Source organism: Ambystoma mexicanum, chromosome 11 (genome assembly GCF_040938575.1).
Source record: "Ambystoma mexicanum isolate Mex_15411 chromosome 11, UKY_AmexF1_1, whole genome shotgun sequence".
Lineage (NCBI taxonomy): Eukaryota > Metazoa > Chordata > Amphibia > Caudata > Ambystomatidae > Ambystoma > Ambystoma mexicanum.
Genome location: NC_090934.1, coordinates 1,245,173,653 through 1,245,317,831, shown reverse-complemented (window position 1 = coordinate 1,245,317,831; position 144,179 = coordinate 1,245,173,653). Strand labels below are relative to the sequence as shown.

General features: G+C 50.9%; 1 long non-coding RNA gene and 1 other non-coding gene across 2 annotated transcripts; both read right to left on the bottom strand.

The window, feature by feature from the left end:
- Nucleotides 1-41,202: 41,202 nt before the first annotated feature.
- LOC138504274 (uncharacterized) lies at nucleotides 41,203-142,862 on the bottom strand. The gene is made up of 4 exons (XR_011279814.1): nucleotides 142,812-142,862; nucleotides 66,168-66,272; nucleotides 46,142-46,364; nucleotides 41,203-43,310 (listed from the first exon to the last, which is right to left on the bottom strand). It is a non-coding gene; the product is annotated as an uncharacterized lncRNA (long non-coding RNA).
- Nucleotides 137,275-137,425, bottom strand: LOC138505265 (5.8S ribosomal RNA). Its single transcript, XR_011280090.1, has one exon. It is a non-coding gene; the product is annotated as a 5.8S ribosomal RNA (ribosomal RNA).
- Nucleotides 142,863-144,179: the final 1,317 nt, after the last annotated feature.

Sequence of the window (144,179 nt, the reverse complement as noted above, 5' to 3'; positions counted from 1 at the left end):
AGGAATCCGGCCTGGGTGACATGTCCCAGCAGGCTGACGTGGTCAACAAGCCATTCGAGATGACGTGCAGTCTCCTCATGAAAAGACTGCAGGTCACCTCGCATGGCCCGTTGACGCAACGCCACACCACTCAGAACAGGCTCAACCCGGACCCGGATAGCCACTTTCGCAGGCAGAGGAAGGCCAGTTGTCGTGAGCTCATCCCCTGCCTGAAAACGGGTCTGGACGTAGGCATCCCTGCTGGTGCGAGATGATGCAGTGACAGGATCAGGGACAGAATTGCACACAGGCACCTCCGCGGCGGCCTGTGCTGCCTCCTGTCCATGGTCCTGCACTGCACCACTAGCACCAGTCGGATCCCCACCTCCAGACCCCGTCTCTTTTGCTTGCACGGCCTCCTCCTCCACCGAACCCCCCACCAACCTGGATGACTCTGTGCCATCGTCCCCCGTTGGGCTCTGTGGGGTCCCAGCTGCCCCTTCTGCTGCCGAGGAGTCCAACTCCAACCTCCGCCTCTTGGACCTCCCCCCGGCAGCTGCAGCCTGGGACGCGGCACCGGACTCCTCACTCCCTGACGAGATGACAACATGGGAGGGGAGCCGGGCCTTGCGTCTCCGGCTGGCGGTGGGATTCCCGCCGCTGTGCTCCACAGCACCTTCTCCGCCCTCTTCATCAGTTGACGCTGCAGACAGGGAGAAATAAAACACAGGCATCAGGGCACTGTACAATGGACACATACACACATGACAGTTGTACATGAGTGGCATTGGCAAACCTCAGACATGGCATCACAATCCCCAACACACATGTCATTTCAACTCGCACACATGAGCCATACCACAGCCATATCGCAACTGCCAGCACCATCCATACACATACAACACCATGAGCAGGCAAAGGTGAGCCAGACATCACATGCAACACAGGAAGTGCACCACACATGTACACACACCACCACACTTGCATGCATGTGTACACCTCGGCCAAGTGTCGCAGTGTTCAGATGGGCATCCATGTCACATCTGCCGATCAGGCTTCCACATACCGCTGTCACATGCATCCATGTTGCATCACTGTTGCACCCTTGTCAAATACACACACATGCACATGTACACAGTGCTGATACATGCAGATGAAAACAACATACATGCGTGACATCACGGACATGTCTACTTACATACACATTCATCCAAACATGTGTGCCCACACAACTGCATTTGGCATGCAAGCCTACACACACAAGCACCATCCATGTCTCACACATTCCAGCCCTCGCATGTGTTAGCCCCACGGCTCTGTACACCCCCACCCATACTCGACCCCATACAAACAGATGTGCAACCTGCACACTACTGAAAAATCACCACCCGCACATCTCACAATCAGGATGCATGTACACTTACCGCTCGACTCCAGACGGGTCTGCCTCTCAAGGACCTGGACGTGGAGCGGTGGGGATATGCGTTCCAGGACCCTCATCTGTTCTTCCGACAAGTGGCCCCGGCGCCCCTTGGCATCCGCTGCCTTCAAGAGGCGCCGGGCCTTGTTCAGGGACCTGGACCTGAAGTCCTCCCAGCGCTTCTTGACATGTTGGAAGTCGCGGACTGCCACCCCCTCCGCGTTGATGGCAGTCACGATGTCAGTCCAAATCCGAGTCCGTCCTTCCTTGTCGGCGCGGGAACTTCCGAAGAGGGCATCATACTGCCCCAGGACTTGCTCCACCAGGACACCAACTTCGGTGGCACTGAAGCTGGTGCCCCTCTGCCTCTCTGGCCGGGGGTTGCACGTGGTCTCAGATGGTGTTTGCCCTGACATGACAACCCCAGAGGCAGGAGTGGGTGGGCAACTGGGTCCTGGGGCTGGGCTGTGGAGTGATGGAATCCCAGTCGGGAGTCTTCGGTTCCAGCAGGGGTGGTCACAGCAACAGCACCCCTGGCTGATGTGCAGGCAGCAAATGGCAGGGCACGTGGGCAGCAGGCAGTCAGGCAGCAGCAGATGGCAGGTGGGAGCGTGCTCGGGGCTCTGGGGGGCAGTAGTTCGGCCTTCTGGGCAGGAGCGTGGTCTTCCGTGTGCTTACGCGTGGCCAGCTTGATACGGAGTGAATTGGCACGTGAAAATCCTGCACGTCTGCGTGTAAATCGAGGAAAGGCCCTTAGCGCGTATGCACGTCAGCACGCATATGCGATTTCATTGGACCAAAGGCCCTTAGCGCGTGAGCGCGTCTGTGACGTGACGCGCGCAGGTGTTTCCCTCATTACACGTGATGACAGAGCACACGTGGATTTCCACCAATCGCGTGTGAAAGTTCCTGCGCACCCCGAAACACACGTACCGAGGCCAATCGCGTGTACGCTCACTTCCCTCCGATTACACGCGATGACACTCGGGCGTACAGTTTTACCACGTATCCGAATACGGGAAACCCGCGCACGGCAAAAGACGTGCACAGGCGTCAACGCGTCCGCCACACGAAGGCAGGTGGAAGCGTCCCCGCGCACAGCATAAAAGTGCACGCAAACAACAAACGAGTATATACAGCTACGATGAATGCCCCATTTGTCGCAGCACTGATCGTGGGACACCGCAGGAGGAGGAGAATAGCCAGGGCACACATTTTCACACCACGGACAAGCCTTTTTGGGATGCCTGACGACCAGGTCTATGGCAGGTATAGGTTTCCACCCCATATCATCCTAGACCTGGTCAGGGAGTGGGAAGATGACCTTACATCCCCCACCCTTTGCTCCCAAGCATTGAGCCCCTTGGAGAAGCTGCTCAATGTCCTGCATTTTTTGGCCACTGGGTCATTTCAGCGGACCACTGCCATAGTGAGGGGGGTCTCACAGGCCACGCAGTCACGCTGCCTACACCAGGTACTGGCAATCATGACAGCGCGCCCCTCAGTCCGCAGGCACATATACATGCCCAGAACACCCGCAGAAAGGCAGGCCGTTGTCCTGGATTTTTTCAGGGTGGCACACTTCCGCAAAGTGCTCGGTGCCATAGATTGCACCCATGTGGCCCTACGTCCACCTAGGGCCACTGAGCACATCTACCGAAACCACAAGCATTGGCATTCCATCAATGTACAGGTTGTATGCGATGCAAAGGGAATCATCACCTCTGTCTATGCAAACTACCCTAGCTCCACCCATGACAGTTTCATATACAGAATGTCCGCCCTGAGCCGGGCCCTGGAAGCTGGGCAGCATGGCGACACATGGCTCCTAGGTCAGTACAAATGCCCTTGCACATGCATGCAAGTCACACACAGACAAATATCCAAACCCTAATAATCTCAACTATTATCACCTCCCCAGGGGACAGTGCCTACCCTCTGAGCAACCACATGATGACGCCAATCCGGAACCCCACCACACCACCCCAGGTAAGATACAACGCCGCCCATATTGCAACCAGGGGCATAGTGGAGCGCACATTCGGAGTGCTCAAGTCACGTTTCCGCTCCCTTGACCGCTCTGGTGGGCAACTACTCTATGCACCACCAGTAGTGTGCAGGATCATTGTGGCAGCATATGTCCTGCACAATGTTGCAACACGGCAGGGCGTCCCGGTGGACATGGTGGTGCCCCCACATCCCCAACCACAGGCACAGGCGCTGCCCATGGGAGGGGACAGGGCACGTGGCGAGGAAGCCCGGACCCAGCTTGTGGCCACATTCTTCACCTAAACTCCCACCCCTGCGGAGTGCACACAGGCCTGGCACATAAAGAGACAGTCAACTGTCACAACCCTACCACCCTGAGATAGTGGCCATGGAAGTGCCACATCGTCTGCATCCCTAGCTACTTAAACACAAGCTATCCTGTGTGACCAAAAGTCACACATATGACATATGACATGATATGGCCGATACACAAGTATTTCAAGATGCGATGAGGCAGGGAGGGGGGAACAAGGGAAGACAGACAACGGTACTACTAGGCCAGGTGTCATTGAGATTGTGCAAGTGCAGGGGTAGGGGGAAGGGAAAAGTGCAAGGGGAAGGGGGGGGAGTGCAGTACAGGGGAAGTAGCCCAAAAAAAAAATACATAGGTCGGCTGGTGGCAACTACAAAGGCAAGTGCAGACAAGTGCTGGGAAGGGTGGGCTGTAGGGATAGAGAGACAGTACCGCAGTGCAGGGGTTGCCAGGGAGGCAGTGCAAGTGGAGAGTGGCTGGGCCAGGGACCGAGGTCGGTGAGAGTGGCCCAGTTGCAGCTCCAGTGCAGTTCCAGTGAAGAATTCTGCAAGGGAGAGGCAGAGAGAAAGCAGAAGCAAAGAGGAAGGTCTTGAGGTGCTTCCAGAACTGGAGATGGTTCCCATCAAGTTCAAGTCAGGCAGGAAGGCTGTTCCAGAGGGAGGGCCCTGCCGCGGAGAGAGATCTACCCCCAGCTAGTCGCTCTGAGAAGCGGATGACCCTGACTTGCAAGGTGTGCATCACACACACCTGCAAAACAGGCCATGGCCATCACTGTCATGTCACTCAAACCCTCCCAAACCACAACATGACATGGCAAGCAATACCCATACACCAAGACAGTAACGATAAGGAACACATTGACATGTCCTAAATGTACAGTCGCATCAGACAATGATGCCTGACCCGGAATCAGATGAAATGACAGACCAACAAAATCTCCCACCCAAAATAAGTCATTTCCAAATGCATTACAAGAGTCGTAGACGTAACATAACAATGAATGCCTGTCTACATGCACATTGTGCATTGCAAAATCAACACTGCAGCTCATGTGTGCAGTGTCCTACACCTGCAACACACTGCTCAGCGCACAGCACAGTGAACAGCCATTGTGTGTGATGCACACCCTGAGCATCACATCTAAGTGACAGACCACATCAAACAGCAAATTAGGCATGTACAGGATCCATAATCAGTCACAGAACATGTGCTGCAGGGACCCAGTGGGCACCAGAAGGCAAACAGTGTACACGTGGATATGCAAGGGTGGGAGTACATGTAGTGCATCAGAGTGCAAGTGTGTGGTTCTGCAAGGACATGCACTCCACATATGCATGTGCACTCAAGTGACCATTAGTGTTCTCTACACATCACATGTGAACATTCACCATGTGTACACCCCAGCATGTCAAACCACAACTATCCCCTTGCACCTGAAAGGAAAACACAACACATGAACAGGCATTGATCAGCAGAATACAACATGTACATAGGATACCACCATTACAATGTCAGAGTTCCCATCACACTGCAGGGCAAGGCAACTATCAACAACAACCCCCCCCCCTCCCTCACAAATGACCATGACCCACTGAACAACTGCACCTGGGTCATGGAGCCTTCAAACCTCAATTCCACCTGGCCACAGGATCACCTTTACCCTTCGTCACCATCTCCCACCTTGTGTGTAAAAAGGTGCCTGCACCCTCATAATCAATGTCCAAAATCACAAAATCCAAGCCAGAAAAACGAACCAGAACACCCTCCAGTAGATGACTTGACGTAGCAGTACCTCACAAAGGCCAAGTACTACCACAATGATGCAACAACCAAGGTAGCACAGCAAAACAATGTCACGACAGGATGTGAAACATGTGTGGTACATGACATAGGATGATGCACCATGAACGGATGTGTGCTGTCACAGGTCCCCTGTACAGGCGCGGGAGTGTCACGAAACAACCACCCCCACCATGTCCCGGGTGCCTGCAAGGTCAAACTCACACAGGCCCCTGAGACCCTGGTGGGGAAGGAGGTTCAGGGATATGCAGTCGGGACAGGTGTTGACACACTGGATGACTGGAATGAGTGGCAGGAGAGGGGAGGAGGAATGACACATGAAACTAGGGAATGCACGAAAATGTACTACCTGCATGAACAGATACACAATCCAAACAAACTTGGACATCATTATCATGGCCTTCTGTAGTCCAGGCTCAGGAGTGGTACGAACCAACCACCTCCTCTAGGGTTTTGGCACCTGCAAGTTCGGGGCTTACACAGGCATCCGCAACCCCAGCGGGGAAAGAGGGTCAGGGAACGTTGCTTGGATAGGTACGGGAAGCAGGAACATCGGGTAGAGGGTACAGGGTTCAAAATTGCATAGGATCACGGGTGATTAGGGAGAAAAAACATACCAAATTGAACCACACATACATCCATGCATTAGTACACTCCCCAGCAAGCCTATGCAGAGCAGTTCGAAAAAAAAACAAGACACTTAGCTCTGGTTTTGAGTGCTGGCCTCCTGCCTGCGCACTCTCAGGTCCGGTTACAGGAGCACTGCAATGCTGCAAAGAGAGCCACAGTCAACAACCTATACATGCCAATTACACAAAAACACAACACCAAACATTCCCCATAGCAACAAACTACTCTACAAACAGACAATCTGGTGTCGATGCTTCGTACCCATATATAACATCACCCCTGTGACGGGTCATACACAGTCAATGCAGTAAGTCAGCCGCTGGTGGGTGCGTGGCAAATGGAACACCAATGTGTCACAATTCACACAACATGCAATGTTCCCTGGGTAAGCAGACAGACCCATATAGCAAGCCATGACTTCAGAGCAAGTTGCGTACCACCATGACCGAAACAAAGTTGGCAGTGCATTTATCATAAAGTACATGGAAAAGACATGCACTGCACCCGAGTATGTCCCTTGCTGTATGTCCCTGTGAGTTGCCCCTTTCCATGTCTCGGAAGGCTACATGGTTGATACAAGTGCCTCAATGGACCTTGGTGTACCGGAGGGTATGTGCCACTGCCCCTGCATGTGTCCCAGACAACCCTACTATCAACAGCCATCAGTCCACCAACACATCTGAGCTGCATTGTGTGCTTCAACACCAATATTCGTCTAAGCTCACCCTCAGTGCTGTGACTAAGCCTGCATGTGCAACTCGCCTGGTGCAAGCTTTGCTGTGTCGTGGCCCCCCTGTGATGCTCACCTTGCCTGGAGTTCCTTGGAACATGTCAGCAGTTCTAGGATGTGGGTCTGCAATCCCTGTGCCTCTGCTTGTGCACACATGTGCATGTGGGCACCAACAAACAGGTCCAGAATTCCGTCGTCCAATGGGCCATGTCTGCTGGCAAAGGTGCTCTGGAGGCTCATCCCCCTGCAGAAAGGGCATCAAACACATGATTAATGCTTCAAAGTCATCTGTGTGTGTCTCATCAGGCATCTCATTACTTGACCATGTCAGAGAGTCACATCACAAATCACACCATCAGTCCGTCTTTCACATCCAAAGTGTGGAACACTATCTACAGCATGAATTGCAACAAGCACGTGTACAGGAAAGATATGAAACATACTACACAATGCATAGCAATCAATGTACACATTAATCATGACACACCCCATCTAGCAAAAGCTGAACAGTGGACAATAACACCAAAATCATCCCCACTAGGGGTGTCAACACAAGTCACACAGCACCAGACATGCCACAGATATGACAGTCCAAAGCCCTTGTGTAATATTCTATAACACCGAACCATCCTTGCAAGCCCATGGATAAGGGAGGCAGGAGTGGCATATGTGAGTCAAGGACCCCAAGCAGCAAACACATACACAAGACAAGCCTGAAGGGCCCAGCTGGAACAGACAGTGGATGCCTTCAAAAGCCACAAAGCACCGCACCGTCACATGAAAGCACAATAGACTAGCAATTTTAAACTAAATCAACTATTAACTAATTACACTAACAATGGAAAACCTACATTACCTAATTAACTATCAAACAGAAACTTAACTAACTAAACTAAAAGAAAAATCAAAAATGGCCACATACGACCCGGGGGAGGGGAGGCACCCAGGAGGGGGGAGGTACAGGGTGCTGCTAAACATCCACATGCGATGATGCTGAGCCAAAAAAAAACACTCCATGGGCTCAACGCCTGCACAGCCCGACCTATGTGGGAGATAGATGGTCGTCCGAGTCTGGCTCATCCTGTAAAGGAGGACATGGCACAGTAGCCTGGCCACGCCTAGCCGCAGCTTGCCCCTCGTCGGCAGCAAGTCTGCCGGACGGGTGAGCCTGGTTCTGTGTGGCGATGTGACATAGGTCTGCATGCAGAACCTCACGTGATACACGTGCTTCCTCTTGCAAGGTAGCACGTGTAACACAGAGTTCCTCCTGCAAGGCCTGGCTGGACAACTGCTCCACCTCCCGGCAAGCCTGTAGCTCAGTCGAGATGGTACGCTCAAGCTGTGCAAACCTCTCCTCTGCCTGCTGCCTCTGGGACATCATAAGGACACCCAGAGTGGATCTGAGGGAAGCATACTCCTCCTTCAGGGCATCCATGTGCGCCTCTGTGTGAGCAGCAATTGCTTGACACAGAGACGACATTTCAGCCTGGCGTGCCCTGTCTGAGGCCGCCATGCCCAGCCTGAGCGAGCGGGCCGTGGACCGTGCCGCCTGCTGCTGGAGAAGCACCTGCCTAACAGGGGGAGCACAGATCGGGCCACACGCTCCATGCTCTCAGCGATGTTCTCCATTGCTGCCACCTGCCGTTCGGAATTGGCAGTCATGTCTTGCTCCCACTCAGTATACAGCGGTTGCGTGCGGCGACCGCGTTGCCGGGCTTGACCCCTGCGGGACCCAAGGACCGGGGGTCCTCGCTGTGTTGGCACCGCCCGCGGCTGCACAACTACATGCCCCCGTCGACGTGATGTCCCAGGCACATCAGTGACTGGTGTGGAGGGTGACCCTGCGTCCCGATCCACCACGGGTGGAGGAACCAAGACTGTCTGATCCCTCAGTGCAGGTGTCGCAGACAGAGGAGTGTCCACATCAGAATCACTCACCCCTGACACATGGACTTGATGCTCATCCAACTCAACATGGACGTCAGAGTCGTCATCAAGGCTGGACTCATAGGCAGCCAGAGACGAGATGGACTGCAGCACTTGGGGGTTTTCGTGGCCTACCACCCCACAACCCCCACTAGTGCCGGGTTGATGTGGTGTTACCAACCCTGTGTCTGGCATGACAACACCATCCTCTGCCTCCATTGCGTCATCACCTGAAAAATAGAGAGAAAAAAGGTCACTACACATGTCAGAAGCACACGACACACACACACCGACAGCAAACGCATCCGGCAGACATGTGACACACAACATATAATCTGGCATGCATGCTGGGTCTACTTTGAATAGCTTCTGTGATCAGACCTGTTGAAAGGTGGCAGTTTCCATGGAAGTGGGTCTATGCAGTGCAGAAAATGTGTACGCCACTCAATACCTACTTGTACAAGCACTCCATGGTGTGTGCCAGGAAATGTGAAGGCAGTGCAATGTCAAATTCACACATCACGTGCATTGTGCATTCAATGTGTACCATATCTAGAAGCCAAGCACCCCTCCACCCCAGTACCAAAGCAGGGATGCCTAGCATGGTATCAAAAGGCTGACCATACACCTGTGTATTGACAGGCAGTGTTGACTGGCATCAAAAGCTTAATGTGATTCAAATGACAACACTGCAAATGATGCTGGGACAGTAGGCAGGACACATGATGAAAACTCCGGAGGCCGCCCACGTGTGAAGAAGACACAACAAGAGTTGGACAGAGTCATTGGCCATTGAACAGGCTGAGGCCTGTGAGCCACACAGATTGTCAGAGCCTAAACATGTGTGCAACGCAGGACTGAGCCACAGTTGACATGGGAAGGCTGATGAGATGGCAGGCAATGTATGTAACCAAGGACTTATATTACAGTGATCATCCAGTCAAGGACACATAGGGGCATGCGTGCAATGCACATGGAGCATGAATGAGCACTCGTGTCCCTGCGGGACATCTGACCCATGCACAGTACAAGTGAGATACCCTGCATCGAGTACTAAGGCTGTACCACACGGCATATGTCTGGCAGATTCTACGCTGGAAGTTAGCATCTATACAGGACACATGAACAAGAAAGTACACATTGTCAAGATTGAAGCAGACCAGTGCAAAGGTGGAACTGGGGTGCAGAGTGGCGGAGGAGGGGCAAGGGAGCATGCCTACATGGAGTCCTGCATGCAGGCAGAGGAGACATGCATGACGGAAGCATTGCATTACTTACACATCAGAACCATGTACACGTCACATGTAGCAGCAATCATGCACAACACATCCCACAAGTGAAACACACACGTCCTCAACAAACACGCATCAACACTCACTGGACTGCGCATCAAAGTCCAGCATCTCTCCCACTCCTTCGACCAATTCAGGTGGTATGAACTCCGCAACGAGAGCCTCATGCGGAGTGAGCTCTTCCTCCTCTGGTGCAGGCCCACCGCCAGTCACCAGAGTCAAGTTGTAATTAGAGGCACGCTTAGCCTTAGTGCTGCGCTTGATGTCATTCCAACGCTTTTTGCACTCCGTGGCCGTGCGCACCTCATGGCCGAATGAACTGACATGTTCCGCAACATGCTTCCAGTGGGTGTCACGTTGGGCAGCCGTAGTCTGACTATTGGCACCCACTAGCATGTCACGCCTGTGGCCCCGCACGTAGTCCATGAGGAAGTCCAGTTCCTGCTTACAGAAAGGCTTCTTCCTCGACGTGCAGGAGGTCGTGGCTGTGTGTGGGGTCCCAGCCTGTGCTGCAGGTGCAACCTTCCTCCTCTTGGACTGTGGCGCAGACCCTGGCTGGCTAATGTCGCCCTGACCAGTATGGCCAGTGGGTTCGGTGGATTGAGCCAAGGGAGTGGCAGGTGAAGGGATGACCAAAGGCCTGACTTGTGTCAGTGGCAGCTGGGTGCCCACTAATGGCCCTGCGCAGCAACATCAGCTGTGGCAGGGTCATTGACCGCAACGGTCCTGGTTGGCAGACTCACAACCGGGGTGCTGTTGGGTGCATCTGCCCCTGCACTTGCCAACACCCGGCTGTTCGGGGCAGCAGATGACATGACTGCCCCAGGGACACGTGTCTTGGTCTGAGCAGCCCGGTGTGCCCCTATGGTTTCCCCCCTGGCCTGTTGGAGATCTACTAAGGGCTCTTCAAGTGCCAAACGCAGCCTGCGCTGGCAGACCCTGAGCCTGGGTGGCGGTGTCCACAGCTGCACCTGCAGCTACCACTACCCTTGGGCCCGTGGCAGTCGATGGAACGGACTGCCGGGTCGAACGGGTGCCAGTGCCAGATGCAGGAGCTGCATCCCCCGGAACCACAGGGGGTGGTGGCATGACTGCACCGACACATGGCACAACATTGTGCTCAAGTGGCGCACCCCTGCCTCTTCCCCCTCTGTGGCTGCCCTGGACACCCTGGAGTCCCCCTACTCCCTGGTCACCACGGCCTCGTCCCCGACCACGCCCGCCACGAGGAGGACGCCCAGCTGAGGCGCCCCTCACCTTTGGTGCCCTCCCAACCATGGCACAGATGTAGTAGTGCTGGCACAGATGGAGTGGTGCCAATGGGAGGTGTACACCACAATTGACCTGGGCAATTGGGGTGAAGGGGGTGGGAAGCAAGATGTTAACAGCCCCCCTGCACCTGCAAGCCTGTATGTGACCCCGGTGATGTGGTGACGGGTCACGCAACGCTCAGGCACCCCAAAACTGCAGTAAAACCGTGCACGCAACCCTGCAGCCTACGTGCGTGGATTCAACCTCCCGCAGTACACGGTGGCACCCAGTAACACGAATAACACGTACGCGTGGGACACGCAGGCTACTATGACATCGAAAATGGGTGCGATACACAGGGGCAATCGCAGTGGGAAAAAGAGCGCGTGCGACTCACCGTCTGACTAGCGCGATGCAGAAAAACACGCGTAGCCAATACCCCCGCCAAAAGAAGAGATATGTCCTTGATAGCTGTGAAGTTGTGATGGTGTGCGAAACAACAGGAAGCAGAAACACACGTCGGTCTCCACGAAAGGCACGTACAGCGAACTGCTGGGCCCGCTCACCTTTAACCCGTGCTGAGGGAAACGCACACGCACGTCACGTCACTTACACGCATGGGCCCTTTCCTCGTATTACACGCGGACGTGCAGTTTTTCACTCGCGCTGAAATGCCCATGCACGCCTGTACGCGTCACGTCACAGGGGCGCTTGCGCTTGAGGGGCCTTCTGTCCAATGAAATTGCGTATGCGTGCAGACGCGCTTACGCGCTAAGGGCCTTTCCTCGAATTACACGCTGACGTGCCGCATTTTCACGTGCCAAATCACTCCGTATCAAGCTGGCCACGCGTAAGCACACGGAAGACCACGCTCCTGCCCAGAAGGCCGAACTACTGCCCCCCAGAGCCCCGAGCATGCTCCCACCTGCCATCTGCTGCTGCCTGACTGCCTGCTGCCCACGTGCCCTGCCATTTGCTGCCTGCACATCAGCCAGGGGTGCTGTTGCTGTGACCACCCCTGCTGGAACCGAAGACTCCCGACTGGGATTCCATCGCTCCACAGCCCAGCCCCAGGACCCAGTTGCCCACCCACTCCTGCCTCTGGGGTTGTCATGTCGGGACAAACACCATCTCAGACCACTGACAACCCCCGGCCAGAGAGGCAGAGGGGCACCAGCTTCAGTGCCACCGAAGTTGGTGTCCTGGTGGAGCAAGTCCTGGGGCAGTATGATGCCCTCTTGGGAAGTTCCCGCGCCGACAAGGAAGGATGGAATCGGATCTGGACTGACATTGTGACTGCCATCAACACGGAGGGGGTGGCAGTCCGCGACTTCCAACATGTCAAGAAGCGCTGGGAGGACTTCAGGTCCAGGACCCTGAACAAGGCCCGGCGCCTCTTGAAGGCAGCGGATGCCAAGGGGCGCCGGGGCCACTTGTCGGAAGAACAGATGAGGGTCCTGGAACGCATATCCCCAGCGCTCCACGTCCAGGTTCTTGAGAGGCAGACCCGTCTGGAGTCGAGCGGTAAGTGTACATGCATCCTGATTGTGAGATGTGCGGGTGGTGATTTTTCAGTAGTGTGCAGGTTGCACATCTGTTTGTATGGGGTCGAGTATGGGTGGTGGTGTACAGGGCCGTGGGGCTAATGCATGCGAGGGCTGGAATGTGTGAGACATGGATGGTGCTTGTGTGTGTAGGCTTGCATGCCAAATGCAGTTGTGTGGGCACACATGTTTGGATGAATGTGTATGTAAGTAGACATGTCCGTGATGTCACGCATGTATGTTGTTTTCATCTGCATGTATCAGCACTGTGTACATGTGCATGTGTGTGTATTTGACAAGGGTGCAACAGTGATGCAACATGGATGCATGTGACAGCGGTATGTGGAAGCCTTATCGGCAGATGTGACATGGATGCCCATCTGAACACTGCGACACTTGGCAGAGGTGTACACATGCATGCAAGTGTGGTGGTGTGTGTACATGTGTGGTGCACTTCCTGTGTTGCATGTGATGTCTGGCTCACCTTTGCCTGCTCATGCTGTTGTATGTGTATGGATGGTGCTGGCAGTTGCGATATGGCTGTGGTATGGCTCATGTGTGCGAGTTGAAATGACATGTGTGTTGGGGATTGTGATGACATGTCTGAGGTTTGCCAATGCCACTCATGTACAACTGTCATGTGTGTATGTGTCCATTGTACAGTGCCCTGATGCCTGTGTTTTATTTCTCCCTGTCTGCAGCGTCAACTGATGAAGAGGGTGGAGAAGGTGCTGTGGAGCACAGCGGCGGGGATCCCACCGCCAGCCTGAGACGCAAGGCCCGGCTCCCTTCCCATGTTGTCATCTCGTCGGGGAGTGAGGAGTCCGGTGCCGCGTCCCAGGCCGCAGCTGCCGGGGGGAGGTCCAAGAGGCGGAGGTTGGAGTTGGACTCCTCGGCAGCAGAAGGGGCAGCTGGGACCCCACAGGGCCCAACGGGGGACGATGGCACAGAGTCATCCAGGTTGGTGGGGGGTTTGGTGGAGGAGGAGTCGGGGTCTGGAGGTGGGGATCCCACTGGTGCTAGTGGTGCAGCACAGGCCGCCGCGGAGGTGCCTGTGTGCAATCCTGTCCCTGATCCTGTCCCTGCATCATCTTGCACCAGCAGGGATGCCTACGTCCAGACCCGTTTTCAGGCAGGGGATGAGCTCACGTCAACTGGCCTTCCTCTGCCTGCGAAAGTGGCTATCCGGGTCCGGGTTGAGCCTGTTCTGAGTGGTGTGGCGTGGCGTCAACGGGCCATGCGAGGTGACCTGCAGTCTTTTCATGAGGAGACTGCACGTCATCTCGAATGGCTCGTTGACCACGTCAGCCTGCTGGGACAGGTCACCCAGGCCGGATTCCTCCATATGATGGGGCTTGCTACGACCCCCTCCTCAACTGAACCCCCTACGTGCCAGTCGTCCTCCGTGCCATCTTCCCACCCATCAGTCACCTGGGTGCCCTGTGGAGCTGCCTCTGACGGTGCGGCCAGGCTGGTGGAGGAGGCATCCCTGCCACAGTCGGGAGTCGGACGTCCAGCAGGGGTGGCCACATCAATGACTGCACCCCAGCCGGCGGAGGATGTGCAGGCAGCAGGAGGCAGTGCACGGGCAGAGGCACAGTAGCAGCAGCAACGTGGTGGGAAGCCATGAAGGCATACCTGGAACCTGTTTAGTGGCCATATCCGGTTTGTTAAGGGAGATTTGTCCTTGCCGCCTCAACCTACCATCTATCAAGTTGGAGGCCTATTCTAACCTGGAGTTCTGGCTTATATGAAAGTGCTAACTCGAGAGGAAGTTTGTGAGCGACATTCTATAATCATTTGGAAGTCGTTTGTTACCAAAATTTAAGATTTGGTGAAGTGTTGTGGAAGTTATCACCACTATTTAGAAGGTGTCAATTTTTTAGCAAATTCCAGGGTTACAAGAAAGTGACAGGAAGGAAATACCATCACCGTTGAGATACAAACACATATCATTTTTACCCCTGATGAATGTCCCACATTAATATGTGCTCTTAGGACAGAAACTTGTACAAGTTGGGTTATTGAGAAAGCACTAATAATACGATATAAAAAGAAATTTCTTCAGTGTGGAGTTCCACACGGAGCTAATGTAAAAATTAGCTGAATTAACCCGATTTTTGGGATCGTCATGTGTGTTGTGAAGTTTAGTCTTTTTATATGTTTTATATCTTGTGTGTTGGATTATGAATTTTATGTAATATGATCATTTTAAGAGTGTTATAATCAAATAAAGACATGTTTTACGAAGTAAAGTAGGCAATACACGGATTTTTCGTGTAGGTGCAATTCCTGTGGATATATTGTGTGTGATGCTTTACAACTTCTTTTATATATACTACCCGGCTCGGGGCCTTCAACATCGGAGGGGCAGGCATCGGCCGGAGGGCAGGAGGACCCAGGACAGAGAGTGTCTTCCGTGTGGCAGCGGTTGGGCCACGCCATAGATGCAGAGCGGCAGAAGCATAGCTCACAATGGTCAGGGCGGAGAACTCCATGCGGAGGGCCCTGAGGCGGGCCGAGTGCCTCGAGGCAATCCGCAGGGGTTTGGAGGTGGACACGTCGACGGCCCTGCGGACCCTCAGGGCCATGGAGGAGGACCGCCTCCGGGACATTGAGCAGGAGTTCGATGATGCCCTGGCCCGGGGCATCCACAAGTGAGCCGTCAAACTAGCCCGCTGCCCTTGTACATAGTTATGTAGGTAGTGTTAGGTTTCATTTTTTTTTGGATTTATTTTGGACCTTTCGGACATTGGCCACATTTTTGTATATAGTTTATTTTATTAGTTAGTGTAGTTAGACAGGTTTCCTTTCTTTTGTTGGGATAATGGACCCTGGCTTGTTTGTATGTACATAGTTCACTGTTGGATTGTATTTTTCTTTCACATTTTAACCATGGAGCAATGGCTTTCAATTTTATTTCCCATTGTATTTTGTTTTCTGGACAGTGACTTAGGACACCATTACTTTGGATTTTGATTTTTGGTTTTGCTTTTTTTCACGGACATGCTTCTTTTCATTTTTGTACATTCACATTTATGTTTCTTTATTTTTGATTCTATTTATGTTTCCTTTAATACATATTTTTTTATCAGACGTCAATGTGTAGTATCATCTCATTGGTTCCATGCATATCATGATATGGGTTTTGAGATTCACTGACACCCATTGGGGTTATGTGAGGGAAATGTGTTTGTTTCGGAACTTGCAATTGGTGTTCTGTCATGTAATTGCCAATTATGAGTGGGTGGATGGATGCAATACTCGGGTGGGTGTTTTGCATTTGGAGGCTGACCATAGGGACCATGGATCCAGATTTTGATGACATGTTGGCTGGGGAACATGAGTTGGACATGGGTGGGGGCCTGCTGGCAGGTGCACCACAGTGCTGGGGGGTGCAGGGGAACATGAGTTGGACATGAGTGGGGGCCTGCTGGCAGGTGCCCCACAGTGCTGGGGGGTGGGGGTGGTGGGGAACATGAGTTGGACATGGGTGGGGGCCTGCTGGCAGGTGCTCCACAGTGCTGGGGGGTGGGGGTGGTGGGAAACATGAGTTGGACATGGGTGGGGGCCTGCTGGCAGGTGCCCCACAGTGCTGGGGGGTGGGGGGGGTGGGGGGAACATGAGTTGGACATGGGTGGGGGCCTGCTGGCAGGTGCCCCACAGTGCTGGGGGGTGATAGGTGGGGAACCTGAGTTGGACATGGGTGGGGGCCTGCTGGCAGGTGCCCCACAGTGCTGGGGGGTGGGGGTGGTGGGGAACATGAGTTGGACATGGGTGGGGGCCTGCTGGCAGGTGCCCCACAGTGCTGGGGGGTGGGGGTGGTGGGAGACATGGGTGGGGGCCTGGTGGTGGGTGCCCCTGCACTGCTGGGGGGTGGGGGGTGGGAGACATGGGTGGGGGCCCAGTGGAGGCTGACCCTGCACTGCTGGGGGTGGGGGTAATAGGAGACATGAGTGGGGGCCTGATGGAGACTACCCCTGGTGGCTGGGGGGTGGTGGGAGACATGGGTGGGGGCCTGCTGGCAGGTGCCCCACAGTGCTGGGGGGTGGGGGTGCAGGGGTACATGAGTTGGACATGAGTGGGGGCCTGGTGGAGGCTGCCCCTGGTGGCTGGGGGGTGGGGGTGCTGGGAGACAGGAGTGGGGGCCTGGTGGAGGGTGACCCTGCACTGCTGGGGGATGGGGGGTGGGGAACATGAGTTGGACATGGGTGGGGGCCTGCTGGCAGGTGCCCCACAGTGCTGGGGGGTGGGGGTGGTGGGGAACATGAGTTGGACATGGGTGGGGGCCTGCTGGCAGGTGCCCCACAGTGCTGGGGGGTGGGGGGGTGGGGACCATGAGTTGGACATGGGTGGGGGCCTGCTGGCAGGTGCCCCACAGTGCTGGGGGGTCAGGGGGGGGGAGACATGGGTGGAAGCCTGGTGGAGGGTGACCCTGCACTGCTGGGGGGTGGGGGTGGTGGGAGACATGGGTGGGGGCCTGCTGGCAGGTGCCCCACAGTGCTGGGGGGTGGGGGTGGGAGACATGGGTGGGGGCCTGGTGGAGGGTGACCCTGCACTGCTGGGGGGTGGGGGGTGGGAGACATGGGTGGGGGCCTGGTGGAGGGTGAGCCTGCACTGCTGGGGGGTGGGGGTGGTGGTCGACATGGGTGGGGGCCTGCTGGCAGGTGCCCCACAGTGCTGGGGGGTGGGGGGGTGGGAGACATGGGTGGGGGCCTGGTGGAGGGTGCCCCTGCACTGCTGGGGGTGGGGGGGGGTGGGAGACATGGGTGGGGGCTTGGTGGAGGGTGACCCTGCACTGCTGGGGGGTGGGGGGGGGGGTTGGGAGACATGGGTGGGGGCCTGTAGGCAGGTGCCCCACAGTGCTGGGGGGTGGGGGGTGGGGAACATGAGTTGGACATGGGTGGGGGCCTGCTGGCAGGTGCCCCACAGTGCTGGGGGGTGGGGGTGCAGGGGTACATGAGTTGGACATGAGTGGGGGCCTGCTGGCAGGTGTCCCACAGTGCTGGGGGCTGGGGGTGCAGGGGTACATGAGTTGGACATGAGTGGGGGCCTGCTGGCAGGTGCCCCACAGTGCTGGGGGGTGGGGGGGTGGGAGACATGGGTGGGGGCCTGGTGGAGGCTGCCCCTGGTGGCTGGGGGGTAGGGGTGCTGGGAGACAGGAGTGGGGGCCTGGTGGAGGCTGCCCCTGCACTGCTGGGGGGTGGGGGTAATAGGGGACATGGGTGGGGGCCTGGTGGAGGCTGCCCCTGCACTGCTGGGGGGTGGGGTGGTGGGAGACATGAGTGGGGGCCTGGTGGAGGCTGCCCTTGCACTGCTGGGGGGTGGGGGTGGTGGGAGACATGAGTGGGGGCCTGGTGGAGGCTGCCCTTGCACTGCTGGGGGGTGGGGGTAGTAGGGGACATGAGTGGGGGCCTGGAGGAGGCTGCCCCTGGTGGCTGGGGGGTGGGGGGGTGGGAGACATGGGTGGGGGCCTGCTGGCAGGTGCCCCACAGTGCTGGGGGGTGGGGGGTGGGAGACATGGGTGGGGGCCTGCTGGCAGGTGCCCCACAGTGCTGGGGGGTCGGGGGGGTAGGGAACATGAGTTGGACATGGGTGGGGGCCTGCTGGCAGGTGCCCCACAGTGCTGGGGGGTGGGGGTGCAGGGGTACATGAGTTGGACATGAGTGGGGGCCTGCTGGCAGGTGTCCCACAGTGCTGGGGGGTGGGGGTGCAGGGGTACATGAGTTGGACATGAGTGGGGGCCTGCTGGCAGGTGCCCCACAGTGCTGGGGGGTGGGGGGGCGGGAGACATGGGTGGGGGCCTGGTGGAGGCTGCCCCTGGTGGCTGGGGGGTAGGGGTGCTGGGAGACAGGAGTGGGGGCCTGGTGGAGGCTGCCCCTGCACTGCTGGGGGGTGGGGGTAATAGGGGACATGGGTGGGGGCCTGGTGGAGGCTGCCCCTGCACTGCTGGGGGGTGGGGGTGGTGGGAGACATGAGTGGGGGCCTGGTGGAGGCTGCCCTTGCACTGCTGGGGGGTGGGGGTGGTGGGAGACATGAGTGGGGGCCTGGTGGAGGCTGCCCTTGCACTGCTGGGGGGTGGGGGTAATAGGGGACATGAGTGGGGGCCTGGAGGAGGCTGCCCCTGGTGGCTGGGGGTGGGGGGTGGGAGACATGGGTGGGGGCCTGCTGGCAGGTGCCCCACAGTGCTGGGGGGTGGGGGGTGGGAGACATGGGTGGGGGCCTGCTGGCAGGTGCCCCACAGTGCTGGGGGGTCGGGGGGGTAGGGAACATGAGTTGGACATGGGTGGGGGCCTGCTGGCAGGTGCCCCACAGTGCTGGGGGGTGGGGGTGCAGGGGTACATGAGTTGGACATGAGTGGGGGCCTGCTGGCAGGTGCCTCACAGTGCTGGGGGGTGGGGGGGTGGGGAACATGAGTTGGACATGGGTGGGGGCCTGCTGGCAGGTGCCCCACGGTGGAGGGGGTGGGAGACATGGGTGGGAGACATGGGTGGGGGCCTGCTGGCAGGTGCCCCACAGTGCTGGGGATGGGGAACATGAGTTGGACATGGGTGGGGGCCTGGTGGTGGGTGCCCCTGCACTGCTGGGGGGTGGGAGACATGGGAGGGGGCCTGGTGGAGGGTGACCTTGCACTGCTAGGGGGTGGGGGTAATAGGAGACATGAGTGGGGGCCTGGTGGAGGCTGCCCCTGGTGGCTGGGGGGTGGTGGGAGACATGGGTGGGGACCTGCTGGCAGGTGCCCCACAGTGCTGGGGGGTGGGGGTGCAGGGGTACATGAGTTGGACATGAGTGGGGGCCTGGTGGAGGCTGCCCCTGGTGGCTGGGCTGTGGGGGTGCTGGGAGACAGGAGTGGGGGCCTGGTGGAGGGTGACCCTGCACTGCTGGGGGATGGGGGTGGTGGGAGACATGAGTGGGGGCCTGGTGGAGGCTGCCCCTGCACTGCTGGGGGGTGGGGGGGTGGGGAACATGAGTTGGACATGGGTGGGGGCCTGCTGGCAGGTGCCCCACAGTGCTGGGGGGTGGGGGGGTGGGGAACATGAGTTGGACATGGGTGGGGGCCTGCTGGCAGGTGCCCCACAGTGCTGGGGGGTGGGGGGGTGGGAGACATGGGTGGGGGCCTGGTGGAGGGTGCCCCTGCACTGCTGGGGGGTGGGGGGGTGGGAGACATGGGTGGGGGCCTGGTGGAGGGTGACCCTGCACTGCTGGGGGGTGGGGGGGTGGGAGACATGGGTGGGGGCCTGCAGGCAGGTGCCCCACAGTGCTGGGGGGTGGGAGGGGTGGGGAACATGAGTTGGACATGGGTGGGGAACTGCTGGCAGGTGCCCCACAGTGCTGGGGGGTGGGGGTGCAGGGGTACATGTGTTGGACATGAGTGGGGGCCTGCTGGCAGGTGCCCCACAGTGCTGGGGGGTGGGGGGGTGGGAGACATGGATGGGGGCCTGGTGGAGGCTGCCCCTGGTGGCTGGGGGGTGGGGGTGCTGGGAGACAGGAGTGGGGGCCTGGTGGAGGCTGCCCCTGCACTGCTGGGGGGTGGGGGTGGTGGGAGACATGAGTGGGGGCCTGGTGGAGGCTGCCCTTGCACTGCTGGGGGGTGGGGGTGGTGGGAGACATGAGTGGGGGCCTGGTGGAGGCTGCCCTTGCACTGCTGGGGGGTGGGGTGGTGGGAGACATGAGTGGGGGCCTGGTGGAGGCTGCCCTTGCACTGCTGGGGGGTGGGGGTAATAGGGGACATGAGTGGGGGCCTGGTGGAGGCTGCCCCTGGTGGCTGGAGGGTGGGAGACATGGGTGGGGGCCTGCTGGCAGGTGCCCCACAGTGCTGGGGGGTGGGAGACATGGGTGGGGGCCTGCTGGCAGGTGCCCCACAGTGCTGGGGGGTCGGGGGGGTAGGGAACATGAGTTGGACATGGGTGGGGGCCTGCTGGCAGGTGCCCCACAGTGCTGGGGGGTGGGGGGGTGGGGACCATGAGTTGGACATGGGTGGGGGCCTGCTGGCAGGTGCCCCACAGTGCTGGGGGGTCAGGGGGGGAGACATGGGTGGAAGCCTGGTGGAGGGTGACCCTGCACTGCTGGGGGGTGGGGGTGGTGGGAGACATGGGTGGGGGCCTGCTGGCAGGTGCCCCACAGTGCTGGGGGGTGGGGGTGGGAGACATGGGTGGGGGCCTGGTGGAGGGTGACCCTGCACTGCTGGGGGGTGGGGGGTGGGAGACATGGGTGGGGGCCTGGTGGAGGGTGAGCCTGCACTGCTGGGGGGTGGGGGTGGTGGTCGACATGGGTGGGGGCCTGCTGGCAGGTGCCCCACAGTGCTGGGGGGTGGGGGGGTGGGAGACATGGGTGGGGGCCTGGTGGAGGGTGCCCCTGCACTGCTGGGGGTGGGGGGGGGTGGGAGACATGGGTGGGGGCTTGGTGGAGGGTGACCCTGCACTGCTGGGGGGTGGGGGGGGTTGGGAGACATGGGTGGGGGCCTGTAGGCAGGTGCCCCACAGTGCTGGGGGGTGGGGGGTGGGGAACATGAGTTGGACATGGGTGGGGGCCTGCTGGCAGGTGCCCCACAGTGCTGGGGGGTGGGGGTGCAGGGGTACATGAGTTGGACATGAGTGGGGGCCTGCTGGCAGGTGTCCCACAGTGCTGGGGGCTGGGGGTGCAGGGGTACATGAGTTGGACATGAGTGGGGGCCTGCTGGCAGGTGCCCCACAGTGCTGGGGGGTGGGGGGGTGGGAGACATGGGTGGGGGCCTGGTGGAGGCTGCCCCTGGTGGCTGGGGGGTAGGGGTGCTGGGAGACAGGAGTGGGGGCCTGGTGGAGGCTGCCCCTGCACTGCTGGGGGGTGGGGGTAATAGGGGACATGGGTGGGGGCCTGGTGGAGGCTGCCCCTGCACTGCTGGGGGGTGGGGTGGTGGGAGACATGAGTGGGGGCCTGGTGGAGGCTGCCCTTGCACTGCTGGGGGGTGGGGGTGGTGGGAGACATGAGTGGGGGCCTGGTGGAGGCTGCCCTTGCACTGCTGGGGGGTGGGGGTAATAGGGGACATGAGTGGGGGCCTGGAGGAGGCTGCCCCTGGTGGCTGGGGGGTGGGAGACATGGGTGGGGGCCTGCTGGCAGGTGCCCCACAGTGCTGGGGGGTGGGGGGTGGGAGACATGGGTGGGGGCCTGCTGGCAGGTGCCCCACAGTGCTGGGGGGTCGGGGGGGTAGGGAACATGAGTTGGACATGGGTGGGGGCCTGCTGGCAGGTGCCCCACAGTGCTGGGGGGTGGGGGTGCAGGGGTACATGAGTTGGACATGAGTGGGGGCCTGCTGGCAGGTGTCCCACAGTGCTGGGGGGTGGGGGTGCAGGGGTACATGAGTTGGACATGAGTGGGGGCCTGCTGGCAGGTGCCCCACAGTGCTGGGGGGTGGGGGGGTGGGAGACATGGGTGGGGGCCTGGTGGAGGCTGCCCCTGGTGGCTGGGGGGTAGGGGTGCTGGGAGACAGGAGTGGGGGCCTGGTGGAGGCTGCCCTTGCACTGCTGGGGGGTGGGGGTGGTGGGAGACATGAGTGGGGGCCTGGTGGAGGCTGCCCTTGCACTGCTGGGGGGTGGGGGTAATAGGGGACATGAGTGGGGGCCTGGAGGAGGCTGCCCCTGGTGGCTGGGGGGTGGGGGGTGGGAGACATGGGTGGGGGCCTGCTGGCAGGTGCCCCACAGTGCTGGGGGGTGGGGGGTGGGAGACATGGGTGGGGGCCTGCTGGCAGGTGCCCCACAGTGCTGGGGGGTCGGGGGGTAGGGAACATGAGTTGGACATGGGTGGGGGCCTGCTGGCAGGTTCCCCACAGTGCTGGGGGGTGGGGGTGCAAGGGTACATGAGTTGGACATGAGTGGGGGCCTGCTGGCAGGTGCCTCACAGTGCTGGGGGGTGGGGGGGTGGGGAACATGAGTTGGACATGGGTGGGGGCCTGCTGGCAGGTGCCCCACGGTGGAGGGGGTGGGAGACATGGGTGGGAGACATGGGTGGGGGCCTGCTGGCAGGTGCCCCACAGTGCTGGGGATGGGGAACATGAGTTGGACATGGGTGGGGGCCTGGTGGTGGGTGCCCCTGCACTGCTGGGGGGTGGGAGACATGGGAGGGGGCCTGGTGGAGGGTGACCTTGCACTGCTAGGGGGTGGGGGTAATAGGAGACATGAGTGGGGGCCTGGTGGAGGCTGCCCCTGGTGGCTGGGGGGTGGTGGGAGACATGGGTGGGGACCTGCTGGCAGGTGCCCCACAGTGCTGGGGGGTGGGGGTGCAGGGGTACATGAGTTGGACATGAGTGGGGGCCTGGTGGAGGCTGCCCCTGGTGGCTGGGCTGTGGGGGTGCTGGGAGACAGGAGTGGGGGCCTGGTGGAGGGTGACCCTGCACTGCTGGGGGATGGGGGTGGTGGGAGACATGAGTGGGGGCCTGGTGGAGGCTGCCCCTGCACTGCTGGGGGGTGGGGGGGTGGGGAACATGAGTTGGACATGGGTGGGGGCCTGCTGGCAGGTGCCCCACAGTGCTGGGGGGTGGGGGGGGTGGGGAACATGAGTTGGACATGGGTGGGGGCCTGCTGGCAGGTGCCCCACAGTGCTGGGGGGTGGGGGGGTGGGAGACATGGGTGGGGGCCTGGTGGAGGGTGCCCCTGCACTGCTGGGGGGTGGGGGGGTGGGAGACATGGGTGGGGGCCTGGTGGAGGGTGACCCTGCACTGCTGGGGGGTGGGGGGTGGGAGACATGGGTGGGGGCCTGCAGGCAGGTGCCCCACAGTGCTGGGGGGTGGGAGGGGTGGGGAACATGAGTTGGACATGGGTGGGGAACTGCTGGCAGGTGCCCCACAGTGCTGGGGGGTGGGGGTGCAGGGGTACATGTGTTGGACATGAGTGGGGGCCTGCTGGCAGGTGCCCCACAGTGCTGGGGGGTGGGGGGGTGGGAGACATGGATGGGGGCCTGGTGGAGGCTGCCCCTGGTGGCTGGGGGGTGGGGGTGCTGGGAGACAGGAGTGGGGGCCTGGTGGAGGCTGCCCCTGCACTGCTGGGGGGTGGGGGTGGTGGGAGACATGAGTGGGGGCCTGGTGGAGGCTGCCCTTGCACTGCTGGGGGGTGGGGGTGGTGGGAGACATGAGTGGGGGCCTGGTGGAGGCTGCCCTTGCACTGCTGGGGGGTGGGGTGGTGGGAGACATGAGTGGGGGCCTGGTGGAGGCTGCCCTTGCACTGCTGGGGGGTGGGGGTAATAGGGGACATGAGTGGGGGCCTGGTGGAGGCTGCCCCTGGTGGCTGGAGGGTGGGAGACATGGGTGGGGGCCTGCTGGCAGGTGCCCCACAGTGCTGGGGGGTGGGAGACATGGGTGGGGGCCTGCTGGCAGGTGCCCCACAGTGCTGGGGGGTCGGGGGGGTAGGGAACATGAGTTGGACATGGGTGGGGGCCTGCTGGCAGGTGCCCCACAGTGCTGGGGGGTGGGGGGGTGGGGACCATGAGTTGGACATGGGTGGGGGCCTGCTGGCAGGTGCCCCACAGTGCTGGGGGGTCAGGGGGGGGAGACATGGGTGGAAGCCTGGTGGAGGGTGACCCTGCACTGCTGGGGGGTGGGGGTGGTGGGAGACATGGGTGGGGGCCTGCTGGCAGGTGCCCCACAGTGCTGGGGGGTGGGGGTGGGAGACATGGGTGGGGGCCTGGTGGAGGGTGACCCTGCACTGCTGGGGGGTGGGGGGTGGGAGACATGGGTGGGGGCCTGGTGGAGGGTGAGCCTGCACTGCTGGGGGGTGGGGGTGGTGGTCGACATGGGTGGGGGCCTGCTGGCAGGTGCCCCACAGTGCTGGGGGGTGGGGGGGTGGGAGACATGGGTGGGGGCCTGGTGGAGGGTGCCCCTGCACTGCTGGGGGTGGGGGGGGGTGGGAGACATGGGTGGGGGCTTGGTGGAGGGTGACCCTGCACTGCTGGGGGGTGGGGGGGGTTGGGAGACATGGGTGGGGGCCTGTAGGCAGGTGCCCCACAGTGCTGGGGGGTGGGGGTGGGGAACATGAGTTGGACATGGGTGGGGGCCTGCTGGCAGGTGCCCCACAGTGCTGGGGGGTGGGGGTGCAGGGGTACATGAGTTGGACATGAGTGGGGGCCTGCTGGCAGGTGTCCCACAGTGCTGGGGGCTGGGGGTGCAGGGGTACATGAGTTGGACATGAGTGGGGGCCTGCTGGCAGGTGCCCCACAGTGCTGGGGGGTGGGGGGGTGGGAGACATGGGTGGGGGCCTGGTGGAGGCTGCCCCTGGTGGCTGGGGGGTAGGGGTGCTGGGAGACAGGAGTGGGGGCCTGGTGGAGGCTGCCCCTGCACTGCTGGGGGGTGGGGGTAATAGGGGACATGGGTGGGGGCCTGGTGGAGGCTGCCCCTGCACTGCTGGGGGGTGGGGTGGTGGGAGACATGAGTGGGGGCCTGGTGGAGGCTGCCCTTGCACTGCTGGGGGGTGGGGGTGGTGGGAGACATGAGTGGGGGCCTGGTGGAGGCTGCCCTTGCACTGCTGGGGGGTGGGGGTAATAGGGGACATGAGTGGGGGCCTGGAGGAGGCTGCCCCTGGTGGCTGGGGGGTGGGGGGGTGGGAGACATGGGTGGGGGCCTGCTGGCAGGTGCCCCACAGTGCTGGGGGGTGGGGGGTGGGAGACATGGGTGGGGGCCTGCTGGCAGGTGCCCCACAGTGCTGGGGGGTCGGGGGGGTAGGGAACATGAGTTGGACATGGGTGGGGGCCTGCTGGCAGGTGCCCCACAGTGCTGGGGGGTGGGGGTGCAGGGGTACATGAGTTGGACATGAGTGGGGGCCTGCTGGCAGGTGTCCCACAGTGCTGGGGGGTGGGGGTGCAGGGGTACATGAGTTGGACATGAGTGGGGGCCTGCTGGCAGGTGCCCCACAGTGCTGGGGGGTGGGGGGGGTGGGAGACATGGGTGGGGGCCTGGTGGAGGCTGCCCCTGGTGGCTGGGGGGTAGGGGTGCTGGGAGACAGGAGTGGGGGCCTGGTGGAGGCTGCCCCTGCACTGCTGGGGGGTGGGGGTAATAGGGGACATGGGTGGGGGCCTGGTGGAGGCTGCCCCTGCACTGCTGGGGGGTGGGGGTGGTGGGAGACATGAGTGGGGGCCTGGTGGAGGCTGCCCTTGCACTGCTGGGGGGTGGGGGTGGTGGGAGACATGAGTGGGGGCCTGGTGGAGGCTGCCCTTGCACTGCTGGGGGGTGGGGGTAATAGGGGACATGAGTGGGGGCCTGGAGGAGGCTGCCCCTGGTGGCTGGGGGGTGGGAGACATGGGTGGGGGCCTGCTGGCAGGTGCCCCACAGTGCTGGGGGGTGGGGGGTGGGAGACATGGGTGGGGGCCTGCTGGCAGGTGCCCCACAGTGCTGGGGGGTCGGGGGGGTAGGGAACATGAGTTGGACATGGGTGGGGGCCTGCTGGCAGGTGCCCCACAGTGCTGGGGGGTGGGGGTGCAGGGGTACATGAGTTGGACATGAGTGGGGGCCTGCTGGCAGGTGCCTCACAGTGCTGGGGGGTGGGGGGGTGGGGAACATGAGTTGGACATGGGTGGGGGCCTGCTGGCAGGTGCCCCACGGTGGAGGGGGTGGGAGACATGGGTGGGAGACATGGGTGGGGGCCTGCTGGCAGGTGCCCCACAGTGCTGGGGGGTGGGGAACATGAGTTGGACATGGGTGGGGGCCTGGTGGTGGGTGCCCCTGCACTGCTGGGGGGTGGGAGACATGGGAGGGGGCCTGGTGGAGGGTGACCTTGCACTGCTAGGGGGTGGGGGTAATAGGAGACATGAGTGGGGGCCTGGTGGAGGCTGCCCCTGGTGGCTGGGGGGTGGTGGGAGACATGGGTGGGGACCTGCTGGCAGGTGCCCCACAGTGCTGGGGGGTGGGGGTGCAGGGGTACATGAGTTGGACATGAGTGGGGGCCTGGTGGAGGCTGCCCCTGGTGGCTGGGCTGTGGGGGTGCTGGGAGACAGGAGTGGGGGCCTGGTGGAGGGTGACCCTGCACTGCTGGGGGATGGGGGTGGTGGGAGACATGAGTGGGGGCCTGGTGGAGGCTGCCCCTGCACTGCTGGGGGGTGGGGGGGTGGGGAACATGAGTTGGACATGGGTGGGGGCCTGCTGGCAGGTGCCCCACAGTGCTGGGGGGTGGGGGGGTGGGGAACATGAGTTGGACATGGGTGGGGGCCTGCTGGCAGGTGCCCCACAGTGCTGGGGGGTGGGGGGGTGGGAGACATGGGTGGGGGCCTGGTGGAGGGTGCCCCTGCACTGCTGGGGGGTGGGGGGGTGGGAGACATGGGTGGGGGCCTGGTGGAGGGTGACCCTGCACTGCTGGGGGGTGGGGGGGTGGGAGACATGGGTGGGGGCCTGCAGGCAGGTGCCCCACAGTGCTGGGGGGTGGGAGGGGTGGGGAACATGAGTTGGACATGGGTGGGGAACTGCTGGCAGGTGCCCCACAGTGCTGGGGGGTGGGGGTGCAGGGGTACATGTGTTGGACATGAGTGGGGGCCTGCTGGCAGGTGCCCCACAGTGCTGGGGGGTGGGGGGGTGGGAGACATGGATGGGGGCCTGGTGGAGGCTGCCCCTGGTGGCTGGGGGGTGGGGGTGCTGGGAGACAGGAGTGGGGGCCTGGTGGAGGCTGCCCCTGCACTGCTGGGGGGTGGGGGTGGTGGGAGACATGAGTGGGGGCCTGGTGGAGGCTGCCCTTGCACTGCTGGGGGGTGGGGTGGTGGGAGACATGAGTGGGGGCCTGGTGGAGGCTGCCCTTGCACTGCTGGGGGGTGGGGGTAATAGGGGACATGAGTGGGGGCCTGGTGGAGGCTGCCCCTGGTGGCTGGAGGGTGGGAGACATGGGTGGGGGCCTGCTGGCAGGTGCCCCACAGTGCTGGGGGTGGGAGACATGGGTGGGGGCCTGCTGGCAGGTGCCCCACAGTGCTGGGGGGTCGGGGGGTAGGGAACATGAGTTGGACATGGGTGGGGGCCTGCTGGCAGGTGCCCCACAGTGCTGGGGGGTGGGGGTGCAGGGGTACATGAGTTGGACATGAGTGGGGGCCTGCTGGCAGGTGCCTCACAGTGCTGGGGGTGGGGGGGGGTGGGGAACATGAGTTGGACATGGGTGGGGGCCTGCTGGCAGGTGCCCCACAGTGCTGGGGGTGGGGGGGTGGGAGACATGGGGGGGCCTGCTGGCAGGTGCCCCACAGTGCTGGGGGGTGGGGGGGTGGGGAACATGAGTTGGACATGGGTGGGGGCCTGGTGGTGGGTGCCCCTGCACTGCTGGGGGGTGGGGGGGTGGGAGACATGGGAGGGGGCCTGGTGGAGGGTGACCCTGCACTGCTGGGGGGTGGCGGTGGTGGGAGACATGGGTGGGGGCCTGGTGGAGGGTGACCCTGCACTGCTGGGGGGTGGGGGAGGTGGGAGAAATGGGTGGGGGCCTGGTGGAGGGTGCCCCTGCACTGCTGGGGGGTGGGGGGTGGGGAACATGAGTTGGACATGGGTGGGGGCCTGCTGGCAGGTGCCCCACAGTGCTGGGGGGTGGGGGTGGGTGGGAGTCATGGGTGGGGGCCTGCTGGCAGGTGCCCCACAGTGCTGGGGGGTGGGGGGGTGAGGAACATGAGTTGGACATGGGTGGGGGCCTGGTGGTGGGTGCCCCTGCACTGATGGGGGGAGGGGGTGGTGGGAGACATGGGTGGGGGCCTTGTGGAGGGTGATCCTGCACTGCTGGGGGGTGGGGTGGTGGGAGACATGGGTGGGGGCCTGCTGGCAGGTGCCCCACAGTGCTGGGGGTGGGGGGGTGGGAGACATGGGTGGGGTCCTGGTGGAGGGTGACCCTGCACTGCTGGGGGGTGGGGGTGGTGGGAGACATGAGTGGGGGCCTGGTGGAGGCTGCCCCTGGTGGCTGGGGGGTGGGGGTGCTGGGAGACAGGAGTGGGGGCCTGGTGGAGGCTGCCCCTGCACTGCTGGGGGGTGGGGGTAATAGGGGACATGGGTGGGGGCCTGGTGGAGGCTGCCCCTGCACTGCTGGGGGTGGGGGTGGTGGGAGACATGAGTGGGGGCCTGGTGGAGGCTGCCCTTGCACTGCTGGGGGGTGGGGGTGGTGGGAGACATGAGTGGGGGCCTGGTGGAGGCTGCCCTTGCACTGCTGTGGGGTGGGGGTAATAGGGGACATGAGTGGGGGCCTGGTGGAGGCTGCCCCTGGTGGCTGGGGGGTGGGGGGGAGACATGGGTAGGGGCCTGCTGGCAGGTGCCCCTGCACTGCTGGGGGGTGGGGGGGTGGGAGACATGGGTGGGGGCCTGCTGGAAGGTGCCCCACAGTGCTGGGGGGTGGGGGGGTGGGAGACATGGGTGGGGGCCTGCTGGCAGGTGCCCCACAGTACTGGGGGGTGGGGGGATGGGGAACATGAGTTGGACATGGGTGGGGGCCTGCTGGCAGGTGCCCCACAGTGCTGGGGGGTGGGGGTGCAGCGGTACATGAGTTGGACATGAGTGTGGGCCTGCTGGCAGGTGCCCCACAGTGCTGGGGGGTGGGGGGATGGGGAACATGAGTTGGACATGGGTGGGGGCCTGCTGGCAGGTGCCCCACAGTGCTGGGGGGTGGGGGTGCAGGGGTACATGAGTTGGACATGAGTGGGGGCCTGCTGGCAGGTGCCCCACAGTGCTGGGGGGTGGGGGGGTGGGGAACATGAGTTGGATATGGGTGGGGGCCTGCTGGCAGGTGCCCCACAGTGCTGGGGGGTGGGGGGGTGGGAGACATGGGTGGGGGCCTGGTGGAGGGTGCCCCTGGTGGCTGGGGGTGCAGGGGGACATGCGTTGGTGGGCAGTAGTGCAAGTTGTCATGTGGGTTGGCTGGGGGCATGGCCATGGTGGATGGGGTGCCTGCAGGACATGTGCAGGGTAGGCCCCTGTGGCGTGAGCCACCGGCAGGGGCCGTGGAGGGTGTAGAGGGAACACCTGGGAGGACCCACACGTGCAATTCACGTGTGGTGCTCCCCGCACACCCCTGTAATACACGTACCCTGATGGAATCGCGTGTGGAACTTCCCGCGCACCCCTGGAATACACGTACCCTGCTGATGTTGAGTGTGATACTTCCCCCGCACCCTGAAGTACACGTACCCTGATGAGATCGCGTGTGGAACTTCCCGCGCACCCCTGAAATACGTGTACCCTGCTCGCATGGGGCCAATTGCGTGTGGAACTTCCCGCGCACCCCTGAAATACACGTACCCTGCTGATGTCGCGTGTGAAACTTCCCCCGCACCTCGAAATACACGTACCCTGCTGAAATCGCGTGTGGAACTTCCCGCGCACCCCTGAAATACGCGTACCCTGCTGAAATCGCGTGTGGAACTTCCCGCGCACCCCTGAAATACACGTACCCTGCTGATGTCGCGTGTGAAACTTCCCCCGCACCCTGAAATACACGTACCCTGCTGAAATCGCGTGTGGAACTTCCCGCGCACCCCTGAAATACGCATACCCTGCTGAAATCGCGTGTGGAACTTCCCGCGCACCCCTGAAATACACGTACCCTGCTGGAATCGCGTGTGGAACTTCCCGCGCACCCCTGAAATACGCGTACCCTGCTCGCACGGGGCCAATCGCGTGTGGAACTTCCCGCGCACCCCTGAAATACACATACCCTGCTGATGTCGCGTGTGAATCTTCCCCCGCACCCTGAAATACACGTACCCTGATGAGATCGCGTGTGGAACGTCCCGCGCACCCCTCAAATATGCGTACCCTGCTTGCACGGGGCCAATCGCGTGTGGAACTTCCCGCACACCCTTTATATACACATACCCTGCTGATGTCGCGTGTGAAACTTCCCCCGCACCCCGAAATACACATACCCTGCTGGAATCGCGTGTGGAACTTCCCGCGCACCCCTGAAATACACGTACCCTGCTGGAATCGCATGTGGAACTTCCCGCGCACCCCGGAAATACGCGGACCCTGCTGAAATCGCGTGTGGAACTTCCCGCGCACCCCTGAAATACGCGTACCCTGCTCGCACGGGGCCAATCGCGTGTGGAACTTCCCGCACACCCTTTATATACACATACCCTGCTGATGTCGCGTGTGAAACTTCCCCCGCACCCCGAAATACACATACCCTGCTGGAATCGCGTGTGAAACTTCCCCCGCACCCCGAAATACACGTACCCTGCTGAAATCGCGTGTGGAACTTCCCGCGCACCCCTGAAATACGCGTACCCTGCTGAAATCGCGCGTGGAACTTCCCGCGCCCCCCTGAAATACACGTACCCTGCTGGAATCGCGTGTGGAACTTCCCGCGCACCCCTGAAATACGCGTACCCTGCTCGCACGGGGCCAATCGTGTGAAGTACTTCCCGCGCACCCCAGTGATACACGTAGCCCGCTTGCCGTGCTGGTACAGGGTTAGCGCAGCCCTTTGCGCTGGATTGGGGATTTTGATGACTTTTCCCTGCGCGAGAGGCGTTCTTGGGGGCGTAATTGGCGCTGCTGCAGGGTCGCTGCGCCACTGTGCGCCACGGCTGGTTTTGGTGGTTGGAATCCATGAATACGCTGTGCGCGGAAATGGATTTTAGCGCACGCGGCTGGCGCAGGGATTCGCACGCGCACACTGTGCGCCAGCCGCGTGCGCCACTTGTGAGCTAAATTCTATGAATTACCCCCAAAATGTTGACACCTTGTACCAAAGGCTGGATATGCAGATATAACTATCACTAGGGGCAACCATGATAGTGTCCCTTTAATAACTACAGGACAGCATTCTGGCAGGTACTAAGAGGAGAGTTTCCACAAAACGTAACCACAAACATGTCACAAATTTAGCAGGCCACTGATCAGGGCCACGGAAACAGGGTCTCAGGAAAAAGGACTGTCGAACCGGGCAAACAATACACTCTGCACCAGCCAAAAAATCTCTCTCGATGAACCACCAGGACCGACACGGCCAGATCATCGGTTTCCGGAAAGTAACCAGGAACAGGGGCCTCCCACCAATAAGCAGACAATCACTCCTATCAATATGCTAATTCTCCATTTTACATCAACTATAGAATGCAGCTACAGCCCATAGATCAATTTGTCCTAGCTGCACACATACCTACACTACTCCATGCAACACATCAACACTCGATTAGAACGCAGTTATACACCACGCAAAAAAAAAAATGAGCATAGCTGCACACAATTTCATACATAGGCCCCATGGCAGCCAGAATGCAGACTCAATTACCTTGCTGTACACGTTTCACTAATCTCTCATAACCCCTGCACCGCACCTAGCTTTAAAATGCGGCCACCTCTGCACAATCCGCACTGGCTGCACATGTACTGAGTGCACGAAAGCACTATATGCTACCCTACTCTCTCCATTGACCTGGACTACGATCCCAAATGCGTTCAACCACAGCGCTTTGAGATCATACCAGTGATGTATAAGCCGCTGTAGAAAAATGTACAATAACAAAGTTGATATCGGAAACTTGGTGGCGAAGTATGAAACCTACAGCAGAGCCAGCTGAATACATCAGGAGGATGCAGGCACAATGGAGATAGGACAGCAGTGGTAGGAGACGGGAGGCAGCCCCATATTATTTTACCATGTGGTTAAAAAGGGATTACCCCTACAAGTACAGACAAAATTGGCCAAAGTGGCGGCCATAGAATCAAAACCCTGGGCAGATTTCCAGTTACATATTATTCATGTTTGCAGGATAAGAGAATAAAGAAATGGAGAAACAAGACCAAACACAAGAGCCCAAGTTAAATTGATACAGAAGACGTTAGATAAAGTGAGTCTTGAGGGAGCGGTCCTTACCAATATCCCCTCTGCAATGCCAGTGGGGGGAGGCGCAGCCTCTGCCCATGAGCCCCTCCTATCAGAACAACAATTAGACCCTTTTTGCAGTGTGAAGGCATCACGAAGTAAGACAGACAACAGATTCAAAGCAAAATGGTTTATTAAATAAAATATCAAGATGGTAGAAGGCCTAACTTGCCCTATGCTAAAGAGGGATTTCCCTACATGAACCAAACTAAGGAAAGTCTGAGTCAAACCGTGTCCAAAACCTATGCTTGCCCTCAACTAAAGCTAAACATGTAGAGATGTCAATAATCAAAGAAATGGTGATCAACACCAAGTTCTGAGCTTCGTCCAGCTCTTGGCTTACTCTTCAGCTCCCCTTCCCCAAGTTCAAGAAAGTTCCACAAAAAATCTCACGATTACCTTGCTCAAGTTCAAACAGTTCCACACAAACCTTGGGGTTCCCTTCCCCAAGTGCCAAGCAATACATTTATGCTTGTTTCAGTCTTTCAAAGTTTACCAGTTCACTTACAGTTCTCCCTCTTAATTTATTTCACAATGTCTGGTTTTCACAAAGCTGGGCTCACGGGTCTAGGTGCAGCTGTCAGACCACAAAGCCCACCCAGAGCTCCAAATAGGATTTTGGAGTGAGTATTTTACTCCCAATTTTTAGAATTAGAGAGTAAATCTAATTTTAAAAAGTAAAAAATGATTTTCCTACTTCGCAGGAGAGCAAAAGGTGTCAGACAACTATCAAATTTCTGCGTGAAATTAAAACGTTTCAAAGTGGTTCTAAATAATTAATTTCACCTGTCAAAAACATTTTCCCCACACAAGAAACTTGTAGATGCAAGCTACCCATCTTCATCTCCATGATACTTGGGCACAAACTCTGTTAAGAGTTACTATATGTGCCAGCTAGTTACATTGGGTGATTCATAAATCAAGTCCCTCACTCTACCAGAATCACTTCTCTCCCTCACGGGCCTACTGTTGCTGCCTGGCACTATCTGAAAGCCACTCCATGTTTTTGCTCCATCTCTCCTTCCCTTTGCTACTTTGTTTGCCCTGTCTACCACTTTCTGATGCATTGCATCTCACCCATAAGGGTTGGGATGCCACATTTTGCGGTATGTTTCTCGGTCACTCTGCCTCCCCCATCTCTGCTTTCTGTTGTTGCTTTTTCCCTCCTATATCTCGCTGTAATGTCCTCCTCCTCATTACTCTGGCTATATCTGTTTTTCATTTTCTCTGTAGTGGTTGCTACTCCTTTTGATTAGCATCTTTCTTGCACTGTCTCTTATGTCATTGGCCTGCCCTTCTCTGGTCTTGCTTTTCTATTTCCATCTCTCCTCACCTGCTGTTTATCTGTTTTATTTTACTGTCTGTGAATGTCTCTTCTGCTCAGCTTCTATCCCTCGCTCCTATTGTGAGTTTGTCCTATTAACTCTGTTTCCCTTCTCACTTTATTTGTTGACCTAAGATGTAGCTCCTTGCTCTCTTCCTATTGCTCAAATTCTTGTTTTGGATTGTCTAGTGTGTTTCTCTGTACCTTCACACCCCCAGATACCCCCCGCCACACCTTTGTTCTTCTGTATTGCTTGGGTTCAGAGTTGCTCTTCCTCTCCTGTTTTTCCATTTGTCTTTCAAAATAGCCCCACTAAATATCCAAACAGCTGAAAATGCCTTTTCCATTTAAATATTGGGTGCAGCTTTACCATTGGGTGCTCATTTTTAGATGTGTGCAAGCCTTATTTTGGCCATTAGCCTGGGAATTGTATGACCTGATGCAGCACTTGTGATGGCATACAGTTTTAGTAAAGCATCTGCATTCAAGCAAGTACAAGAGCCCATATGAGATGTGTGTGTGTTCTGAGCGATTGCAAGTATAGCAGCCCTGAAGAGTTGTGTGTTCCAAGCCATTACAAGTATAGCTGTCCTCGTGGGATGCTTCTTCTGAGCCATTACAAGTATAGCAGCCCAAATGAGATGTCTGTTCTGAACCATCACAGAGTGTAACAGCCCTGATGAGGTGTGTTCTGAACCATTACAAGCACAGCGGCCCTGAGGAGTTGTGTGTTATGAGCCATTACAGGCAGAGCATCCCGGATGAAATGGGTGTGTTCTGAATCACTGAACATTTAGTAGTCCTTTTGATAAGTCGAAACTGTGTTACAATTGAATGAACCTGTATCTTAAATGCATCTGATGCAGACTCATTAACTCACCTATTAACAGGATTAGAACTAACAGGTTACACAATCTCTGCAGCAGGGTTATTGACCCACTGAGCTGCCTTTCCCAACAGGATGTTGACACTGAAAGGCACATAGGGGTTAGGGCACTGGCAGTTCCACGTGATGCTTGCCTGACATAAATGGCTTGTCAAAATCTCCATGCCTGTTTGGACTATCCTACATTAGTCAGGGGATTCATAATGAGGCTTTGAAATGTGCTAGATTTTTGGCAGTGGGACTCAGTAATAATCAGATATGGGAGAAGCAGAGGTTTTGAAAAGCGCAAGACCTAGAAGAAGGGATTGAAGTATGTGACAGAAATGCCATCTTCTCACACTGTCAGAGGTTGTTGGGAAGAGCTCAGGCACTGTTCCTTCTCTGTACTTTAGCTCGCTGCAGAAAATGCCAACACATGTTGTGCTTTCTTAACAGCAGCTGTTAAGAAGTTATGGTACTGTCCCAAAACATATTGCTGCTAAGATATGTGGGCATGATGCAATCAGCCCCGCTGTGAATATTTGGCATTATATCATGACATGCATATGGCAGTTGTATTGATAAATTAGGCTATTTTGCCCGAATATATATCAGCCCTGTTGAGAGGTAGCGATACAATCTGTGCCACTAAAAATATATACAGCACTGCTTCTACCTGTATCCATTATACCAGCTTGCAGTGGGTGGTCAGAAAGGTAGTTAAATTTCAGACCTGATGCGTAGGTATGCAATTGATTTCTTTTCATCACAGAAGCACACCAAAGTATGAAATGCCCATGCTGCTGCAACTGTGCTGCCTCTAAAGCCAATTAAGCAGACATGAAGCCCTTGTTTAAGACCCTTTTAATTTTACACAATACTACCGGTGTCCTAAAGCAAAGTGAAAAGCAAGTTCATGATTCAAGATGCTTTAATAATACTGTAACCTACAAAATGCAGACAGTTGAACAAAGTGAACAAAACACAAATTTCCTTTAGAATCATTAACAGGAGGAGATAAAAAAAAATGAAACAGACCAGGACTCATCCAAGTACTTTTTTCAAGGAACTGTGTCGATTACTAAAGTAAAAGGTGTATTTGCAAGCTGCTGCTAGCTAGGCTGTCACAAGTAAGCACCATGATTTAGGGGGGTGCTGCCATAAATAGCCTGCATAAGTGGTACACAAGGAAGAATTAGGGCCATAGTGATAAGATTTCTCTGCATAAAAAGGCCTGATGCACACCTTATCTGGAGAGTCGGGCCCACAGGTCACACAACCAAGACTCCCCTAGGCTCTTCAGCCAACACAGGTTCTTCAACATTTGCCCCAGTGTACAGATTCACCTTCACTTGGTTTCTCTTGGTTGACCTTTTGGCTATAAATACACAGGTTCACACTCTCAGAGCCCCTCTGTGTCAGCCTCTTGGCTTTGGCATTATGTGTCACACACCTCTTTGCCAGTCTTTGGTCACTGTGCTCATTCATAAGATTCACTTTGTGGTGGGCTTGTTCATGGCCACTTTTTTGTTGTACTCTTTCACACTTGCTCTTTTTCCCATAGGTTGTTTTCATATGGACTCTCTTCCTTTTGACTTGCATTAACTATTTGCTTTGCCCATAACGCTGCATTTCAATTCAGTATTCAATATGCACAGGTTAGCATTGCTTCAAACGTTCACTTCGTTCAGTATTCAATATGCATTGTGCAGCTTTAGTTTAAACGTTCATTCAGTTTGGTATTCAATATGCATAGCTCAGCTTGGGTTGAAGCCTTCATTCATATGGTGCTTTGTTATTCATGCGTAGCCCACCCGTAGCGTGATTGTCTTTCCCTGACACTCACTTTTCTTCGGCATCCCGCTACTGCGGCTCCCTCTCCGATTCTCCGGCTGGCGTTCCAACCTCAGTAAGCCCCACTTGCACACTGGATGGAATCCCGCACACGCCAGCAACAACGGACGGCATCCTTTCTCTCCTGCTTGCTCACATCAGAGGTTGCTAGTCTCCGCCACGTAGGCTCCCCCACCAGTATTAGCCCCAAAGCCCCACTCCTCAGGGATGTCAGCTGGCATCCTGGCTTCTCCTCGGGTCCCACCACAGTGGTCCCCTTACGGAAAGGGTCCCCTGGTCTCTCCTACACAGGTCTCCCTGTTGCTATCTTTTCTCTTCCACTGGTCTCCCTTTACACACCTGCAACCACTTGACAGGTTGCAAGTGTGTATTCCCAATTGGGAATACACCAACTTATTATAGAGACATGCCTGATCTTTCTCGTCTCAGTACTAGAGTGGTGAAAAGAGGTCTTGGTGTTCATTACTCACCTCTTCCGCCTCTGAGTATTATCAAAGGTGCAATGTGGGGAAATGTTGGTCTTCAACAGGAAAAGGGGGATACCATATCTACTTAATAACCATCCTCTCTTTCACCTTCCTTCTGTGTCTACAAGATTTATAATTCTGACGTTACCCTGACTAGAGGAAAAGCGGTAACATCCGACAAAGGGATCTGGGATTATGGAAGGAGAAGTTGGGAATACGGCACCTCTCTCGGGAAGGTCCTCCCCATTCGCAAAGGACCTTCCACCCAGGTGATCCTCCCTCACTTCTCCACCCAAAGGTTCGGGATCTAAAAGCAATGGCCTTTCTTTCCCATGCCATGAAGAGGATCCAAGGGAAGTAGATTTGAGGATGCCCTCAGGCTTCTCACAGCAGGGACATGGCCAAAGAAGAGTCCAGGGGAATGGGCAGAGGGCAATTCCTAGGAAACAAACAAAACAAGGATTTTTGTTTGTGGCAAACTAGGTCACTTGTCCAGGGAATGCAAAACTAGACATTAGGAGTGGTGGATGCCTCACCAAATGATGCCCAGCCAACCATTTGCCCTAGATGCATTAAACATGGGCCAGCAACATCAAGAAATCTCCTCTTTCCAGTTGGCCGAGCACGTGCTGCAAAGTGACCATCCTGAATTTTTTAGACTTGAGGTACTCGTTCAGACGTCATAGGTCCAGAATGGGCCTCCAGCCTATGTCTTTCTGACCGAAAAGTATATGGAATAGACTTGCTGGGGAACTAGCTCTATCCTTTTCGCAGCATTGCCTGTATCACCTCTAAGAGCTGAGGGATGTGCTGCTCCCGACGGGCCACCGGAGGGATCCGTGGACACTTGCTATGAAAACTCCACGGTATGTCCTTGGGCAAGAGCGTCCAGCATCCATCTGTCACTTGTGATCTTTTCCCACTTTGCCGGAGTCCTGTCTTGCGGGTGACGGCAGCGCTGTCCTCCAACGTAGGCCTGGGAACAGCCTCCATTGATATGGAAGACGGACGTACGATGAGGAGAAACCTTTTGACGACCTGCTAGACTTTCCTCTGGAGGAGCAAAAGACGAGCAGGGCTGCTGGAGGGTTCCCAGGGAACAGATCATATCAGTATCCGCTTTGATGGCCTGTAGGGACTAGTCAACGACCTGCCCAAAAAGGTTCAGTCGAAAGGCATGGCCAGTACCTTCAGCTGACCACTTGGCAGCAATTTGTGGCCTTCATTCAATCGTGGCGACGAAGGCAGACACTGTTCCCCATCTGTCAGAACCCTATGTCAGCAATGTCCAGCGCCACAGTGATGGTGTGATCCGACGCTGCCTCCCCCTTTTAGAAACGAGCGATTGCCACCATCCTCTTGTTGTCAGACCCAGCTTGTACCACAGCTCAGTCGTACCTGGCAAGGCTTGCCAGTGCGTTGGCTACCTTGATGGTGGACACCGCGGTGTAAATCACCTTCCTTCCAGTGGTGTCCATCTTCTTCCCCTCGCTGTCTGGAGGAACTGAAGACAAGGACGGGCTAGCCAACTGTTTCCTCGCAGCCGCTGAAGCCACCAAATCAGGCGATGGTTGAGCCCTCAAGCACCTGCGGATTCCGGCACCCAGTACTTCTTCTCCAGCCTATCCAATTTGGCTGGAGCCATGCAAGGGTTCTTCAAGAGGGCCAGGCCCTCATCCCACACGTCGTCCAGGGGGACCGCCATGATATTCTTCCTCTTGGCCTTGCGGCTCTGGTACCAGAAACCCTCCTTCTTGGTTTCTTCGGGCACAACCTGGAACAGCTCGGATGCTCTGGCGATCATGGAATGAAATGACCCCCACCTCATCCAGTGAGGCTGCCCTCTGGTGCGCAGACCCCTTGCGATGATATTCTCGTCCGCCGTGGCCGTATCCATCCCTACGTGTTTGCTGGGGTTGAGGTCCCAATGCGGTTGAAATCGGGGTGTCGGATGACAGCTCTTCTTCGCGGCGAATGATCATGGGCTGTGGGTACCAGGCCTTGTGGCATCCTCATCGGAATCTCAGATACCAAGGTGAGGAGGGTTGACAGAATGTCCAGAGGCGCATCTCTCGGCTGACCTGGCATTATCGGAAATCTAGGCCCACGCCACCGCCGTCCTCCTCTTCAATGTCCTTGTGGAGCGTGTGTAAGGACTCTAGATCCTCATCGTCCGTGGACAAAACTTCCATGGCCTGGGGCTGATCCAGCAACTGCTTGCCCCCCACCCACCTTTTTCCAATCTGAGAGGTCAGAACCATGCTGAGACAGCATCACTGTCTATGGCGTGCCAGCAGACTTCACCAAAGTCACGGCCGCGGTTTTGCACCGCGGGACAGGGACACCTTCTGTGCTGTGGGGGCTACCTTCACAGGGTCAGTCCCCTTCACCTTCGTTAGAGCAGCCACCATCAGCTCTATCGTCGAAGACTTATCCTTTGCCGATTGGGCCTTCTTGGGCAGTTCGGCCTTCTCTGTCCGTGGCTTCTCTCGCAGCTTAGCCGGGTTGGACAATTTCCCTTTTGAGGCGGCACTCCACTGCTGGCTGGCAATGGAGGCAGAGGTCGATCCCCGTCCTGGCCACTGTGGAACCCACTTCCGCAAAGACCCCGGTGGACCCAGACCTACGGCTCTTGGGCCCCCCCACACATGAGGCGCACTCAAAGCATTAGAAGGCCACTCCTTGGACCTGGGTGGGGCATGACCCTGCTCGGAGCACAGGGCAGAAGCCTTTGCGTTCAGCCACGCCACCAGTGGGTCTTATTTGTGCCCCACCTTTCTGTCACACGTGCGTTCTTTTTCGTAAGTTGCTTTCAAATGAACACTTTCCCTTTTAGATTTCATTAGCTCAGCACAGTTCATTCAGTTCGATATTCAATATGCATAATTTAGCTTTGCTTCAAGTTTTCATTCAGTTCGGTATTTAATTTGATTCATATGGCACTTTGTGACTTATGTGTAGCCCCTACGAGCGCCCCCGCTTCGAGTAACATTCCCTTGCACTCACCGGTCCACATCGTTCCTCTCCAGACGCTACACACTGCTTCACTTTTGCTTCACCAGCTGGCAGCGTGTCACAGAGAACCTGCTTGCACTCCAGGTGCTTCCCTGCACACGCCAACTGCTCTGTGCCTCTTCCAAGGACGCAGATAACTTCCTATCTTCCTTGTCAGCAGCTCCAGTTGCTCTCTTCAGACCACGGAGGCTCCCACATCTGTGGCAGTTAATGGCCCAACCAAAGAAACTGCATGAAATTCTTACAGCTAGCCAGTTGCTCTCCAAATGTACTCCTAGTGGAGTTACTAGCAGGTTATATAAAGTACATAGAGTTGGTATTTTCTCTGTAATGTTCTCAGGCAAACGTTCTTGGTCAGTGACATGTGGTTTTTGGAAATCTGGTCCCTTTAGGGCTTGTCTGCAAGATGAAGTTGGCAATATTGGGCAGAGTTTATTGGTCTACTGCCACATTTGTTTTTTGGGCTGCGGAGGTCCACACACAAAGTGCTTTACAATGGAGCTCATCAATTCAGTTGCCTACACAACCAAATCACATAATTTCCGTGCATGCTGTCAGTGATGGCTCCAGCGATCCCACTCACTGGGTTGAGAGGTGCCACGCATGGAGACTCCCACGTTGTTGGCAGATCGGTGAGAACTTCAATGCTACCCACCCTCTGCTCCATGGACTCGGTTTGGCTGTGGAGACTCCCACTGATTCAGTTTCTCTCTCTCAGCAGGAACTGGTCTCCTGCTTTTGCCTACTATCATGCCGTTTACGTCCAAAATACGCAAACATCAATTAGTATAAGCACATGTGAAGAATTATTACATACAAGAGTAAAATCCTCTGCATTTTAAAAACAGAAATTGTCTGGCGTTGAATTCAGAAAACATAACCATAGAATACACTTTACAAAGCTATAATTCCACTAATTATTTCTTGACACCTTCAACAAGTATTGGCATCCCAGAAAACTATTGGGTTCACATATGACTTTCTTTGGCAAGGTGTATTCAACTGTAAAATTCGTATTTTATTGAATGTATATAGTGTTTTAATCCAAAATGCTTTACAAGAGGAACAAGCAAGGTACAACAAGCATTAAACAATTGAAATTGAATTAAACTAGAAAACAGTACAAAAACAATTTACATTATAGAATAGGATTGGTGAGACTAGAGGGGGAGTAGGAGGTATGAGTAGTGGTGAAAGCAGAAGTAAGAGGACGCAAAGGGTGCAAGGGAGAAGAATGGAAGCGATGATAATTAAGTAAGTGTGGTAGAGTGAAGGGAGAGGGTGAGATGGTACAGAAGTAGGAAAGGGAGTAGGATGTGTGGGTAGAAGTAGTAGCAAAAGAGAGGAAGCAAAGGGTGTTAGGGAGGTGGAGGTGAAGAGAAGATTTTAGAGAGGTGCAGAAGGTAGGGAAGGAGGGAGTAGAGCGGATGGAGAGGGGGAGGTGGTTCCAGTGGAAACGAGCAAGCAGTTGGAAAGAGCGAAAGAGGGAAGGGGGCCAGGGTGGAGGAGGAGAGAGAAGGAAGAGATCAGCAGATCAGAGAGAACGAGAAGGAGTATAGAAAGTGAGGATGGAGGATAGGTAAGGGTGGGTGTGGGGGGGGGGAACAAAACCATAGAGGGATTTGAAGGCTAAACAGAGGAACTTGAATTTAAGCTGGGAGGGAAATGGGAGCCAACCTAGAGAGGTGAGAGAAGAGGAGATGAGTCATGATGAGAGAGAAGGCAAGGGTAGCGGATGGCAGAGTGGTAGACAGATTTGAGTGGGGAGAGGTGAGAGGGGGGTAGTCCAAAGAAAAGAGTAGAGCAGTATAAAAGCCTAGAGAAGATGAGGGAGCAGATAAGTCGCGTGAAAGGTTAGGAAAGGTCGAACTTTATGGATGTTGTAAAGGTGAAAACGGCAAGATCTGGCAGTAAGAGAAATGTGGTGAGAGAGGTGGGGGTCAATGTGAAGACCAGGGTTACGAGCATGGGGAGAGAATGAGAGTTGGGAGAGGGGGGAGAGAATGAAAGTGGGAGGAGAGGGAGGAGGGAGTGTGTTGGCAGGGAAGCATAGGACCTCGGTTTTGTCAGCATTGAGTGTAAGGAAGTGAGAGGACATCCAGGATTTAATAGCAGAGGCAAGAAGAAAGCTTATGGTGGATGTCGGGAGAGAAGGAGAGGAAGAGCTGGGCATCATCAGGGTAGAAATGATGTGAGACACCAAAGGAGGAGATGATGAGGGGCTAAGAAGAAAGTGTAGAGTGAGAAGAGAAAGGGTTCAAGGACAGAACATTGGGGGACGCCATGGTTGAGAGGATGGGTGGGAGAGGTGGAGCCACCCCAGGAGACTGCAAAGGTACGGTTGGAAAGATAAGAGGAACACCAGTTAAGGACAGAGTCTTGGAGGCCAAAAGAGGAGAGAGAATTAAGGAGAAGAGGATGGTCAACAGCATCAAAAGCAGCAGAGAGGTCAAGGAGAATAAGAATAGAGGAATGTTTAGAGAGTAGGTTGCTGAAAGGAGAGAGTTTAGAACAGAGATGACGGCAGTTTGTGGATTGTTGAGAGCGGAAACCAGATTGGGTAGAGGGGAGGAGTGAGTGGTTGGGAGAGAGCTGCAGAGCCGGAGAGTGTAGCTTGAAGCAGCCGTGACCGCTAAGGGCCGTCGGGGGTGAGTTGCACCCACAGTAGGAGCAGCGGCAAAGACAGCAGTAGCGGCAGGGGCAGTGAAGGCCTCAAATGCAGGATAGAGGCGTTCCCTTGGCCAGGACAGATGAGTAAAGCAGGGCCGTGGAGAGCTGTATGGAGCAGCTGCGATGCAGAAGGGCTGCCCGGAGGAGGACGGACAGTGAGAGCAGGGCCAGGCACCCTAAGAGCGGTCCAGAGGAGGGAAGACCCAGCCGCCGGCAGCAAATCTGGAGAACGGGCCGATGGCGGTCAGGACACCCGTCTGCAGACTCAGGTGGGTGGCGAGAGCTGCTGCAGGCAGGCAGTCGTGGAGGGCACCGCAGTCCAGAGCAGAAGGAGCGTGAAGGAGCAGAGCCAGGAGTGGTCGCCGAGGGGGAGCAGTCTCCAGGGGTCCAGGTGAGAGGGGATCCAGCGAGGATCAAGGGAACCAGGACGATGTCACCATTTTGCCACCTGCGGGCGGGAGGAGAGTTAAAAGAGGCGATCTGATAGAGAAAGGTTGAGTAGTTATCAGGAATAGGGGCAATCTAGCGAAGCACAAGGCTGTTAGAGAGTGAAATATGTGGTTTTGCAGTAGAAATGGTTGAGTGTTCAGCTTTCAGAAGGTTTAATCCAGCCTGATGAAGGGAGACGTCGGATCATGCATCCGATGCTTGGCACCCCTTGGTGGTAATGACACTGTTGGTTTCTAGATTGGACATAGATCTAAGAATATTTGGTATGGTTGACTTGGTTATATGAATTAATAATATTTCGGATCAGGGCAGAAAGTTTTATTTTGGGGAGCAAATATCTTGGCCAACATGGAGGGTTTTTATTGAAATATTAATGGGCTCTATGGCCGCCCCTCTCCATCTCATCTCAATGGACATCCTCCCTAGCACAGACAGTCGTAGCCCCATGTTAGTATTTAGTGATGTTTCACCCTCAGTATGCTAATCACTAAATGAACTGAGAGGTTGACCTAACGGCTCTGTGCCTTATCTCAGTAAACTCGCTAGGGCCTTCCTTACTCTCCCCACTCTATCCAGATGTTAGTTCTGTAAGGAAATATGGGATTAGTGCCTTGCAGACACGCTGCTTGGTTCATTGATTCCTCTTCATGCTAACTTTCTCCTCATCTTCCCACTACTATGTTTCTCATAGTTCACCCACCTCCACTGTACTCTTCCCTCCATCCCGCCAATGTCTCATACCTTCTAGGCCTCACCGCCATCCTTTCATATTAGTACTCCTTCTTCCGACACTACTGATCTCCCCTCCACACTGTGACTCCTTCCTCCAAACTACCATTACTCTCTACTCTATGTTACAATTACCACTCCACCAACCTCTAATTTAGACCGCTCTTGCTCACACATTCACTTCACGTTCACTCTTAAACTCCCATTCACACTTGCCAGAAACCCACTCACAGCGCAGTACTACTGTCACTCATTAGCCAATACCTCATCAAAACATCGCCTTCACAGCCTGCCGGCCCTTCGCTCTTGGACATCCACCTCCGACTATCCCACACTTCCAGATTCCTTTTTACTCCCCCCAACTTAATGGATCGGTCTCTGTCACCAGCCAATCTGGCACTAGTTTGCCAACCTGGAACATTGCGATGATTGGCAATGTTATACAAGTAGTGGGCTAAACCCCACCCACTTCCTCCAGACTGGCCTGTAGTGGAATAATGTTAGCCTGTGAAGTTGAATGTCCTTATTCATGTTAGGGGGGCTGGGGGTGTCCCGTTCTTGGCACCCCTGAGGTCGTTCCCAGGGGTGAGGGTTTATGTCCCTCAAATATTTCTCTGGTGGTCTAGGGGCATCGATGGCGGCAGCTAGTCACCATGTGGCAGCACAGCCTTTCTGACTGCCATACAATGTTACTACGCTGCTCTCTCTGACAATAGCATGTCTCAGAAGCATGCGGAGCCGCTTGCTGGTGTGGTTGGGTCGCAGCTTCTCCATGGCTGGCATGGGTTACAAGACATTCACTTTGCTGGCCCTTGTTTCTTCTAATGGTAGATCACTATTAGCAGAACAAAAAGACTGGCAAGCATTGTGTCGAGGAGTTATGGCATAAGACAAAGATGAACTGCTCAAGAACAGATTGGTACAAGGGGGACAGGGGGTGAAGGAATTGGGGCCCTCTCAACTGCCACCATCCACCTCAGGTGTATGATTGCCTCTGGATTTCTCCTTGGTAGGCCTCCCACCCCCCACGGCTCGGGGGATTTCCTGTACCCTCTTGGCAAGGCCAGGGAACTGGTGCTGTATCATACCTCCGCCCATTACCCTAACTCTTCTTCTCCCTCTCCCTGTATGCTGACTTCGGACATTGAGTGAGAAACTACATTAGCTTGATTTAAGCTAGCCCTTTTTTCAGCTTTAAATGAGAATTACTGTAAGGCCAGTAACCACCCAAGGAAGAAAGGATTAAAGTCTTTATTCCTAGCCATCCACACTAGTGTGGTCAGTCACTGGTTCAAACTGTCAGACGGATTGGTAGTACTGCAGGATAGACAGCCCATTTGACAAGGAGGTTTGGCACGAGACAACGGCTCAACAACTAATTGGCACAATGGGGGGCAAGAATTGGGGCCCATCAACTGCCACCACCCACCTCAGGGGACAATTAGCTCTGGATTTCTCCCTTGTAGGCCTCTCACCCTTTCGTTAAAGGGGTTCCTGTCCCCTCGTGACAAGGGTAGGGTAATGGCTCTGCCACACTTGATGTATTAAAAGATCACAAACGCATTAGAACATAGAATTGAAGTAAAAAATGACTGAGCAAATTAACTTTTCTGTGGCATTACGAGTCAACTGAAGGCAGAAACCTCTTATGGGCAATGCCATTTGGGAAAATTGGTTATTTAAATTGATATTTTTTTCTTCGGAATTAAGAGGAGGAAATAACCTCCTTGCTACTCCATTTTTAAGGGGTGGAAATATTCTTACCAGGATTTTTCTTTTAATGAAACTATGGTTTTGATAGGTCAAGAAGTCTATCAATCGGTGAAAATCTTTGGGTCCCATTGTAAACCATGCTCACAACCCCAAATATAATTTGCTCCAGTGAAAACTCAGAGTAAGTAGCCACTATCAGAAACTAACATGCCCGGTGCAATTACAGATTCTAGAGCATTCTAAAAATATCTCCACAAAGTTTCAGATTCCCCACTTAGTGGCATGGCTTGTAAGAATGGAGCCCCTAAATACTTCAGACAATTACAATCTGGGATTTAAATAACTCTTGGGACATTTATCCAAGTGCACCAGAATTATCGCACTCACCTTTGATTTGTCTTTTGAAGGGAAATGATAGGTGGAGACATTCATTATCAGTCTTCCTTTCTGTCCACCTGCTCCAAAATCCCTCTCAAGTAATCAGATTCTGCTTTGGAAAGGCCCCCACATTCAGCTCCTTCTGGAAAAGGCATTCTTCAGAGGATTTCCATCAGGTACATCCAGGTGGAACCGCAATTGTTTTCTCTCCTGTGGGCCAGTCTGCTGCTTTCTAAAAATAAAATAGAAACTCTTCCAGCTTCCTATGTGAATTACTGAAACTCCACACATGCATCATTTGATGTGACAATTTTGGTTCAAATCAAGTCTGTGATAGGTTCCCTTCCTATACTCCTACCACAAAAAATGTTCCTTCAATTAGCCAAATGTCTTTGGCCATGTATAAAAGGGGATATTTTTGACTGTTGTTTGCCCTACCCTCAGGAATTCTGATCACACTGAACTAAATGTCCCTTTGCCTTACCATGGCCCTCATTACGACCCTGGCGGAGATCGTGGTGCAATATGCACCATGGAGCACGGCGGAAAGCTGCCGATACCGCCATGGGGGTTGGCGGATTTACCGCCCCATTCCGACCTTGGCGGGGCGGTAAATCCCCATTCCCCATTTTACCCTTCCCCATTCCCATTTTTGCCCCATAGGGTATAATGGGAGTGGGGAAGGCGTTAATTACGCCACCGTAAAATACGGTGGCGTAATTAACAAGGTCCCGTAGCGCCATGGATTTCTCCGCCCGGAAAAACCAGGCGGAAACCGCTCCATGGCGCTACGGGAACTCGTAGTAGGGCGGAAGGGTCCGCCGCGAATACCGCTGGCGTAAACCCACTCCGCCAGGGTCGTAATGAGGGCCCATGTCTTTTATGGACAGAGTCAGTAATTGGGCCTTTATTTTGGGAATCACAATAGCATTTTGAATACAGAGACATCAGTCAGATTCTGTAGCTTTAACAGTGATTAATAATGCATACATTTTAATAAATCTTGCTTGGGAGTATGTGATCGGGCCACTTTGCTGAATTCAAATTTGATCTTGTTTTTTTTTAAAAAAAAATTATTGTTGAGTTTTAATAAAAAATTTGATTTTTTTACAACATCTTTAGTTTTTGTTTCCTTAACCATGTTGGTCTCTTTAGTTTGAATCTTACGCTTCTGAAGATTCTGAGTATTGTTGTTGTAGTGTAAGAGGAGGAAAAGGAAAAGGCAGAAGGTAGTCCAAACGAAAGGAAGAGGTCTTAATTATTTTCATTTCGAGTCAAGTTTTTCTACTAGGATTTGAAGGATCTTAAATGTCGCTAGTTGCCATGATGTGCGATCACCGCTAATCATCCTTTTCCACCATGTCTCTTCGTCAGTTGTTGGAGAATGCTGGAGAAGGTATTTCATGTAGGGAAGCCGAATTTCCATCAAACTTGAGCAGAACAGTAGTAAGTGACGAATGGTCTCTTTCTCTTTGTCACATATCTACAGATGTTAGTGAGAATACTTATTATATGACGTATTTTGTTGGTGTCTAGAAGGTTTAGTCTTGCTCTCATTATGAGGTTGCATGCCAATTGGCATGGGAATTTTTTTATATAGTTCTGGAGTTCGTCTTGTGCCTTCCATGCCAAAGGCAAGTGAGAAGCAAGCTTATATTCGGACGCTGCATCAAGAGTGCAGATCCAATCCATCTCTTATTTTTTTGGTTATCCTTGTAGGGTTGTTGATATGGTCATCTTCTGTGCATTGAATGGTTTTTAGTAGGGCTTGATTGTCTTCTTTCCATCGGTTAAGCATTTTGCAGCTTCCCGCTTGAATTTGTTTAAGCACCAGATCGTGGAGAAAAGAGCAGTTTGGGAGAATCAATTTCCTGTAGGGCATCAGTGTGTTGCAATCAACTGTGCCCTGAAGGGAAAGCAGACTGAGTTCTCGACATATCAGTATGATCGGAGTCGAGTCTGGTAAACCGAAAGCCGTCCTCCAGAAGTAAGCTTCTAGTTTGGGCCAGAGTCTTGGGTAGACATAGCATGGCTTCTGAGCTGTACGTCACGATAGGAACCACTTTTTGTTTATAGAAGTTCAGTAGTGGAATGGTGGAAAATTTGCCAGATTTTCTGTCTATTGCTTTGCCTTTTGTTGCTAGGCTTCGGATTTTCTTGGACGGAGATTCTTGCATGGCCACGGCTTTTGGTGAATTGTCTAAGATTACGCCCAAGTATTTGAAGTTCTTGACTTTTTCAATTTTAATTTTTTCTAAAGGATCAGTTGAATTTATCTTGGTTTTTGGCTGTGCGTTCCATCACCATGATTTTGGTCTTGTCGAAGTTAATTTCTAGGTTGTTTTCAATGCAGAATAGCTGTAGATTGGTGAGTTGGCGTTGAAGGCCTATTGGCGTCAAGTCTAATAGGATGAGATCGTCCGCATAAAGTAGTCTGCTGATGTTTGTTTGCGCAATTTTAGGCGGGAAGGATCTGATAAGGGCTTCTGAGTATTGGTAGTCTCCCATGTAAGCGATGAAGAGGGCCGGTGCTAGCGGGCAGCCCTGTTTAACACCTCTTTTTGTGTCAATTTGAGTAGATAAGCATCCTCGCTGGTTTAGCCTCACTTTAATGTTGGTATAAGTGTGGAGTGCTTTGATGGGCTTTAGGATGTTGCTTGGGCAGTCCCAAGCGGTCAGTTTCTGCCAGAGTCTGGTGCGGTCGACTCTATTAAAGGCCTTAGACAAGTCTATAAAAGCCATGTATAATTTTGGGTGGCCTCCCTTCACTTTGTTTTTTAGGATGGTTAGCAAAAGGATGTTGATCGTAGTTCCCAGTGTTTTTTTAAAGCCAGCTTGAAAGTTGTCGTTACATGGGTCTCGTGAGGCCCAGGATTGACATTTTCTCAGGAGGAGTGAGCCGAAGACTTTTCCTATAGGGTCCAATAGGGCGATCGGACGATAGTTTGTGGGGTCTTGCTTGTCTCCTTTCTTATAAATCGGGAACACTATTGCAGATAGCCATGTAGGGGGAACCGATTGTACAGCCACACATCTCATGAACACTGATCTTATAAATTTAGCCCATTCGGCAGGATGAGATTTTAGGTCAAAATTAGTGATACCGTCGGGCCAGGTGCTCGCGATTTATTCAATTTTCTGAGGATGTCGCAGATGTCATCTAGATCGTCCAGCTTTATCCAGCCGTCAGTTTGGTTCAGGGGTTTGAGATCGACCGTCGTTGTTTGCGGAAGAGTATATTCCGAGGGATTATGGTTAGGCAGCTGGAAGAGTGATCGAAAGTGAGCTGCCCAGGTGGCTTCATCGATAATGTTCGTGATTTCTGGGCCAGTTGGTGAAGATGCTTTGTTCAGCAATGACCAGAATTCTTTCGAGTTATTGGAGCAGATGGATTTCAGCATAGTTTCGGCATCTTGTTGATGTAATGTCCATCTGTGCCTTCTCACCCAAGTTTTGTATTCTCTGGTCGCTTCTTTGATTGCTAGTTTTCTTTCGGTCGTAGGAAGTGTTGCAGCAGATCTTTTGGCTTTCCTGAAGGCACGGCGTCTTAGGACCAAGAGTTTGTCATATGAATGGGTGGGCGTTTGAAGATTTTTGTTGAAATTGCCTTTCTGCGTCCTGTATGAGATCAGCAAGGGAGCATAATCAATAGCATCGGGTTTAGGTGTATAAGTTGAATTTGTGTATCGGTTCGTAAGTTCTCTTATGCTGTGTGCTTTAAGGCGGAGTCTGTTTCTTTGAGCATTTTGTTCCAGTCTGACCTCCATCCTATCCTGGTTAGTATATGAAGATTTCCAAGTGGTAACCAAGACGTTTTGATCACTAGATACAGTTTGGAGGACGTCAAAAGATGTCGTTAAAGATAGAATAGGTTCGGAAACAAAGGTGTAGTCAATAGTTGACGTTGATTTGTCATTGCCCAAGTTGGGAGTCGAGTGTTGCTTTTATATACTGTGTCGAGGTTATGAAGTTTTCTTGAGTTCATCAATTTGATCCACGATTCGCCTCGTCGTTCACCCGGTGTTTTTTCTTTGGAAGGTTTCGGGTTACAGAGGGCGTTTAGGTCGCCACATATTATAATGTGGTAGGTGTTATAGGTGGTTTGTACTTCGTCAACGGTGTTCTCAATTAGGGCCCAAAAATGTTTTGGGTGAATTGCAGCAGGGTTCTAGTAGACGTTTAGTACTGCTATGGGGATTGTCTGTTGGGGTGCTTCGTCAGATGAAGAAAGTTTCCAGGTTAGCAGGAGTGCAAGTAGCAAATAATTTGAGACAATGATATCTGCTATTGCCAGGCCATGTTCATTCTGCATGCAGTGAGCAAACCCGAGGATGGTTGACCAAATGGGCGTTTTGATGCCGGAGCCAGAAGGAGATCAAAGCCGTCGAGCAATAGAGTTTTGGTCAACCAGGTCTCCTGGAAACAGCACAGATCAGCAGATCCCAGATTAACATCACTAAGCGAGGTTAGGTGCTTATATCCCCTGGTGTTCCATGATCCAAGTTTGAGATCACAAGGGGTGCTCTTTTGTGTATCCGCCGCGTCTCGAAGAGTAGTCCTGTTCATGAGTTGCTACTTTGAACGATGTGTTGCCAGTGCTTTTGGGAGACATGCCCAGGAGCTAGATGAGGTAGAGTTTTTGGTGTTGGGACTGCGCCTTTTTCTGGATGAATAGTTTTAGTAAGGTTTCTATGCTGGTCTTGTCGTTCTTTGCAGAAGGCAATTTTTGCTTCAAAGTTTTCTTTATTTGTGTCGTTTGCTACCGATCTGGTTGACATTCGAGTAAATTGGGGTAGAGATTGGTTTTTATTTGATGGTGACATTTTTGTATTTTGGTGTGGGGTCGCTGGAGCCTGTTGATAGGAGGGACTTCGTTTATGCAGATTGACGTTTAAGTTGCGTTTGGGTCTTGATTGGTGAGCGTTTTCGCTGTTATTTCGTGACTTTTTACATGTGGGTTCAGTGGTTTTGGAACTTGTGTATTCAGAGAAATCTCTCTGTTGGGACAGGTGATACCCCAGGCTTAGGAAGTCTCTCTCTCTGTCCAACAGTGTGTTTTTGACTGTTCTTGAGGTGATAAGAAGATGGCACACTGCTCTTCTGTGGTAGTGGCTTGGTTCAACTATTCTCAAATCGTCTGAGGAAATTTGGTTGAGCTTTGGGATAAGATGCATCAAAACCAAGGCTCCTCTTCTGTTTAGTATGACTTTGTCTCGGTTTTCTTTCAGTTGTTCAAGTTTGAGGATCCATTTCACCGGTGGTTTTTCAGACTTTATAGGTTTGTGGTGTGTATTTGTTTCAGAGTTTTGGTGCCGGGAAGGATGAGGGGTGGTTTGTCTTGGACTATTTCTTCGTTTACGAGTTCTCTGATGATTTAGGATAATATCTAGCGGTAGTTGGTAAGTTTTGATCAATAGAGCACTCTGGTGGATTGCTACTGTATCTTTCAGTTCTCGGTTTTCGTTTTTTTGGACTATCTTTTGAGCTGAAGAGTCTGGGCCGTATACAGGTTTTATTTGGTTCTGTTTTTTGCTTAATTGCTGACGAACATTTGATCTTCTTCTGGGATTCTTCCAAGGTCAAGAAAATCAGTGAATTTTCTATTTCTTCTGAATTGGTGTTAATCGCTGGGTCTTTGGTGTGTAGGTCCAATATGGCAGGACTGGTATTGTCCTCCTGGGGATGAGACGAAGTGCCCGCAGCAGAGGTTGTATCCGAGTGTTCTGTAAGGTTCATCAGGTCAGTATTTGACAAGCAGTCCTCAGTTGTTATTGGTGAATGCCTTGTGATTTGGTTTGTGGACGAAGTCTGGGGACTAGAAGGGTCGCAGATCTGTTGAGATAGATTACTTTGAGAAGTGTGTTGTCTCGCAGGTATTGTAGCAGATTTCAATGCCAGGTTGGTAGTTTTTTTTTTGAGAAAGGTATTTTGCTAGTAGCCTCTGAAGTAAGAAGATTATTTGAGTTTTTGTATCTCTTTGAGTCCAAAATTGAATAAGGTTGCTCCGTCGCTTCTTGTGTCGCTCTGTTTCTGTTTTCTTCGTCATCAATTACTAGGACGAAATTAGGGATCGATTCGTTTGTTGGGTGGTTTAGGAGCTGATGGGTTTTTTTAGAAATCAAGTTGGTTTTTTCAGCAGAGATACTTTTATGTGGATTTCCGGCAGTTAAGTCGATGAGTGGCACAGGGTCGCTAGACGGAATAGCTGGTCCATTTGTTGGTGATCGTTTTTCTAGATGGTTCAGGGTAGATTCTATTGCTTGGAGACGTGCATTTATGTCAGCCATATTTGTGCAAGATGTTTTTTTTTGTATCTTTTTGGGCCGTAACATGGCCTTCAAGAAAGATGAGTTTCGTATGAATCATAGCTTGTAGAGTCGTATGATCTTTTAGTGTGTCATGCAGTGATTCATAAAGCTTAGTGGAGGGAACCAAGGCAATTGTTAGTGCTGATATGTATGAAAGCAGGCCCGGCTTCTTCGAAGGCGTTTCATTAGCAGCTGTTGGGAGTTTTCGGTTGGGTCCGTGTGTAGGAGTGGAGGGAACATAGAAGCTCGATCTGTCGTGGCGTGGATCATGGTCATGATGTGATTTCCTCTTGTCTCTATGGTCCTGAGGCGGTAGGTTTGTTTGACCAGTTTTGTTGGGTTCTAATTGTTCCTCTATTTCACATTGTTGTGGACTCTGCTGTTCAGTAGGTGGGGCTGTTGTGTCCTGCGATACAGGGAAGAGTAGTGATGAAAGTGGAGGGGAGGTTGGGACCGCTGCTTGCTTCTTATTTTGAGCAGCGATCGGATCGGCCTCGGACTCCATAGCATGTTGCGGCTCGATTGTTACTGGGATTGAGGGAATGGTCGGTGGAAAGGGTAGGGGGGCTGGGGTTTGAGGTAAAAGTGCGATTTGGCCAAAGCCGAAGTCGTCGGGGATCGAAAAACTCATTGTTTGGTCTGGTGCAAGGGCACTTTCTAGGTTGGTATAAGGTGGAATTGTCTTTTCTAAGGAAGCTAAACTGGTTTTGAGAGGGATTGTATTGTTCTTTGCTTTTTCAACGATTTTTCTATGTTTGTTTAGAGGTTGCAGGTCGTGCACTGCATCTAGTAGTTCAGCGTCTGAGTTCTTGCTGCACACCTGTGCAGCTTACCCGTTTTGCTTTTTTATAAAAAAGATTTGTCAGCGTCGATATGGGGGAAAGTTTTGCTCCCGTCTTCTTTCCATTTAGGGTTTTGCCTTTGGATGTAGCCAGTTTAAGGCTTGTAGCGTTTTTTTGTGCTTTTGAGGTGCTTAGTGTGGTTTGAGAGTCTATTTTGCTTTTGGGATGTCTTTTTCTTTTGACTTGGGCCGTTGTTGATGCTTGGCGTGGGCGTTTCTTTGGGTTCGGTGTGTTTTTGTTTTTAGTTTGCAGGCGCTGTGCCTCAGGGAGGCGTAGTACAGGATCTACGAAAGAGTCAGAGAGAGAGCTCCTGCTCCGATGACGTTGCGGGGGGGCATGATCAGTAGGCATTCCGAATTCGCAGCAGACGAGAGCCAGGCCGTGTCCGCCGGCTCCCCGCACGGCTCCCACAACTCTAAGCCCCCACCCTCTGCTAGACGAGGGCAAGGACAGTGCGAGGGGCTAGAGGCGCGTCGCAGCCCATTGGCTCTGAGGGAGTCTGGCACATCTTCGTATGCCTGGTTGCCACCCCCTCCACCGGGCCTCGAGGCGTCTCTGCGCCAGAGCAGGCGGGGGCGCCTGGAAAGCCTCGAGAGATCTCTGCCCGACAGCGCCCCTCCGCTTCTCCCCCAGAGGGGACCGAAGCACGAACCCGCACCCGCCAGAGGTCAGCCCCCCAACTGCAGACACAGCACCCCCTCTGGGGCAAGCCAGTTAGCGAGCGAGGAGAGACATAGCAGGTGGGGTCGCGTTTGTCAATCTGGAAGTATTGTCCATATTTGTTTGGTGAAGAGATATATCGGACGTCTCAGCTGGTTTTGTAGGTGGGTCAGTTGAGAGCTGAGTGCCGTTTAGTACAGGGCACAGGATTTTACTTGAAGTCCATGTGGGTAGTTTAAATACGTTCTTCCCCACTTTGCTTCCAGCAGTTTTAGAAGGTTTAGTGGTGGTTGCTGACGCGCACAGTGGGTTTTGGGTTTCCTCTTGGAGAGGTTTTTCTAGGTATGGACGAGAGCGCAAACTTCTTAGGTGCCCATTTTTGTAACAATCTATGTTTTTTTCAATTCCAAAGGAACGGTGATCACAGTCCTTATTGCAGATATCAGATAAACAACAAGACAACACTAACCTGGTCCAGTAGGAATTCGTAGAGCTGAATGGAAAGCTCACCTAACATCCTCTCCCCGCGCCGGAGAAACCCAGGTCGAGGAGGGGAAGCCAGGGAAACCCTCGTGGGGGAGAAAACCCTGCCGTGCCAGGAACTCGGAAGAAGCGATGGGCGAGTCTTGATTCCCCAGGAGTGACTTCGGGAGTTGGACTTGCTATCGCGAATTATCCTGATGAGAGAAACCAGGTGGTGATTAGAGAAGGGAGAGATTGCGGGAGTAGAACTCTAGTGAGCGATATACCTTTAATTCTGAATGTCTGTTGAGGAGATGTAGGACGGCTTGCACAGAGGTTGTAATCTGTTCAGCGCGTTGGAAAAAGTAACTCCCTGTCCATGCTGAAGAGACTGAAGGATCGAGAAAGGTTAGTGATGGAACGAATGAAAGGATATGTATGCTAGGGGGGGTACGGAACTATACGTACTGAAGAGTGTAGAACGAATGCCTCCGGTGTATGCGTGTGGAGAGCTGGTAGGGCGGAGGACCAAGGACAGAGGAGTCTGACACTGAGAAAAGGAGAGACGGTAGAAAGATTACAGACAAGCGGAGTCTTCGGATAGTAAAGAGAGCTAGCCTAGAATAACAAACCTATGGTGCGTGGCCTCTGAAAACAGTAGCAACGCGCTGGACCGAAGACGCCGCCGAAGGAAATCCATTCTGCGAGGTTGGGGGCGGAGTCATCCGACACTCCCGGATTCGGAAGGCTGGTGCGCTGCTTTTCCTTGCTACCGCCATGTTGGAGGAAGTAGAGGCGATGAATGAAACTCGTCTCCACCTGTGCCAGAAAGACCACGTGAGCCGCCCCCTAGAGGGAGCGGAGGGAGCGGACGTGACAATTTTCTTCTTCTAGTGGAGTCAGGGGAGAAGCAGACAATCCAGTCAAGACAGCCATGACTGCAGGACTGCCCCTCTCCGCCACTCCGCGTCCGCTCCGCGGTCTGGAGAAGAGATGTAGGGATGTAGGGTTCTCAGTAGCTCCTCCTTCAGCAGGGAGAAAACAGAGTAGACAAACTCAGCAGGGTAGGGTTCTCTGCAGGACTGCCACTCTCCTCCACTGGTTTTTTAACTGAGCAAAAATGTCAAAAGTTAAGAGCTGATAATATATTTCCTTATTTCTTAGTCATTTTAAAAGGTACTTTGTTTCCAAGGCTGTACATTACCTGTCTAGTTGAGTTTGAAATCAATGGAAAATGGGCCTCATTCAAAATTTGGTGGTAATTCAGTTGTAAATTTGCTGAATTAAGGATACATCTGTTACTGTTATTGCTACTTAGGTCATGTGGATTGACCACAGGTTGAAAGTGGTGGTAATGCAGTGTAATACCCCATTTATGGAGGGTTCTATGTTTTTTGTGTGCAGATTTACTACCGGCAGAATGACTGTGGGGTAAATCCAACAATTTTTGGAGGAAAAGTGGAGGATTTACAACAAGCTGGAGTGCACCTTTTTCCTGTACCACCGCACTTTGAATGAGGCCCAATATATCCTGGGAACAAAGTAGTCATTTAATAGAGTGCTTTCATGAAATTACACAATAGAGTACGTATTCATCTGCAAGGCCAAGGGTTCATGATTGTATGTGTAAATGTGTTCCTCTGAAGTAGCCACTCAGACTGAACTCTACCTTGCGTCCCCATGCAATCTGCAGGTTCTCTAATTTCCATATCTGGCTCACATTTGGCTGTATTTTCTATTGTAAAGCAAGGCATTTTGCATAGATGTGCCCATTCATCTCTTAATGGTTACTGATTAATGGCGGGATCTGTTTTGCATAAAGTGGATCTATGCATTCCTGGTCTTCAGAACTGGACCCTGAATAAACCATCTCAGGATTAACTAGAGTACAAGTCCACTGATTTAAAATGTATATGTAAATGGTAAGCACACTTTTACTGATAATTACAAGGAAGTAAATGCTGGCATTATGAATTATAATAATTTCTATTTTCATTTCCATCTTCTCTTCACAAAATATTAAACTGGAATTTGTAGAATTCTGCTTGTTTTTCGTATATATGACTGCATAAAAAGAATCTCTTTGCATCAAGCAAGTTATTTTCGCCAAAGAGAATCCCAGTTACATTTTACGTTCCATTCGATCAAAATGCACCTTGCTTAAACACATTAGATTTATTCAAATAACTCCTAGTCTTCCCCGATAAGTGAGGGAAATCAAACTAACCCCTGACTCGGGGGTCCTGGCTCTCCTGCCCACTCTCACTCTCCTCCTCGAAGTCTCACCAGGTGTGCATACCATTCCCTCGTTCGTCCGTCCGTCCGTCCGTCCCCATTCTTTACCTGCACCTCCTTTCCACTCCGATACATGTTCATTTCTCCACATGTACCTACCAGGCTTACCCTTCAGAATTGCAGGGTGCGCCTTACTAGCAGCTACCAAATTGATTTTTTAGGCAGGCATGCCCTTTTCCACCCCCCACTTCCCGATTCTCTCCTCTCCACTGTTCTGCATACCATCATTCCTTGTCACTCTTCTCTCCTAGTATTCTTCCTCACACCCTGCTCCTCTCCCCAACTCTCATTCCTTTTCTTTGCCTTGCTCTCAACCACTCCTTTCCTCCTGCTTTAGCAGTCTACTCTCACTTCCATCTTCCTATGAATTCAGTCTTTCCCAAACACACACTTCTGGTAGAGCCCTGTCCTCATATAGGGCCCGACCCCACGTATCGGGCATCCCAGTGAACAGGCTTATGTGTGCTTGCTGAGGACATTTGTAATCCGATTATTTAGCTGTGTTCCTTCCTGGCCCTGCTCCCTTTGCTGGTCTCTGCTGGCTGAGCCAGTAAAGACTCAAGACTGTCATCTTGGTTTTGTTTCTCACACAGGCATACAGAGAGCTGAAGCCCCCTGAAACGACATGCTTTATGTAAAGGTTTACTCTTCCCTGTTCATGCTTCAAAAAGAGGCATTTCCAGCATGCATAAAACATTCCTCTCCCTGGGTCTTTGGAACAGTCTGTAATTTACTCCATCATGACCCAGAATCACACCGCGACTGCTGGCACTCTGTCCCTGGTGGTGATAGTTGGCGTGGCCAAGGGGCTTGAATATTTTAGCAATACTAAGAAGGCCTGAACAAACAGGTTTCACTTGAACTACTGACTGCAATGTCATTTGCTCCGTACTCCTGGCTCCTCTTAAGACATTCTAACTTATGTGACCACTACTCCAGCATGTACAGTCTCTAGTGTCACCCTGTGAAACCAATTGAACACTGGATACTCTGGCCTCAGACCCCATCTTTATGGTCGGCACAAGCAAATGGACAACCCCTCGGAATAACTTTAATGCAATGAGCAAGATTCCATCAGTTCCTTGCAGAACTGTTAAAGCATAAACCGTCATCCTGTTCACAAGCTGACCTTTTACTGGATGACTCATTCGGACTCAGTCAAACCCCAAACCCGAAACCAGAATGTCCTAGCGACCTAAAATTCCTCATGCAGTTGCTAACTACAAAGTCCGAATAAACTCACAAAACCCCACAACAGGAAGAATTAATTAAGCTTCTTTCATATGTATCTGTGCAATCAAAACTCTCTCTATATATTACATATACATATATATATATATATATTTAAAAAAGTATTTCCGATACTTGCATCTGCTTAGATTCACATGCTATGCATAGACCAACATCTAGTGGGAGTTGCAGAGTATTACAGTTGTGGTTTTTGAAACTCGAAAAGGGACGTCGACACTGAGTGCCAGTAATACCATCCCTAGTGTGCCGTTCACTGTACAGCGGCAAATAAGTGTTTTAGAACCGCTTGTCCCACCTGTGTATCTGCTTTAGAATGAGTGTCACTGCAGTAGTGCCGAGTGAAAGTGTGTACTGAACTCCATGTAGCTGCTTGCGATAAAAGCCAAAGCAGCTCCTGTCCCTGTTGTGGAGTGGGCTCTTGGTGTGAAAGGCAGTGTTTTACTTGATAATGAGTAACAGCTGTATGCATCCGAATATCCATCAGGAGATGGCATTCTTGGAAATGGGGTCTCCTTCTCTGCTTGGTGCTACAGAGACAAACAGTTGGTCTGTTTTCCTAAGTAAAGTACCACCCTCCTTAGATCTAGTGTATGGAGTTTCTTCTTAGATGAGCTTGTTGGATTCTGAAGAAGGCCAGTAGCTCAATGGATTGGTTCACATGAAATTTGGAAATTAATTTAGGTGAAAACCTAGTGTGGGTCTGTGCGTAAAACCAATTTGTCCTTGTGTATGACCAATGGGTCCTACACTGACAATGCTTGCAGTTCACTAACTCTTCTTATGGAAGTAGTAGCCACTAAGAAGGCAGTTTTATGTCATGTGTTTAAGACTTGATTTATGCATAGGCTCAAAAGGGATGTCCCATGAGCTTTGCGAGCACTACATTGAGATCCCAGCCTGGTGGTGTGTTTGAAATTGGAGGGTGGAGTCTCTTCACTCACTCCATGAACACCTTAATGACTGGAACTTTCCACCACAATACTTTACTGAGAGTTGGTATAACTTGATAAAGCCGCCAGGTGGACCTTTATAGACTGGAATACTAACCCCGAGTCTAACAAGAGGAGAATATAGTTAAGAATGTGGGATGGAGTACATTCTATGGGGTTTATTTGTTTAGATTGGCACCAAGTTATAAATCACCTCCGCTTGTCGAAATAACATGGTGTTTTTCGTGCCTCCTTGAGGAGATCCATACACGGCTGTGGTAGATTTAGATGTCCAAACTGGTCTCAAGAGCCATGCTGCCAAGTTCATTGAGTGAAGTTGAGGGTGTACCGTTATCCCCCCGTGTTGGATCAGTAAGTTAGTCTGGCGTGGGAGTTTGATGGGACAGCACATCGCCAGTTTGCACAGATATGGGTACCATGGTTGTGTTGCCCACATAGGAGCAACTAGGATGTGCGTCATTTGTTCTCTGTGAATCTTGTTCATTAGAGGGCTTGGGGGAAAAAGCAAAACGCTGAGCAGGTGATGGCTGGGAAGTTTGAACCTGGGAGAGAGAGAATCCAGGAGGTCCCTATGAACCAAGAACAAAAGGCAGTTGCATGCCATTCCAAGGTGGTGCCGTGACCTCGGCAACTTGTACTGTGTGGTACGCAAACAATGCTGTAACCGCAGAGCAGAGGGCTCCATGGAGCTGCCAAGAGACGAGAAGATGGAAACACATAAAGCGTTTACCATATGCAACAAGCCCATCCCCACAGGAAGAAGCAGGGACGCTGACCCAACAAAGTAGAGAACCGGAGAGCTGGGCAGGCAGATTGCAATACCATGGCACTCACACTCGTCTCAGTATTTGGAAACTAGTAAAGCAAATTTGCATTCGCCCCTTTGTTTGTGAAGCCAATAACTTGCGGGACTCATCACACTAGTCTGAATATCTGTGAATCCAGCCAAGATAGCAACACATATCAAGAGACTGCTCATACTCATCCCAGTAGTTGGGAATACCAGAAGGCCAGTACAGAGTGGCACGAGAATCTTCGTACTGGCAGCCCAAAGTTGAAGCGCTTAGAAGAAAGTGGCAAATGGGATCCAAGATACTGGTCCCAGTTGCAAACAGTGAGGAATGACATGAAATACTCACTGGAATAGCATTTCTGATTATGTGCATCTGCTTAGATTCACATGCAAGGCATACAATAAGCAGTGTTGCATAGCAATTTGCTATGCAATTCTGTCGGTTTGCTAATCAAATGAACACTTGTGTAGCAAAGTTAGCTATTTAAGTTGCCCTCTTCAATTCAATGAAAACACAGCTCACCCTGCATTGCTCTCTTGACCCTCTTTTCACTGTTCACTTCAAGTGCTAATGGAGGGAAAGTACAGCAGTAGTTATCTCCTCCACTATTAAATGCCAAATGCATGTGTAGTAGTGCTAGGCAAGAATGTTCTTTTTCAAATAATTCCAAACTAGAAGTAATCAGGATAATACTTTTATTAAGATTTCTATATCCTGTCTGGCAAAGACCAGTATGTGTCAACTTTACATCTTTTAAAGAGACAGTCATGCAATTCCATTCCTAAAATGTAAGCTGTTACATAAAGCATAATTACAGTGTTGTTACTGTAAAACACTGCATCATCTCCATGAGTTAGAGTAAAGTTTAGGTTAGTGTATCCAGTGCTTCAGGTAAGATTTTGAAGTGAGAATATTGTACTCCCTATTTTCTTTTAAAGTTGGGAGTACAATTATTATTTAGGGATTCAAATTATAAGTCATCCACAATGGGAGTATTTTACAAGTGAGGAAAAATCTAACTGTAAAACAGAAATCTTTTGTAATCAATATTTCTTTGCACAAAGTATTCCTGCACAGTAGAAAGATGGTTTTACCTCTTCAGATCAGGACGATTAGATCAGAAATTGATGTTTCTACACGTGGCACTACGTTTTCTAAAAGTCCAAACATATTCATGGAGCTGTGTGGATGAAAGCGGGGAACGGGCTCCTAGGTGTCTTTTCCTATTTTTGTTGGCAATAGTTTTAGTCTGTTTTTATTTTTTGGGAGTATATGCCTATTTTTAGGGAGTAAAAGTGGCTGATACTCCCCCTTATATGTAGGGCTGAGTGTATCTGAATTTCATAGTGACATCTATTTTTCATTTTGTTGGGGAAGATGCATCATGTTGACTAGTGAACTTTTGAAAATGTACATGATCACATGATGAAATGCCTTTGATGGCAAACATAGTTATGTAACCTGCAGGTTGCATACATCTTGCAACTGGTACTCAACCCATACTCCTTGAGATGGTATCTGGTAATATTATCCCCATATATATGGTTGCCATAAATAATGTTGCCGGAAAAAGGTTGTGGCGACATTATATATGGTGACCATATATATGGGGACAAGGGGAGCGGCGGTTGCACGAATGTCCCCCAAATGTTCAATGTGATAATATCCCTGAAAAAAAGCGTCAATTTTTTGGTGACTTTTTTGCCGCGCGACATTTTTGCGGGGACATTATCACATGGAACCCTTGAGATTCTATATTATCACCCTGCTGCTTTATACCAGGTAACCTGAAAGTGAGATGATCACCAACTACAATATTCCACCTAGTTTGGCCAGTTCTCTGCCTGCTACGCAATCCACTCTGCTTAGTCTTTCTTTCCTCTTACATAATGAATACACAAAGCGAACTAAATGATTACGCAAAGTAGTGATCCATAGTTCCATTCAGTCTGTACATCCACAGATCTACTGCAATGCCAAACACTGTAGTTGGCCTCGTAGAGCTCACTTTGCTTTGATTGTATTATATATTACCACCTGCCGGAGACAGCTGGCCAAATTGTTTTCATAGCCTTATATTTATTTATTGGTGTCCATTCATGCAGCTAACCTATTACATTTTACAGACACTCGCCTATGGTTCGCAGTCTTTTCACCCACTCGCACAGTTGAGTATATTTTATGAAGGGCCAAGAGCATTTAGCAAGAGAGGTTTTGAAACTTTTATTTAACATTTGCTTTGTTTGCAATAAATGTCAAATAAAGGTTTCACTGTGCAGGGTTGGCCTCTGGGTGGCAGCAGTGTGCCAGACATGAAGTGGCTTTGTAGTGACATGCACCATTTTACAGAAATCCTATTTTAAATGTGTTGTCCTCCGTTGCTATGGGTCGAATGCATTTCTCTAGGTTGAATAGGTAAACTAGTTACTCGACCTGTGGGTCTAGCGGAAGTTTAAGGTATTTGCAAAGCCTGGCTCCTCTCACTAATGTCTTATTTCAGCAGTAAGCAAAACTGCTGTATTGTTGCTCATTTCATATCTTGCATACAAATAACTTCTGGTGACATTAACAATATTAGTACAACATTGATATTCAAATGGGTCCGTTTGCTAATCAAAAACATTTTGATAGCAAACTCTGCTTATCAATTTTTGAAAATAATTTATGCCTTGCACATGCCGTGCATAAAGTCCCAACAGCTAGTGGGTAATCGCGGAGTATTGCATCTTTCTTTTGAAGATTCAAAGGAGACGTCAACATAGGCGTGACTCCAACACTATCCCCAATGTGACGTGCAGTGTACCCAAATTCGCTCACGCGTCGAGCTCCCTCTGGTTGTGTTTTTTCTGCTGTGAGGGAGCCTTATAGTCAGCGTGACCAAGTACAGAAGAGAGGTGTAAGATGTCCATGTTCCTTCTACTCCATGAGGGGGTGGGGGAAGAGGGTAAGCGCACTTGAATCTAAGCAGATACAATCATCAGAAATGCTATAACGGTGAGTAATGCATGTCATCTGATGCTTGTGAATCTGCGGAGAATCACATGCTGTGCATAGACCAGAAAGCAGTACCCATAGATGGTGGTGGATGTGTAAAGGAACACTAGCAAAGAGATGTCTTAGCACTGCTTGTCCCACCTGAGAATCAGACCTAGAGTGTATCTAGGCAGTAGCGTTTGTGTAAAGGTGTGTACAGAACTCCAGGTTGCTGCTTTGCCAATGGACTCAAGATAAAACATTTGCAATTAATGCTATGGTAGCCCATGTGCCCCGAGTAGTGTGCTCTACGTGTGAAGGCAGATCTCTCTTGGCAAGAGTGCAACACACTGATGCAGTTTTTACAATCCACTTTGAGATAGCCGATTTAGAGATAGGGTCCACTTACCACTTCTCTACCAGCTGCCACTGAAATGAAGAACTGGATTGCTTTCTTAGTGGCTTTGTCTTCGAGATAATAGATAACCACTCTCCTCACATCTAGTGTGTGGAGGCTTCTTTACACCATATTACTGGGGTTCTGGAAAAAGGTGGGTAGTTCTATGGATTGGTTTACATGGAACTTCGAGATAAATGTAGGCGTGAAGTGTAGGGGTGTGTGCGCAAAACCACCTTACCTTCGTGAATCGTGACAAATGGGTCCTGAACTGAAAGGGCCTGCAGTTCACCAACTCTCCTTATAGAGGAGATTGCCACCAGGAAGGCGGTCTTGTAGGCAAGTGCTTTAAGGCTAGCCTTGTGCATTGGTTCAAAGGGAGGTCCCATTAGTCTGGTAAGAATAACATTCAGGTCCCACCCAGGAGCTGGGTTGGAAATAAGGGGATGAAGCCTTTTACCCCTTCCATAAATACTTTAATTACTGGAATCTTCCACCACAAAACCTTGTTCTGGGACGTGGTGTACTCCAAAAGCGCAGCTAAGAGGCTTTAAAGAGAATTGAAAACCAGACCTGAAACACAGGTGGGTTAGAGATGTTTAGGTGTGCATTCAATAGGATTGATGCCCTTGCTATTACACCAGATGACAGTAGCAATGCCTGGTGTTAGGTTTCCGTGCTTCTCAGAGTATGCCCTTTGAGGGAGTTGGGGCATAAAAAGAATCTCTTTGCATCAAGCACAGAAATGGATGCAGTACTGTGATCAATGGCCTTGCCTTAGTCACCACCATCCAACAGGCATGGTTCATCCGTAAAAAGGCCAGTCTATGCTGCCTGCATTGGCTACAGTGCTGCTTTTGACATGGTTGAGAGGCAGACTGTGGAATACATTATATAACCAGGGCATCCCTCCAGGTGTGCTTAAGAGGCTGATGTTACATGAACAAACAAAGGTCAGTGTGCGATTAGAGGGTAATGGCACCAGGTCAGGCTGGATACCCACAGAGAAGGGTGTTAAACAGAGTTGCATTTTAGCACCCATTTCACTCAATCTGCACCTCTCGACATGGGAGCAGCCCTAGAAGGCCCGAACTGCATACCCCCCAAAGCTGTATGATGTTATCCTGCAGTGGATGAGGTACGCAGATGACATTGTAATGGATCGGACGGCCCTTAGTCATCAACAAACTTATTCAACTGTTTGAGGGTCATCACCTCAAATACTATGGTACTGGTGGTTAATAAACCTTCAAAAAAGGCTCCTAGATTGATCTGGCAGATGGCTGGGGAGCCAGTTGAAGACATCTCCTGTTAACCATATCTGGGTATCAACCTGGATGGTAAGCTCAGACGAGAAATGCACCTAGATTGCGTGATGTACAGCTCTCTGGCGCGGTCAGTGCCTTTTCACACAAGTGCAGGGGTTACTCTGTCTGGATTTTGACTCCGCTTTACTGCACTAAAATCTTGCCCACTATCATTTACGCCTCTGAAACCTGGGCTCTGGGCAGACTAATGGAGATAACTAAAACAGATAAGACTTCTGCGACTGCTCCCCTACTCATCAAATGAAATTGATTACTTGGGATTTGCCATTTTACCAATATACAAAAGAGTGGCATTCTGTTTAATCTTCTATTGAAAACTGATCCATGCACAGGACTCTCAATTATTGGGTTGGTTGTGAGAGGTCATCCCTTGTAAAACTCAAATGCAGACTAGTGTTCTAGCCCAGATTAAGCGGGTTAGCAGAGGCACGCAAGAACCCCTGGGGAAGTTATAATGCAGTCCCTTGCAATTTACAAAAGATCGATGAAGATCATGTTCAGAGTATGGAGCAATTGATTGTCAATCTAGACACCAAAGCCAACGTGGTTAGGTGCATCGCCTATATCATGGAGCAGGTCGAAAGAGCTTATTTTTTTTATAGGTAACCGCTTTGTGTGGAACGCTTTGTGTGAACTATTTGAAGTTGGACCAATTGTGTAAGAACGCTTGCAGTTGTCAAAGTCTGGTCATTTATACCAAGGTCTGAACGATTCTGTCGTTTGTGTGGAGAATCACAATTAGAATCGTGTGTCTTCTGACTGAGTGTTCTTTGGTAACAGTGATATGCATCAAGAGCAGCTGAGATTGATACCACCATTAGTGCAGAGATGCTGTGGTATATTTTTCTGTTTGGACTCCACGAGCCATGCATCACCAGTCCCAAAATTCTGGCTACAGATTTTAAGCTGAAGTGTTTTGGAAGAACAGTTTTATGATGAGATGTAACATATCACGTCATATTCATTCGTGATTATTTGGAAATGCTGGACTACAGTATTAAAAAGTCGATATTTGTTGAATGTATAATAATACATTCTCTTTTTTTTTTAAACCAACAAAAATGGCCTTTTTATTCTACACACTGTTTATTTTACCACAGAGTAACCAAGCCTTTATCCAGACTAAGGGACGGAACAGGGATCCCGGCCAAGAAGAGATAAACACATGAAACATCACTGTTATTTTATTTGAAAACCCCCACCAGTTTCACCGCGTCCACCTTTTATTTTATTTCCCACAGAGAAATCGTATAGACCATACTCCTTCCCTTGTTCCTGGGAAACTAGTTGTGTGCTCTGTTGCTCCATTGGCCATTATGGTATTCATCCTTGCCACAAAATGGTGCACAAAGGTTTAGGGATATGCAATAGCAGGCCAGTGGGGGACAGACAATAGTTAGATTAGTTTCTATGCATTAGCCATGCTACAGCGCCTGCTCAATGCAGGAAGTACAACACAGAGACCAAAATGGCCAGCGTTTGAAAAAGAATAGAAGTATCTCCTAACAGTCGAAATATCGTAAATAGGCTGAGCTTTCTGAAGCCAAGTGTGCAACAATTGAATGCTAGTATAAAACAATTGAAGTTTTTGAAAGAAGTGACTGGGACAGTCAACATTCAAGTTGCAAGCTACTATATGAAAAGCCAGCAGCACACCAAGAGCGAAGAGTCCATTATCACCAACAAATTGTATAATGCACATTTTAAGATATGAACAATACACATTAACTATTCTTCAAAATATTTGGATCATCAGTAATTAATCATGTACTTACAGGTTTCATTTCTCTGTAGTCTGCATTTTTTTCTTCACCAATCCTTTGTCCTTTGCTAAATGGCCATGGAGCCATTTGCGGCCAACAAACGCATATGGAACATCACTGAAAAGAATGGATGGGCCATGCTGAAAATCTGTTTTTTCACAATACTTATTGATTTAGGATCCACCTGTAAAGCTGGATGACATGTTGTATATTTCCATGAAATGCTTATGAAACGTTCCATGGCATTCAATAAGTTAACTTCTTAAAATCACAGATGCGGATTCAAAAATAACTTCATTTAGTAAATGATTTACATGCGGAGACTACTCAATTCACACAGACGTTACCAGAGGTAGGTGGCCCAAGCAGTGTTCCCTCAAGCTCTTTGTCCGATTCCGATCAGCTATGGCGGGAACAGCCGATCATTTTAAGTGCGATCCGTGCTAGTAGAGGGAGAACTTAATTGTTTAATACATTTAACAGTACATGATTTCCCAACTCCTGGTGAAAAGGGGAAACCAACTACTAAATATATATATATATATATATATACACATATATACACACACACACACCATTCAAAGGCATGGCAGCTCCTATTATGAATACCTATTTTAATTTTAGTTAGCAGCAAGAAAAAAAAAAGGAAAATAAATACTGCTCTCATCATTTTTAGCCCTTGTCCCTCCTCTCCAATCACTGTTCTGGCTGCCATATAAGAACTCCTGACACTTCATAGACATCCTCTTATTTTTTTTTTAACTGTTCCCAAAAGTACCGCCATTCTTTGGGCAATATGGGGATGTTTCTATGTGTTTTCATACGGCTGGTACCTGGAGTGTGCTGGTGCTGTGGAAGTATTTCTGAATACTAACGCGGCAGTGTGTGGCACATGACGCAGTGGTGAAGACGGCCCATTGCCTGTTTAGAATAAAGGGTCTTGTGTTCAGACGGCTTCCTTAAAGACATAGAACAAAGGCTTGATATTGTGGTTGAGAGAGGAAGGATGGCTTCGGGGAAATAAAGATGGGCAGCATCCCACTTCCCAAGCATATTTACCTTTGGGGTCTGCTAAATGCCAGTCCCAGCCAAGCACCTTTATTAATACATCTGTGTCCCATGTGTGTTCATGGACTATTGGACCAGATTTGGGCATAGTCATTAAGGTGGCTCTGGCAGATACAGCTGTTCGTTTTGGAGAGTCAATGGCCACAGCAACACAACAGGGTCTGGCGGGGACTAGTGACAAGGGTTATTTTGGACGGCACGATTACATGGCGATACCCTCAAGGCCTCAAGTGGCACAGCAACAGCATGATGACCAAGATATTCAATTGGTGGGTATAAGTCTGGACAATCATTCAAGCACTGTCTGATGCTTTGGGATCAGTTTGGGCTCCCAGGTGGAGGGGATGACTCAATTCAGCATAGGGGGCCAAATTCACAGCACTAGGTTAGTAGTCTATGTTAGTTGCGAGTCCTGGCATTTGGTGAAGCAGAACTGTACCCCCCCCACGCCATTGATCATTTATCCCATAGTAAATCCCTGTGACCATTGGATGGATCCAACAGATGGGGATGCAGCTACCTCTGGGGTATTAACCCTTATGGGGGGGAATTTCCAACCCTTTTGGAATGGCTCAACTCAATTCAATAAAATGGTTTGTGTGTCCATTGCACAACATTTCCATGGGAAGAAGCTGAATAACAGGCCCCATAGAAAGATGAAGGATGAGTGACCAAAACCATTCATTAAAAAGGGGCAGACAAGGACTGGGCAACCTGCCAGGAACGTACACCATATACTGTTGGTGTTCGGGTGAGAATCTTTGATTTTTCAGGAGGTAGCCTGGGTTACAAAGAAGCCCCACGATCCAGAAATTGCTTCAGGTTGGGTGCAGCCAGCGTCATGTTTTCAGGAGACATCAATGCCTCCATCATCCAGTAGCACAAGCAAAAAATATATAAATATTGAATTGGGGTTTTGTATTGCACTTCCTGGTGAAATCCATCCTAGAAGCATGAGAACCCATGCTGCTCTGCGTTGATTTACTTTCGAGAAAAGGGCATTGCCCCCCCCCCAGGTTTTCTTCAGGCAAAGCATACTTCTGAAGATAAATCCCAAACTGGTGGGTCTAGTCAATGCTCCTGTGCAAGGAGATTCTGAAGAGGTCTTCTTTGGAGACAGCTCTGTAAAAGATTGGCAAGTTTGTATTCCACATTTACCAATCTGGACAGAGCACAAACATCACTAAAGAAGTTATTTCAGCCACGGGTCACGGTTAGTCCAGTGTTCGCATATCCAGCCGGACTCATGCCTCTGTCCGTGCTAGTTACAGACCCCTGCAGCAGGTCTCCTGGGATGTCTCCTGGGGTTCCTTCCATCGTACACAAGACAGGAAAAATTTCACATGGTAGAAGCAGAGTACATCAAGGATCTGCTACGTCTTCGTATGATGGTGGGTATTATCCCTCTCCGCTAGGATACGTTACGGTGGGTGACCGATCGATATTTTCTCAGAATTTAGTTTTGGGTCTCAAGGGATACCTACGTGCCAGCTATGAGGTGGGACCATCAGTTTGTTAGGGAGCCTTTCCAGAACACACACATCCCCACCCCTCCTCTTAGACTCAATATAGCCTAATAAAAAAGGTGGGCCATCTGCTCTCCCAACTGTTGCAAGATGGCAATAATACAAGAGTTCCGTAAGCAATATTTTTCTGGTTCGGACGAAGGATCACTTTCATCCGGTCTTCAACTTGGGGGGCCTCAAAATGTGTTCTCTATCATTATTTCAAGATGGAGATGACTGGATTGTTGATAGACGTGTTGAAGCCCGGCATATGGTGTATGTTCCTTCCCTAAAATAGGGGTGGCATTTAAACGGTAGGTTTCTGAAAAGTTTAATTGGCCAAAATTTGAGTATTCTTGTTGCAGGTTAGGGTTATCAGCATGGAGGCAAAAGTACATGCTGGAACATTTAGGGCTGGTTAGTCTTTCCATTTGAGATAAAGCTTTCTGAATTGGAAAAATAACCTGCCCCTTAGATGATGAGCACAGGGAATACCACTGCATCTGCCCTCTGATATGGTCATCGGGTAGCAGCCAGAACAATCCGCCCGTCATACAAAAGGATGGAAAGTTTCTCCATGGCAGCACAACTGTAGACATGAACTTAACCGTTCATATGTTATATACATCCACCCACCCCGTGTTTTAGTTCTTTTTCGAGAAGGGCTGATATTTGATTTGGTATTCTCGTCCAAGTTCAAAAATGTCTTTTTGCAAGTGTTGAAATGAACAATACACCTATAGTTCTGGAGGTTCACAACAGTATTTGGAAGTGCTGTAGTTTCCATTGCGTGCAAACTCTAGAAGACAAAATAATGCTTTGGAAGGATTTGGTGGCACTTGCAGTCTAATTTTTCATTACTAGGAATATATAGTTACGCCAAAAACGTTCCACACGTTACATTTCTTTAACAGAAATCATGGTGGGGGAGGAAAAATACAATAAAATATTCCACAGGATTAGTATGGATCAAAGTAAACTTTGTTGCAAAGCTCAGAGAGTTAAGTGCACAACCAGAAGTTATCAAGTATGTATCTTTGCAGCGTGAATGAACAGCAGTTTTCCGAAGTTGATCGAATGAAAACAACAGAAGTTGTGAATTTTAACAGTTATTGTAGTGAATTTAAAAAGCAAAAACGGGATTTGGACACCAGGGGGGCCTGGAAATGTGAGGTCCTTGCGCCCCGCTCCTCACTAACGGGCCGAAAAGCCACCCAAAAAGCCCACACCTGAGGAGGTCACCCCTGCTGGGGTGTCTGAGGTTGCGAGGCACATGCCAGTCCACCTGGTGCCCCCCAGACCCTGGGATAAACACCCGCCTGAACGGGCGGCGGCATGCAGTGAGGCCACGGGCCGTCCCAGAGATCCGTAATGCAGAGAAAGGAGCATGCAGGCCAGAGGCGGTGCCTGCAAACTGACGTAGTGGATGGCTTTCCCGCAGAGCGGAAGGCTGCCGGAAACCCCACTGCCACCTCGGCCCCCCGCCTGTGAGCAGAGAACTCCGGTGATTCATCGACAGCGATGCAGACCTATGTCCCGCCTCCTAAACACTGGCATCACATCGGGAGATCCCATGAGCCCACGCCGGTGTTGTATGCTATCCTGCCTCCCATGGTAGCTTGTGGGAGGCAGTGTTGGCAATCTTCGGAGTCACGCCCACTTGATGGCTACAGCCATACATGCAGCCCGAAATGAAAAGCTAATGTCATAGCCCGCCCTCCTACATATCTGTTCCTGGGATTGGCCAGTGATCTGCGTAGCTCCACCCCTGTCCTTGAGTGTCGTGTCCATCATTTAAGCAGTTCTCATATTTTATTCTTTTGTAGCGGACGGCCGCAGTGTTGCCATGTCCACTTATTATATTATAAGTGACTTTGGGCTTGTTTTTGCCCAAAGTCGCTTATAATATTAGCAGGTTGCTTGTCGCGGTTTTTGTCCGCGTTTTTCCTTAATTGTGTGCTTATTGTTCTGCTAGTTTGCCAGTCTGTCTGACTTGGCCCCACTTACAAAAAAAAAAATGAATATGAAAGGCGAACATGCCGTCTTGCCTTAAGCTGTTATGCACACGCTGTGAGGCTCGGGCTGATTGCCTTCCTGATGTGAACCTGCAAGTACTCCTTTCTTTTGCATTGATGGGCTCTTTCAATATGAGAGACCCTTTGAAGACCCATTACCTAGCCAAGAGGTAAACACGGGGTATTTACAGCAACATGTAGTTTAGTCATGATGGAAACAAGCATAGACAATGACAATAGTTTAGGGTTTTGTGTAGGCATGGGAAAGGCCCTTGGTAGGCACTGCTATCTTTAGTTGTATGAACGGCACCAGGTGCAAAATGGTGCAAGTACCAGGGCATCTAATGGCAGTGCCTGGCAAATGCCTGATAAGTTTGCAAAAGCCAAAAACTTTTAACATGACTAACTGAAGGACACACACAGTGCTTTTAACTTGATTGGCTGAACGCAGACCAGGTTAAGACATTTCTATTACACCAGTAGCATTTACAGCTCAAATTAATTCAGCATTGAGTGCAAAGTTTAATGTTAAGGCTTGATTAAAGAGAGCTCAAAGAGTTCCCATGAGAAGGTGTTTTGGGCGGGGAGGGGCAAGAACAGGGTTGCGGATTAGCATGGCAATGAACAGTCAATGGGTGGGCTAGTGATTTACTAGAGGAGTAAGTCATGAGGGAGCCAATGACCAGAGGGGTGATGGACTATATGAACCAAGGACCAGATGATAGCAATCGACCAGGTTTCCCAATACCAGGACGACGACAGTGGGGGGGCCATGTCACGCTTGTCGCCATGAGCTAGTCCTGGATTTTCCCTTTGCATACTGGTCCTTGTAGGCCCATACTTATAATGGGAAGAAATAAAATACCAGTCCTAGCATTTAATAGGAAATGCCTGGACTGGCTCAGTGTCATGAAGTACATGGGGCTACTTGGCAGGTACCTGCAATGGAGCCAAGGACCAGAGGTGAGCGACGAATCAAGGACCAGAGCAGCCAAGGATCCAAAAAGCCAATAATGTTGCTTTTATAAGTCGCACACATACAACAAATTAAAATAGACACCAATTGTTAGAAAATAACAATTTTAATAAATGCTTTTTGTTAACATATGTTTGAGCTCTCTGTATGTATTCTTTGCGTTATAGTTATTTTTCAACTTCTGAGACCTTTCCACCTTATTTTAGAGGTGCGCTTGTTTTTGCAGCTTATTTGGTTGGGAGTCAGCTTGTTTTGGGCTTGTTTTAAAGGAACATTCAGCTTATTTTTTCCTTCTGACCTGGCAACACTGAGCGGCCGTGGAGAGAGGAAGGGGAGACTGGGAAAGAGGGGGTTTGAAGAAATTAAGTCGCATGGAGTAGAACCGAGCTCTACACTGTGGGGCTGTGGTGGGAATACAGGAGATCGAGGCACACACGGGACTGAGCAGGAACAAAGGAGGGGCCCTTCTGCACCGACACAACGAAAGCACAGTATTTGAAAGGCTACCGAGCAGGGGAGTTGCTAGGTCTGGAAAAGACCCGGGGCTAAGCTGATGTCGGAACTGTTGGGACTGGGGGCTAGCTAGTCTTTTGGCTGTAGCTCCTGAGATTCTATCCGGGGCTACAACCAAAAGACCAGGGGCTATAGCCCCCTTAGCCCCCCCCCCCCCTAGCAACGCCCCTGCCACCGAGGATTACAAAAGCCCTCGACAGTGGTTTAATTGCTGGGATCAAAAAATAATAAAAATCACATAAATGAAAAACATTTTGACTTTTCTGTTTCATGACACCAACGTAACATTGTTTACTCCCCCATGTACGTATACATATTAACACGGAAGAATGTCATATTAAGAGAGGGCTAATCACCATATTGCTGAAACGAAGCACCTGAATGTTTTATGGAAATGCTTAACTCAAGGTGGTCTGTTTTGGGGGCTTCGTGCATGGACAACATTGTGTGATGAATGTCAACTTAACTATTTCATAACTTGTGTGTTTTATCACTGTTCTATAGCCAAAACATTAATGTAAAGAAATATTATACCAAGCAAAAGGAGTGTTTAGCGAACAATGGTTTCACACCTGTCTGCATCAGGCGTGCCTGTAAATAAGTGAACACAAGGTAGGCTGCAGTCTTGTGGCAGGATGGATGCCATACTCCCACTTGTCATGAATCCTCCTTGCATGTTAATTCCACTCTCTTTATCACGGAGAATGGTCATCATGGTTTCCACAGTTTTGTTGCCGGTTTGAAAACCATTATAACGCACTTCAGCAGGGCAGTTTCTAATCCATTTGGTGCCCAGAGCGAAACACTAGGAATACACCCCCCCCACATCCCATCCCGCACCCCAGCCCCACCGCACACAATGCGCCATCCCCACCGCACCCCGCGCCCCAGCCCCACGCCCCAGCCCCACCGCACCCCAGCCCCACCGCACCCCAGCCCGCGCCCCAGCCCCACTGCATCGCACCCCACCCCACTCCCAAACTACACCATTAAGGGACTCCTACCCAAAGTCAAACAGTCCGTTACACAAGGAATTAATTGCCATTTGCAACAGTGGGCCACTTTTTCATTGGTGCCCAAGACAATTGTATGCTCTAGTCCCACTTAGGCTGCAGATAATGAGGACTGGGCACACCAAGAGAACATGAATATGGCACAGGATGCAGTATATGCAACCATAAAAGAACACAAGATGCTGAAGGGGGTTTGGAGGCAACCTAAGCCAAAAGGGCAATGACAAGGAGACACCCGAACACAATAAACAATCACTTTAAAATTCTTTCAATGGGAATCAAGTGTATGCTTTGATACAGTAAAGTCTGACTGTTGACTTGTTATAAGGAGACATGGAACCGGATTATTTATTTATTCATGCAATGTTTGTCGGGTACCTATTTATTTATGCAATGTTTGTCGGATACAGGTATCCGACAAACATTGCATAAATAAATAATCGGTGTCCATGTACCCGACAAACATTGCATGAATAAATAAACGAACCGGGTCATGGCTTAAAGAATATTTACTCAGCAACACTGATCAAAACTATTATCAGCATAATGAAGTAACTCATCACCAGTGCCATGGAAGTGGTTTAAAGTGGAATTGATATCAAGTTTGGAAAAGAAGCAGCATGAAAGAAATAGCGCCGCTTTAAACTATTATTTTCGGAGAGGCAAAGCTGCCTACAGTGCACGCCCACGCCCCACACTACCTCCCCTCCCAACACAATGTCAGCACGAAACCATTCAGTGACTAATGGCCCACCATTAGCAGTTTCCTGCCTGCATTGTGATGGGAGGAGCTGGTTTTAGCTGCAGGGGGACCTGAAGTGTTTTAATTGTTGTGCTTATGCCCCCACCCCAAGTGGTGCAAAAGTGGTCAGAGGAAGCCTCTGACTTCTGTAATGTTACGTAGTACTTGTGACATTACAGTCGGAAGGGTCAGCGCCAGTACCTGACCCACAGAACTTTCCCCACGGCAATGCGCCGCCGCACAAACTGGGGAATTTTATCCCCTCCAGAGGTTCCAGTGTAGCGGGGTAATTGCGAACCCCCCTGGCGGTTGCGCCCCGGGCAGCTGCCCGCCTCGCCCGGGCCAAGAAACGGGCCTGCACCTCAGGGTTAACAATTTCTCCCAGTGCATGGATTAGCATTCTTTTTTATTTATTTTTCCATTTGTGCTTTGGTTTCCAACAAACCTTGCACACGAACATGAATATTTAAAAGTCTCCTATGCACAATTAGACAAACAATACAGGCCATAAATATAAACCATCTCCCCAGATAATACAAAATCATACACAAATATAAACTAGTCAAGTCACACAGCATTCTTGTTGCAGCTCAATTAAGCCTACACATTTCACAATATCAGAACAATGAAGTATCTGTTAAGTATAAAAGCAAAATTCTATAACTTTTTTCCCAAACCTTTTATTCAAACAAGGATGCGAGACATACATAGACAGTAAAATATGGCTGAATGCATAATGCACAACATTCCCGGGTCCAACAAGCCATCCCACCACCGAGGCGCTAATGCGAAAATGCATAACCCTGTTAAAATAAAAAAAGTACCACACCAAGGGCATCACATCAAGGAATAGTTTGAAAGTAGAGACGGTTTAAAAGTTAGGGAGGGAAAATTCTGGTAATAGTCAACAAATGGGAGCCAGAAATCTAGATACCAAGGCAGCGCATTGTTTTACAAATGCTGTAACTTTTTCGTCGACCAAGATGTCCCATACCTCCATCCACCATTGTGCCAATACTGGCCCCATAAGAGCCTTCCACGATCGTGCTATTTATATTTTAGTTGCTAAAAATTGGTGTGTCGCCAATTGTGCTCTGCAACCCGATTTAGGGTACACATCTTCCACTGAGCGCCGCGATAGGCCAACTAGTGGAGCTAGGGGTAAGTCCACTGCAGTTCTCTACTTAATGTGAGACAGTACAGCAACCCAAAAAGTGTGGATCACATGACAGGACCACCACATATGAAAGTAGCTTCCCGAGGCCGCACCCCCTCCAGCAAGCCAAATTCAAAGCAGCATTCATTTTATGTAAAGTTAGCAGAGGCCAGTACCATCTGTAGCAAAGTTTATGCATACATTCTCTATTGGTTACACATCTAGAGGAGGCGTGGTTTCTAGCCCAGATCTCTTCCCATAAATCCTCGACAGGAGGTCCCACATCCGCTTTCCAAATGGCAATGTAGGAGGATCTGACGGTTAGTAAGTTGCCTCCCAAAAGTTTATAAAAGCATGAGATTCTACCCCCATCTATGCCATACTGTTGGGTACATTCCAATACTCTCACCTTCGCAGGTCACCTGGCTCCTCACAGTTGTGAAATCCAGTGCCGAATATGACCATATCTAAATTGTTCGCCTTCGGTTAGTGAGACTTGAGCCTTACATTCGGACACGAGAGAGGAGAGCCCTCCTGGTACAGCTGATGCAAGCTATGCAGACCCCCATTATGCCAATTTGAAAAACTATTCCCTAAGAATCCTGGGGAGAATTCTGCATTACCAAAGACTGGAGAGCACGGTCTGACTCACCCGATTCACCCACTTCTTCATAAAAGCCACGTGCCAGTAATACAGCAAGATTTTTGTCGAGCTCAAGTGTGTGTCAGATCGGGGAGTTTAGTATTGTCGATAAAGGGTAAGAAAGATAACCGGCAGGAGGAGTTGGCTTTCTCAAGAGCTACCCATCTGGGAGGGGACCTCCAAGCCAAAATGTGCGTAACCCGAGCAGCCACATAATACCTGAGGAGGCCCAGAGCCGCCATTTCTCCCCTCTGGGCATCGCTTAAAACCTCAGCTTTTGGAACTCTAGGCTTTTTGCCCACCCAGATAAATTGTAGGACGCTACGCTGCAGCATACGTACTTCAAGATTGGGTATCTTAACTAGCAAGGCTTGACAAAGATACAAGAATCTGGGTAAAAGATTCATTTTTACTGCAGCGATTCGTCCCATCAGTGATATTTCCTGCTTACTCCAACGTTTAAGATCTTCGGTAAGATCCTTAAGCAACCCTGGGAAGTTGACCCAATATACATCCTGCGGGGAAACAGGAATCCTCACCCCCAGGTACTCAATAGTGTCAGATGCCCACGGAATTCGACAGGTGGATCTCGCAGCGGCAATGACTTGCTTGGGCAATTGCACACTTATGGCAAGGATTTCTAGTAATTGACAGAGAAGCCAGTTCAAATCATCTTAATTCAGACATGACAGCCTCAAGGGAGGTTGGTATATTAGTTAACATGAGCAGGACATCATCGGCATAAAGAGGCATTTTGTGTTGCACCCAAGCTACCTCAGTCCCTGTGATCTCCGAGTTGTCTCTGATCCTTTGCACACATGGCTCCATTACAAGAGCAAAAATCAAAGGAGACAGTGGACAACCCTGCTTAGTTCCATGAGCGATAGGAACAGGGGCAATTAACCCTTATTCGAGTAAAAGGTCAATGGTAGTTAGCCAACGGGCCAAATCCAAAAGCAAGCAGAACATCACAAAGGTAGGGCCAGTGCACTCTGTCGAATGCTTTAGTTGCATCCAGTGTGAGTACTCCCAAGGCAAGACTATCCCCTCCTGGCTAGGTCAAGGATATCCAAGCCTCATCTGATGTTGTCTTGTGTGCTTCGCTTTGGAATAAACCCAGCCTGATCCGGATTTATCAGTTGGGGTAGAACCGTCCCCAATCTCGAGGCCAACACCTTAGAGTACAACTTGGCATTCAGGTTCAAAGAAATTGGCCTGTACGGGTGACAATCCTGTGTGGGATTCCCCAGCTTAAGTATTAAAATTGTAGTTGACTCCATCGAAGGAGTAACCCTCCCTAAATTCCGGGAACAAGTTGAATAAGTTAGTCAAAGGTTTGAGTAGTTGTGGTTGAAAAATCGTATAAACGATGCTGAGAAACCATCCGGACTAGGGGTCCTGTGTTTATGAGAAACTATTGCTATTGCCACCTCTTCCGTGGTTACAGGAGTGTCTAAGGTCTCCTGACCAGTAGACGAGAGCCTGATTTGGTAGTCTGGCGTAAGTCGCAGAGATGGGGGGGGGGGCGGGCCTGCTGCAGATTCTGTGGGTAAATATCATTCAGAAACCTTCCTTTTCGCCGATTCCTTGTACTGAATATTTATGTCTGAGTCTACCAGCACTGCTGTAGTATTTGTTGTATGTATGGCCTTCAATTTATGAACCAGAAATGTATTCACCATATTACCCATGGCATAATAAGATTGCTTAGCACGAATAATCGATTTGGCCGTATGTCCTGCTAAGTGTGCTTCTAGTTTATTTCGCGCTACCCGTAGGCCCTTCCTGGCCATGACAGAATTGAAATGCTTATGAAGCATTTCTGAAGCGCGCATCTCCCCCTAAAGTGCCTACCTTAGGGTTCTATTCCTATAAGTGCAAGCAGTCGTGTGAGCAATCAGTTCCCATCTAATCACTGCCTTCATAGGGTCGCATACCGTGGCAGTCGGAACGGTAGCAGTGCTATTTTCCCTAAAGAAATCAGTTATTGCTTTACTTACAGGGTCCTTTGAACACCAAATCTGAGAGGGCCGGGTCGTGCAGCTTCCATGGGGGCCTGCTAACGGGGGACAACCTATCAACTGAAAGTGTACACTCAACTGCTGCATGATCTGAGAGTACATGGGTAGCAATGAGTACCTCTGATACAAACGGAATCAGAAGGAACAAGTTACTTACCTGTAACTATTGTTCTCCAGAATGGGTCTGGCATGGATTCACATGCTCATGAATATTCCCCGTCGTCAGGCCGGGAATCAAAAAGAAAAAACAGTTTCACTTTCACTTACAAACTGTCTTTCTCCGATAAACCAATCACTGAGCTCTGGGTCATACTGCCCCCAGCCAATGACTGCCCTTCCCCCTAAGCCCCTCCTCTGGCAGCCATCTTGAGATTTAATAGCCCATAAAGTGGCAGTATGACCAAGAAGAGCCACAGAGGGGCAGGAGGGAGGGTTTGCATGTGAATCCATGCCAGACCCATGCTGGAGAACAATAGTTGCAGGTAAGCAACTTGTTCCTTCTCCAGCATGGGGTCTGGCATGGATTCACATGCTCATGAATAAAGAATACATAGCAGTACAACATTACACAACCACAGGAGGTGGCAAGGCTCAACAGAAGCAAATACTCTTCCCTCCGGAACAGGCTCACCTTCAAGCGAACAGGTTGCGTAGCACTGCTTGGCCAACCCTGGACTCCTCTCTGGAATCCCTGTGGACGCAGTAGAATCTTGTAAAGGTGTGCGTGGACCTCCACGTAGCAGCCCTGCAGATGTCCAGCAGGGGCACACCAGACAGGAACGCCGTCGTCGCAGCGATCGCTCTGGTAGAATGGGCTCTCGGACGTCCGGGCAGCGGTTGGTTTGACAACCAGTGACAGTGTGTGATGCAGCCGGAGAGACACCTGGAGATGGAAGCCTTGGACAAGGCCTTCCCATGGTTCACAGGACCAAAGTTCATGAATGGTTGAGATGTCTTCCGGAAACACTTTGTGCGTACCACATAGAACTTCAGTGCAAAAGCCACATCCAGCCAGTGCAAAGTCCTTTTAGCCGGCGACAAAGGTTTTGGAAAAAACACAGGCAACACCAAAGGCTTGTTGAGGTGGAATTCCGACAGAACCTTTGGCATGAAGGAGGGGTGCATCCGCAGCACCACCGTTGTGTTCTGAAAAGTCAGCTAAGGCTGTTCGCAGGAAAGGACCTGGACCTCACCTACCCTCCTGGCAGAGGTGATGGACACGAGAAAAGCTGTCTTCCACGAAAGGAACTTGAGAGGGGCCTGATGCATATGCTTGAAGGGAGCCCCCATGATCCTCGTCAGCACCACGTTGAGTTCACACGCCGGGGTAGGGGCCTTCTCCAGTGGTAATGATCGAAACAGTCATTTGAGGAACTCCTTGACTAGACGGTGGGACCAAAGAGAAGACCGTCCTGGAGACCTGGTGTAGCGGGAGATAGCCGCCAGAAGCACCTTGATAGAGGCGTGCGTCTGCCCTGCCTTGACCAAGTACAAGTACGGAGGAATCTGCGGAGCTGAGATATTCAGAGGGTTGGTCTTCTGCGTCCGGCACCACGTTGCAAAATGTTTGCACTTGTGCCCTTAGCAATGAAGAGTCGACGATGCTCTGGCCCTGGTAAGGACCTCCCTGCAGTCTGCCGGCAGCCCGTACACTCCAAACCCTAAGGCTGCAGGAGCCAAGCCTTCAGGTTCAGCGATCCTGTGTCATGATGTAGGATTGCGCTTCCTTCTCTGGTGAGCAGATCCAAACCACCTGCAGCTTGACCGGGGGGTAACACTGACAGGCTGAGAAGATCCGGTTACCAAATCTGACTCGGCCACGCCGGGGCGATGAGGATCATCTTGCATCGCCACCGTTTGAGTTGATTAATGACTCGCAGCCGGAGAGGCAACGGGGAAGGGGAATTCCGGCAGAACAGGCATTCCCACAGAAAGGAAAACGCGTCCCCCATGCTCCTCGGCTGGTGGAACCTTCTGGCGAATCTCTGTCATTTGGAATTCATCGCTGTCGCAAACAGATCGATCTGGGGTCTGCCTCATTTGAGGAAGAGGTTGTTCACTTGATCATGTCGAAGTTCCCACTCGTGGCAAGAGCGCAGCTCCCTGCTGAAGGAGTCGGTGATGGTGTTCTGGACTCCAGCCAGGTGAAAAGGAATGAGGAACATCTCTTGGCTGATGGCCCAGTGCCACAAGTCCTGCGCCTCTCTGGAGAGCGCCGGGTATCTGGTACCTCCTTGCTTCCTGATGTAGAACATCGTGGTGGTATTGTGCGTGAAGACCCTCACCACCTTGCCCTTGAGTGACAGAAGGTACGACTAGAGGACCCAGAACACTGCCCGCAGCTCCAGGACATTGATGTGGAGAGCCCTCTCCTATGGTAGCCACAGGCCTCTGGCGTGGAGAAGTCCGGTGTGGGCTCCCCAGCCCTCCAGGGACGCGTCTGTGGCGACTGTCTCTTGGTATGGGGGGCTCTGGAAATCCATGCCCCCGGCAATGCTGGAGCGCACGCCCCACCACCTTATCGCTCGACGGAACTCCTCGTCGAGAACAATCTTGTCTGCAAAGCTTCCAGACACCTGGATCCACCAAGCGTCCAGGAATTCCTGAAGGGGTCCTATCCGCAACCTGCAGAGCCGGATCATGTTAACGGCGCTGGTGGAGCTGCCGGCGCCGTTAACCCTCTACCGCCTCATTACGAGGTCTGCTCGTGAGTCCCTCTAAGGACGTCTGGTAAAACCAGGCGTCCTTAGTGGGACCCGCTAGCAGACCAGGATGCTTACAACAGGCCCGTCATTAACGGGCCCGTGGTTAGCATACTCCCTATTCCCATTGAGCCCTATGGGGGCTCAAGTGGGAATGGGGATGTACCGGGTCCGGGTTCCTGGAATGGGGGAATTCCGGGCCCTCCAAGGTCGGAATGGCCCGGTATTTCCCCATTCCAGGAACCCGGATCCGGTACCCGGTATGGCGGTAGCCATGCCGCTAAAAGCGGCATGGCTACCTCCATACTCGTAATGAGGCCCATGTCTTAATCCACTTAATCATATGAGATTGAAATACACCAGTTAAGGTCTAGGAGAGTTCTAACAAAACAGATAGGTCTTCACGGCCTTCTGGAATGCCGGAAAGGTTTTAATCTCACAGATTTCTCTGGGTAGTTTATTCCATGCTCTTGGACCGTAGACGCCGAATCTGCGGTCCCCTTTGCTCATATACCTGGTGTGGTGTATATGAAGCAGATTTTGATCTGCTGAGCGCAGTTGTCAGGTAGGAACATGTCTCCTGATTTTATCTGATAGATATCTTGTTCCTGTCTTGTTAACACACCTATAAACCAAGCAGAGTACCTTAAACTCAATTATCTCCTTTACTGCCAGCCAATGTAGGGCTCTTCTTAAGTTAGAGGTTGGAGCTGATTTTTTACCTATACGCCAGCCTAACCGCTGCATTTTGGGCCACCTGCAGTCTTCGCAACTGATAGGCTGGTATACCCGACAGCAATACATTTCCATAGTCTAACCTCGAGTTGACCAGAGTGCCAATGACTACCGCTCTGTCCTCATTCGCAATGAATGGTAGGATATGTTTCAATAGGCGTAGTGAGTGGAAAGCTGCTTGTACCTTCGCACTAACTTGAGCTCCACTTCCCATGTTATCCTCCCAGACACAGCCTACATTTTTTATTTTCTTGGAGAAATTCAGCTGTGTCCCCAGGAAACATAGGGAGTGTAAATGCTCCCTCTGCAGATTGTGCTTTGAAGCGAATAGTCTTTTCTGTTTTGCTGACATTCAGCAGTAGCTGGATCGCACACATCCAAGCCTGTATTTCTTGTAGGCACCGGTCAACTATTTCGTACTTCTCCTCTAGATTCTGTATCCTCAAGAACACCTGCGTATGAGTGAAACTGTATGCCGTGCTTCCTCAGAATGTCCATGAGTAGTTTAACATATAAATGAAAAAGCAGTGGGGAGAGGGATGTCATGAACCATCAGACATGCCCCTTCTGGACCTCCTGGTCCTTGGCGCGTCGGGGCTTACACTCTGTACTACTTCCAACATGGCCGTACACACAGAACGCTGCCTACCAGTCTTTACGTCCGAGGCAGCATGTTCTATAAAATGGCCATGCCCCCGCGGCCCGCGCGTCTCAACGCTACTGTTGCTGTGGCTAGACGTGTGCTCTGAAGTTCGCCTTGCGGAATTCTGTAGTTTCCTGATTCCTAGACCCTCCGCTTTCCCTTCTATCCTCCCTCCTCCTATTTAGCCTTCTTCCCGGATTCCGTGCACCCGCCTCCGAGTGCACTTCTCCTTTCCTGGTCTTCCTGGAGTTTCCTCATTTTTTCCCGGACGTTAAAGCTGAACGAACACTGGAAGCCGAAGACGGCAGAGCAGGCTTGTACAAGACCCGATCCGTACGGAAGAAAACTCCTCTGGATTCCATCAAGCAGCGAAAGCAGGTGAGAAAGGGGGAAACCTGTGACAAGGGACGATCCCTGCAGGATTCCACAGCTTTGTAATCCTGAATCTAACAAGAAATCTCCAAATCCTACTCTTTGTTCTCTTCTAGAGAGAAAAGATTCAAACCATTGAAGAGCTTGTTTCCCTACTCCACCCACTTCTCTCAGACGTTTCAGCAGGGTCCCATGAACAACCGTATCAAAGACGGCGGACAGGTCCAACATGACCAACAGGGACAAGCCCCCCTGATCCGCCGTCTCCAATAGATAGTCCCAGGCCGTCAGCAACGCCATCTCCATCCCAAAACCTGGTCGGAAGCCGGATTGCAGTGGATTGCAGATTCTCCTGATCCAGATGTTCCTGCAGCTGAGCTGTCACAATGTTTTCCAGAATTTTCGATGGCCATGACAATCCTGCCATTGGCCTGTAATTCTGGAAATTCTTAGGGTCTAAATTTGTTTTTTTTTTTAGCAGTGGCGTGACCACAGATTTCTTCAGAATCATCGGTACTACCCCTGATGTAAGAGATTTGTTAACAAATTTTGTGATAAATGGGGTAATATCTGGAGCTATTAGTTTAGCTACTGAAGATAGAATAACGAAGAGTACATCATTAGTAGCCTTCAACGTGGAGAGCAAGGTGCAGACCCTTTCCTCAGATACTTTCGTAAACATAAATAGCTTCTGATCCGCCCCAGTGTCTTCATCATGAGATATGCATTCTGGGCTAATCTCCTCTGTTACTTCCAGATCCTCTTGGGGATGTAATGGTTTAATTTCCATAATCTTTCCTTGTATTAGCTCTATTTTATTTATAAAGTAATTATTAAAAGCATCCGCCTGTACTTGTGATGATTCAGGTGCTGCTGACGCACACCCAGGATTTGCTAACTGGGAAATAGCAGCGTACAATTCCCGTGGCCTGTTCATGACTTTGTCAATTTTCCCTGTTATAAATTTAGCTTTGGCATCAAAAATGGCTTTTCCATATTCTCTTCAGGCGCTCTTGACCTGTTCTAAAATGCTCTCTGTACGATGTCTTCTCCATTTTTTTCTCGAAAGATCTCACCTGTACCCTTTTCTTGGCCAAATCTGGCGAAAACCAGGGGTTACATGGCTTTGTTTTGTTGGAGAGGGGCCTGTACATTAAATAGCATAGCCATGATTTAAATGCCTTTATTGAAGAACTCCTCACATGGAAGAGCCTCTTCAATCTGTGCCAAAGCATGTTTCAGAGTTTCCCCTGAGATTTTCAATAAATCTTTCAGCTTGTGGAACTCCCCCATCCAATTTTCTGTGTGCACTTCCAGAGTTTTCTTATGCATTCTCAGTTCAAATACTATGGCATAGTGGTCTGTCCAAGATATTGTGAGTGTCTCAACATAACAAATTATCTTCCCTCGATATAGCAGGACATCAAGACAATGGTCCTGGCAATGTGAGGGGGATGATGCTAAAAGTTCCAAAGCATGGGCTTCCAGGGTCTCCTTTAATTCTCTCCCATCCCCAGATGTCACCTCCTCAGCCCATATATTGAAGTCCCCCAAACATAACAGCTTGTCATGCTTATTCCCCGTGTCTGCCAGAAAGAATTCTAATTTCTCCAGGAAAGCCTGTGCTGGGCCAGGAGGTCGATAACCAAAGAGAATTTTTATAGTTTTATTTGGAGAACACTGAATAGAAGCATGCCCCATCTGACTTGATGGTCTGCACCGTGGCAGTCTTCAGTGTCAACAGCCATTGCACCTTGCCCAGCATGGCCACTATCCTCTCTTCCAAGGGGGCGGTCAGGCAGGAGACCAAGTTGAGCCTGGCCCCCAGAAATAGCATGTTCTGCGATAGTATCAAGCAGGAATTTGGATAGTTGACGGAGAAACCCAGATCTGTCAGCAGCTGGACGGTCCTCTCCGTGTGTTGAACTGCTACTTCCCTGGACTTGGCGCGGATGAGTCAGTCATCAAGGTGCGTGTACACATGTATCCCTTGTAGGCGCAGATGGGCCGCCACTGGTGCCATGCACTTTTGTGAACACCCTGGGTGCCGAATTCAGTCTGAAGGGAAGGGCCTTGAACTGGTAGTGCCTTCCCTGTACTACGAAGCACAGGACCTTCCGATGCTTCTCGTGAATGGGGATGTGGAAGTATGCATCCTCCAGATCCAGCGACGACAAGAAGTCCTCTTCCTCCAGTTGGCCAAGCACGTGCTGCAACATGACCATCATGAACTTTTGGGACTTGAGGTATTTGTTAAGGCGCCGCAAGTCTAGAATGGGCCTCCAGCCCCCAGTCTTCTTCACCAAAAAGTATCTGCAGTAGACTGCGGAGCCCGCAGTCACATCGGAACCAGCTCTATAGCCCCCTTTTTTAATATGGCCCGTACTTCCCGCAGGAGCGGAGGGATGTGCTGCTCCTGCCGGGCCACCAGTGGTATCCGCGGACACTTCTGCTGGAACTCTAGAGAGTGTCCGTGGGTGGGAGCGTCCAGCACCCATCGGTCGGTGGAGATCTTTTCCCACTCGCTGGACCAGGTCAGCCCCTTTTGCCTTCGAAAGGGCGGTCGCCACCAGCTCGATCCTCAAGGATGACTTAGTCTGGACCACCTGGGCCTTCAGGGGCAGGTTGGACACCTTTCCATGCGCCTTGGTCTTCTCCGGCTTTTCCCACAGCTTCCCTGGGTTAACCGATTTCCTCTTTGAGGAGGAGCTGGAGCGATGACTAGCGATGGAGGCAGATGGCGAAGATGAACGTGCGCTGCGTATCGTGGTACCCACTTGTGCGGAAACCCAGACGGAAACAAACTTGCAGTACTTGGCCTTGTCTTGGGCCCCCGCGGATCGAGCACCCTCCAAGGACTTAGAAGCCAGCTCTTTGGACCGGCCGGTCCTGGGTAAGGCATGCCCCTGCTTGCCGCACAGGGTAGAGGCCTTGGCGTTAAGCCATGCCACCAACCTACTGTGACTGTCCTTGATGGTTCGCTTGGAGAACCCAAGGCAGATTTCACAATATGCTTCGCTGTGGTCCGGATGGAGACAGTAGAGGCACTGAGAGTGTTTGTCCTCCACAAACAAGTTCCTCAATCCGCAGCTGGAGCAGAGCTTGAAGAGGGAGCCTCCCTCAATCTTCTCCTCCGACATGGTCCGGAGTGCGATGTAGGCCCAATGGCGTTCTGGAATCTTCCATGAAACTCTTTCATGAAATTCTTGCCCTTAAGGGGCGTTGACAGACGCCGACAAACAGATCCCTGCTTGCCGGTCAAAGGAACGAAAGAACACACAGGCTCTATTTGACAAAAATAGAAACTTTTTATCGAAAAAGCGCAAAAACGTAGAAAAGCTCTCTGAGCACAACACGAGGACTCCCAACACTTGAACGTGCGGTAAAAATGTGAAGATGGCTGCCAGTGGAGGGGCTTAGGGAGAGGGCAGTCATTGGCTGGGGACAGTATGACCCAGAGCTCAGTGTTTGGTGTATAAAAGAAAGACAGTTTGTAAGTGCAAGTCAAACAGTTTATTCTTTTACCGAGGATTCCCAGACTGACAACGGGGAATATTCACGAGCATGTGAATCCATGCCAGACCCCATGCTGGAGAAAGGGAGATATGAGCCAGAGATTGATCCTTGAGAAAGTCCTATATGCGTGTAAAATGTGTGTTGTCAAGTTCTCCCTTGTGCAATAGCCTCCACAAGTAAACCAGATTCATTTCCCTCAGAACTTTAATTAAAGACTGGGCCAGTTTAAAGTCTGTAGCAGAGGGTGGGTGTGATTAATCATGGGGTCAGGTACTACATTATAATCCCCCTACCCCCACCACCAAGATCACTTGTCCATCTGCAAAAGCAGTCCTTTCCGACAGAAAGTCCACCAGGAATCCACCCTGCTTCTCACTGGCGGAATAAAGAGATATGACAGTAAACAGATGACCGCCTAACAAGCCCTTGACCCCTATAAACCAACCCCCCCCCCGGGTCATTCTTCTCTTCCAACTCAACAAAGATCCCTGTTCCACCTTTATTAGTACTGAAATAGTCAAGATATTGTTTAGCAAAGTGTCTATTGCGCAGTCTACGAAAATCAGTGTGACACAGGTGCGTCTCCTGTAACAAGGCTATGGAACATTCCTGGTCCCTCAATCTCTGCAACACAGATTTAAGGGGGAGTTCAATCCGTGCACATTAAGAGCAAGTTCTTTAACTCTGGCCCAACGGGGAGTCCGCTAACACGACCTCGGTGCTAAGTGGAAATAAAAGATAAGCTTAAACTAAGCAGGTGTCACACTCTACAAGTAGCGAACTGATCATGACTCTTACCATCCCGCATCCAATTTTACCTCAACATTTACGAGAACCCTTCCAAAAAAGCCCATCCCACACCCACCAACAAGAAAGACTCGTATAAAAATAAAAACGGTTCAGAAAAGGAGCTATTATCACAGACCGGGGCTATTGCCTGCTGTCGCCAGACCAAAACACAGTTACAAATCAATAGAGAGAATATTCATGCCATCGCCAAGTCCATCCGCTCACAGAGTCTAGATCGTCCAAACAGTTAAAGTGAGGAGAACCATCTTGAGGAAACCTGTGGAGAACCATCTCCGGTTCCGGAAGCACCTCAAGACCTTCCTCTTTGCTTCTGCCTTTGCCCCCACTCGCTCCTGCTGATTCTACATTCCCTCGGCACCATGCACCTGGCCACCCTCTTTCCTTCGGGCCCAGGTACCTGCTCCTCTTGCCACCCGCATGCACTGCCTCCGAGCCACCCCTTGCACTGGGGTCTGTATCTGTACCCATACAGCCCCTACCCCTTTGTTTTGTTCTTCCTGCACTTATCAGACCTACCCAGCCTGCTGCCTTAAACCCAGCACTGCCACTTGCTGGCTGCACTCCCTCTGTTTGTTGCCTTTTTATTTATTAATTTATTTATTATTATTTGTTTTTTTTCCTCCTTGCTCTGCACTCTCCTTTTGATCTCCCTTCCATGCACTTCTCCCTCTCCCCCTCTACCATGCACTTGCTCGTTCTCAATGTCACTGGGCCTAGTAAGATCGTTGTTTTTGTTTCTCCTCTGTTCCCCTTCCCTTGCCTTGTCACGCTCTGAAACACTTGTGTATGAGCGCGATAGAAATAAAATATCAATTTCAATTTCAACCAGAACCTATAGAGATAAGTAAAAAAAAAAAGCATCCAGAACTACTTCACCTGCGTGGGGCCAATCACCTTCATTTTACTCCCGAGTGGCCCCCAGGGTTTCGTGCCTTACCAGCTCTTGACCACAATCCCCTCTGTGGCTTAGGGACCCAACCTCATGAGGGCCAGATGGCCATGATGACAGTAAATCCTAAGCATCCTGATGTGATGTTATTGACCAATGTTTCCCCTCCATAGTGAAGAACAGAGCAGTGGAGAAGCCCCGTCTGAAATGAATACCATTCTCCCCGACCCACACAGTAAGTGGACAAAGCATCCTGCGCCTCTGGATTGTGAAAGTCGCCAGATCCTGGGATATCTGAAGGTCGGCACCCCGAAAAGTGAAGGCTGGTCTGCACGTGCCGCTTCCATGATGCGCTGCTTAAACGTGAGGAAATTGACACTACTGAGAACATCAGGTGGCTGGCTTGATCCATCCCAGAGAGACCCTCAAAGACTATGGGTATGGTTCAGTTCCACCTTGGCATCCTCAGACAGTCAGAGAGGAGACCGGAAGAGGGTGCAGACCTAATTCAGCAAATCTGAGTCACTTACAGATCTAGGTATGCTGCGTAGCCTGACATTGTTACGTCGTGAATGATTGTCGATGTCCTCCTGCTTGTGTTCCAGGGCCTCACACCTCGGAAGGCATTGGTAAGCATCGCAAGACTTCAAGATTTGCTCAGAAAGAGTCCTCAATGTCCCTAATACACTGTTCTGCCTCCGTCACGCGTTTGTCAATTGTCACAACTTTAGAGGAGAGCTCGGCAACACTGTTTTAGAGTGCCCGCTTCAGTTCCCTCAGCAGGTTAGCCAGATCCGGTTTGGTAGCTGGTGGAGCCATGTCCTCTCCCCTCTCCTGGGGACACTGCACCAGCAGGACAGTGTTGTCAATCTTCTTAGGTCCTTCACAGGCATGTACCAAGCATGCAATATCACCATCTGTAGGGGTATTTGCCCTCTTTGCCATCACAGCCTCCAGGTAACAAATCCAGGGACCGCAGGTAGCCCAAGCACCAATAAAGAAAGATCAGGCAGTATGTGATCTGTGCACAGGGACTGAGGGGTCTTAACTACAATGCTCGTGAAGAGAGATAAGGCAGCATGTAATCCATGCACAGGGACTCCAACAGATACCACTATCACCCATGTAGTAAGAGTCACCGCACACCCAGGCACCACACACACCTAGGACCAACCAAAGCCCTCAAGGAGATGCTCCGTATGCATCAAGCAATGAGTCAGGCATCTGGCAAGTCCTCACGGGAAGCCTCCAACTGCCAGAGCACTCTCCAGCTGGGCAGAAAGCATGTAATTCAAGGCAGCTCCCAAAGGAAGAGCGGAGAAAGATGCAGAGAAAAAACAACAGGTACCCCAAAGGAAAAGCTTGGGTCAGACAGCTTAGTGCAAGTTACAGTCCCAGACCCACGCATCTCTACCCTGGAGAAGAGGGTCAGCTGCTCAGTTTATGGCGAGCAAGGGTTGCAGGTGCCATGTTGGAGTTGGTGTGGTCCCCGCTCCGCTGATTCCAGGATTCCCAACCCTGTCCAGCGAGGGCTGCGGGTGCCGAAACTCGGTCCCTGCATGCCTCGAGGCTTCACCTAGCCAGAATGAGGATTTCTAGGCTCTGGCGACACTTATGACGGCGCCATTAACACTGAAGGCCCGGCGATGTCCGGAGACTGTTAAGGAGGCATCCGTGTGTGGGCCTCCTAAGCCACACCCCCCTCGATAACTTTTAAACATGTTTCACAATGGATATTTAAGAAGCAAATGGTTGTAAATTTGTACCAATAGGCATCTTTTTTTTATTTTGGATAGAATCTTGTTATTGGTTCACGGTCTGCTACAGAAATAGAGAATTTCACCTTCGGCTCTTACCCACCTTTAAAGACAGCAAAGATCAAAAGAAAAAAACCTCTCCAAACATCAACCATGCCACCCAACGTTGCTAATCCATACAGTGACTAAACCAGTTTCACATTTTAGAAAGAAATCAACACAGCAATTCTCACCACATTAAACAACTATTCCAAGGTCAAAAAGAACTGAATATGAGGTAGAAGGGATTAAGGAAAAAGAGTTATGAAGGAAAAAAAAGGCAAGGCACTTAAACCTTTCCTGGAAGAAGAGGAACAACAAAAAGAACAGGAACATAAACATATCCGTACAGCTATACCCCCCACTTGCTCAAGTTAGTGTCTGTGCTACACTTCATAGCCACGGGCACATACCAACACACTGTGGGTGAACTGCATGGGATATTGCAACCCTGTTTTTCGCGTGTCCTGTTTCAGGTTGGAGACCACATCATCCTACTCAAGACTGCTGACTAGGTCAATGCCACTAAAACTGCCTTCCATGCCCTTGCAGGCATGACTGGATCTCTCTTCTGCCTTTGACATGGTCAACCATGCCATCCTGCTCATGATCACTGATCAGGCCCTGGCTTGGCTGACCTCTCTCCTCTCCGATCGACACTCCCAGGTCTAACTAGGATCCTTGCTCTCCTCTATCTCTACCTGTGGTGTTCCCCAGGGGTCTAACCTCTCTCCCTGGCTGTTCAATTAATACCTGGCACTTCTTGCCCACCGCATTGCTGCTCTCTGCCCGAACTTTCACTGCTATGTGGATGACACTCATTTCAGGCTCCCTTCTGCCACCTCTTCTCCCTTTCTCATCTCTGACTGTCTGTCCGCTATCCAGGTGTGGTGCGTCGCCAACGACATCTGCCTTAATGCCAGTAAGGCGGAGATTCTCCTCATCGGCACACCTGCTCCCTCCTTTACTGTCGTTCTCTGGCCAGCCTCTCTTGGACCTCTTTCTGCTCCCATCTGTGAGGCTAAAAACCTCGGGGTCATCTTTGACTCCCCACTATCCTCCTCTCCTGACATCTCTGACATCTCTAAGAAGTCACACTACCAGCTGCACCTCCTCAGAGGTATTCTTCCTTTCCTCTCCTTCCTCCAGAAGTTCACTGTCTCTAGAGCTCTGGTTCTCTCTAGGCTGCACTACTGCCTCTTTCTTAATCTGCCTGCTTCTACTCTGCGCCCTCTGCAACTCATCCAGAACAGGACTGCAAGACTTGTCTTTGGCCTCAAGCCCAGGGATCGTATCTCTCCAGGACTGAAATCTCTGCAATGGCTCCCAGTGGCTGCGAGGATTAAGTTGAAAACCCTCTGCATTGTCCACAAGGCACTCTGAGGCTTGGGGCCTCAATACCTTCAACTCTCTCTTGCTAAATATCTTCCTTGTCGAGCTCTTCGCTCACCCGCCTCGAACTCCCTCAGGGTCAGTCGCTTCTCCAAGCAACGAGTTTGTGGTAAATCTCTTTCTTCGGCTGGGGCCTCCCTCTGGAACAGCCTCCCTGAAACTTGAGGAGAACGAGCTCCAGTTCCAGAAGGACCGCAAGACCTTCCTCTTTGATGCTTTTCTCCCCCTTTCCTCTGCTGAACTCCCGACTCAAACTGCATTGGTCACCTGGCTACCCTCTGATCTCGGGCCCAGGTACCCTCCCCCGCCAGTTGCACACCTGCACTGCCTCCCAGGCAACAGCTGCACTTGGGTGGCTGTTTCTGTATCCCTACAGTCCCCTACAAGCTCTTGACACTTGATGTCTGCACTTACCCCTGCACTTGCCACAAGCTGGCTGCACTTTTACCTTTTTTTTTAATTTAATTTATTTTTTACTGTTGATCCTATGTATTGCACAGCCACCTCCTCCCCCGCACTTTTCCCTTTCCCCCCTCCCCTGCACTTGCGCGATCTCAATGTCACCTGGCCTAGTAAGACCATTGTCTTTGTTTTCCCTTTGTTTCCCCTCCCTTGCCTCATCGCGCCTTGAAACACTTGTGTATAGGCGCGTTATAAATCCCATATTATATCATAGGTGTATTGGACGGAATACATGTGGAGCTGGTGGCCAGGCATGCTGTGGAGGCAGTCTACCAGAACAGAAAACTATCACTCACTGAACATGCAGATGGTGTGTGATGCCCGCCACCTTATCACCCACTGCTGTGCCAGATGTCCTGGTTCAACCCATGACTCCACGGTGCTGCGCAACTCCACGCTGCCTGGGTACATGGCACGTCACAGTGGACTGTGTAACTGGATGCTGGGTGAATGTAACTACAAGGGCATGTGCACTGTTGAATTATGGGCACGTATAACACCGATCAGCAGTGGCTGTGCGCAGTGTATGCATTCCTTTATTTGTTGTTCAAATATACTGCGCTCATGCAATTAGCAAAACACCCTGAAAGCGCACAGAGGGCAGACAGGGTGGGTAAAGGGGAAGGTAGACCATGAATTAGAGCAAGGATCAATAATTGCTACAATAGTGCAACAAGTAATGATAAAAAAAGGTAAGGGGAGACAAACCTACTATTGCTAGTGAGTGCATTGAACGTGCAAGCGTAGAGGGGGAAATCAAGGTGCAACACAGTAATAGCATGCGTGAGTGCAAGGGCTTGACAGGTGTGTCTCAATTGAAGAAAATGATCCAGTGCATGCGTAACAACATCCATTCCGTACACCAATATGAAAATCACTACATGTACCAGAACGCACCCAACCAAAGTGACAAAAAAGAAGCACAAACACAGCCAAGAAAACCCACACCACCTGATGCAAAGACAGAGAATAGATATGCTCCCACCCACATACCACCATTGGCCTGCACGCCAATTACCCAGGTCCCCTGCCTGTTAGAAGTGCACAATCACATGCGCTTCGGATTGGAATTTTAAATGATTCACAGTACATATCTATGATTTAGTGCCACGGACATAATAGTATTATTGCATTGTAACACAATTATAACATACATCAGTTCCCTTTGTGTGAGTTGTACTGAAAGGGTCAGAGGTCATGTTGGCTGCTGCAAAATGGGCCAATTCATGGTCTCCTGTCATGTGAACCTAGGATGGAAATAGAGTTCAGCTTGGAGTCCTAGAACAACGATAGTGAGAGCCTGCACTCCCATATATTCCCACAGACAAGTATACTTTGCAAGGCCAATTTCTAAAACAATCTTCATGGCAGAAGCCATGGTTGATGAGAGATGCTGGGCTAATTGGGTGGGGAGGTAATGTCCAGTCCACCTCCTGGCACCTGGGTTTGAGTTTACGTGCTGATAAGTGAATCGAATGTTACAGACATGGCACGAGCGTGCCAACCAATTGTAGAGGGCCATATCGTGAAGGGCCTTATAGTTTGAAGACCAATGATAAACTGTGTACTTTACAAGTTTTAAGAGGTAGGCATAAGTTTTCCACCTGACAGTGGGCAGCAAATCCCAATCCTAGTCCCTATGCAATGTATACTTAGTTGTTCCCCTTAAGCCTATCACAGCCTTTGATAGGTTTCCTATTATTTGCCATGCAGTATGACATCACGTCTGACGTATTCTTTGCACATAAGGATGTTTTTTTGAGAGAATTGTCAAGAGCCTGAGCGAACGTCCGTTGATGTCCGTTGTAACCTCCCTGTTTTGGATAATTGTTAATAAAACAGTACCTTTGCCATCTTCACGAGTTGGTTCCATTATTTGGATTCAGAATTATTCTGCAACCCCATCCATTGCATGCACGTTACTAAAGAGCCATATGCTCACGTGGTAGCGGTGCGGATGGTTGAAAAAGATCCAAACTAGTTTGTCTCCAGTGTTTCGGACGATCTGGCATCGTCCGCCATTAGCCGGAAGATCACAGGGTTTCCTGTGGGGAGCGGCGGATAGAATTAAATTTGCAATAGGTGTGTTTGGGCCATGATATCTTGCACCCCCACTATCAAAAGGTATCCGGGCGTCCAGGGAGGGGTTAGATTGTGCATCTATATTGATTGGGAACAGATTAAACATAAAACAGGATGACCACTTGTGTCAGTGTGAGTTTACCCCAGGGAGGTAGGGGATGCGAATTACCATAGGTGTGTTCAGGCCATGATATCTTGCACCCCCCACAATCAAAAGGTATGGGGGTGTCCCAGGAGGGGGTAGATGGTGCCTCTACATTGGTTGGGACCAGATTAAACATAAAACAGGATGACCACTTGCGTCAGTGTGAGTTAACCCCAGCTAGGTAGGGGATGCGAATTACCATAGGTGCATTCAGGCCATGACATCTTGCACCCCCCACAATCAAAAGGTATGGGGGTGTCCAGGGAGGGGCTAGGTGATGCCTCTACATTGGTTAGGACCAGAGTAAACATAAAACAGGATGACCACTTGCACTAGCGTGAGTTAACCCCATGGAGGTAGGGGATGCGAATTACCATAGGTGTGTTCAGGCCATGATATCTTGCACCCCCCACAATCAAAAGGCATGGGAGTCTCCAGGGAGGGGTTATATGGTGCATCTACATTGGTTGGGACCAGATGAACCATAAAACAGGATGACCACTTGCGTTAGTGTGAGTTAACCCCAGCGAGGTAGGGGATGCGAATTACCATAGGTGCATTCAGGCCATGATATCTTGCACCCCCCACAGTGAAAAGGTATGGGGGTGTTCCGGGAGGGGTTAGATGGTGCATCTACATTGGTTAGGACCAGAGTAAACACAAAACAGGCTGGCCACTTGTGTCAGTGTAAATTAACCACAGGAAGGCAGGGGATGCGAATTACCATAGGTGCATTCAGACCATGATATCTTGCACCCCCACAATCAAAAGACATGTGGATGTCCAGGGATGGGTTAGATGGTGCATCTACATTGATTGGGACCAGAGTAAACATAAAACAGGATGACCATTTGCACTAGTGTGACTAGCCCCAAGAGAAATAGGGGATGCAAATTACCACAGGTGCTTTTAGGCCATGATATCTTGCACCCCCCACAATCAAAAGGCAAAGGGGTCTCCAGGGAGGGGCTAGGAGTCGCCTCTATGTTGGTTAGGACCAGATTAATCATACAGCAGGATGACCACGTGCGCTAGTGTGAGTTAACCCCAGGGAGGTAGGGGATGCGAACTACCATAGGTGCATTCAGGCCATGACATCTTGCACCCCCCACAATCAAAAGGTATGGGGGTGTCCAGGGAGGGGTTAGATGGTGCATCTACATTGATTGGGACCAGATTAAACATAAAACAGGATGACCACTTGCACTAGTGTGAATAGCCCCAAGAGAAATAGGGGATGCAAATTACCATAGGTGCATTCAGGCCATGATATCTTGCACCCCCCACAATCAAAAGGCATAGGGGTCTCCAGGGAGGGGCTAGGAGATGCCTCTATATTGGTTAGGACCAGATTAATCATACAGCAGGATGACCACGTGCGCTAGTGTGAGTTAACCCCAGGGAGGTAGGGGATGCGAATTACCATAGGTGTGTTCAGGCCATGATATCTTGCACCCCCCACAATCAAAAGGCATGGGGGTCTCCAGGAAGGGGTTAGATGGTGCATCTACATTGATTGGGACCAGATTAAACAAAAAACAGGCTGACCACGTGTGCTAGTGTGAGTTAACCCCAGGGAGGTAGGGGATGCGAACTACCATAGGTGCATTCAGGCCATGACATCTTGCACCCCCCACAATCAAAAGGTATGGGGGTGTCCAGGGAGGGGCTAGGTGATGCCTCTACATTGATTGGGACCAGATTAAACATACAGCCGGATGACCCCGTGCGCTAGTGTGAGTTAACCCCAGGGAGGTAGGGGAAGCGAACTACCATAGGTGCATTCAGGCCATGACATCTTGCACCCCCCACAATCAAAAGGTATTGGGGTGTTCCGGGAGGGGCTCGGGGGATGCCTCTATATTGGTTAGGACCAGAGTAAACATAAAACAGGATGACCACTTGCGCTAGTGTGAATTACCCCAAGAGAAATAGGGGATGCAAATTACCATAGGTGCATTCAGGCCATGATATCTTGCACCCCCCACAATCAAAAGGTATGGGGGTGTTCCGGGAGGGGGTAGATGGTGCCTCTACATTTGTTGGGACCAGATTAAACATAAAACAGGATGACCACTTGCGCTAGTGTGAATAGCCCCAAGAGAAATAGGGGATGCAAATTACCATAGGTGCATTCAGGCCATGATATCTTGCACCCCCCACAATCAAAAGGCATGGTGGTCTCCAGGGAGGGGTTAGATGGTGCATCTACATTGGTTGGGACCAGATTAAACATAAAACAGGATGACCACTTGCGTCAGTGTGAGTTAACCCCAGGGAGGTAGGGGATGCAAACTACCATAGGTGCATTCAGGCCATGATATCTTGCACCCCCCACAATCGAAAGGTATGGGGGTGTTCCGGGAGGGGTTAGGGGACACCTCTACATTGGTTAGGACCAGATTAAACAAAAAACAGGATGACCACATGCGCTAGTGTGAGTTTACCCCAGGGAGGTAGGGGATGCGAACTACCATAGGTGCATTCAGGCCATGACATCTTGCACCCCCCCCACAATCAAAAGGCATGGGGGTCTCCAGGGAGGGGTTAGACTGTGCATCTACATTGATTGGAACCAGATTAAACATAAAACAGGATGACCACGTGTGCTAGTGTGAGTTAACCCCAGGGAGGTAGGGGATGCGAACTACCATAGGTGCATTCAGGCCATGACATCTTGCACCCCCCACAATCAAAAGGTATGGGGGTGTCCAGGGAGGGGTTAGATGGTGCATCTACATTGATTGGGACCAGATTAAACATAAAACAGGATGACCACTTGCACTAGTGTGAATAGCCCCAAGAGAAATAGGGGATGCAAATTACCATAGGTGCATTCAGGCCATGATATCTTGCACCCCCCACAATCAAAAGGTATGGGGGTGTTCCGGGAGGGGGTAGATGGTGCCTCTACATTGGTTGGGACCAGATTAAACATAAAATAGGATGACCACTTGCGTCAGTGTGAGTTAACCCCAGTGAGGTAGGGGATGCAAACTACCATAGGTGCATTCAGGCCATGATATCTTGCACCCCCCACAATCGAAAGGTATGGGGGTGTTCCAGGAGGTGTTAGAGGATGCCTCTTGTAGGGGAGGACTGGCCGCGAGGCCCTCCTCACCTGCAGCCTCCTCCCCAGGTGAGGACCATGACTCGGTGGCCGTCCCCTCATGCCACCCGGGCCCAGGTGGAGGAGGGGTCACCCGCCGACGACATTGCCCACACATATCCGTTCCCTGCATATACCAAAATTCAGTTAGGCCTAGAAGCCATCTTGTTTAGCAAACATGGCGTGAGTTCAGCACACTGTAACGAGGCCCCCACCTTTGGAGGGCCTTTCATGCATCTCCGCCGCCGCAGTAGCCCTGGTAGATCCGCTGCGAGCGCGTTCCCATGAGAAAGTCGAGTATGAGCTAACCCGAGATGTTAACACTGTAACATTTCATCGTTCACAATGTAATATTGCACCCCGCACGACCTGGTCCGCGAGGCCAGGGTGACGGAAAAAAAGCTGAAGCATCACTAGCTGAAGAAAGTAGAAAATAATTCAAGTATTGGTATTAACGAACTACCTCTGTTTAAACAGATCCTGTAAACTGTGAATAAACTATAAAGATGCAACGTTACATGATACCACCCCAGGTCTGGACTAGTGCTGCTATAACCACAGAGAAAGATGTCGACCAAATGTGTAGCCTTTATCTGTATAAGTGTTCTTACAACTTTATGTAGAAACCTGAACTCATATATGTTTTCTTAATCACCTAAAGCAGCGAGCATTAATCTCTGTAGGCCATAACCTAGAACTACCTCGTGTAACGTCTAATGTACATAAAATAATCACACCATGTAGTAAATATAATGTTAGGTAACGAAAAGGTACTCGGACCGACTGTATTAAAGAAATGTGTAACGAAATTGAAATATATATGTGTGTTTAAATAACATCAAAATAAGGTGGAACATTATAAAAGTTCTGCATTCAAAAGTTAGCAACGCACGAGGAAAAAACCTTTGTGAATACATGCAAGGCCATTCTCCCTCCCACCCTACCAAGCCTGCCAGATAAAGAAGCTAAGGCATGTGCCGCGCTCCCTCACCTCCCCCAACCAAGCTGGAGCCGCATCAGAGAGTCAGAGGCCCCGGTACCGCACCCAAGGCCACAGCCCGCCACCTGTGTTATTTACAGCACGGTAATAAACCCACGTTTGAATCCACTGATCTACCAGCACCCTCTCGTAAATTCCACAACCCTCCCCCTAGACCACCCCAAGAAACATGACCCCGTGCAAAGACGACCCCCATCACTGGGACAAGACACAGAGACCCATTCATATAATAACTTCTAACGCGGCAGACAGACATGTATCATTCGGCTCAGGCCCCAGAGCCCAGCCCCTCGACCTAAAATACCGGTCAATAGGACACAGGTAAATCTCACCCCAACCGACAACCACCGGACCTCTCACGAGGTGCATTCCTCATGTGTTGCGTTTATTTTATAAGACAAACTACTGAGCGATTTATTGATGAACTTAGATGTCGTTTCTTGAATAACTGCAGTGTGCATGGCCTAGGGCAAACGAGTCAGGAAAGGTATTCATCTTTGTCACAGGCTGCCCCAGCATACCAACACCGCTCGGATGACCTCAAGCTGGCCTGCCAGGCCCAACCCAACCCACGAGGCTGACCAGTGACGTCCTCACGCCAAGACCAACCACGCTGCAGCAACACCTATAGTTAGTCGACGCCACCCAATCCCAATTAACTTGTGCCCCCTATAGTGTGTAGGTTCTGATGACGTTTTTTGTATTAGAAATACGCCTGTCTTTGCTATTGTCAGACAGAGCGCTCTCGGAGGTTGCAGAGTTCTTTGCATGCCCTAATCTTTGGATAAACTCCTACTTACGCTCACCCGCACTCTGTCTTGGTCTTATTCCCACTACGGGAGAGTCCCTTATTGTCTCTCATTGCGGGGAGGATCGTGCTGAAATTGGGGGCGCTTCCCTTCAGTGGTGACCCCGATAGCGTGATATCTCCAAATTATTTTTCCTAACTCCCTTTTAACGACCCCCTTGTAGCACGAGAATCTCCGGTCGAGAAGGGATACGCACGGTGAGCCGGCTCCGGGAGGCTGCCCGCCAACGGCGACTGGCACAATAAGAAGTGCGCACTCAATGAGAAAGGGTACGGGATCCCGATTGGAAAAAAATCCCCTTTGAGTGCCGCTCGCCGGAGCCAGGGGCTGACCGTTGAGTTACCGGTGACACCGCCTGGACGGACCCAGTTTCGGAGACTATCGGTTCAAGACGGGCACGTGAGTACTGAGTGCGAGCGATCGTAAAGGGGAAGGGAGGGGAAATTGTGAACAGAGGAACGGGGACAGGTAGAGGAGAAGAATAACGGGGGTCTACTAAAGACGGGTCTTGAAACTTTTTTTATCTTTTCTTTGCATATGGCCATTAGGAGTAAGAAATAAGTGAAGTGGTAGAAGTGACGGAAACCTAGCTCCGAAAGGGGGTGCAAGGCGGCGCCGCATAGTGCTATCTAAACTAGTACTGGGAATATATGAAGAAGTAAGAAATAAGTTATTGGTGTCTGGCAAAAGGAGACACCGGGAATATTTTTTAGTGATTGCTACTCTCTCTATTTCTTTTTTCCATTCCACGGGGCAGGGGGAGAAAGCGAAAAGGGCATAAGGTAAATATACTTGTAGAAGAACTATAAAATAGGGAGCACATTTTTAGGAGTGGGGATTAAGTAGTAGCACGTACAGACGTGAACATAGTAACCTTAGCAGGAAAACAGGGACAGCTGGCCAGGGAGGAAAGGGAGGAAAAAAGACGAGGTGTGAGTGGGAAAGCATTGTGAAGGGTGCGCGCACCGTGTGAGTGTTGGAGACGAACGGTTGACCGCGAGGTGGCGCCAGAGAGTGTTGACCAAAACTGGTATTTGATCAGTTGCGAGTGAAATCCCATGAGAGTGTATGGGAATGGGAAGGAGATGAGCTATGGTAAGTGAGAAAGGACTTGCGCAGTGAATAAAATTGGGTGATAATTTTTGAGACGTCCGCTCTTGTCTGTGCCATACAGGTATACATACACATATCTACACCTAACTAAAAGTAAAAAAGGTGGACACGGCTGTATTAGAGATTTAGAATATGGGGGCCGAAACTCCCCTGTCACATATTTGTAAGAGCTTACCGGGATACGCTGAACGAATAAATAAATATCACGATCAATGGGTAACAGAATTGAAAGGGGAGGGTCTGCCCCAGATTTGGCCCGAGGGAGGGTCTTTTGACAAAAGCGTTCTTGATATGGTACGAGCATGCATTAGCCTCAAGTATAAGGGGAAACAATGGCAAAATAGGAAGGAGATATTAGACCTCTGGAGATTGTTTGAGGAAGTACCCCCACCCAAAGCTCCGGCACCAAATATTGATCTACCTTCCACCACAGATAATCCACTGATGATTCCAAGAGAGGAAAAGGAACAGCTAAGTACGGAACAACCTACGGAGGTGATTAGTTTGTACCCGATATTACCTAAACCAGCCCCCGCAGCAGGATATAGCGACCCTACTTATGTGCCTCCCCCCACAACTGGTACACTACAAAGACCAACAGCCCCCCCGCCATACGAAAGCACCAGAGAGCGCGCCCAGGGAAGCACACAGAGGGTGGATATAGAGAAGCTAACAAGTGACTTAGAGTCAAGGCTTACTGTGGCAAGGGATGAACTCTCAAGAATAAAAGACATATGTGAGCGCACGGCGTGCGCCCCTGTACAATCAGGACGCACGTCTAGAGCGTCGAGCGAAAGTAGACACATTGAGGAAGGATGGAAAAAGGGAGAAATACTGTTCAGAATTGAGGAAGAGCCGACACGAATAATAGAGATAGGAGCAGTAGAAGGGAGCATTGGTGATGTATCACAAGAGAGAGGGATCAGAGAGGACTTGTTATGTGATGTCAGAGGAGGATTGGATGAGAGTGATAGGTTGAGTATGGCAGTAGGGGGGGAAAGCGAGGAGGTGGACGGTGCATGTTCGCTAGGGACTATAGACGACGAATGGATGGGACGACTAAGAAATAGGGTGGGGAAGATGGCGTCGTTGGAGTCCGCAGCGACTAAGGAAAGGGAGGGTGCAACCGCAAAAGGGAAGCTACAACTTCCATTGATACACAGAGGGGGGGGAAGACCAAACTATATACCATGGGCTCAGATGGATAAGGCTAATTTAATGAAATTATTGCCCCAGCTGTCAGGAGGGGCGAGCAAGTGGATATATGCATTTGAGAAACATACCGCCGGCATACCGTTGGCAGTAGGCGATGTGAAAAGCCTACTAGTAACAGCAGTAGGAGATCAAGCGGACAGAGTATGGGCTAAGGCTGGTTTCCCGGCAGTGACGTTGGACTGTGATCGCCATGATGGGGCTTCCTTTAATACAGTACGAGCAAGGGTGTGGGACGCACTGCGGGAGACATTCCCAGATACCCCTGACTTACAGTCAGTGATGCAATGTACAATGAATGACGGGGAGGATGCTATGGATTACATTCTCCGGGTGCAGGAGATGTGGAGAGCGGAAACGGGCACGCCCTGGCACCAATCCACATCTCTATTTTATTTTATCATTAAGAGAGGGCTCCCAAAAGAGGTGCAGAAGGCACTCGATAAAATAGCGGGCGTTGAGGCAAAGGGGTGGCCAGAGATCCAAAGTATAATAGTGCACCATTGCAAAAGGATCAAAGAGAGAGAGAAGGAAGTAGCACAGAAAAGGTTGGCAGACGAGGCAAAGTTGGTACAATCAAAACTGGTGAAGGTTGCAGCAGCGGTAGCAGGGCTCCCACTCATGAGGGAGGGAGACGAAGGAGAGGAGGGGCAAATAGCAATACAAGGAAGAATAGCAGCAAATTGGGCAGGACAAGGACAACGACAGTGGACTGAGCAGGAGCAGAACGGAGGTCCAACGTGGCAAGAGTGGGCCCCAAGAGGGGGAAGAGGTGGGTACAGGGGCCGAAGAGGAGGACAAGGGTATGGAGGAATGGGAGGAAATGGGTGGCAGGGTCCCAGAGGTCCACAGGGGAGCTGCTGGAATTGTGGGAGATGGGGGCACTACTCAAGAGAGTGCAGGAGCAGACAAAACAACGGGTTCCAGGAGATAGAACAGTACGGTCACCCCCACCCAGGAAGCCCCTATGGCCTCCCCATGGGACAATACCAACAACCGGAAAATGTAGGACAAAGAAGTAACGCACAACTACACGGACATCAGTACAGAACACAAAACCACCCACAGAATAATGACAATATGCAATACACGCCAGGTAACACTTTCGCCACAGTAGCTAACGGAGCTCCTGCTCCCGCACCTTACAGCGGGGTGTCAGTAGTTTCGGGGAACATTTTTGATCAAGGGGGGGCAATGAGACACCCCGCATAGGACAGCCCACAGAGAGCACTTGCGTGTCCAGTACTATCTACGACCCACAATGCATCAGAGGAACCATTGATAGGAGCGCAGATAGGAGACAAGCAGTTCATATTCATGGTGGATTCGGGAGCGGAGAAATCATGCATTAGAGAGGGCCGGTTCCCGTTATCTAATAGAACGTTAGAGACGCAGGGGTTCTCTGGGGCTGTAATTGAAGTTCCTTACACAGAGGCATTGGATGTGACAGTGGGGGGTAAAACAGTGAAAGCACCCTTACTGTACTATGAACACTCTCCCATTAATTTGCTGGGGAGAGATCTCTTAAGCAAACTAAATATGACAATATCATTCACAGGGAGCGGTATCGTATGTTCGACGCCAGGCATATGCCCCCTCCGCATATTAGCAGTAATACACGGCCACACAATCATGCAAGAGATCAGAGGGTTACCAAGAAACGAGAAGATGTTTGTTGAGGGCATGAGAACATTGGCTCTCATAGTACCAGAACTAAAAAGGATGGATTGGAGGATTCCAGCCGAGTTCCTCTTCCGCCCCATAGCAAGCCCAGACACTGCTCCCGGGTCAGTGCTATCGTTGGATTTACACGCAGTACACGTGTCAGCAAACAGAATATGTGTGATTGGCGTTGACATGGAAGGATGTGAGTGGCGGACAGTACTGTGTATAAATGCAAATATCCCACTGAGGGAGCTCTCGGACGAGGAGCTATTTTCTGACACTGAGACAGATGGCGAAATAGTGATGGAACTGGCAATGCCGTGTGACATTGTAGTTACAGCCAGAAAAACTCAAGTTGAATTAATGGCAGTAGTAGAAGCACCACATGCCTTTTTTGATGACGACATGAGGTTAGTACCCACTAACATATGGACAAATGGCCCCCATGATGTGGGGTTATTACATGAGGTTCAGCCTGTGGTAATAAAACTGAAACCGGGAGCAATTCTACCCCGGGTAAAACAATATCCATTGTCACGCGAAGCAGAAGAAGGGATCAGAGAGACACTAGATGCACTGCTAGCACAAGGAATAATAGTGCCCTCAAACTCCCCATGCAACACATGCATTTACCCGATTAAAAAGGCGAAGGGAGGTTCATGGAGGATGATACAAGATTTACGCCCACTCAATGATGTGATTCAGAAGGAGTTCCCTTTAGTCCCGAACCCGGCGACAATACTGTGCAACATTCCGAAAACGGCATCCCACTTCACAGTCATTGACTTAAAAAATGCATTTTTCTCGATTCCCTTAGCAGAGGAGAGCAGGTACTTAACAGAGTTTACACTAGGGGGGAGGAGGTTCGAACACTGCAGACTACCACAAGGATATTGCGAGAGCCCAAGCATATTCAACAGGGTACTACATGAAGATCTGGGGAATTTGTCTGTAGAAAGCACAGTGATTCAATATGTTGATGATTTATTGATTTGTGCACAAACTGAGGAAGAGTGCAGAAAGGACTCAATAACACTCCTGACATTATTGGCCAATAAAGGGTACAAGGTGGACAAGGGGAAGTTACAATACTGTCTAACAGAGGTCCTATACTTGGGACAGCTGATATCAAAGGATGGCAAGCGGATCATACCAGACAGGGCACAGGCGATTAGAGCAGTTGGGGAGCCCAAAACAGTAAAAGAGATGCAGAAATTTCTGGGTATGTGCAACTATTGCCGAGCATGGATATTGGATTATGCAGCATACACAAGGCCCTTGTTACAGGCACTAAAAGAGGCACAGCAGGACAACAAACACATAGAATGGACAGGAGAGATGAACACAGCATTTAACTCACTAAAGGAACTGATATCAAGCGCTCCAGTACTGGCAAACCCAGATTATGGGCACGAATTCTTCTTATTTTCACACTGCAAAGGAACACTGATGACAGCAGTACTGACACAAAAGACATCGTTAGGGCACAAACCACTGGCTTACTATAGTGGCACCCTAGACGCAGTTATGCAAGGTCATTTCGCGTGCAAGCAATCCCTAGCTGCAGCCGCGTTCGCAATTGAGAAAAGTGCCACAATAGTGATGGGCTGTCCTGTAACACTGTTTGTGGAACACTCACTATTTGCAATATTAGAGCGATCAAAGAGCACATTGACGACACAACGAGCCACAGCATATGAAATAATACTGTCCAGCGCAAACATCCATATAGTAAGATGTAAAACAGTGAACCCGGCCACATTCATCACAGAGGCGTGCACCGTAGAGGACATGCAGAACCACAATTGCGCTACATACACAGGTGACGAAGGTCAGGATCAAGTGATTTCTGAGAATGCCCTGAACGAGGGAGAGGTGTATTTCGTGGACGGGTCAGCATCAATAGACATGGAGACAGGAGAGAAACATGTGGGTATGGCAGTTGTACGATTAGAGGAAGATGAATACGAGACACTAGTGCAACACCGCCTCCCATCACACTATTCAGCCCAAGCAGCAGAACTAATAGCGCTAATAGAAGCCTTGCATGCCGCCAAGGGGTGCGCAGTGACAATATATACCGACTCAGCATACATGACAACAACAGTACACGGCGGGTTGGCACGGTGGGGGCGGAGAGGGTTTCGACGAGCAGATGGAACACCAGTTCAACATGCAGAATTATTGAAAGAACTGATTGAGGCCCTGCAAGAGCCCACGGCAGTGGCCATCGTAAAATGCCAAGCCCACACCACAAATACAGATTTTATATCTTTGGGGAACGCGGCAGCAGACGCCGCTGCCAAAGAAGCTTCGTATTTACAGAAAGGTGTAGTAGGAGAGTACATGTTGCACCACACAGCAAGCCAAGAGGTCCCCACAGGATACAACATGATGCCCACACAGGAAATAATAGAGCTGCAAGAGGGAGCTAGTGCAGAAGAAAAATTGCTGTGGACTAAGAGGGGATGCAGCAAATCGCCGACTGATTTATTGTGGCGACAAAAAAGTTCAGGAAAAGCGGTAATGCCAGTTACATTGTTAGAAATAGCATTTCAACAACTACACTTTCCTGCACATAACGCAAAGCAACACATAATGGCGGACATACAAGAAGATTGGTTTGCACCTTGCCTCCATGAACACATCACAAGGCTGGCTTTAGAATGCACGACATGTCAGATTTACAACTCAGGTATGACATTGCGCACACTGAGAGGAACGATACCAAAACCAAATGGTCCATTTAGGGAGCTCCACATTGATTATGTAGACATGGGAGAAAGATGTAACGGGGCTCGCTACATGATTGTGGTTGTATGTCCATTTTCGAGGTGGGTGGAGGCAGGCCCCTGTGCGCGCCCAGACGCGAAGGGCGCCGCGAAGTTCCTAGTGCGGGAAGTATTCCCGCGCTGGGGGATTTGCGACGTTATTCGCTCAGACAACGGCACACATTTTGTTAATGAACTATTCAAGGAAGTGACTACGCTATTGGGAATGAAGCACAAATTATGTTCGATTTATCATCCTCAAAGTAATGGCGTAGTGGAAAAGATGAACGGTCTGTTAAAAAGCAGATTGTCAAAACTGTGTTTTTCCCTTAAAAAGACCTGGATGTACTGCCTGCCTTTGGCCCTGTTTGAGTTACGAAATCAGCCAAGTAAAGACCACCATTTGTCCCCGCATGAGATCGTCACGGGAAGGAGAATGCACACAGCGCATTCGCCTCTCCGTGAACGTTCTGATGCACACAGAAGTGCAGCGATATTGGGAGAGGAGTTCACAGAGTATTTGAAAAAACTGACACGGGCAGCGCGCGTAATTGCAAAGCAACTAGCCCCCCCCTCTACAAGAGAGGAGGGGAACACAACAGAAACAGAGACACTGCCTGAAAAACCATTACAACTAATGCCTGGTGACCTCATATATGTCAGAAGTTTTGTGCGAAGGTGGAATGCGCCACGTTTCCATGGCCCTTATGAGGTAGTGTTTTGCACACCCACAGCAGTAAAGGTGAAGGGCCTACGATACTGGGTACATTTGACAGACGTACGCAGAGCCTATAGCGCCGTGGAAGGTGAGGTACAGGACGAGGCACAGGCAACTGCGGACAATGAAGTGGTGCAGAATGAATGATGGGAATTTTGTGTGCATTAAGTGATGAACATTGAACGCGACTGGCGCACGACAAGTGTACTGAAATAAATATGTGTATATATATATATATAATTTTTTACAACTTTTGAAGGGTTTTGTGGGTTTTTTTTTTTTGTTTTAGAGAAGTTTTTTTTTCTCTCGACTTTCCTCTTCATATGTGAAATAATGTACGGATAATAATGATTGCAAAGTTACCTTGTCTGTGGACACACCCCCTCCCTCACCCACTCCCATACTTTGTCGGAAAAAAAAAAAAAAAAAAAGCGTCACAACGTTATAAATGTTTACATGCTTGTACTTAATGCACTTTTATGTTTCAAACAGGATTTACTATGGCATCGAATGGGCAGCCTGCAACTAATAGATTTGTTAGGTTTAGAGAAATGTTAGTAGATAGATTGACATATTCATACGAATGTGGTTTATCAATGTGTGTGATTGTGTTCTTCATCTCAATGTTTTGCCTAGTGACATATTGGGTCATAGCGTTCATCTCTACCGAGATGAACGAGGGGGGAGGGGGGAGTAACACCACCCTTGCCCCTGGCACGAATTCAATTACAAGTATGAATATCAAAGAAGGTGATTTTTTGGTCTGGGATGGATCACGTCTTGTATGGGGTTACTACACTGCACCACCCACTGCTGCCCCGTTACAATCAAGAGATAAAGATATGAAAAATGACACAATGGCCCTACCTGAAATATATAACAGCCCCACTACCCTTCCCGCCCCGATACAAAACAGCGATTTGTTGTTTATTGAGGAAAATGGAAAAGTAATTACGATGACAGAACACAAGTTCCTATATGAGGAATTGGAAAAGGGGGGAGGGAATGAGAAAGGGGGGCCTATTCTTTCACCTATCGAAACTAAAAGGTATAGGAGGGGGGAGAGAAGTAGGCGAAGAAGAGAGACAAGCAGGAGGGGGTATGATGAGTATTATGGGTTAGGATTAGATAAGATGGAAGACCCACGACACCCCCACCAAGCAAATAAATGGTATGCAGATATGAGTACAACAGCTAAACAGACAACCAATGAAAGCTGCTATGTCTGTTCGCTCATCCCCCATGCATCAGGTACGCCCAAAGTGTTGTTGCCAAGAGAATTGCCCATTGTGGATGCCCAATGTCTCCTTCATCTCACACTGTGTAGAATAAAGAACACCTTTCAAGCACACGATGTCTCTTTCAAAATGATACAGGACAACAAAACGTGCTATTCAAAAGCGTCTGGAGTGGTCTGTCTTAAAGAACCTTTCTTTGCAATACAAGGGACGCTGTTTTCCGAAAACAAATGGAAAGATGAAGAAGTACTGTGCAAAGCGGAAGCACTGAGAGGTGTCCAACCAGACAAGCTGCGGTGGATGGAAAAAACGTGCTTACCAATATGGAAAGAACACATCTCTAAACTAACATGGGTAACAGCGATGGAGAAACCCTTCAAGCTACAAAGTGAAATACAAAACGAACTATGTTTCAAGGGAGAAGGAAAAGTGGCAATGGGAGCGAACAAAAACTGTAACAAAACTCTTACCATCCCAGACATGAAAAAAGGAACAGCAGCACTAATGGACACATACTGGGTATGCGGGAATCAGGCTTACTTGCACCTTCCCCAGGCATGGAGTGGCAGCTGCTCAATGGCCACTTTGCATTCGGCCCTAATGGTGATTCCAGAAAGTCACGTCGACAAAAATAAAAGGACGCAAGGAAACGTGAACAAGGATGCGACGTCTCCCACTGCAGAAGCGCACCTCTATGTCCTGTCCTCCGGAGGGAAAGAAGAGGAGCTATCACGGAACAAGCGAGCATCAAACTACATATCACAAGCATCATCCGATTTATTGGCACAAATCCCAGACAGGTATCGCCTGTTTAGCTCCGTGGAAACATTTTTTGCCTCACTAGTTTCAAGTGTCCAAGCAAGAGCAAATGCAAAATGGCTCCAGATCACACGGTGGGAACTGATTCAGCTGGCCAATGACACTGAAGAGGGGTTCAACATAATAAAGGTGGAACTACGAGCTCTGCGACTAATGACCATGCAGAACAGGTATGTTCTGGACCTGCTAACAGCGATCGATGGAGGTGTTTGCCGAAAAATAGGAAGTGCGTGCTGCACGTTCGTACCTTCTGAAGACGCAGAAAATGGGTCCCTGTCCCACGTCATTGAAGCAGTACATAACCTGGGAGAGAAGATGAAGCTGGAAGGTGGGGCTAAAGATAGCTCATGGTTCGACAATATCTTCTCCTGGGTTCCCTCATGGCTTGGACTGGCGATGAAGTTCTTGATACCAGTTGTGGTGGTCCTCCTCGTGGTGTTCTGCCTATGCCAGGTGGGCCTCCGATGTTGTGCTAACGCAGTCCCTAACGGTGCGATGATGATGGTGACAATGGGCAACTCTGGTGGTACAATTAAGGCGACACAAGAGGTACATGTACAGACAGGAACAGATAACACTCCCAGATACCAGTTAGTGCCTATGTGCCGTGATAAGTACATAGTAGATAAACTATGGCACACCACTATCAAAGAGCCCCGAGATGTGGAACTGGAATGGTATGAGGAGGTCTGGGTAGACTTGGAAGGAACTGGTGACTGTATATATTTAACCTGTACCCCAGATGAGTATGCTAGAAGAGGTGAGAGCTTGAGGGGGGTATGCAGAGCCTGGATGCCTAGAAAAGGAACACCTGCATGGGATGACGCAGTGATGGAGGAGCAAGAATGTAGAAGATTAGAAGAGCTAAAGAATTCGTTACTTTAGTAACGAAAGGGGGGAAATGTAGGGGAGGACTGGCCGCGAGGCCCTCCTCACCTGCAGCCTCCTCCCCAGGTGAGGACCATGACTCGGTGGCCGTCCCCTCACGCCACCCGGGCCCAGGTGGAGGAGGGGTCACCCGCCGACGACATTGCCCACACATATCCGTTCCCTGCATATACCAAAATTCAGTTAGGCCTAGAAGCCATCTTGTTTAGCAAACATGGCGTGAGTTCAGCACACTGTAACGAGGCCCCCACCTTTGGAGGGCCTTTCATGCATCTCCGCCGCCGCAGTAGCCCTGGTAGATCCGCTGCGAGCGCGTTCCCATGAGAAAGTCGAGTATGAGCTAACCCGAGATGTTAACACTGTAACATTTCATCGTTCACAATGTAATATTGCACCCCGCACGACCTGGTCCGCGAGGCCAGGGTGACGGAAAAAAAGCTGAAGCATCACTAGCTGAAGAAAGTAGAAAATAATTCAAGTATTGGTATTAACGAACTACCTCTGTTTAAACAGATCCTGTAAACTGTGAATAAACTATAAAGATGCAACGTTACATGATACCACCCCAGGTCTGGACTAGTGCTGCTATAACCACAGAGAAAGATGTCGACCAAATGTGTAGCCTTTATCTGTATAAGTGTTCTTACAACTTTATGTAGAAACCTGAACTCATATATGTTTTCTTAATCACCTAAAGCAGCGAGCATTAATCTCTGTAGGCCATAACCTAGAACTACCTCGTGTAACGTCTAATGTACATAAAATAATCACACCATGTAGTAAATATAATGTTAGGTAACGAAAAGGTACTCGGACCGACTGTATTAAAGAAATGTGTAACGAAATTGAAATATATATGTGTGTTTAAATAACATCAAAATAAGGTGGAACATTATAAAAGTTCTGCATTCAAAAGTTAGCAACGCACGAGGAAAAAACCTTTGTGAATACATGCAAGGCCATTCTCCCTCCCACCCTACCAAGCCTGCCAGATAAAGAAGCTAAGGCATGTGCCGCGCTCCCTCACCTCCCCCAACCAAGCTGGAGCCGCATCAGAGAGTCAGAGGCCCCGGTACCGCACCCAAGGCCACAGCCCGCCACCTGTGTTATTTACAGCACGGTAATAAACCCACGTTTGAATCCACTGATCTACCAGCACCCTCTCGTAAATTCCACAACCCTCCCCCTAGACCACCCCAAGAAACATGACCCCGTGCAAAGACGACCCCCATCACTGGGACAAGACACAGAGACCCATTCATATAATAACTTCTAACGCGGCAGACAGACATGTATCATTCGGCTCAGGCCCCAGAGCCCAGCCCCTCGACCTAAAATACCGGTCAATAGGACACAGGTAAATCTCACCCCAACCGACAACCACCGGACCTCTCACGAGGTGCATTCCTCATGTGTTGCGTTTATTTTATAAGACAAACTACTGAGCGATTTATTGATGAACTTAGATGTCGTTTCTTGAATAACTGCAGTGTGCATGGCCTAGGGCAAACGAGTCAGGAAAGGTATTCATCTTTGTCACAGGCTGCCCCAGCATACCAACACCGCTCGGATGACCTCAAGCTGGCCTGCCAGGCCCAACCCAACCCACGAGGCTGACCAGTGACGTCCTCACGCCAAGACCAACCACGCTGCAGCAACACCTATAGTTAGTCGACGCCACCCAATCCCAATTAACTTGTGCCCCCTATAGTGTGTAGGTTCTGATGACGTTTTTTGTATTAGAAATACGCCTGTCTTTGCTATTGTCAGACAGAGCGCTCTCGGAGGTTGCAGAGTTCTTTGCATGCCCTAATCTTTGGATAAACTCCTACTTACGCTCACCCGCACTCTGTCTTGGTCTTATTCCCACTACGGGAGAGTCCCTTATTGTCTCTCATTGCGGGGAGGATCGTGCTGAAATTGGGGGCGCTTCCCTTCACTCTACATTGGTTAGGACCAGAGTAAACATAAACCAGGATGACCACTTGCGCTACTGTCAATAGCCCCAAGAGAAATAGGGGATGCAAATTACCAAAGGTGCATTCAGGCCATGATATCTTGCACCCCCCACAATCAAAAGGCATAGGGGTCTCCAGGGAGGGGCTAGGAGACGCCTCTATATTGGTTAGGACCAGATTAATCATACAGCAGGATGACCATGTGCGCTAGTGTGAGTTAACCCCAGGGAGGTAGGGGATGCGAATTACCATAGGTGTGTTCAGGCCATGATATCTTGCACCCCCCACAATCAAAAGGCATGGGGGTCTCCAGGAAGGGGTTAGATGGTGCATCTACATTGACTGGGACCAGATTAAACATAAAACAGGATGACCACTTGCACTAGTGTGAATAGCCCCAAGAGAAATAGGGGATGCAAATTACCATAGGTGCATTCAGGCCATGATATCTTGCACCCCCCACAATCAAAAGGTATGGGGGTGTTCCGGGAGGGGCTAGGGGGATGCCTCTATATTGGTTAGGACCAGAGTAAACATAAAACAGGATGACCACTTGCGTCAGTGTGAGTTAACCCCAGGGAGGTAGGGGATGCAAACTACCATAGGTGCATTCAGGCCATGACATCTTGCACCCCCCACAATCGAAAGGTATGGGGGTGTTCCGGGAGGGGTTAGGGGACACCTCTACATTGGTTAGGACCAGAGTAAACATAAACCAGGATGACCACTTGCGCTAGTGTCAATAGCCTCAAGAGAAATAATGGATGCAAATTACCATAGGTGCATTCAGGCCATGATATCTTGCACCCCCCACAATCAAAAGGCATAGGGGTCTCCAAGGAGGGGCTAGGGGACGCCTCTATATGGGTTAGGACCAGATTAAACATACAGCAGGATGACCACGTGCGCTAGTGTGAGTTAACCCCAGGGAGGTAGGGGATGCGAACTACCATAGGTGTATTCAGGCCATGATATCTTGCACCCACCACAATCGAAAGGTATGGGGGTGTTCCGGGAGGGGGTAGATGGTGCCTCTACATTGGTTGGGACCAGATTAAACATACAGCAGGATGACCACTTGCGTCAGTGTGAGTTAACCCCATGGAGGTAGGGGATGCGAATTACCATAGGTGTGTTCAAGCCATGACATCTTGCACCCCCCACAATCAAAAGGTATGCGGGTGTCCAGGGCGAGGTTAGATGGTGCCTATACTTCGTTTGGGATCAGATTAAACATAAAACAGGATGACCACTTTTGTTAGCGTGAGCTAACCCCAGGGAGGCAGGGGATGCAAAATGACCATAAGTGCATTCAGGCCATGATATCTTGCACCCCCACAATCAAAGGGTATGGAGGTATCCAGGGAAGGGCTAGGTGGTGCCTCTACATCATTTGGGACCAGAGTAAACATAAAACAGGATGTGTGTTACAGGTTTTGTGAATTACCATAGTTGCGTTCAGGCCATGATATCATGCACCCCAACAATGAAAAGGTATGGGGGTGTCAAGGGAGGAGGTAAGTGGTGCCGATACATTGGTAGGGACCAGATTAAACGTTAAACAGGATGACGACTTGTGTCATTGTGAGTTAACCCCAGGGAGACAGGGGATGCGAATTACCATAATACATGTAGGGGGGCTGATGGTGTCTCTCCCAGCATATATATGAGGTGAAAATGGGGTTGAAATAAAAAAGTCAACATTTTGGAGGTCATAGTAATTGGGGCACAGTAATCACATAGATCCGTCTTGGAAGCAGACACAGAATCGATAGTTGTAGCTGTAAGGGGAAGGGGATCTTTCGGTTGGAAATGCCCCATTGTAGTGTGTGATGGCTGAATGCATGAATGCCGAAGAAAAGCGCTGCTGAGGACAAAAGGAAAGGAATTACACAGACTCTCACTAGTCTGCATTTCATCCCCATACAAACAGCCCAAACTTTATGTAGGGGGCTTGAGCCTCATTAACCCAGTGGTGTTGTAGCCATGACATAGCGCAGCCCATACCAGTCACTTGCAGCAGTGTGTGATAATGTGCACAGTTTACCAAGCCGGGGGTGAACAGGGAGCTTAACACCAATTAGGTAAAATACTGTTGACTTCCCTTCCCAATAACACATGCTGAAGGGAGACCCTACCGTGCACCCCCCTGCATTATGACAGAGTTGTGTGACTGAGCCCAACCTCCCCCTTTATCCTGAAGAGAGACTCCTGCAGTGATTCCTCGTGCTTTGATGTTGGAATCAAATATAGAAAGGTTAATTATGCCATAAAACATGTTTAAGTGCCCCATCTACTGTAACAGTACAAACTTTCTTATGATACCATTTAAAATAATAACGCGTGCAAATGTACAACTGAGCGAATGCTAGGCTCCCAGACTTTGCACAGTATTAAAAAAAAAAACAACAACATGGGAAGCCGTATATTATACCATACTGTATGACATTCGGCTTCCCATGACAGCGTGAAGGCCCTGAAACAACGCCCACCTGGTAGCTCTGGCCAATCCCTCAATAGAGATGTTGGAGGGCGGGCTGTAGGCGGGCTATGACATTAGCTTTTCATTTCGGGCTGCATGTATGGCTGTAGCCATCAAGTGGGCGTGACTCCGAAGATTGCCGAACACTGCCTCCCACAATCTATCATGGCCCGCAGGATAGCATACAACACCGGCATTGAGGAGAGGGAGGCGTTATTGCACACCACCTCATACATATGGGCCAGTCGAAAGCCTGTGGAGGTCACTTCAACCCGAGAGCGTCTGGTGCAACCTCTCTGCTAAATACGAGCACACACCCAACGTCCCCCTCCGGTTGACTCCCTACCAGAGAAGGGTCAGTAACCCGCGTTTTCTGCCCACCAAACGGACCACATTCATACCCAAGGGGAGTGTTGAGGAGAGCACAAGAAAGTTGAGAGGTTGGTTGTTCATCAGAAGGGAAGTCAACTACCGCAAGCAACAACCAGGTCCATTCGGGGGGTGGGATATTGGGTTGTATTGCAAACAGAAAAACGATTGAGTCCATGGCCCATGGGAGCGTGCTCCACGGGGCCAAAGTTGGGAGGCATAACAGAAAACTGTGCCCCCCTTGCCCCCATCCGATGGCTGATGCAAAGGTGCTGTGCTCCTTCAATGTCTAAATTCTCCACACAAGATGTCTTAACGGTCCGAGAATTTAACCGCTTGAAATTGGATTCCATGTTCCTGCCGGAGACCCACTGGCAAAAGGAGAAGGAACCATCATTGAAGGCCAGGTCGGTAGGGGAGGTATATTTTGCATTCAGCCCAACAAACAAAAGAGGAATTGCTCTACTGGTATCCAGTAAGCTGCATTTAACACTGAAGGCACCAGCAAAGGATCCAGAGTGTCGTTTTGGGATGGTGACGGGGAGATCAAAGGCTATATGCTCACAGTGGTTTCCATTTACTGCCCAAACGAGGCTCGGGACCAGTACTGGGAGACAGGTTAGAACTAAAAATCAAATGTTTGCAGAGAGCTTGCTAATTATAGGGGGACTTTAACAAGGTCCTTCACCCTGGAAGCGACAGAAAGAGGGTAGGTCCCTACAAGGCGACCAAACACAATGGACGAAATCTGCTTACTTCATTTGGGAGTGACAGACACCCACAGGAGGGACCAAAGGTGCATGACCCCTTCTCCAGGATAGATTATATCCTTTTACAACCCCCTCTGCTAGAACGTGTGAGTGAAGTAGCAGTGGAGGTAATCCCGTGGTCTGACCACAAACTTGTGAGGGTTCAAATGGGATCCCCCACCCCTTCCCCGGGGAGCAACGCAACGATTTGCTCCTGCAAGACAAAGAGCTTGCACTAGTACTCCTGAAAGCGATTGAACAATACTTTGAAATTAATAACAGGGAAGCGGGGCCTGCAGGGGTGTGGGAAGCATTTAAGGCCACGATTAGGGCAGTATTGATAGGGATGGGTCAAAGAGGGAGCGGGAGGAGAGGGACCGTCGGGGGAAGTTGAACACCCAAATGTTTCCAGGGAAATGGGCAAAATTGCAGGAATACAGAGCAAAGCTGAAAGCCCTTATGGTTGTCCAAACTAAAAGAAAATTGTCATTTTTGAAACAAAAATATATGGAAAAAGGGGACAAGACCAACAAAATACTGGCAAGCGGTTCAGAGAACAGAGAAAGAGCAGGCGGGTGGATGTGATCCGGTGAAAAACTCACCAAGGACCCAAAGATAGCAGAGGAATTGACGATTTTCCGAAACACTATACTTCAGAATATAGGGAGGACGGATCTGATGTGGACTGGTTCCTGGAGTCTCTCCCAGAGGATAAGGCAGGACCTCTGGAGGCCCTGTCACTGCCCAGGAAGTGATAGACATGATTAGTGGTAAGAAGGGGGTACCACCCCTGGGGAAGACGGCTTTACGGTGTCCTTCTACAAAAGATATCGCACCATCATGGCTCCTTTCATGGCCAAATTCCTCAACATACTGGAGATGGGCACCCTCCTACGGACTATGCTGGCAGTGCTTAAGGTCGTGATCCCAAGGAAGGGAAAGACCCTGCCCAATGCCAATCTTATAGGCCAATTTCGCTGCTGAACACGGATGTTAAAATAATGGCGAAACTGCCGGCCAACAGACTGACAACTGATGACTTTCCTAGTTCACAGAGACCAGATGGGATTCATCCCAGGTCGGCAGGGAGCATACAATATAAGAAAGTCCATAGGGCTAATCCATGTGGCGGTACATAGGGGGATAGGTGCACACATAGGGACTGCGTCGAGTGGCTGCACATGGGTTAAGTCTTGCAGAAGATGGGGCTTCACAATGGACCCTCGGCAAGAGTGGCGGTTAACTTCACTGTCTCCTCTCCCTGAACCTCTCTAGAGGGACAAAACAGGGCTGTCCATCTCGACCTGCTGTATGCTCTGGCCATGGAGACCCTGGCAATGGCCATCAGGGAGAACCAGGAGATCATGGGAATTCAATGTGGTGAGGTGGTCGTCAAGCTCTCCCTATCTGCTGATGATATTCCTCTCACCTATATATACCTATCAGCCTCCCTCCCTGAACTCTTAAATCAGATCCAGCAATTTGGCAGGTTCTCGGGCCTTAAAATGAAACTCCCCAAGTCCAGCATGATACCTATAGGGGCTGACGACTCAGCAACCAGAGGCAGAAAGAAAATCTGGAATGAGATTGGAGGATTTGTCCTCCCCATACCTGGGCATTCGCCTCCAAAGAGATCTGACTAGACTAGTAGGGGTTAACTATCCGCCTATTCTAGAGGCTTTAAGATCTTCGACGATGGGCCCCTCTCACCCTCTTAGTACAGACAAATGGTATCAGTGAAAAATTTATTTTCTTCCCCGTCTCCTTTACTTATTTATGTCCCTTCTCTCGCCCCTCCTTTTTTCATGAAACTTCAAGCCTTGGTGAGTCCGTTTATATGGAAAGGCAAGAGGCCTAGAATTAAGCACCTCAAAAAAGTGGCTTGGCCTGACGAACCAATCCCCAGAACCCATATAGAACACACTATGGGCCTGTAGTACGATTCACTTCCAGTCATTTTATCTATTCTTTCAGTGTCCAGAGTATCAAGAATGAGACATTGAGAGATCCATGAAAAATTACTCTCCATATGAGTGTAATTAGCTGCTTGTTTTCAAACACTGTGATAAGCCACACTACATGGAGACAAGAACACTACATTTATTTACATTGATTTCCCTGACCAGGTGTGCACTTCGTTTTTAGCATTTGAGGAAAGTAATGAAATAGGACAGGGCGAGCTCTTTTCTATCCCCTAACCTTTGTAGGTGACGCAGCAGCGCACCACTAGGGTAAGAACATCTACTTTAGGGAAAGAAAGAGCTCTTTACAGGGACAGAAAGTTATCTATAGGGAACCTAGCTTGAGGAATAATTTTGAATAAAGAAATTCTCACTTTTATGTGTTAAACAGTATGGGTGTAGACAGAATTGTCAACCCAGTGACTTTTGTTGTGTGTAACTAGAATTAAGCACGCCACATTGACTCTCACGAGAGATTTTGGGGGCTTTGGAGTAATGTTGGAGCACTTGCGGGATGATATGGGCACCTACTGGACTTATACAGCGGACACTAACACAACCCCAAACAAATTGAGAGACTACCTGCGGTCCTGTGCCAATGAGAGGACACGGACAACGCCCAGAACCAACCAGAGAAACTAACGCCAAGTCAAATAGAACACAAGCGACACTCATAAGGAAAGAATCGGCATCCCCAGCCAACAACCACACCCGCCCCATAATTGATAGCTGTTTGAATGTTAGCACTCACACTCGAACTAAGTTGTGGACATTAGCATATACACTGGCCGTATGAGTAGCGAAGGAAGACAGGTAAGGTTATGAAGGAACTGTGAGCACCGGACAAGCCCAGATCAGGACTTAGGCGCAGAAATGCTCCCACACCCCCTAGACCACATCTGGGGAGGAGATTACAGAAGCCAGTGCCTCACTTCGAGACAGAAACACCAACCAACCAATCCACCAACAATTTCCCCCCTCTGCATACACCTCTCAAACTCTAAACCAAACAACCACAAGCCTACAGCACAACAAAAACCAGACTCAAAACAGTACACGACGACTACCGGCTGCAAACACCCCAGCCAACATACCCACCGGGCTGAGGCTGCCAACAGCACATCACTGCTCTCTTGCACTTTTCCAGCTTCCTCCCACTAACTCGCCCTCCCTTGTCCCCTCTTTCAGAGCCGCCGGTGGCGAGTGTGCAGTACAAATATCCTTTAAAACATGAGATTCCACTTCACATCAGAACCCGCCCTATCCTATCAGTACTATGGGGACTTGGACACAAAGCAAATATACACCTCTGCTCCTGAGCTCGTCATGCCCCCACGCTGGACTTGGGCAACAAAGGTTTCCGGATCACGCAGCAATGGTCGGACAGTGGTCTGGAGAGGGTAGCCTAATTATTTAGGCGTAATGCCTTCATTGATTATGAGGCTCTATCTGAAGCCCTGGGAACTGATAAGTTGAACGTACTTGAATACCTGCACCTGAAGGGCATGCTTACTGAACCCAAGTGGTATGTTAATACATCCTTGCCTCTCACACCCCTTGAGAAAATGTTGTGACTCCACATCAAGGAAGGGGGCATTCACTAGAATAGGTATTGGTCACGTCTGACTGGAGGGGAGGCAGAACTTCAGGCAAAGCTGGAAGGCGAGGACATGGGCGGAGATAACATGATACCTGGGGGTAAGATTTACAAGCCAATGCTCGCTGGAGCCCTATACACGTCAGATATGGAGGCCACTTTTAAGATCCCTCACTCTTGGCACCTACCGGCAGTGAGAAATGTTTGTAGGATGCTCCCCATTCTGCCCAAGGGAGTGTGGACAGCCGGGAACATGGTTTCATGTGTGGTGGGAGTGCCTGGCTGTGCAGGTATACTGGGCCGAAGATCACCAGCCATGTGCCCCCTCCAGGTTTTGATAGGACTACCTCCTGCTGACTCTGAACTCCCCAGGTTCCCACAAACTGTTGAATCAATGCCTAAAGCTGGCAGGGTAGCGCTTGCTCATTAAACTGTGGGACATCTTCACGTATGAAAAGCTGTCAGCTATGGTAAATGACACCACAACTTTTTTTTATCAAATGAGGCACGTACTTGTTAAAAGGGGGTGGTGAAAACTATTAACCGGACTACATGAATGGTTTGCCTGGGCTCTCTGATTGCATGTGTGCGATATATAGTACCTCTAACTCCAGTAAAAGCTGAACGGTTGGACTCATTTATTGTCCCAAAGGATGGATGGTCATGGTAGCTCACGTGAGGGGGGTTAAAATCATTGTGAATGTTGGTTGTAACTGATTGTATTGCCCATCAGAAAACGTAATAAAAACCAAAGTAAAAAAAGCAAAAGCAGTGATATCAAGCAATAATTCATAAGTTTCCCAGATTACATCTGAATAAAAACCTGTCCATTTTTACTGTCCCGGGAGAATAGCTCACGGGCAACATGCTCGCCTTGGAAACAAGACGGCACGAAGCAACAGGTTCGATTCCTGTGTCTGCGCTTAGAAACCTCTGGGTATTAAGCACGTTATAAATACGTAACTAAGACATATTCCTGCAACAGCTCCTTGAAGCCCCCAGGCTGTGCGAGTGCTTTAAAAATGCAAACAAATGTCCACCGCCCCCTACCTCTCCATCAGAGCAATGCAAAGGATCCAGCATCTGTGCCAGCACACAATGTCATGCCAATGCAAATGCAGGAGATCCCTACGAGGTCCGCCAGCTTTATGCAGCAGCATGAAGCAGGCAAACAAAATAGGGGTGTGGCAGCGGGTACAAATACAATTAAACCCTGCCCGATAGGCTCGCAACTGAAAGTAAAGCTGCCCAGCATTTGGTTGGTGTGCACACGTGTGTGCCACCTTTCCTTACAAGAAAAGGTGGCGGCGGGGAGCTGCCTGCGTGAATCTGAACACATCTACTAGCACAAAATGGCACTTAACATGAGCTGCTGTGTATTTGAAACCATCTATAAACATAAGGAAACAGCAACACACCATTCAAAACACAAGGGGTCATAAATAATGGACAAAATAATACGTTTGCATTTTAGGAGATCAACACGGAGCCGCGTTTTTTCAAACCCTATAAACACTGCGTGACCACTTTACAAATCCCCATACTACACTGTCACTGTTCCTAGTCCCCTGGAGACTGCTCTACACATAGCCCAAACCCAAAATGTAACATGGTTTCCTCCAATTCGCCTCTCAACATAAACCTAAGAAATCCACCACTGCTCCCCGTGCAGGGAAAATCCAACATTCTGCACAGGGACAGACCAAATCTATGCAGAAACATGCCCCTCTGCACAGGACATACCAACCTTTTGCTTCACACGACAAATCTCCAAACACCCCCGCCCCCTCCTCGGAGCAGGGAAATATATTACCTCTCGCTGCATCAAGCAATTCCCTACTGCGTACTTCTGTAGCGTACACCTGTCCCCCGGGTCAAATACACTGTGTAAGACAACAAATCCACACTTGCCCAACTCGCTGCACAGCACAAATACCTAAATGGGTCACTGGAAGTAAAAAAAAAAAAGTAATAGCCCCCTCTGCTACACATTACAATGGGGAAATACAGCACATGCACATAACACGCGGCTTCTTTATACCGGAGCACAGCCAGCCCGCCATGCGTCAATACCTAAATGTGTCCCTCTGCACAAGATACATGCACCAAAACGCCAGCCTGCAGTCCCAAAAAACTATCCGCCTTCCGTTAACTGGTATACTGAATATCCCCTGGAGAAAGGATGCACATAAGTTTAACAAATACACCGAAATATGCCCCAACCTCCGCGGGTAGGCCTTATCGCCCCTCTCCACTAAAATAACAATCATCCCCAAAATACACCGAAATGCGCCCCCCCCCCTCCGCGGGTAGGCCTGATCGCCCCTCTACACTAAAACAATCACCCCGTATTCCTGTGTTCATAAGGTCTCTGCCATGAAGTTGTCTCATTCTCAAAATGCACTGAAATAACACCCTGCCTGGTCAGGCCGAATGGCCCTTCTCCACTAAAATATCAATCAAGTACGAGCTTTAAGCTTTAAGACTTACTGTAAACCAAATTCGCTTCGTAAGGGAAGCAGCACGCCCGCCCTCTCAACTCGCTTCCACGAAGCGATTCAAGCCACGGCTCCCTTTTTTCCTGCACGTGTAAAGATGCCCCTAGTGGCCAAGTCCTGCTATTTCCCATTAGAGAAATTGCCCCTTTTGGCCCTAGTGGCCAAGTCCTGAATAATAATGGGAACTAGCCTGCTCACACTCAGAAGGCTAGTTCCCATTAGAGAAACGGCCCTCCGAACTGCAGAGGCTGAAAGGTCCTCTCGTCTAATGGGGACTAGCCCACTCAAACTGAAGCAGCTATTTCCCATTAGAGAAACGGCCCTCCGATCTGCAGAGGCAGAAAGGTCCTCTCGTCTAATGGGTACTAGCCCACTCACACTGAAGCAGCTATTTGCCATTAGAGAAACGGCCCTCCGACCTGCAGAGGCAGAAAGGTCCTCTCGTCTAATGGGTACTAGCCCACTCACAATGAAGCAGCTATTTCCCATTAGAGAAACGGCATTCCGACCTGCAGAGGCAGAAAGGTCCTCTCGTTTAATGAGAACTAGCCCACTCACACTGAAGCAGCTATTTCCCATTAGAGAAACGGCCCTCCGACCTGAAGAGGCAGAAAGCTCCTCTCGTCTAATGGGAACTAGCCCACTCACACTGAAGCAGCTATTTCCCCATTTGGGAAACGGCCCTCCGACCTGGAAAGGCAAAAAGGTCCTCTCGTCTAATGGGAACTAGCCCACTCACACTGAAGCAGCTATTTTCCATTAGAGAGACGGCAATCCGACCTGCAAAGGCAGAAAGGTCCTCTCGTCTAATGGGAACTAGCCCACTCACACTGAAGCAGCTATTTCCCATTAGAGAAACGGCCCTCCGACCTGCAGAGGCAGAAAGGTCCTGTCGTCTAATGGAAACTAGCCCACTCAAACTGAAGCAGCCATTTCCCATTAGAGAAACGGCCCTCCGACCTGGAAAGGCAGTAAGATCCTGTTGTCTAATGGGAACTAGCCCACTCACACTGAAGCAGTTATTTCCCATTAGAGAAACGGCCCTCTGACTTTTCTGCACTCCTCCTCGTCTTTCCAATACCCTTCTCTACTTTTGATGGGCTAGTTATTAGGTTAAGATGTACAACCAGGCACCAGCTAGCATACTACTTAATGGACACAGGCCTTCTTCCGCAGCATTTACCTTATTTTCAGGGTCCACCTTCTGCTCTTCTTCCTCAGTACCTTTCGAAAAATGTTCCTCCATCAGTGGCCCTCATCTTCCAACACCGATTTTGTCTGTACCTTTTAAACTGTTCTCCAAGTAATTTCCTCCTTTCTCTTGTGTCTCACCTTCATTCTCTCCTTCCCCCCTTGCTAGTTTTCCCCTCTTCACGCTGCTCTCCCCCTTTCCCTTCTTTTGACGCATCTTCACCTTCCTCTCCCATTCACGTCAAGTCTTACTCTCCTTCAACACCCTTCGCCTTCCTTCTTCCTGTTTCACTCCGCTCTTTACTGCAACGCTTGTTTCCAAACTCACATACTAGGCCTTCTACCAAAGCCTCCCTGTATAGTCCTGCTCATTTTGATACTGGAAAAGGAAGGGTGTTAATTAATGTGCCCAACTCCTTGTGTGTACTTGACAAAGTGATTGGCTCTTCTGAGTAACTCACCATCTTCAGATCTAGTGATTCGAATCAGTTATAAATTGTCAGCTGCCAACTTGAGGTCAAGAAGCGTTGTCATGGTAGCTGCCTGACCCCACCATGGTGCCTCCTGCAGGCAGCTGCACAATAACTCTGCCAACTTTGAACCTCCTCATCTGCCAACTTCATTGCATACCCAAGCTCTAGTAGGTCTTTTCTATAGTCCATCCAGCAGACTGTGTATTTAAATGTACTTTTAGTGGGATCAAAGACAATACCCACAGATCTTTTGGCCTTCTAATGCAGAGTTGTTCATTCTTCAAAACTCTACCAGGTCTTGAATTACAGACTGGTAACTGGCAAAGGATAAAGTGGATAGGGTAGACGCCTTGGGAATACCTTATATACTGGCTATTATCTTTCTGAAGGTGCAGGCCCCCCCCCCCCCAGAGTCTCGTGGCTCCATTCCCATATGTCCACCTAGAAACACGGTCACAGTTCTCACCTTTTTTTATGCTGTCACTCAGTTCCTTGTTGTACTCAATATGTAATTCTTTTCATTAACAGTTTCATATTTTCAGTCATTTATATTCCATGAATGTATTTATATTGTTAAAGTAGGCCTTATTTTCATTTATCATATCACTTGAGTTATCAGTTCATGGTTCTTACATATTTAACATATTCCAGATTTATCATAACCATTTAATTGGACCAAAGTGTGAAATATCTTAACCGTTGGCATAATTATGGATCTATGTGTTGAAATTGAACCTGAAGTAGTTGAATGTTTTCCAAATGTTTTGTACCTAATGTTTTTTAATGTCAGATTTTGTGGTAGGTCGCCCCGCCACCACCCACCCCTTACACAATCCAATATGGCCTGTCCCCAACCCATCATCTACCATCAGTGGTATAAAAAATGTAAAGAAATGAGGGGAGGGGGCAGAGGATTTTCAACCAGTTTGGGGGGAGGGGGTCGACCAAAATCCATAAACCTATAATTATACTGTTAAATGGTGTTATGGTCACTAATAGTCTTAATAAAAATCAGCCCCTAGGAAGGGGCAAAGTGTTTTTACTGGGGTATGAGGGTCACTAGACCACCAGGGATGGCTTTGATCGGAGCGTGATAGTTATGATTTGTTTTTGCTGGTCTGAACATAGGTAATTCATGTTTTTTGTGCTGTTTACAGGTTTCTTTACGCAAGGAGCTGCAACGTTATGCAAGTCGTTTTTTTATTCTATGGGATTGGGCAGTCTGGGGAGGTATTTTGGTGGGCTGGGACACAAATGCAGGGCCAGGCCACAAATTCCCACCATGCCAGCAAAACATTGGTGTTTCCCTGGGAGCTGCTGTCTCCCATGTGGGTTGACTGTCTGCAAGCCCAGGCTGCACCTCTGGCTGTGCTGTGTTACAGATTTCACCTCCGAGGACGAATGGGGACCCTTCACCTCAGAGGAGGAATGGAGACCCTGCCAGGGCTGCCCAGAACTGCAGCTGGACTTGGGGACGGTCAACCCACATGGGAGACAGCCACCCAAGGCCAGGGACATCACTGCCACCTTCCTGGATCTCTGGCTGGTCTGCATTACAGCTTCTCCCTCTGGCAAGGGACAGGGACCCTGCCAGGGCTCCCTGGGACAGCCGCTGTGCTTGAGGACGGTAGACCCAAATGGGAAACAAACGCCCAAGACCAGGGACAGAACCCCCAACTGTGCTGGAACTCTGGCTGGGTTTCGTTGCAGCTTCACCCTCTGGGAAGGACGTGGACCCTGCCGAGGCTCCCTGGAACGGTTGCCAGGTTTGTGGACAGTCAAACCAAACAAGGGACAGCCACCCAACGCCAGGTACAGCACCCCTGACCATCCTGGCGCTCTGGGCTGACCTGTATTATACCATTTCTCTCCATGAGGGGGACCTGCCGGGCCCCCTTCGGCTGCCACTGCACTTGGAGATGGTGGACTCACATGGGAGACAGATGCCGAAGGCCGGGGACATCACCCCCAGCCGTTCTTGAGTTTTGACTGGGCTACATTACAGCTTTTCCCTTCGTGGAGGTATTGACACACTGCCGGGGCTCCCTGGTGGGGCAAAGCTGTAATAGAGGCCAGCCAGAGCTCCAAGATGGTTGGAGGTGATGTCCCCGGCCTTGGACAGCTGTCTCCCATGTGGGTTGACCGTCCCACAGCCCAGCAGCAGTTCCAGGAAGCCACAGAAGGGTCCCACTCCCTCAGGGAAGGGGACCATGTCAGGGCTCCCTGGGACAGCCGCTGCACTTGGAGATGGTCACTCCATATGGGAAACAGCTGCCCAAGGCCAGGAACAAACTATCCTGGAGCTCTGGCTGGCCTGTGTTACAGCTTCTCCCTCTGGGAAAGGTCGGGGACCCTGCCGGGGCTCCTTGGGAGTGTCGCTGCACTTGGGGATGGTTGACCCACATGGTAGAGTCATCCAAGGCTGGGGAAATCGCCCCCGACCATCCTGGAGCTCTGGCTAGGCAGCATTACAGAATTACCCCTCAGGGAATGGATGGAGACTCTGCTGGTGTTCCTTGGGACTGCCGTTGGACTTGGGGATGATCAACACTTTTTCTTTTTCACCCAGGTAGGTACACTCACACATGAGGTACTGTTTTCATCCAGACACCTGTGGGAAGGTAGGCCATGTGTTGTTGGCGGTATGTTTCAGTAGTTTCCAGGTTGGAAATGTCTGAAAATTGTGTTTATTTTTCCTACATTTCAAACTTTGCTGGGCTTTTGGGTAATACATTCTAGGGCAATTTGCACAAGCCAGACCTCTGTGGGTTCCTACAGGAGTCTGCTCTCCTGAAACACTTGGGTTACCAGTGGTTTAGCCTTTTCCATTTGCACCCAGGTAGGTACACCGACACATCATCAGGACACGTTTGGGAATGTGGGATGGTAGGACATTTGTTGTTTTCACTTGGTTTAACATTTTCATACATTTGCTACTGCACTTTGTTACACAGCCCTTTAATTTCCCAAACGTGAACTATATGTAGTTGCTGATTAAGGTACTGTATGCTTTTGTAACCTGCTCAAGTCACCTACCCTTCAAAAGGTCTGCCTGTGATCTTTCAAAAATGGTATGCTCGCCATTCCTCACATTTATTTTCCTTATTTACACATGCTAAGTATGTCTGTTTAGGCCGTCAGCATAAAATTCCTGTGTACTATGGCTCCGTTCCTGGCTTGTGGTCTATGCGATTTCCTAACTGGAAAAGTCAGGGGAACGTAGCGGGGCATTGCTTTTCTCAATATTTACAGAAGCCATTACCTTACAGGTCCAACCACGTCCAGCACATACCTTTAACTTTCATTTTTCAAATCTTTCACCAAACTATGGGCATTTTCCCTACATAGATGTTGCGTGACCTGCGCAAATCACCTTTTCCTAAAAGCGGAATTTTGTCACTTTTCAGAAATGTATGCCTTGGTCTTCCCCTTCAGCTTTCCTACCCTACTCTTCCATTCCGTCCACGCATGGACTATTGGGGGGGGGGGGGGGAAAGGGGTAATCTCGCATAGCTCTCACAAAATTGATGGTAACCTTATTTTTTTGGTTTCCACTCAATCTGTTCTTGAAAGCCTGGAAAATGGCAAATTCAGCACAGCAAACCATTTGTTCCCAGCTCTTACAAGGAAACAACCACAGGCTTCTTTGTACATCATTTTAATGGCATTTTCTGAAAAAACACGAAATGTGCTCCCTTTTCAGCTATTTTCTCGCACCCCCCATACAGCAAACTAGGATTCCTAGGTGGCGTTATGATCACCTACATGTGGGAAGAAAGGGGGCCAAATTGGAGCGAGATATCACATGTAAATAAAAAGTTACAAGGGATTGAATGCGACATACCCAAACCACCAAGAAAGGGCTTGGCGCGCAGGGGGGCATTAGCAGTTAAGGGGTTAAAAACAAACAACACATTAGCTTAAAGAAATAGACAATTGGGTAACTGAAGTGTTTTTATTATGACAAGTGCTTACACTGTAAAGCAACAAATAATACATAGACACGTGTAAACCAAAGATCAAATTGGTGGAGCCATATGGAGTGAACCTGCTTTACCTGGGGGATTGGAAGAAAAAGAAGCCGAATGGTGAAACATTTATGGAAATACAGTTCTCATAACTGCCCATGAATCGCTGCAAGAATTGGATAACAGAAAACGAAAACTTTATTATTTCAAATGTTCACAATCTTTTGTCACAATATTACCTGTAATGGCTCAACAGATATCACAACTTCACACCTTCAGCAGGAGCACGCTGACACACAGTGCCGGAGGTTTGTAACGCAATTCTAGATCTATAAATTATTTGCTTTTCATAATGGTGCTGTAGGGTGAACAAGTACAGGTAAACTATAGACAACTAAAGGTCTCAGAACATTTCCAAGTTATAAATGTCACTCGAAATATGGATTTATAGGACAGTGAGTTAAAATAACATGAAAAGCAACTCACACTGCCTAAAATTAAAAATGTGATTAGAGTGGAAGGAACTCGGAAACACTTGACACTTTTCTCAAGCGCACCTAGCACTTTTTGAATCCGTTATACTCTTTGCACTTTAGTCAAGCATTTCCAATAGTTACGATTTGCCTTGAAGTAATATGGTTCTTTCACTTTATGACGCATTTTGCACACAGCACTTTTATATGGATGTATAATGGATTTATATGTACAAGGCAGTTTTGTCAGCATTTAATATCAGGCATTTACCAAGCGGAGTGGCCGAGCAGGAATGTACAGAATTTGGCCTGTAGATATTCTGCCCCAGTTCCATAAAAGGCATGATGAACTAGACGTTAGCCCTTGACCTGAATGGGCTTGGCCAATGGGTAGCCAATGAAGATGGTGCACACATGGAGTAACGTGAGCACAACTAGGAGTGTAAGTGGCTACTCTGGCTGCAAAGTTCTACAGGACCTGAAGGTGCCATAGGAAGTAGCCAGTTTGTGCCAGAAATAGGGTATTGCAGTGGTTCATAGAGGACATAACAAGTAAGGACACCACAGGGGCACGTAACCGAAAAAGGAGTAAACAAAGAACCTTACTATGGGGTTTTCATTTGAAGATGGCCCCTTTGATATACTGGACTTAGCTTTTCTGTCTGCGGAATCTCAGATAACATATTTACCCCTAAAGATGGCCAAAAAGAGGGGGTCCAAAAGGCAGTAGAGGAAGGAGGGCCCACCACCAACACCTAATTTATTCCCCCTGAACCAGCTATTACACATCCATGCACCCACAGCTTCGAGACAGGACCTAAATCTGGTCGCTGTCTCGACAAGAGAGATCTGAACTGACCATGATCTGTGTCATCTTTTAAGAATAACAGTGGAAGCCGTGAGAGCAGATAAGCTTGGTAAGAGGTTACATGTACATGTTAAACAAACCTGGAAGATGGAGCAAACCTGAGGAACTCCACATCTCAAGGCAGACGGTACAGAGTGAAAAGGGGGATGGAAATTGATTGTTCGGTTAGAGAGAAACAAAGAAAACCAGGAAAGAAAGGCACCAGAAAGGCCAGCCCAGACGAGCAAGGGGGCAAGGTCAACGGTATCAAAGGCGGCAGATAAGTCAAGTAATAAGCACCAACGCTGCCCGAGTCGTGCAGCCAAGCCACATCGTCAACGTTGGAGACCAGCACCCCCTCTGTGCCACATCCTGGATGAAAAATGGATTGAGAAGTGTGGAAGAAAGATTACTCAAGAAAGGGCAGATGAAGGCTTCAAAAAGCTTCATAAGAATATTCCAAAATGGCCCCCGTGGCCACCCCACCGTGAGGAGCGCGCTCCTCCCCGGCCACCCGAAAAAGAAGGAGTAAGCGGCGTTAAAAGACCTCAAGGCAGCAAAAGCAAAGGGAATGACCCGTGAAGCGAGCGGTCCCCAAGAAAACTCCAACTGGAGCGTTTGGGGGCAGAGTGAGTGGACCTGAGACCGCCAACAGCGATGCCTGTGTGGGGACTGACAGTCAAGCCGGAGGAGATCAGAGAACCTACGGGGGTGGTGCAGAAGGCGCAGGGTGCCCATTCAGCCAAGCCTACATAGGCGAGACTGGGGAGTGTGAGCGGAACACCACGGATCCCCGGCGGGCGACCTGGGGGAGACAAGGCTGCTGGACCAGCACGCCTGCCGGGACACACTGGCGCAAGCACTGCAGCGCGGCAATACAGCAGAGCCCAGCCCGGACACCCAGTTAGAAATGAGAGGGAGTGGCTAGTATTCCCCTGAAATCCTGCGCCCGCCTCTGCCCCATACAGCAAGCCCGGCTCCACGCAGCGCAGGGCCTCCACGAACCACGTGGCGCCGGGGCCCCATGTGCTGTGATGCACTCCAGCTGGCGCATGGCAAGTAGGCATAATTAAGGGAATTGGCAGCCATGAAGCAGGCACACGCAAGACGCTCCCCTCCCAAACAAAGGACATGGAGGTTTATGAAAGCATCAGCCCCAGCGCACCATAACCTACACTTGGAAGGGGACCCCCCCTACGGCAGGAGACCCGCAGCATACCCAGACCCAGGCAAAGGCCCAAGCCCATACCATTCAGCAACATCAGAGGCAAACTGCAGTAATAGAAGGGTGACAGCACCAAGTCTCCTGCAGCATCCCCCCGCTAACGGCCAGGGAAGGAACCTGGGGGCGAGGGGTGGGGGCAGCACGTGCTCCCAACCCCCAGCATTTGACTCCGCAGGAGAGGGCTGCTTCGCTCCACCACCCACCCTTATGAAAACTAACCTTGCCATGCAAGATTAATCGAGAAGGAACCTCCACTGGTGCAAGAGCATACTTAGATGCTCAGGAGCGGTGGGAGCACGGGGCACTCCAGGACGAAATTCAAGAAGTTCCTGGGCTCCATGACAGTGTGACACTGTGACCATGACCACTTTCACCTTTGAGAGTACTAGCCCCACAGCCCCCAGGGGGCAACTAACCCAGGCTCTAAAGGGGAGCTGGACCCCCACTGCACACAGGAGGGAGTGAGAAGCATCCCCTTCATACAGAACAACTGGCCAATACCCCGGGGTCAAGAGGAACCTCAGAGGCCTGGGGAGAAGCCCCCTACAGTAAGGTGCAGGCAGGCACTCGCCATCACCAGGCAATGTTGCGCAACAAGGCCAAAGAGGCCAAAAAAGGCCCCTCAAGGGCCAAGATCTCAAGAAAACAGGAAGGGACCCTCCAAAAGCTATGGAGAAATGAGGCAGAAGCCCCAGAGGAAGAGGATCCAGCGGTGACAGAGAGACAGCAGTCTGAGGAACCCCCCCGACGCTGCCACAGGGGCAAGAGGTCTCGAGCAAGGTGCTGCAACAGTGCTTTAAGGCATTCAGTGACCAAACGACTGCTACCCTTCAGACACAATTAAGCCTAATACGCACAGAACTTGCACAATCCCTGCAGGAAATCAAAGGCGACAGTTGAATTGATACAAATGAAAACGCCATTCAAGACCTCACTGAAAACACCGGGAAGATAGATGTATTAGCGAAGCAGCATGCAGTAGCGACACAACCTGGAGCTCCAAGTCAAGGACTTGGAGAACAGCTCAGGAAGGTCCAACATCAGGATGAAGGGGCTGCCAGAAAGTGTGAGCAATGCCAACCTCAGGGAAACAATGCAGCACGTGTACAAAGATTTGCTGGACATGGCTGGGGGAGAAATTCTCATAGATAGAAGGTCTGCAGCGAGAAGAACCCGGGGCCAGGCCAAGAGAAGTGGCGATGGCTTTAAAGCGATACGACCAAAACAAATGCATCCTCCAAGCGGCGAGGAAAGCAACCCTGAAAAGTGACCAGCGCGGTCATAGAACTTTTCCAGGACCTGACCAAATCCATACTAAAATGGGCCCGGTGACCAAAGCCCAGATAAGATCCAGGTGGACATTCCCCTTTGGAATGGTCTTCAAGTGCAAAGGGCGCCAACACCACATCACTATGTTGGATGAGGGACCCAAGATCCTGCATATTGAAGAAGGGGATGCAGGGAGAGGACATAATAGGAGGCCAGAACATGAAGGCCACCAAGAGAAGCCATGGGAATGGAGAAGAGTAGAGAGGTCAAAGACAAGACAAACAATTGCGGGGGGCAGCAAACGCAGCCCCAGGCTGAATAGGCTGTCCACTTAACAGCAGCGGTGGGGGATCACCCAAGATACAGAAACTGGTGAGCCTCCTCCAGGATACTAAGCCCAACATTGTGATGCTCCAGGAGACCCATATCCGTAAGCAAGACAGACACAGAATGAAGTTGAGAGGGTACCCCCAGGTTCTGCAGGCCATCGATAAGAGCAAAGCTTGAAAGGTCCTCATAGCGTTTAGACACCGACCGGACGTCGAAATAATAGGCACAAAAGATGACAAGGAAGGTAGATTCCTCTTTGTCCAGCTACAATGGGGGGTGGCCTCTCACAATCGCCACAGTGTACGCCCCTAACTTAGGGCAGGACGAATACTTGCAGGGGGTTTTGGAGAAGCTAGACTAGTTAACAACAAGCCAGCTAATACTGACGGGATTTTAACTTGCCGTGGCGCCCATCCACAGACAGAAGCGCGGACAGAACACCCACATCTAAAAGGCCCATCTAGTAAACTAAGGCTAGCATAACAGAATGGCATTAGCAGATACATGGCATGAACTAAAAGGGGACTCCAAGTGGTATACTTACTACTCACATGTGCACCGAACATTCTAAAGAATTGATTACATATTGGTTTCAGAGACACTGCTTTGCCATGTACGGATCATAGAAAGGGAAACCATAGCCCTGCCTGACCACACTCCCCTGCAGCTAGAAATCCAATGGGAGGGGGGAGGAGGCCTGTGGAAGTGGCGGTTCCCCTGACATCTGCTGATGCAGTAATTTCAAACGAGATACACAAGTCCATCCGCAACTTCTTTGAGGAAAATAAGACCCTGGAGGTGCAGGAACATGTAGTATGGGACGTCTTTAAGGCAACCATGCGGGGGATGCTCATAGCAAAGCAGGCATCTCGAGCCAAACAGGAGAAGGCCCTCCAGGTGGACCTAGAACAGGGGTTAACGGAGACAGATAGGGGGGTAATGATCAGGAGGGAGTATAGGCATATCAAAGGGCAAATCAATATCCTTCTAGCTAAACAAATTTGCTCCTATTCTTGAGGCAGAAGTATTACCTCCAGGCAAACAAGACAGGCCGGCATTTAGCCAGGCGGTTAAGCAGAAGGAGGCGGCAGGTACAACACGCCACATTCAGATGGTGGAGGGACAGGAAACCACACGTACAGAAGAGATCCTGCAGGCGTTCAGAGTTCTATACAAGCCTCTACTCTACGGAGGCACCGGAGAGTGACCTCCAAAAGGCCTTCTTAATATCTTGCTGGCTAAAAAGATTAGAACAGAGCCAGCGTGACGCTTTAGAAGGGACGATTACGTAAGACGAGGTGCGTGTAGGGATCCAATCGCAACAACCAAATAAAGCCCCAGGCCCGGACAGGTACCCCGCTACATTCTATAAAGCATTCCATACCACATTAGTATCGTTAACAACATCCCTGATCAACTCCTCCGATACGGGCTGCATCTCCCAGTCCATGGAGGAAGCCAAGGTAATCCTCTTCCCTAAGCCAAACATGAAACAAACCCTCTGTAACTCCTACCGCCCTAATAAACCTCGATGCCAAAATCTTTACAAAACATTCTAACATCTAGAATGGATAAAGTAATCACCGACCTGATCCACCCGGATCAAGCAGGCTTTGTCAAGGGGAGACAAACGTTTGACAACATTAGGCGAATATCCCACCTGATAGAGAAGTCAAACAGGGCAGTCAGGAGGGCAGGGGGTGTTAGCACTAGATGCAGAGAAGGCATTCGACCTAGTCAAACGGCCATTCTTGTTTGCTTCCATGGTGGTTATGGGGTTTGGCCCGGGCCTTCTCCACCTGGTCAAAGTCAACTATGGAGCGCCACTTATCAGGCTAGCTATCAATGGGCATGTCTCCTAGGCGATAAGGATCACTAGGGGTACTAAGCAGGGCTGCCCATGTCACCATGCCTGTATGCAAACCTTCGCAAACCCTTCCTAGCTAGAATTAGACAGGAGAGGGGAATGAAAGGGATTACATTCGGTGGGGAAGACCATAAGGCAATGGCCTTTGCCAACGACCTCCTAGTTGTGCTAACAGACATGGACACTTCCCTCCGGAGGTTAACAGCACTCCTAGGGAATTTGACAGAGTGGCAGACCTGAAGACCAAACAACCAAAAACGACAGTAGATTAATGAAAACATTATTGGCCAATGCTTTCACTTTGGTTCGTCTTGCACTGGTCCAAGAATGTCACCTCTAGCGGCACAATACGAATGCCCCCGGCCGTCCCTCTTAATCATGGCCCCAGTTCAGAAAAACAACAAAATAGAACCTGTGTCCTATTCCAATATTCAGGCGACCAGCCTGCTTTGAACACTACTTTTTTCAAAGTAAACGCTTCAGACCCCCAGGACACTCAGTCAAGAGCATCAAGGGGGCGCCAAGAGGCTGGGGCAGGCAGTGGTAACTCGCCTCGCGGCGGACCGCCAGCTCAATCCCAAGATCCAACTACAAGCTTTTTAACTGCAGCAACTTTAATATATGCTATTGGAGCTGGAATTACCGCGGCTGCTGGCACCAGACTTGCCCTCAAATTGGTACTCAAAGGATTTAAAGTGTACTCATTCCAATTACAGTGCCTCGAAAGAGTCCTGTATTGTTCTTTTTCGTCACTACCTCCCGGAGTCGAGATTGGATCATTTGGGCGCCTGCTGCATTCCGTGATGTGGTAGCCGTTTCTCAGGTACCCTCTCCAGAATCCGATTCCCCATTACCTGTGGTCACCATGGTAGGCACAGAAAGTACCATCGAAAGTTGATAGGGCAGACATCTGAATGCATCGTCGCGGTCACATGGATGTGCGATCGGCCTGAGGTTATCTAGAGTCAACAAAGCGGCCGGGCAAGCCCAAATTGGTCTTGGTCTGATAAATGCACACATCCCGGGAGGTCCGCGCTCGTCGGCATGTATTAGCTCTAGAATTACCACAGATATCCAAGTAACAGATGGAGCGATCAACGGAACCATAACTGACTTAATGAGCCATTTGCAGTTTCACTGTACCAGTCGTTTGTACTTACACGTGCATGGCTTAATCTTTGAGACACGCATATGCTACTGGCAGGATCAATGAGGTAGCCGCACCTGCTGGAGGGTGGCAACGGGGGGAGCCGCGTGACTGCCTCAGAGCCAACCTTCGCACCCTCTGGAGCTGTCTGCAGGACCCGAGCGCCAAAGAGCATCCCTAGACGTGTGCAGGGCAGGTGGACAGGTTGGTCACGCAGGCGCCGGCGGCCAGGCCTGCTTCGCCATGTCAGAGGGTGGGTGGGAGGGAGAGGCTAGGCACAACATGCACCGGTAGGGGGCTTTGCCAGCACACTGCCACTGGTATTGCGACAGAGGGAGTCAGCAGCCAACGTGTGTTCCAAACTGCTGGAGAAACGTGCTTGGTGGAGGAGGGGCTGCGTTGGTGCTTGCGAGGGGATCCCGTCTGATCTCACCACTGGGGGGTTGCCGGGCTGCTCGGCCTTTGCTCTAGAGCTGCCTACGCGAGGGGGCCCTCCCCGAGGGAAGCACACCCTTGACACGGTCCCAAGGCAGGTGGAAGCAAATTGCTTGAAACAGCCGAGGCTGGCCAAGCAGTCCAACCCTAGACGGACCAAGTGCAGCAAATCGATCCCAGCAGGCCAGTCTCTGCTGGTGCATTGCATGGGGCACAACCCACGGCTGGCCCGGGGTTTCACCATGGAGCCCGGGTTGGGCAGTGAGAACCAAGAGGAGTGCAGACAGGTCCCTCTCACCCAGTCTATAGTAATCCGGAGGAAGGTGACTAAGTTTTGTCATCTGTGTACCCAGAGTGACAAGAGCGGGACCTCTCGGCAAAAGCGTTGGGCTCCTTATAGACCCAACTGGAGACAAATTTCAAACTGACGGCCATCGGGACTTCGAGAGCAGCCAAGCCGTATGGTCCTTGCAGACATTCTTCTGGCCAATGACCAGATGGCCGGGTTCGCAGAGCAGCTATCTGGTAGGTCAATGCATTCCAATGGGTCTGGACGGGAGGGGCCTTTGCCCCCCCCACCCTCACCTGACAAAGGACAGGGAACTGGCAGGTTCCCAAATGCATAGGCCAGCATCCCAATCGTCATCCTCGAGCTCTGGCCAGGCCACCTTAGAGTTTTTCTCCCCCTCCACTTAAGAGGTTTTTGATCCACCTTGGAGCTTATCCCTCCGGGGAGGGACAGTCGACCCACATGTAAGACAGGTACCCAAGGCTGGGTGCTTGGGGGGGGACCAGCACCCCACAGCCAGCCTGGAGCTTTAGCAGGGCCCCTTTAGAGCTTCTCCATCCAGGGCTCCCCGCGACTGCCGCAAGGCTTGGGGACTTGACCCACACGCACAAGGCTGGCACCCAAGGCCAGTGGGGGCAGCAGCCCCGGCCACCCTGGAGCTCTGGCGAGGACTGCCTTAGAGCTTCTCCCACCACATTAGAGCTTTACCCTCCAGAGAGGGACAGGGCTCCCCACGATCACCACCGGGCTTGGGCACAGTCAACCCAGATGTGAGACAGGCGCCCAAGGCTAGGAACCCCCCCCCTCACCAGCCACCCCGGAGCTTTAGCAGGGCCCCTTTAGAGCTTTTCCCTGTGGGGAGCGATGGGAACCCCACCAGGGCTCCCTGCGACTACCACTGGGTCTGGGGGCTTTCACCCTGGAGCTCTGGCCGGGCCCCCCCTCAGAGCTTCTCCCACCACATTAGAGGTGGGAGAGGCTCTGGGACTAGTCCTCCAGGACTAACCCACAAACACTGTGGAACTCCGTGCCAGCCACTGCAAGCGCATTTACCCCCACGTGGAGGAAAGGGACCCCGCTCAGGGCACCCCTTGACACACGCAGCTCGTCTTGGACCTGATCACACAAGGTTGATACTTGCCCGAGGACCGGGTGCAACCCACAAACGCCACTGAACTAAAGCCGGTAATTGCGCCACGGCCGCCCTGGAGGCCGCAGGGTGGCACTTCCATGCCAACCGTAGACAAATGCAGGAGTCAGCTGTTGCAACCACAACTCGGGCCATCTGGCCCGGCGGCCGTGCTTGCCCCCACCGTCCAGGGGCACAGGCTTAAGGTACCACCCCCGTGCTCTAGGGTGGGTGCTTAAGCTACTGCCTCTCTTCCCCGCCCTGGGCTTAAGGCACCACCACTGCGCACTCGGGCCGGGGAGACACTTCCACGCCAACTATTAAGCCTACTGAACCCGCCGGAGACAAATGCAGGAGTCAGCTGCAACTCAGCCTATCTGATCCGCCAGCCACAAGTTGGGCCATCTGGACCTACTACCAGACTAGTTGGCCCAGTGGCCGGCCGGGCCTGCCCCGACCCCACCATCCAGGGGCACAGGCTTTAGGGGGGTGCGGTTCAGCCCGCAGCACCAGTTCTGCTTACCAAAAGTTGCCCACTGAGCACTTTCATACAATACCCGGCTCCACGCCAGCGAGCCGGGCTTCATACCCATTTAAAGTTTGAGAGTAGGTTGAGATCATTTTGGCCCCAAGACCTCTAATCATTCGCTTTGCTAGATAAAACTGGGGTTTCCGTGCGCCAGTTATCCTAAGGGAAACTTTGGAGAGAACCAGCTACTATATCGTTCGATTAGTCTTTTGCCCCTATACCCAGGTCGGATGACCAATTTACACATCAGGACCGCTACAGACCCCCACCACGCCGAGTTCACCATCTTTCGGGTCCTATCACACACGCTCATGCATCATCTGACAGAGCGGGCGAGACGGGTCGGTGCAAGGCCCACCGCGACAGGATGCCAATGCAATCCGCGAGCACCAGCCTCAACATCATTACATAACAGGGTTTCATTCGGCCCTCTGACTCAGGCACGTGTTATACTCCTTGGTCAGTGTTTCCAGACAGGTTGGGTGGTTAACCGACATCACCTCAGACACCTGGCGCCTTTTGTGGCCCCCAACCCCCGGCAGCACAACATGGTCGGGGTGTATTGAGGGCAGTCCATCAAAGTCACATTGGAGCCCCGTCTCCCGTTGCCACTCTAGCGACCCCCAAGAGGGGCCAGGACAGTTGCCGGATAAGGGCGCGGTGGCAGTATCTCCCTCAGCCCTGTGGACACAGCAAAACTGTCAGGGGGCTGTAACACTCTCTGCTGGAGCAGAGAGCCACCTGCCCCCTGGGGCCTTCCCAGCCGGTCGTGGTGCACCGCTACAGAGGAAATACGCCCTGCTGGGGCTGGATGTGCCCGGGCCCCAGACCCGCAAGGGCCTCCACCGTTCCAGGTGACCAACCTGCCTGCCGTGTTGGGATCTGTGCAGTCCGCCCACAGTTTACCACTTAACCGTTTCAAGCCCTCTTGAAGCCTCTTCAAACTTCTTTTCAACTTTCCCTTACGGTACTTGTTGACCACCAGTCTAGCACCCGTATTTAGCCTTAGACAGAATTTACCACACGCTTTGGGCTGCATCCCCAAGCAACCTGACTCTAAGAAGACCTGATCCCGGTGTGCAAGAGGCCGCTATCGGCCTAACACCATCCGCGTGGTGAGACTCGATCAGAAGGACTTGAGCCCCCTGAGCGATGCTGGGGGAGTCGGTCGTTTGTACGCCACATTTCCCACGCCTGCCGCTGAATGGGATTCAGTGCTGGGCTCTTCCCTTTTTCACTGGCCGTTACGGAGGCAATCCTGGTTAGTTTCTTTTCCTCTGCTTAGTAATATGCTTAAATTCAGCAGGTCACCACGTCTGATCTGAGGCCGTGGTCAGGTAGCACAAAGCTCAGGGCTGCTGGCCTAGGGCCTGTACGGGGCGTTGCCCCAGCCCTGTGCCTCTGTCCCAACCTGCGACCAAAGCCCACATGGTCATGAGGTCCACGCTCCATGGTCATCCTGCGCCGGCAGCCGCGGGACACCAAAGACAGCCACACACAGCACGGCCAGGTGCCCCGGGGTAGGGTGAAGGTGCGCCAGGCTTTTTTAAAGCCTGCTGCTGCCGCCACCACCACCACATCCGGGGCGCGTCGACCACCCGCCCTCCCGAAACCAGCATGAGGCGGGGAAACTGGAGAGGCCAGGACACATCAGCAATGAGCTTGCGCGCCAGATCCAAGGATCCAGCGATGGTGCTGATCGGGGTCTGACCTTAGGGGGATGAATGGAATGGGGTCCCTGCGACAGCCCCAGCCACGCCCCTGGGAGGGAACCCCAGGGCAATTGATGTACAAGTGACTCTCCGACAGCCGTAGCCCCGGGAAAAACCCAGGGCCACATGGTGCGTTCAACGTGTTGATCAATGTGTCTTGCAATTCACATTAATTCTTGCAGCTAGCTGCGTTCTTCATCGATGAACGAGTCGAGTGATCCACCGCCAAGAGTCACAAGACATTTTTTTTTGTTCCAGACGTCGGCCTGACCCTGCCGGTGCAGAAGGTCGGGGGAGGTAGCGCCGCCTCTGGCAGGACAGCCCAGTGCCCCATCTAGCTCGGTCGAAACCATTGTGGTTTCAATAAAAAAAAATTAAAAATCCAGGTGCTCCGCCTAGGAAGCCTGACCGCCACCTGCAGCAGCAAAGAGTTTCCCAGTTGGATGAAGGTAGGCCATTCCGCCACCTGCCCACCCGGCCCGATCCACTCATCCTTCCCCGACCCCTTCCGCTTCCCTTTTGGGGGGTGGGTGGGGGGCAGGGCTGGGAGACAGACAGCGAGGCGGGCCAGAGACAGCACAGACAGGGTGGTCGGGTGGGACCGCGGGAGTCTTCAAACCCCAGCCCGGCCGCATAGGGCCCAGCTCCAGGTACCTGGGAAAGACACCCACTGTGCCAGCGGGCCTGGCTAACGCTCACTCACAGATGTGGACGGCTGGAACCTTGGCACCCACCGTGAACTAAGCCAGCTGCACCATGGCTCATGCCTGGCGTGCCCAGCCCGTCTGCCTGGGGAGGCGCCCCTTGACAGCAGTCAGGTTTCCCTCGACTCCCGGCTGCCCCCACTCGGGGCTTCCATGCTGACCGGGGGTGTGCCCACCAATTCCCACCCGCTGGCAGGTCAGGGAGAGGAGTGCGCACCCCCGGCCAGCGCAGAGGCGGGCTCAGTGAGGAGAGGGGGCTGCGCAGGGCTCCCTTTCCGATGCGTGGTTGGGGACATCCCAGCAGGTTAACCCAACCCTGCCACGCATCCCCAGCCATCTGCTGGGTTGCTGACCCCTCTCCGGTGGAAGGGAATGCCTGCTCCCTGGCGCCTGGTTGACCACGTGCACCGGACCACTCTGCGAGAGGTGCCCCGGGCTGTGGTTTGCACATATGGGATGCAACCGAGGTCGGGCCCACGGCTCTCCCTCCCGCTGCTCCACTGTTAATGATCCTTCATGCCCCCACCCACAAGCAGATACTATTCACACTCAAATGCCCCATTTCTCCTTCCAAACACACGTTCCAGATTCAAATGCCACCTCCCTTCTGACCTGCATGCCACCATCCGAACCCACACAAAGACACTAATATTCGTCCCTCCATACCTACACCAAGATGCTCCACCCCTCAGAGCAAGACCCATATGCTTCACCTCTACCTCCAGACTCAACTCGGATGGAGCCATTCGCTCTCTCTCTCTATACCCACAACCGATTACCCCATCCCTTCGACACACATACTCCCACCAATCCAATAAACCAACATCCTTCTCTCCAGACAAACATACCCCATCCCTGCATTCACACCCCAATGCCCCCTTCCTTCCCACCAGAGTGCTCCAGCCCTGAACCACATGCTCCACCATTCCCTTGACATGCCCCATCATATGCCCTGTCCCTCCATTCCAGATCAACAATGCCCCCTCCGATCCAGACTCCAAGATGCCCAATCCCTTCCTCAAGACCCATACCATGATGGTCCATGCTCCCTCTGTCAAACTAGAAATTATATTGTGCCTCCTATTGCTATGAATATATGTATATTGGCCTACGCCAAGCTGCTAACAAGCTGCCTATAAACTACATGTGAATAAACTCGCATTGCAAGGTCCTGACCTTAGAAACCATGTAAACTGTCATTTTGGGTCAAGCCGCCATTTTAGGTTTTCTTGCTCTATAAAGTCACCATGTGAGCTAAAATGGTAGCCTATGTTATTCAGAACAGAACTTGATTGTCATGACCTCTGTACAGCTAATGTATAACTTGCCTGCAGGCCACTTGTTAGGGCCATGAGCCGAGACCTTGTCCTTCTGCTGACCTGTGTGCAATGGATTACCTGTATCACCGAAACTGATCTATAATTGAATGAGAACACCTGCTTAACTATATTGTATAAATTAAGTCCTGCATTGTAATGTTAGGCCTAGAGCATACATTATTACCATTTCTTCTTGTTAATGTATAAACCTAAGATGAACTAGATTTGACCTGGCAAGGGACCCTAGAGCAGTAACTTATTTATGGAATGGTTGACCCAAAGAAAGGCTGGACAACAGGCTGGAGAAATGTATAAAAGCCTGACTGTTTCAATGAATTGTTGCACTCACTGAGCACACCGAACCACGCCCGAGTTCGCTGTGTTGTACTGAGGGTCGATAGCTATCTGAATTTTGTTCTGTTCTTTTGTAACTGGATTCAGTATAAAATAAAGTGCTTTGTATGTTCCTTTGTAACCTGTGTTGGTGCGTTTCCTTTTCCTTGTTTTCACACCTCCACACAGAAAGATGCCCCTATCCATCCTCTGACCAATGTGCCCCATCCCTCCCTCCAGATGCACACCAATGTGTCCTATGCCTCCCTTCATACCCACAGCAATGTCCCCATCCCTCCCTCCAGACCCACACCAAGATGCCCCATCCCTTCCTCTAGACCAATACCATAATGCTCCATCCTCCCTCCACATAGCAAGATGCCCCTTCCCCTTGCATCAGATGCCCATGTGCCGATCCTGAATCACATGCAGATAGCCCCAATCAACCCCCTCCAAAACCACCCATCCTAGTACGCCCCCATCCGCCTAGACCCACACCAATGTGCCCCATCCCCTCCTCCCAAACCCACACCAATATGTGGCCATCCCTCCCCAGACCAATGTCCCCGTCCCTCCCATCAAACCCACACCAATGTGCCCCCACCACCTCCCTCCAGAGCCTCACCAAGATGCCCCGTCCCACTTCCCAACCCACATCTAGATGACCCATGCCACCCTCCAGACCCAATGTGCCCCATCTCTCCCTCCAGAAACACACCCATGTGCACCATCCCTCCGCCCAGATCCACACCAATGTGCCCCCACCACCTCCCTCCAGAGCCACACCAAGATGCCCCGTCCCACTTCCCACCCCACACCTAGATGATCCATGTGACCCTCCAGACCACTGTGCCCCATCTCTCCCTCCAGGAACACACCCATGTGCCCCCACCACCTCCCTCCAGAGCCACACCAAGATGCCCCGTCCCGCTTCCCAACCCACACCTAGAGGACCCATGCCACCCTCCAGACCCACTGTGCCCCATCTCTCCCTCCAGAAACGCACACATGTGCACCATCCCTTCCTCTCAGACCCATACCAATGTCCCATCCCTTCCTCTCAGAACCACACCAAGAAGCCCCATCCCTCCCTCTAGACCAATACCATAATGCCCCATCCTCCCTCCACATAGCAAGATGCCCCTTCCCCTTGCATCAGATGCCCATGTGCCGATCCTGAATCACATGCAGATAGCCCCAGCCAACCCCCTCTAAAACCACCCAACCTAGTATGCCCCCATCCGCCCAGACCCACACCAATGTGCCCCATCCCCTCCTCCCAAACCAATATGCGGCCATCCCTCCCCAGACCAATGTCCCCGTCCCTCCCATCAAACCCACACCAATGTGTCCCCACCACCTCCCTCCAGAGCCACACCAATGTGTCCCCACCACCTCCTTCCAGAGCCACACCAAGATGCCCCGTCCCACTTCCCAACCCACACCTAGATGATCCATGTGACCCTCCAGACCACTGTGCCCCATCTCTCCCTCCAGAAACACACCTATGTGCACCATCCCTCCGCCCAGATCCACACCAATGTGCCCCCACCACCTCCCTCCAGAGCCACACCAATGTGTCCCCACTACCTCCCTCCAGAGCCACACCAAGATGCTCCGTCCCACTTCCCAACCCACACCTATATGACCCATGCCACCCTCCAGACCCACTGTGCCCCATCTCTCCCTCCAGAAACGCACCCATGTGCACCATCCCTCCGCCCAGATCCACACCAATGTGCCCCACCACCTCCCTCCAGAGCCACACCAAAATGCCCCATCCAACTTCGCAACCCACACCTAGATGACCAATGCCACCTTCTAGACCCGCTGTGCCCCATCTCTCCCTCCAGAAACACACCCATGTGCCCCCACCACCTCCCTCCAGAGCCACACCAAGATGCCCCATCCAACTTCCCAACCCACACCTAGATGACCCATGCCACCCTCCACACCCACTGCACCCCATCTCTCCCTCCAGAAACACACCCATGTGCACCATGCCTCCCCGCCCAGATCCACACCAATGTGCCCCCACCACCTCCCTCCAGAGCCACACCAAGATGCCCCGTCCAACTTCCCAACCCACACCTAGATGACCCATGCCACCCTCCAGACACTGTGCCCCATCTCTCCCTCCAGAAACACACCCATGTGCACCATCCCTCCGCCCAGATCCACATCAATGTGCCCTCACCACCACCCTCCAGAGCCACACCAATGTGCCCCCACCACCTCCCTCCAGAGCCACACCAAGATGCCACGTCCAACTTCCCAACCCACACCTAGATGACCCATGCCGCCCTCCAGACCCCCTGTGCCCTATCTCTCCCTCCAGAAACACACCCATGTGCCCCCACCACCTCCCTCCAGAGCCACACCAAGATGCTGCATCCAACTTCCCAACCCACACCTAGATGACCCATCTCTCCCTCCAGACACACTGTGCCCCATCTCTCCCTCCAGAAACACACCCGTCTTCCATCCCTTCCCAGACCCACACCAATGTACTCTAACCCTTCCCCAAACCCACACCATTGTCCCTATCCCTCCCCAGACCCCCACCTTTCTCCAGATCCACACAAATGTGCCCCATCCCAACAGACCCACACCAGCATGCCCCTATGCAACCATTCAGACCCCACCAAGATGCCCAATCCCTCCCTCTAGTCCAATACCATAATGCTCCATCCTCCCTCTAAATAGCAAGATGCCCCTTCCCCCTTGCAACAGATGCTTGTGTGCCAATCCCGAATCACAGGCAGGTAGCCCTAACCAACCTCCTCTAAAACCATCCATCCTAATAATCACACGCTCATGAAACATTAAATCACTCTATTAGCCCCCATTGATCAGTTAAACACCATCATACACTGTCTCCCTGTTCCTTTTCTTAGCCCTCCATACCTTTCATTTTGAATAGATGAGCATGATTTTTTAGAAAAAATGTAATTTCCCTCTCCCCTATTGAAATCAGGCGTCTTGCAGGAACGTTCACGGTATCCGGAAGAAAATGGCAATTGTATTTACAGCCAAGAGCACACGGGTTGCTGCTGTTCCTGCAACATGGTAGCCAGAGCCGTAGAAAAATTCCCGCCGTCGCAATGAAAATGCCCAACCTAAACCTGTAAACAAAAGGCTGGCAGGGTCGTCAGGGAAAATGCCCACCCCATCCGCTGCAAGCAAAAGGCTGGCAGGGTCTGATTGCACTGGCACTGGCAGCAACAGCGTTCATAATTGCCTGTCAGCCCCCTCCCCACTCACTGTCTGAACGTGCTCCGGAAGCGCTTCACTGCTCCAGCCGGAACCACAGAGATGACATCAGAGTCACGTGAAGAAGAGGGGGCAGGCCGTTGCTATGGTCCTTTTCTCAGATGGGAGCTACCACTACGTCACCGCAGACTGAGGAGGGCAGGTGAGTGCAGCAAGGTGAATATTGTGTTTAGTGGGAAAGCATTTTAGTTCATATTGAGTGGGTGAGCCGGGTAGCTTTTTTTATGCCGAAATGGCCTTAGGGGGGGAAGCGCTAAAGGAGCCGACGAGGTTCACGCACGTTCAAGACAGAAAAGGGCTGGTGTATTAAACGGGAGGCCTGGCTAAAGTATTGGGCGACAGAATGCCACCAGGTGACGGTGGGATAGCCCGACTTTTTTAAATAATAAAATGATAACGGTAAATTTTGTTTCTGAAGGGGATGCTTGCTCTTCCGACCCCTGCTTAATAATCCTTCATTTCAAAACATAGTGCTTGCATTGCATGGGCCTTTTTCTGGGACAGTCTAGACATCTCCAGCAACTGCCCTGCAGTAGGGAAGGTTCAAGGGTCACATGAACATTCTTGAAAGATGCTGGAACACAAATGACAATGGGCAGAGGTGGCTTTATAAACGTCTGCGTCGCTAGTTCCTACCATAATTGTGTACCCTTGTCAACCTAGTGACGCGTTAATCTGTACATACAAGCCAGGTCTAGGTAAAACAAGATGGCTTTTGAGGTTGCAAAATTATAAAGCCACAAGCATTTGGGTATCATATTAGTATCACCTTGCAAAGCAATTGCTTTTTCCAGGCACTACCCAGCCTTAAAATGGCAACATATGACGAATGGTGCTGCCAGTACCTGGGCATGTTATGGCATTACCTGCAAATGCCAACTTTACCGATTTAGGCGGGAGACTCCTGATTTTTCAGCAAAAAATATTGCTATTTTTTACACTCTCCCGCTTAAAATAAATCTTTGCCAATGCATTCCTTTGGCAACATTTGTGTCTCCCGATTATTCTGACAAAATCTCCTTCCCAGGTGGTTTAGAATGTTGGCATGTATGCAGAGTTAAAACGGTTAGCTTTGCCATTGCTTGTGTAACATTAATTCAGAGCAAGGCACAGATACAAGAACAGACATACTCCTTATAAATCAAGTGGCTGAAGGCAGAATTGGGTAAGACAGTTTGAGTGCATCAGGAGGTCGTTTAGCTGCTTTATAGAAGTGGAAGGTAGACAAGAGCAAGGTAGTGAAGTGCAGATGGACTACAAATAATCTAGCTGCACAACCGTAGATCTACTCCAGATTTAATCTATGGTTGAAACACATGATCTGGGAAAACCAAATAGCTTAGTATAATTCGAATTCAA